The 121,944-nt window shown below is 39.7% G+C and overlaps 7 protein-coding genes and 1 non-coding gene across 11 annotated transcripts; 7 read left to right on the top strand and 1 right to left on the bottom strand.

Moving 5' to 3' along the window:
• The first annotated feature begins 3,819 nt into the window (after positions 1-3,819).
• On the top strand, positions 3,820-15,470 carry coro1b (coronin, actin binding protein, 1B). The gene is made up of 11 exons (XM_072687841.1): positions 3,820-4,213; positions 7,402-7,607; positions 7,729-7,851; positions 8,912-9,041; positions 9,638-9,819; positions 10,750-10,869; positions 11,012-11,116; positions 11,435-11,580; positions 11,873-11,930; positions 12,561-12,884; positions 13,169-15,470. The coding sequence occupies exons 2-11, from the start codon at positions 7,404-7,406 to the stop codon at positions 13,289-13,291; spliced, it is 1,515 nt and encodes a 504-aa protein (XP_072543942.1). The 5' UTR covers positions 3,820-4,213; positions 7,402-7,403; the 3' UTR covers positions 13,292-15,470.
• A 2,126-nt stretch (positions 15,471-17,596) lies between these two features.
• On the top strand, positions 17,597-20,508 carry LOC140561626 (uncharacterized). Of its 2 annotated transcripts, XM_072686853.1 has the most exons (3): positions 17,602-17,677; positions 18,438-18,505; positions 19,589-20,508. In XM_072686853.1, the coding sequence occupies exon 3, from the start codon at positions 19,594-19,596 to the stop codon at positions 20,218-20,220; it is 627 nt and encodes a 208-aa protein (XP_072542954.1). In that variant the 5' UTR covers positions 17,602-17,677; positions 18,438-18,505; positions 19,589-19,593; the 3' UTR covers positions 20,221-20,508. The 2 variants fall into 2 exon arrangements, with proteins under 2 accessions (XP_072542956.1, XP_072542954.1); XM_072686855.1 differs by lacking the exon at positions 18,438-18,505 and having other exon boundaries at positions 17,597-17,677.
• An 890-nt stretch (positions 20,509-21,398) lies between these two features.
• trnaa-cgc (transfer RNA alanine (anticodon CGC)) lies at positions 21,399-21,470 on the top strand. Its single transcript has one exon. It is a non-coding gene; the product is annotated as a tRNA-Ala (tRNA).
• A 266-nt stretch (positions 21,471-21,736) lies between these two features.
• Positions 21,737-39,544, top strand: dtx4a (deltex 4, E3 ubiquitin ligase a). Of its 3 annotated transcripts, none has more exons than XM_072687839.1 (9): positions 21,737-21,841; positions 22,713-22,930; positions 25,865-26,846; positions 37,003-37,064; positions 37,188-37,349; positions 37,505-37,566; positions 37,667-37,987; positions 38,776-38,865; positions 39,309-39,544. In XM_072687839.1, the coding sequence occupies exons 2-9, from the start codon at positions 22,720-22,722 to the stop codon at positions 39,534-39,536; spliced, it is 2,118 nt and encodes a 705-aa protein (XP_072543940.1). In that variant the 5' UTR covers positions 21,737-21,841; positions 22,713-22,719; the 3' UTR covers positions 39,537-39,544. The 3 variants fall into 3 exon arrangements, with proteins under 3 accessions (XP_072543940.1, XP_072543939.1, XP_072543938.1); XM_072687838.1 differs by having other exon boundaries at positions 21,737-22,060; XM_072687837.1 differs by lacking the exon at positions 21,737-21,841 and adding an exon at positions 22,176-22,584.
• A 3,677-nt stretch (positions 39,545-43,221) lies between these two features.
• msantd1 (Myb/SANT-like DNA-binding domain containing 1) lies at positions 43,222-48,328 on the top strand. The gene is made up of 3 exons (XM_072686852.1): positions 43,222-43,714; positions 44,499-44,783; positions 47,976-48,328. The coding sequence occupies exons 1-3, from the start codon at positions 43,455-43,457 to the stop codon at positions 48,223-48,225; spliced, it is 795 nt and encodes a 264-aa protein (XP_072542953.1). The 5' UTR covers positions 43,222-43,454; the 3' UTR covers positions 48,226-48,328.
• A 3,054-nt stretch (positions 48,329-51,382) lies between these two features.
• rgs12a (regulator of G protein signaling 12a) lies at positions 51,383-89,428 on the top strand. Its single transcript, XM_072687835.1, has 18 exons — positions 51,383-51,452; positions 52,010-53,942; positions 56,835-56,936; positions 77,454-77,472; positions 78,943-79,112; positions 79,201-79,293; positions 80,043-80,186; positions 80,323-80,505; positions 80,595-80,733; positions 80,910-80,992; positions 81,812-82,015; positions 82,694-82,767; positions 83,068-83,194; positions 83,979-84,075; positions 85,005-85,072; positions 85,229-85,340; positions 85,543-85,995; positions 88,804-89,428. Exons 2-18 carry the CDS (start codon positions 52,101-52,103, stop codon positions 89,082-89,084), a joined length of 4,191 nt encoding a protein of 1,396 aa, XP_072543936.1. The 5' UTR covers positions 51,383-51,452; positions 52,010-52,100; the 3' UTR covers positions 89,085-89,428.
• Positions 89,429-93,474: 4,046 nt separating this feature from the next.
• Positions 93,475-96,132, bottom strand: rpl34 (ribosomal protein L34). The gene is made up of 4 exons (XM_072686851.1): positions 96,026-96,132; positions 95,740-95,839; positions 94,605-94,708; positions 93,475-93,596 (listed from the first exon to the last, which is right to left on the bottom strand). The coding sequence occupies exons 1-4, from the start codon at positions 96,088-96,090 to the stop codon at positions 93,512-93,514; spliced, it is 354 nt and encodes a 117-aa protein (XP_072542952.1). The 5' UTR covers positions 96,091-96,132; the 3' UTR covers positions 93,475-93,511.
• A 1,023-nt stretch (positions 96,133-97,155) lies between these two features.
• On the top strand, positions 97,156-116,267 carry trmt44 (tRNA methyltransferase 44 homolog). Its single transcript, XM_072686850.1, has 11 exons — positions 97,156-97,658; positions 97,747-97,858; positions 99,684-99,903; positions 100,633-100,701; positions 101,311-101,418; positions 101,776-101,847; positions 105,336-105,442; positions 106,357-106,540; positions 108,273-108,642; positions 114,367-114,483; positions 115,799-116,267. The coding sequence occupies exons 1-11, from the start codon at positions 97,310-97,312 to the stop codon at positions 116,029-116,031; spliced, it is 1,941 nt and encodes a 646-aa protein (XP_072542951.1). The 5' UTR covers positions 97,156-97,309; the 3' UTR covers positions 116,032-116,267.
• The last annotated feature ends 5,677 nt before the right edge of the window (positions 116,268-121,944 follow it).

Genomic DNA, 121,944 nt, shown 5'->3' with positions numbered 1-121,944 from the left:
CTGTACCATGTGCCATGCACACACACACACACACATCCCGAGACTATGCTGTTCCATAACTGGGCACAGTTAGGTAACAACATGACAAACCAATGTATATAAAAAAAAACTAACTAACAACTCTTACTGACAAACTCATCTACTCTGGTTGGACCAAGTCTCTAGCTCAAAGAACTGAATAAGACGCCACTGCAGTCATTGCCAAATGCCTTACTATTAGTGCATACAGGACCTGTTTGAACACTAAAACGAGCACACCAACTTGTACAATGCTAGTGATGTTTCTAAAAGGTCCGTAATCTGGACATGGATGCCCTACCTCCTCATTTCTTATGTCTCCAATCAGGCCTTGGTGCCCTAAGATTACAAATGGGTTGTGAATACTGCAGGCGTACCCATGTGACACAATGTACTACTTCTGTAAAGAGTCACAGCAGATTGTGATGTCAGTAATCAATGTTAATGATCTGTTTTTTTCTTTGACGAATGTTTGGATAGTACATCATGCACCAGCTACATCCCCTTGGACTAAGCAATGGAACCAAGAAAAACAGTATGATTGGCTTTTCTGTTTACATGTTTTACAAGTGGAAGCTAACAGCTTTTTGTGGATAAGTGTTATAACAGATTGCAACGCCTTCCAGAAGAAACATGGAAAGCCTGTGATCATCTGTGAAATACTGCCCTATGTGGCAAAAAGACTGATGAAAGTGCAGTTCTGAGAAACACAGGGCACATTTTAATGCAAATGTCTTTGTAATACAGAGAAATCACTTAAACATTCAATTAAAACACACCTATTATACAGATATACAGATGAAATCTTAAGGAGCTGTGTGTTCTTTTTGCTAGTTGTAATTGAAGCCGTAGCAAAGGCTGATATGAAGTATTATTACCTCTATTAAGATTTCCATTGGGTGTAAATGTTTTGTGTGAACACCATGTTTGTTTACAGTATATTCATGGTATTTACTTTGACTATATGTATTATGGCCTTCTAAATACTGAATGGTTCCACTGTCAAGGCCTGTCTGTACCTTAGAAAAATCAGCTTAAGCTGATCAAACATGGAGCATCTTTTATATATCCATTGCATGTATCAGAACCATTATCTGAGGACAGGATTCATTTTTAAAGTGTATATTGTTTTAATACATTTTTTTTTTTTTTGAGAGTCAAGTGCCCTCTGTACTGCTGGATAGTGCTGGGATTTTGGGGATGTCATGGGTGATTATAAGTGCGAACTGGAAATGTAAAAAAATATTCTTAAGATCTGTATGTTTGTTCCGTTGTTGATAAATTATTATGAGTGGTTGATTAGTAGTTCATCCTACAGGAAATCTAGTCATCTATATGACACATACTTGGAAAGGTATCAAAATATTTTATACAGATTATCAAAAAGTAGCCTGTGCATCACTTAATGAAACAAATGAAATTTTAAACATACTGTTTTAAAAACGTTCAGCTCAAGTTGGTGTAAGCAAATGCTAAATGCATTAAAAAATATCTGCATTCAATCAACCAATTTCAAAATGATAAACCTGCAATATATTTTTATATATATCTTTAATGAGTGTATAAAAAAATTTTTTTTTGTTTTGTTTTGTTTTTTTACTGAAGTGGCACACCAATCGGCACACCAACCAGCACACCATGTAAAACCAGTACACCATCCGGCAAATATTAAAGCAGACAGTATACCAACCGGCACATCTGAAAGCAGCTCATATTTAAGAGGCTGGCATTCAATGTCTCCAGTTTGTCTTTGGAAGTCATAAATAATAATAAGAGCACCAAGCTCCAGCATGAATAATATGGCACAATCCTGGGTTCAGGTTGTGAAAGGTCTGAAGATTGTTTACATCAATTGTAGGTTCTTTACACTCATACACAATAAAGGTCTCGAAAAAGGTTCTTTGTCCAGTGCTGTAGAAGAATAACCCATCAGGAACATTTTGAGATGAAAATAGATTAGATTAAATCATCTTAATTTTCTGTGGGAATTTCTTTAAAATGCAAATAAAAAAAGAAATTGTTGAAATTGACGTAAAGAACAACTGCCAGATTTAAATTATATGAAAACGACAAAGTGGAGATTATGGAATTTTACACACAGGGCTGTATTGAGTATGTTTTTCAGGTTTAGGACACTGTGGCGTTATGAATTCACTTTAAAATGTATGGTAAGGTCCTTTTAAATAACAACTAACAGCAGTGTTAGTGGACTGTTAATATGAGTGCCAAACCAGGGTCCCTCGTACTTGAAGTGTCCAGGTTAGGAGGATCCAGATCTTTTAATCTGATTAATATACTGTATTTAGTCTACACATGATTCTTTTTCTACAGCAGTTGTGGTTTTAGTTTAAGCACGGCGCGCGTTTTTGTGCGTCTGATGCGCGTTTTTACATGTCTGGTGCGTTTTTACGTGCGTAAAACAAGGGAAAACCTGAAGTACACTCAATGATAAATGCTCTTTTTGTCCCTCTGTGCTGTAACGTGCTGATAAACACGTGGTGCATGCTTTACCACCAACAAGCAGCGCTACTAATGTCAATAAACTAATAATCTATTTGTGGAACATAATAATCGGTTATCTTAACATTTAATTTGCACTCGTTTTTGCACAAAATAAAATTCATTGACTTTTTGTACACAACAGTCGAACAGTCACACGTGTGTATTCTCAGTGTGTATTTCTAAACAAAGCAATTCGATTCTCGCTGTTTTTAGACACTGCACTGAGCTGTAAATTAAAGGCCAGATGGCCAGATATCTCACTTTTGAGGATCCAAATTGTAGTTAGGCTAGTGGAGGTGATGTAATGGTAAGGGGAATGTTTTCTGGGCACCCTGGGCTCCTTGATGCCAATCATCACTTCTCATCACTTGAATGCCACAGCCTATTTAAGTAGTTGTTGCTGACATGTGCGTCTCTTCCTGGCCACAATCTGATCTTCTAGCTTCTGGATAATTTAGTTGGCCAACATAATAATGCATGTCAGAAAGCAAAAGTTGTCTACAACTGGTTTCATGAATATGACGTTCTGATGAGACGATGTGTGATTGCTGTAAAACAAATTATATATATATATATATATATATATATATATATATAGTTGCTACAGGAACACAACCAAATAAGCATAAACCAAAGCATAAAACTACTAAAATATTATTAAACTACTATGTTGGGTTGTGCACCACCCTCCCATATTGGCTCAGTTAAACTTCAGTTTAGTTATTAAAATGACTCTGTTTGGAGCATCACATAATTGGGAAGCAAAGACAAACTTCTTTTTTGAAATATTTTACAACTGCACCTCAACATGCAGCATCAGCTAACAGCATTAGTTGATCCTATCTAATATCACTTCAACTGTGGCGATGAAAACCTGGGGATTCCTTCTGTACGCCGTTCTCCTGAAGGTAAGGGGCTTTTATTTTGAATTTTGCGCTGCAGCGCGCTTAAGTGATGCCTGGTGTTTTATCTCTTACCAGTGAGATACATAATCATCTCCCATTCCTGTCTGCTTTCTGCACGTCGATAAAGTGATATTTAGACACTAACTGTAAAGCTAATATCTGCTGTAAATCCAGAAATAAAGCGGATTTTATAACAGGAAGTGGCTAATTGCCCCCATCTTTTAAACTGAGAATACAGTGTTGTAGACAATACACAAAACCATGAATAATATTGTACTATATATTTTGTTTTTTATTTAATTCTAAATTGTGACTATGGTAAAATTGCGATTAAAAGCTAGGACTTTTAATGCGTAAAATTCCTCTTCCAGGTGGCCTTTGTGTATTATCTCCTATCGGCTGATGCTTCATAGGACACTTGCCTTAATTCTAGGCTATTTTTCCTCAGGATTCCGTCACTCAACGTCAAGCTCTTCTTTTTTTACCCTTTGAAGTCTTTATAGATTTATTCATCTGTTTTTGTTTAGCAATCATTTCGCTGTTTGATTTGTAGGAAAAGAAGCGAGTGAAAATCCAAAGTAGGCTAATTATTTTTCGTAACGTAACCTAATGGATTAGTCCCTGCGTGAGAACTGGACTCGTCCACCTGCCTCTGTAAACACTGACAGACTGGGCGTCGAAGACGGATTCGTTTACTGTTTGTACTGGAGTACTACTGCCTCTTGTCTTTGCTGATACTTAATCACACGACGTCCTTCTTGTTTTTGGAAACCCCAACTTAACCTGAGGTACAGTAACCTAACAGCCCCTCCTGTATGGCACCCCCTCCTCCTGTCGGACGCTAGTTTATCCGGTGTCTGTGCAGGAGGGCTGCGCCTTTGTTTGTTCTGTGAGGAGTGTTATTTGAGCAATGGTACTTTCGACTTTCACTTGCTTTTCTTGCACACATTTTGTCATTAGCTGCGTGCTGTCGATGTCCGGGTCGCTGTGTGGAGAGAATGCACTCATTAAAACTAGATAAAGAGAGAGAGAGGGGGGCGGGGGGGTGCGAGAGAGAGAGAGAGATCTGTCCATTCATTCATCCAGTGCTCATTCAGACATTGGTGCCACTGGAGCACAAACCCGTGAATATTAAATGGGGAACAGTTTGCATTTTTAATCAAATTCCTCCGCTCCGCTCGCCTGTGGGGTAATCTGCCCCTCCCCGTTCATGTGGACGATGAGAGAAGCTGCTCTGAGGGAACTGTAGCATTTATGCTTGTAGGAGTATCTAACAGTTAGGCTAAATTAGGGATAAGGACACAGGTAACGAGGTATTTACACACTAGGATGGTAAAATGTAAAAGCTGTAGTAGTGTGTGTGTGTGTGTGTGGTAAACTGGGGTTAGGTTGGCTGTCTTGTCATGGAAACAGTCACAGTCACATGCAATAAATGTATAGAATAGAGTAGAGGTATATTTTAATGTTTCCTAAGGGAAATTGCAGTGTTGCAATGGTGCTACATAGAATTGCACATAAGGAGACACATCTTGGGCATAAAAGGAAAACGGTAGAAGTGAGCATGCTGTTGTAATAAGATATATTGTCAAATAGAGCATTATAAATAAATGATGTATATGAAAAAGAAATTCTGTAGGGCTGTACAATATTGGAAAACCCCTGACCTTGTGATATTTTGTTGTTCTGTGATATATTTTGATATATATTGTGAATTTCTCAACTGATTTGCCCAGAAGTCTGTGATCCAACATGTCAAGATATTAATAATGAACTATGAACTGTGTATTGAGGATTGGGGATTGCGATGGCAGTGCTGAACAGCAGCAGATTAGGATATACAGCCCAGTGCTTGAAAGGATACTGTTAACATTGAGCTATACAGTGGAATTCAGCACAGTTTAGTCAGCAGGAGGTCAGTACTGACTCATTGTACAGCCTTATTGCAGTGGGTAAGAGCAATCTCTCATGACTCTCTTTAATATAGCACAACTGTTTCAGTCTGCAGCTAAATGTGCTTCTCTGATTTTCCAATGTAGAGTTTAGGGGATGTGAGGTATTGTCCAAGATGGCCAGCAGAAAATCCCATGTTCTGCCACAACCAGAACACAACCTTAACTCCTACAACAAAGCCACCCTTCTTAATCTTGCGTGTTTTTGTTGATACCAGCACACAACAGCGTAGAAGATAGCAATCTGTACAACAGGCTGGTAGAAAAGGAAGGGCTTTCATATTTCCTCAGATTTCACAAGTCATCTCCATTCTTCTTAATCCATTCTTCGACTTCCTATGCAGAGAGCACACTTATTCCACTGAACTGCACTGAGTCTTGTCAAATTTACATTGTCTTTCCACAAGATTCATCACATGTCTGTTCATTGCACCTACTTTATCAATTAATAATTTGCACTTGATATGTTTATTTTGTTGGTGGAAAGGCTGAGTAGTGCTCATTATAGTATAGAATCAAAAAGAACACAAAAGATAAAGCTATAGTTAATTCAGTTTGGTTATCTCTCCATTCTCTTAAGTTCACTTAGTGAGCTTACACTAGTAAACACCAACTGAAACTGGAATAAGAGTTCTTAAAACCTAGAACCGCCAGTGGTCCCAGACTGTGGTTCCTCACGCCTATAAGTTAGGAATAACTCAGAGCTTTGATCTGTTTTCCATGTGATTAATTAAAAAATAATGCCTAAGTTTAAGAGGTTAACTGATCCCTAACGCCCCTGGATATCTTCCAAGCTGACAATTTAGCATTTAGATTTGACCTCAGAAAAACAAACACTAATATGTAAAATACATGCAAATCACATTAAGTAGTGACTGTCTTTACGTTAGTTTGTTTCAAAGCCTGCTTAAGGAAGGTAATATTTGCAATTGTCTTTCAGTCCCATAGGCTCGCCAGTGCTTCATCAAGTTAAATCTGGTGAGCTGCTGCTGCTGGTGATTCTAAACAAATTAATTTGGCAACTCTAAAAATCTGGAACCAAAACATAGTACTTGTGTACTAATGTTCTTCTTATTTTTAACTGTTTCTTTCCATTTATTCTAATGTTTTGCTAGTTTTTACTGTAAAAATATGCTTATTGCCAACATTAGTGGGTTCTACATCATCTGCTGTTGTTCCTAAATGCTTTCACTTCATAATAATACCAATCACAGTTGAATCGTAAAATATCTAGGATGGAGGAAGCTTCTTTCAGCTGAGTAGCTAACTTGGCTAACTACCAGTGAATTTATTATAAAATAAAAAGGTGAACATGATTATGCCAGATAATTGTGTTCTTGATCCAGTGCAGTGCAGCACATTTACTTTTAGTATAAATATGCCAATTGAAAAGCCATTGTTAGGGCAGTGGGTGACCGTGTCAGCTCCTTTCAAATGAGGAAGTATTTTAGACGAGGAAGTAGATTAGCATGCTGGTTAACTTGCCTACATTAAACAGTAAAATCACAGAAAGTTGATTATACAGTCTCCTGACAACTGTGTATGCAGTTTTATTAGTTTATTTAGACATTGCTAAAATGAGTATTTCCTCACTTTCGCTTAGTCGGAGGTCAACACCGCCAGGACAGGTACAGTCTTGGTCACGGATGCAAATTTGTGTCACAAAGTTTTGCATGAAAATTACTTTGCTTCAGAAGTCGCTGAAGCGAAGTGGCTCATCTCGGCAAATCCCCTTGAAATGAATGTCTTTGATATTTGCAGAAGCCTAGTGTCACCACGGCCTAATGCTTTATTCACCTACTGCTGTAACACGATTAACCTGTAGTTATAACTGCCAAATGACAGTTAAATATCTGAGTGTGCCATAGTCTGTCTTAAACTGCATATTTAACCATAACAGGAGGAACCAATGAGAATAATCTCATTTGCATAATAATAGATCTCAGCTAGCTTTCACTGGATGTAAGCAGTGTTCTGCTTTTTGAGTAATTTCTTTACATTTCTTTGCTGTACTTCTGTTTCTACAGTCATGTCCTTTCGGAGGGGTGTGGTGAGGCAAAGTAAGTTCCGCCATGTATTCGCCCAGGCATGGAAGGCGGAGCATTGCCTTGATGATGTCAGAGTAACACGTGTGACATGGGAGGGACCACTCTGTGCCGTCAATCCGAAGTTCATTGCTGTTATTATTGAGGCTGGGGGGGGCGGAGCCTTTCTTGTATTACCACTCACCAAGGTAAGCAATTTTTGTCCAGTTTATTTAGTTATGTTTGATTTGTTTTCTAGCAGAAACAATACATGCGTTTAAATAATGAGTGCTAAGTTCAGCTAAATGTCATTGTGTTTGTTTCTTCTAGAGTGGTAGGGTGGACCAATCCACTCCATCTGTGTGTGGTCATGCTGCTCCTGTGCTGGACATTCAGTGGTGTCCACATGATGACAATATAATCGCTAGTGCCTCAGAAGACTGTACAGTGAAGGTCAGTATACAACTTCCACAAGAGAAAGAAAGAAAACTATAACTCTAAAACTATAAATCTAAAAATATGCAATTGATATCTAGGATGGAGGGAATTCCATTTGTCTATGTAACAATATAAAAAAATTAAATAGTAAAATTCATTCCCTTCAACTTAAAAAAATGAATAAACTCTAAGCTAAAAACGAATGAGGAATCTAATAATGCTAATAATACACCATGCTTATCAGGTGATCACTGTGACTGGTAAGGCTTAAACCCCATTTTAATTATGAGATAAGCCTATGGGGCACCACAGTTAAATCTGCAATGCATCACTGTGAGTGCTACAGTTTTTTAAACGCCTTTCTTCTTTTTTATTTATTTTATATTGTAGTAGAACAATATAAAATTAAAAAGAAAAGAAATATCAAAGATGGACATGGAATCTTTTGATTGTTAAGGTGTGTGCAACTTTTTTTATCTGATGGGATGAGAAAGCTACCAGTACATTATAAAGTTATATTTCTAAGCAAGAGTTAGGAAATCACACAGACCACACAGACCACACAGACCACCAAACCAGTCAGTCTTGTGGTCTTGTGCATGTGTATTTACGTAATAAAAAAATAAAAAAAAGGACAGTGTTATTTGGTGCAATGTTAGTAACCAAACTGGGCAATATTGTGTCACAGGGCATCAGGCAAAAAGAGATGCCTAACCCTGGTGTTAGAGTGCCACTAGTAATGTGACAATTAAGTGAGTCTGTGAGATCTTTTACCACCACTGAATCCTCATGTAGTGTAATTACCTTACTTTGTGATGAGAGGATTCTCTCTGTTTTTTTAAGGTTTCTTTCTTAGGGCTACTTAAGATGTTAAATGCTGAATGTGTGTTGCTTGACTAAACTGGACTTTACTCTCTTGACAAAATATGTTATTTATTCATCACAGATTCGCTGTAGAAGCTAGTTAATAATCACTTTGTCAAAAAGCTAAGTTTGATTTTTGGGTTCAGATACCATTCAAGCATGTGGAAAGCTGTCATTTTCATTTACTTATGTTATGTTGCGCTGATGGTAGATATGGCAGATTCCTGATGGCGGTCTCACTGCACCAATGACTGAGGCTGCAGTAACTCTAGAAGGCCACAGTAAAAGAGTGGGCATTGTAGCCTGGCACCCCACTGCTCTGAACATCCTGCTGACTGCAGGTAATCTCCTTGTTTGTTTGTGTGTGTGTGTGTGTGTGTGTGTGTGTGTGTGTGTGTGTGTGTGTGTGTGTGTGTGTTTACATGGTGCCTGCTCCAGACTCTAAAGTTGGATTATTTGGATTAAGACTCTCTGGCTCACCCCAATCTTGGATTGTTCATGCACTAAATCTAGTTTGCTAGCCTGAAACTGTACTTTATAAATCCATTTTTATAGACCATAGGTCATGGACAAGCTGCACAGGAATCCCATTAACCATTTTGTTTTTTATCCAATAAAAAAGGGACATTGCAATTGCAGTTTACTAGATGTTAATAATATGATGGACTGCATTTTCATATGTTGAAACAGAACACCATCTCTAATTCCATTCCTTAATTTAATCTGATAAAATGATGAGTGGTACTTGCTTAAAAAATCTGAGTTAGGGACAGGAGAGAAGGCACGCTGCTAGATCTAATTTGCATTAGCATGCAAATATTGAACATGTAAATTTTCACCCTAGAAATCATGGTTGGAGATTTCTTGCCCCAACAATGTTATCTAAGAGCTTGTTTCTAATCCTGTGTGTTGGATCATTGTGCTCGTGTGTTTGCAGGTTGTGATAACGTCTTGTGTGTGTGGGATGTTGGCACGGGGGAGCTGGTGTACCAGTTGAGTGATGCCCACCCAGACCTGATCTACAGTGTAAGCTGGAACAGAGAGGGTAGTATGATCTGCACCACCTGCAAGGACAAAGCTCTGCGTGTTATTGACCCTCGACGTGGAACAGTCCTTACGGTCTGCATTGACCTTTGATCATTGATGCTTGTCAGAATGCGTATAAAAGAATGTATAACTTTGTGAATATATGCATATATACACTATTGCTATCACACAAAAAACTTGTATCTCTAAAGTGGCAAATTTACAGAAAAAAACCCATTGAAGTCAGTGGAAGAATTTTATTCCAAGTCATTTTGGAGCATTTATATTGCTCTTTCTGTCACACAAATCTCCATTTAACCAATTATTTTTATATTTAATATAAATATCTCATGAGAAGTGTATATAATGGTGTACGTGTGTGTGTGTGTGTGTGTGTGTGTGTGTGTGTGTGTGTGTGTGTGTGAACGAGAGAAAGAGAGAAATGCAATGTCATCTCAATAGTATATAGTAGTGATAATGAAAAATGTTATTAAAAAACATTTTTAGAGATACAAGGTTTTTATATATAAACTCTGCTCAAATTCAGATGCATGCACTCTATGTGATATAATTACAGTTCTTATTAAATGGTTATAAGCTGCTCATCTCCCTTTTTTGAATGAAAAACGGAGGAAGCAGTATATACATTTGCACCCCTGTAGACTTGGACCTGTATTATGAGAAGAGTTTGAAAGAAAAACATGGAAATTGTTTAAATTAGCCATGTGTTCTCAGAAAGTTTGATCACTCATCAGTGTTATTATCTAGTGAAAATAAAAGTCTGTTTTCAAACTGAATCCTTTTTTAAAAATTCCTGCTGTTTTTAAACTGCTAAAAGCAGCTTTATTACTTCAGCTGTTTTAAGACTCTTCTTTACAGTTTCCCTACCATTGCTGTTCACATTAGTGATGTAGTCTGTGCACCTCCCTCCTTGTGATTTGATAATGCATATGTAGCTCTGTGATGTAATGTGTATGGCATGGCTACAACAATTACATTATTTTTTTTTACCCTTACACCTAGGTACGGGATAAAGCCCATGAAGGCACTAGGCCAATGAGGGCTGTCTTCCTGGCTGACGGGAAGATTCTGACTACTGGCTTCAGCCGCATGAGCGAGAGACAGCTAGCCCTCTGGGACACGGTATGAGAGAAATTGGAGGCAGTCTGGTTTGTATTGAGTGTATAATTCATGGTATGTTTTAGGATGTATCTATACCAGTAGAAACATTTATATCTAATCTTTTGATCTGTGCTTGTGTGTGTTTGTGTGGTTCAATTAATAGAGCGATCTCTCTGAGCCAATGGCTGTTCAGGAAATGGACACCAGCAATGGAGTTCTACTTCCTTTCTATGACCCAGACACGAACATGGTCTACTTGTGTGGAAAGGTAAAACTATCCAGACATACACTATCACTTTTAACCTGCGCCAGGCTGTAAGGTTTCACTTACTGACTAAACTGTAGTATACTGTTACATACGTGTGTACACACAGCACAACAATACCGTGTTGTTGGTGTTTTTTTCATCTGATGTGTGAATGGATAACCTAAGAAGACTGAACAGTGCATATTTATTAGCAGCCCTAAATCCATAACACCTCTATCTATTTTCATCAGGCACTCTGATGTAAAGAGTACAGAGTTGACCTAAACTTACAATGATTTTTACCTCAATTAGATTTTCAAATTCTGTCTTTTTTTACAGGGGGACTGCACCATTCGCTATTTTGAGGTGACTGACGAGTCACCCTACGTTCATTTCCTCAGTCTCTACAGCAGCAAGGAGCCTCAAAGAGGGGCTGGCTTTCTCAGCAAGAGAGGGGTGGATGTTAACAAGTGTGAGATAGCAAGGTAAACATATTCCTCAAATTATGCTGTCAAATCACACTTGTAAAAAAAATTCCATTTTTAAAATAGATATAAGATAAATAGATATAAAATAAAAGATGAAAATAATTGATTTGAAATAAAATGTAGTTAGATTGTTATATACAGTTATTATAAGAAAATTCTGTAAATGTAACAAACTTTCTGTAAATGGCTACTAATCAGTGAATTAAATAAAGAAATAGAAAAACAACAGAAGACATGTCAACCATAAAAGCAATGCAGTGATAGTATTATTTCCCTTCATTTCCATTAGATTCTATAAGCTTCATGAGAGGAAGGTTGAGCCGATCTCTATGACTGTCCCAAGAAAGGTAAGCTGAGTTTGCGATTCAGAGTTAACTCGAATTAGTTTAGTCAAACAATCCCCTAACTCACATTTTCATCTCTGCATCTCAGTTGGGTTAACAATATATTTATTATTAACATATAACAGTAAATATTATATTAACAGTAAAAAACATTAAAGGTAAGGGCCACAGATTAAAATTACATCAAATATATGCTACTCATGTTAATGAGGCTCGGGTTAACTAAATTAACTAAAAATGTTAGGTTTAGAGGTGAACTTTTGACTTAACTAAGTTGAAGTAAAGAAAAAGTTATTTTTTTATAGCACAGTGTATAACAAGCCTTTTTTTAAATAAAGAGTCTACCATATAAAATGTGTTAAATGTGCTTTAAACAGCAGAAACATTTGAATGCTGACATCAACAATTGTAGAAAATGTGTGGGCTATGGCTTTATTATATATATATATGTCTTTTTAAGAGAAGTGGCGAGACCTGAGCTTTTATTTGGCTATTTAGGATTGTTTATTGAAAATGGTTTTTAAAAAAGCGGCTAGGTCCCCCCAAAATTTGACAGGCAATTTAGTTACCATGTTACTTCAGAGAATGTACTGTATATGTACCAACATGTTTAATTTGTATTTTGTCCTCCAGTCAGACCTGTTCCAGGGAGATTTGTATCCTGACACAGCAGGATTAGAGCCCTCCCTTCTGGCTGAAGACTGGATAGCAGGGCAGGACGCTCCTCCACTCTTAGTCTCTCTGAGTGGCGGCTACACTGCTCCTCCTTCTAAATGCAGCACACTACGTGGTAGACCCAAACTGCTACCTCAGACCAGCTCAACTAATGCCTCAGCTACATCTACTGCTACTGCTGTTACCACAAACACTGTGACCAGAGAGACAGAGAGTGAAGCAACAGAGCAGCCGCAGGTCGGAAGGGAGACGGAAGGAGGGATGGAGAGAGGGAGGAAAGAGGTAATAACTCAACAGCCGTGTCTCAAAGATGATGGTATTTCAAACTTATGACTGTGTCGGATCTGTCAAAATCTAGTTCTAGTGATGTCATGCTCCAAAAACAGGTGGGGGAAAAACAAGCCCACCATAGTTGTGAGTTTAGTGATGCAGAGTTTGACTGAAAGACAAGCAAATCTGGATGTCTACTAACCAGTCTACTAAATGTTCTTGAAAACAGTGTTAAATTAATGGCATCTCTCAGTCTCTCATGCCTCTCTCTCTCTCTCTCTCTGCCTTCTTGCCAGGATGACCAGCTAGCTGACATTCTGACTGAAATCCGTGCCCTTCGAGCCCTGGTTTTAGCTCAGGGTCACAGGATTGACGTGCTGGAAAGACAGGTTGCCCGAATCGAGGATGGAGATGTGTGAGATGCGTGACTGCAGATGCACGTCCTGAAAGCCCATAGCCTTACCCTAATAGCTTTACATCGCAATGAAGGATCATGGGAAATGCACTCCAATGGCTAAGGCATAATGTTAAAAAAAAAAGAAAGAAAAAGATTGAGCATGGAGATTCTATGCCTTGTTTAGATGTGATGTGTGGGTGAATAATCATGGGCTGATGAAATGTTATATAAGAGAAGAGAACTGTTTGTGTTGATCAAAGAAAATGAAACCTCATGGCTCGTACTGTGCATTTCATAGAGCTTTTACATCAGGTACTGATTACTGCTGCTAAATATAAACACACAATCAAATTTAGCAAAGATTTTGCTTTAGTCAGTGTTTTGGTGGTATTAGCATTTGGGTGTATAGCTACCCAATGCAAATTGGCTGAAAGTTAAGAGCTTCTGAGGGGAAGAACACAATAAATCCTATATGCTGTACTCTTTATAGTAGCATGTCTGTGTACTGTTAGCTAGAACTGATGGTAAAGATGCATTTTCTGCATACAATGGCATAGGCGCCAACTTATGGCATGGGGGGGGTCAAAAGGACTTCAGCTAAACCTCATGCTGAAGTTTTTGTTTGCCTTACACGGCCAACAAGAGTGTTCTTAAAACATGCCACCAGAAGCAGAAGCTAGTTCCAAAACGTGTTCAAACAGGAATGTTTAAAAAAAGAGTGTAAAACCCCACTTAACCCAATTACCCAAAGTAATTACTGTTGATAAAACAACTAACAAAGCTTCTGTCCGCTAATATTACTCATGAATATTCGTACGCTCAGCGCTGTCATCAAACCTACCAGTCTTACCCTTGGTCCATAGATTGGCTGATAACAGCACATCTGAATTAATATCATCAGAAATTAAAGCAACAATTATTTTTGGTCCCATGATTCATTTACAAGGTACACTATATGTCCAAATATTTGTGGACACCCCTTCTAATGAATGCATGCACCCATTTCTATCACAGATGTGCAAATGCACACACACGGCATGTCCAGTCCCGTGAGAAGAGAAGTATTGGTGAAAAGCCCCCCCACCAAGCATAGAGCTGTGGAGCAGTGGAACTGTTCTCTGGAATGATGGATGGTGCTTGATCCAGTACTTTTGGGGATGAGGTCAGGTGGGGATCATCCAACATACTGACCTCACAAATGCTTTGTCGCTGAATACAATCAAATTCTCACAGCAATCCTTAAAAATCTAGAAAGTCTTCCCTGGCCAGTAGAAACAGTTACTTCAACAAAAGCAGGATAAAATCTTATAAAGGATTTTTTACAAATACACTTGATTTCGGTAGAAATCAGGTGTCCCATTACTTTTGTTCATATAGTGTACCTCAATAATTACTCGCCCAGCAAATCTCATTTCCTCCTGTGACTGCATTTCTAAGCTATCCCAATTTAACGTGACAAATCACGAATCTGGCATCTAGCCAGTGAAATGCACATAGGTTGAAAACAGCACGGTGTGCCAGGTTGCCGTAGTGACGATGCATATTAAAACCCCCAATGTTTAATGCAGTTTTAATGATGTGACAGTTTTCAGACTGTTGTAGCAGTTTCACAGTCATGGCTTTTCTCATTCTTGGTACTAGGATTGCACTTTTTTAGTTTTGGGAAGGTGGTGGGGGCGTGTGCGACCAAAGTTCGCTCCCCCCTTAGTTGGCGCTTACGTACATTGCTCATTACTGTTCATAATTCTTCTCTTCCACTACCAGCTAACTGAATGGAGTAAATCATAACGAGTGTAGCTCTTGTTGACGTGTTTTGTGGCTAATAGCCGTTATTTTATACCAATAGCAAGTTTGCGTAGTTTTGTGGGCTGTCTGTGTGAATGCTCCGAAGGAATTTAGGGTGTTTAGCATGAATGAATAGCGCTTCATTCTTGTTAGATTCTTGATGGATAGCAGTAGGGCTGTGATAGTTCTTTTCTGTTTTTTTTTTTTTTTTTTACTTTCATGTTCACATACTGTAATTTATGTGCACTACAATCAGGGATGTTGATTTACTCATCCTCATTTGTTAATTACTTTGTTTTTCACCTACCTTAATTTGCTGTATGTGCTGTAAAGTAACGTAAGTACATGTGTTTTCTTGGAACTCTGTACGTGATGACTAGGTTTTAAATAAAAGCCAGAAGTGTACTAACCATGGACACCATTGCGACCCTGTGTGGTTTGCTGCTTATTCTGCTGATTGCATCAAAACTGAAAACATTTCTAAAACATCACGTTTTTTATTTACTATGGGAATTTTGTTAAAATATTAATGGAATCCTTTTAGCAAGAACACTGGCAGTATTAGCTTCACTTATCTGAGTTCCTGTGTCCAATGGTATTATGTACAGCTGCATATCACTAACTGCAACTTTTGTACATTCAAGAAGCAAAACAGCCCCAGTTTAGGTAAATCTCATAAAACAACAAAAGGAGGATTCTTTACTCTATACTTTAACATGTCTTACCATAAGATGGAAATGGCAAAGTATTGCAGTTTTGTTCGGGTGATAATAATCAGCTTGGCCAGCTGAAGTAAAGATTAGCAGCTTGGCCAAGTTGGTCTACCAGCTTGACCAAGTAGCTCGACCAAAATGACCATCTTAACCAATCTGGGCTACCAGCTTAAACAGCTGACAAGCATAGTTTAAATGACAGACATTATTTAAATAACTAGAATTTTGCAATTCATAATCTTGTTTTATATATTTAAATATACATATTGTACAGCGTCAGATTGCTGTCACTGAACAACAGATCAATAAAAGTGAACAATATTATACTGCATAAAGACTAGTAGCAGCCATCTTTCATGACGATGTTAGGATGATGTCAGTTTTCCACTTTTAGTTATAAAATCTTTATTAGAGCAGGTTTATTAAACACATGACTGCAAACATATTCCAGACATCCATAGCATCCTTACTCCAGTGAATTAAAGGTCTATGTCAAAGTTAAGGATAATGGGGAATGTAGTTCAGCAAATCAAGTGACATATAAGAAAGCATGAACATTAAAACTTTTAGGTATTTAGTATGGGTTATTTATAATATGTTGTGTTAAATGGAAAACAAATCTGCATGTTAGGTTTTTCACTTTTTGATATGATCTCTTGCATGATCTATTACATGTTGACTGATTCTTCTGATTACACATGGCTTTATTGGCTGCATGTGTGGTAAAGTAACCACATTTTGTTTGTTATATCAAACAAAGGCCTGAAGAGTATTGCCCTGTCCTGTATCTTTATGATACCCGTGACTTACCGCTGACAGATCGTATCTCTATGACCCTGTGTAACAGTGGGCCTAACTGTCACAACATACAGTAGCTGTTTGCCCTGAACTGTTGAATTATTCAAGAAGAAAAGGGTGGTAGCGGACCATTTCCTGTTAAAGTCCATTACATCTAGAATTAAGTTCGTTTAGCTGACTAAAAATATCATGCTTTGCTATAAACGACCATGAAAATCACCTCACTTGACTGTGTCTCAAGGCGTTAGAACAAAGCCTGCATGCTGTCCAACAAGCAAGCAGTGTGTTTCACATTGAGCGCTCGCTTTGCCTGTGCAGACTGCAGGTTTAGTTTTGAACCTTCAAATGCTCACAACAGGATGTGGTATTTGAGGGGCTAGTACTTAGGCGTGCTATCGCTCAGTAAAGGGTTCCACCAAATCCTTCCTGTATGAAGACCCAAAGCTGTGCTGCATGAGCAGCTATTTGCATGTAGTTTCAGTTCCTCAACCTAAAACTGTACCACAACTTTTACACTAGACTGCAAGGAAGGAGTCTGTGTATGATCTTGGACTAAAATGACCTAGGCTTTTATTATTATTATAGTTTTTATTGTTATTATTATTATTATTATTATTATTATCATCATTAGTAGTTCTAGTATAGGCATATAACATCTTCTACGAGCTCTTGTCCCTTTACATTTACATCCTAATGCTCTTTTTATTAACTAAATATGACTATAATTTATATGTTGATCTAGGGTTATAGATGCGGATCTATTTATATATGTCTGTGTACTATTGACATAGATATAGAACAGATGATGTTACTTTTTTATGTACTCAAACTTGTTGTTTATTTAATTGTAAGTCTAAATGTCAGTTGTAAAATAATAATAATAATAATAATAATAATAATAATAAAAAAGACGCTTTCTAATTTTAGTCACAGATATGTCACCACACATATATGTCGTTCACAAACTAAGTGCGAGTGAGGTTGGCAGTGTGCCCTAATCTTCACATTACCTCCACCCACTTTTTTCTTCTTCTTTTTTTCCGCCTGCACAAAACGTCTGTACTGTCACACGTCGCTTCATATGGGTTTCACATAACGGCAATCACATAACGGTAAGTAATGCTAAACTTTACTCTATAACTTTTATTTGATTAGATTTTATTGATTTTTTTTAAAATATAAGTTATTTTCTTAACACATTGAAATACTTGAGCAAATATGTGGCAGAAACCCAAGTATAACACCTTCATGTGCCTCTGTAGCCTCTGAGGTTGGCCCTCAGATCTATATAACGACTTCTTCAATATACTTCTTATTGGTTATTTTTACCCTATCGCCTTCTTTCCGACCTTGGATAACAGTAACTATAGAAATGATTGTGAAACACATGTTATACGTGTCTTCATAGCTGTGCTTTTGTCACAGTGAGAGATGATTACTGTGAGCATGCAGATTTCACTTCCATGATTTGTGGAAATGGACAGAAATAGCTTCTGGTCATTGAATGGCAGCATCTTTCTCATGCTATTGTAGGCCTTTGCTCCTCTACAGAATCTGCTGTTAAACTTCTCACAAGTTCAGCAGCTACATTTGTCTACTGAGAAAAAAAAACTGTTAAAAAGTGTAACATGTGAATAACTCTCAACTGGCCACCGAGGGTAAATTCCCGAAGTTCAGTTTGCAGCAGTATCAGTAAACAGAAGTACAAGTAAAATGCAAAAACAGGGTAGCTGATAAAGTAGAAGAGAGTGATGGTGTCAGAAGGAAAAAAAGTGCAGTAGCAGCACTGCACAGGCGTTTCCTGTGTAAGGGTGGTGATGTGGGGCCTTTAGCGTGCCACTAGTTTCTCTGTCTCTCTCATTCTTTCCACAGAATCTCAGAATCTATGCCAAACAAGTGCCAGGATTTCCTCAGGTGAAATAGTTCACCTTCACTCTCAGGTATACATATTTAAGAAATAATCCAGCCTAACACATTGCAGAGATTGCTTCTCCATTGCATACATGATGTTGAATGTCAAAAGGCATGGGAGGTCACTGTATAGGTGTAGAGGGTATAGGTGTAGAGGGGAATTCTGTTAGCACTGTTTAGTCATTAAGATTTACCACATTAAACAGCCTATGGTCTGCTGGTGGGCCTAAAATGTTATTACAAACTCTGTTAACCAAAGAATAGCTCCACCAGTTTGTACAGAGGTCCATGTAGTTACTGAATAATACACCTTAGTGTGCAATAAGCCTTGCTGTGTTAAGGGTTAAACAAAGGCATTCAGTACTGGGTTTCCTAAAAGCACTGTGGCACAAAGGTCGTTGTTAAATGTGAAAGCAGGCAAGATGATCCAAATACTGATTGTTATTTAACTGGATACAGAGTGGTTTGATTTGAAATTGTGCATTACAGGGAAATTCACAGATTCAGATGTCTTTGCAGAGATGGTGATAGGAACTTTATTAGGCATTTTATTTACTGTTCCAGTGAATCTACATGAAATTTTAGAGCTAATTCAGGTTCGTTTACAGCAATTGCTCTGTTTATTAATGAGCACTATCCCTGTCAAATAATAAATAAATGAAATAAAGTTCGAAAATGATGTTTTAGTTCAAACGTTACCTCAAACTACCGCAAAACAGTTTAAGGCAGCAAAATAAGATTTTGGTCTGGTTCCTTTCACCACCACTGTAAACAAATTCTGGTTGTTTTTCCAGAACAGAGCATTTCACATAAACGACCCTGGGACTTTTTCCCAAAGAGATCAGTTCATCAGCATGATGATTTGGGCGTTTCTTCGTGCTAAGATGCTTTTGGGAAACCCAACATATTTTGTTCACATCTTAACCATTCAACGGTGCAGTCCAGTTCTTCATTTTAGAGGGATATTGCAATCTTGTCAAGTACCCAAAGTACCATATCCAAATACTATCCGATTACTGTGATGACTTCTTTGGGCACAAATTGAGTGTTAGGAGTGCAATGGCATTTTTATCACCCCCTGCTCACATTCACTATCTGTTTCTCTCCCTCAGTGACAATGGATGAGGGTAAATTCGACAATACTCCATTAGTTTTGGGTGTCTTTTTCTTCTGGGTCATCCTAGTCCTGGTTCTTCTCTATCTCTACAAGAGGCTAAACCGTGACACCAATAATCAATACACTGTCCAACGCTTCATCTACGATCAGGGAGGCGTGCGAGATCGTGTGATACAAGGGGTTGAACTCGTGACCAGTTTAGTTGATCGCATACGGCCCCAGAACCCTGACGAAGAGGAGGTCATAGGTGGAGATGAAGGTGAGAACAGAGAAGAAGACGAAGATGACGAAGGCGGGGAGGCTGGCTGTCACAATGAGGCCAACAGAGATGATGAGGATGAAGAGGAAGTTGAGGATGAAGAGGAAGTTAAGGATGACTCGTCAGACGACTACTCCAGTATTGACCTCAAAGAGAGAGTGATGCGGAATAATGGCACAGGGGAGAAGAACACAGAAGGAGAACAGAAGGAGGAGTCCAAGGACGAAGGAAAAGTTGGAGAACCTAAACAAGAGGAAGAGGTGAAGGATGAAGAGAGAGTCAGCCTGCTTGTAAACATTAAGCCGCTTTCTGGCAGTGCCACTTGGTCCGAGGAGAAGACGGAGGAGAACAACGTGACAGTTTTGTGAAAGAAAGAAATGTGATGTGGCTGAAATGTGAGGCAGAAGAAGTGAACACTTTAGAACTGAAGTTGGGAACGGGTTGCTGGTGAACGGTGTTATGTTTGAAAACTGAAGTGTGCTTAGCATGGTTCTGCTACTCTGAACTGCAATTAAATGTTTAATTGGTAACAATAGGGGTTTGTAATGCTTTTGTAAATGCTGACTTAGACCAGAGTTAAATGTAAAAGGCTATTTTTTTTTGGTTTCAACAAAGAACTGTATATTTGATTTAAAATAAATGAGCATAGAACAACAGACTGCTTTTATTTATTGGTCCATGGAGACTTCCTTAAGGCTGACGAAGCTGTACTGGGTGATTTGTGGCCAGTACTTCTGTTTAGGAGATTTTTAAGGAATATACGTGCTTGTATAATGAACATTATAACGCTTAAATAAAGCCCATAAGATAATGATGTTCCTCTTTTTCAGAGTATTTCCACTGTATGAGCTGTCTGCAGATAACTACAAAAAAATTTGGCTTTTGATGTATTTTAAGATATATGAATGTGATGCTAAAAATGCAGTCATACAGTGATATATTTAGAAAATATCTTAATCCAGAATTCTGTCACTAAGGCTCTGCACTACTGTGAAATCTAGCTACCATTTCTAAGCAGAGGAGGTGTCTCGTTAACCAAATCTTTTTCCATTGGTACTGGTTAGCCATGGCTGGATGTGGGTTAGCAGATAAAAGAAGCAACTAAAGTAAGCACACTAACACGTGCATTATATAATTTGACACACTGAAGTAAGTCACATCACAGTCAGCACTACTAGTTTCCTGATACGATTTGCTTTGGAGATATGATTCCTTTTTAAAGGCCAATGCGTTTCAACAGCTCAATGCTGGGGGGCCTAATACCCCTCCAGCCCACGCCTGGCATTCAACATTGTGCCGATTCTCTTGGCTATACTGCTCTACAGGGACCAGACAAGCAATGTGTGTGCATTTGCACATGTGTGTCAGCAATGAATGAAACTTAAAGTAGCTGAATGCATTCATTAGAAGGGGTGTCCACAAACATGTGACCATGTAGTGTATCACCATCAATACAGCTATATTTGAGACTATAAACGTTAGACATTGCTGGCGCTATGCTGAGTAGCTAGCTATATGTACGGCAGTAGGCTGTGACGCGTCCAGAGGGGATGTAGCTCAGTGGTAGAGCGCATGCTTCGCATGTATGAGGTCCCGGGTTCAATCCCCGGCATCTCCACAACGTTTTCGTGAAATTAGCAGTATTTATTACTGGCATGATACCGATAAAAAAAAAAGCTGCTACGACTGCTTTGCGCACTAAAATGATGGTGTAAAATATAAAAATGGGTGTCGGTTTGCTGTATCGTGTCTTAAAAACTCCAAGCAGAAACAGCAGCACGTTCGCACAGAGCTACTCTTCAGGCAGGGGGCGGAGACTGTGGAAACAGGGAGGCGTGATTGGCCCCTTTGTTGTGGTTGGGCGTGGAAACGCACGAAAGAAGAAATGCACGAAAACAAGCAGGAGTCCATCACTATCGTGCTAAAATGCTAGATATGAAGTAGACTTGAGAAACTGCAGTGCAAGTGCAAATGACAGTTTAGCAGTTGGTAAGACATGTGCTGCTTCTTGGGACTTACTGTGCGCCTCGTTGACGTGCTAGCCTTGTTTGAGGATTGGATGGAAACACCTCAGTAACTTGATTTCGCTGGAAAACTATCCAGACATCGCTGATGCACAGCCGCTCTGGGCGAACGGTTCACTAAAGATGTATCTGGCAAAGGATTTACAATCGCCTTGGGTTATTTAAGTGCAAAGGAAGGCTAAAGGTAGTTTTTTAAGTGTGTGTTTGTGTCGATATTCTCTGGCTGTCTCTTTGTGTTGAGCTGAAACTGTCATCATTAGAAACGGTGAAAGGCGAGAGCTAGCGCTAGGCTAGCTAGCTGCAGATTTCACGCAGCGATGTTAGCCAGCTTGCATGCAAACGACAGACCTGTACCAACTGTCAGCTTCTTTTTTTCCTGAAATATAGCGTTTAAGCTTGTTATAAACTGCCATCGCAGTTGGAATAGCTGGCATTTTGTTTGCAGAACGGCCCATTTTGTGCCCGATGCTTTGTTAGCTAGCTTGTGAGCTAGCGGTTGTAGTTAAATATGCCCACCATACTTCACTGATTAAAGGTCTCCCAAAAAGCTCCCTAAACCCCCAACGGCTGATTTGTGCTCTTTTTGTCTTTATAACATCAACTAACGTGGCTTGAATACATCTGCGATTAGGAGGATTCTCCTTCAGGTGGAGAGCTGCAGGGCTCTGGGTTGGAAACGGGAGACTCCGTTGTAAATATGGGCAAAAGGTCTGTGGTGGATTGTTTGATCTGCTGCAGAATTAACAATGCTCAGTGTTGTTGTTGTTTATTTTATTATTTTTGCACAGATTACATTGCAAAACACAACCCTTGTGCTGGTTCCTTCTTTCTCGCAGGTGTGCGATGTTGCTAGCGTCGGCCGTGGTCGTATGGGAATGGCTGAACGAGCACGGGCGCTGGCGGCCCTACAGCCCGGCCGTGTCTCACCATATCGAGGCGGTGATCCGCAGCGACCCCCGGGGCGCCGGCAGCGTGGTGCTGGGCCAGGTCGACTCCAGACTATCTCCATACATCATCGATCTGCAATCCATGCACCAGTTCCGACAAGACACCGGTAAGATGGATGTCACTTTTAAAGTCATGGTGTAGTTCAGGCTCGTTTAAGGACTGGTTGCACATTAACGCCCATGCGTGGAGCTGATGTGCAACCACATGCATGGCGTTAAAAGCACACAGCATGCTGATCAGTGTTAATTCCTGAAGTTGATTTACATTTGTGCCCCTAGTTATTCCGTAAAGATGGAGGGAAACCCTGAATTATTGGGGAGGGGGGCAAAGACCTTATTGTCAGCTGTTATAACATAGATTACCTTTAAGGGTGTAACGATTCATAAAATTCATTGGTTGTGCAGTACGATATAGTGATTCCTCGAGCAAGAATAAAGAGTGCCTGGTTAATACCTTTATAAAAGAACTGTGATAATTCTACATAAAATATGTTCTATATTTCTAATAAACTTTCTTTAAAACATAAAGTCTATTTACTTAATACCCCATCTAAATTCACTGTACAATTCATATATGATTATCTCTGTAGTATTCTGTATTATTGCTACTTTTTTCATCAAGGTACATTTAATGTTAAGATTTTCAGTTTATATGAGAATTTAACAAAGTACAATATTAGAGACTTTATAAAAGCACAGTGATGATTCATTCAGGCTGATGTCTAAGCAGCAATAAAGCAGTGTTTTCATAATGCAAGAATAAAATAAATACTATCAGCCTGAGAGAGCGAAAAGCTGATATTGCAGTTTAATAGCCACGGTACAAAATAGATTTGACACAAAAGCTATTTGTGAGCAAATACCCTAGTACTAAAGTAACGTGCGACCCACACCCTAATACAGCAAACCTGAACCAATGAGCTAACCACATCTAAGGCCCGAGCATCCATCTAACTTGCTAACTGTGAGGGGGGCCTTATGCTGCCTTATGCACCTTCCTTGGAAGTTTGTGACTTCAGAGCCTGTAAATGCATGTCTTCTATTCTTCGGTTTTTGGTTTACAAATTCTTATTTTTCCTTTTGCTTCCGTTTTTTTGTCAAATGAGAATTTAGTGTTCATGTGTTACTGTTAAAGAGCTAAAGTACAGTAAGTTTTACCTCTACAACATTGAGCAGCTTAATCAGTTAGAGCCTGTTGTAATGGATTGCTCATTGACAAAGTGTATGAAATGGAGAGCCTTGTCCCGAAACATGCAACAGGCTGTCTTACAGTTCTACTTTAAATGTGTGTAGTCTTGACTCCTGGCTAAGGTGGATGTGACCTGTATGATTTCAGCACATTTTTGTGGAATACGTATCTAATTTAGGTGCTGAATATGAAAACTGCAAAGTATGACCTTATTATGTGATCACATAACATTACTGTCCTTTGTGCCTTTCATGGATGCATGTAAGTTTTGTAATGTAGCATGGGGTAGGAAGATCACCCTGGTTAGTTACAGCAGTCTGAAAGTTTAATATATTATTTGCTATTGCTAATTCTCCATCCAGTCTTAATAGCAGACTTAATTGTAAACCTAATGAAAGCACAGTAAGGTCGCCTAATCATTAAATGACTGAGCAAATTAACCCTCATCAGTGCAATAAGTGCACTGCCCTGGGCGAGATAGGCGGAATTGGTCTGAGACATTAACATGGAGTGAAGTGCAACCAAAACAAAGGGAAGGATTGTTGGCTGCTAAGAGTTTTGGGAGACTCCATCACCCTCCAACCATTGACAAAGGCCATTGTGGAAGGCTGAGTGGCCCACATGGGAAGATGGAGAGACTTGTAGAAGAGGGCAGACGAAGGGTGACGACCCAGTATAAAAAAAAAAAATAAAAAAAAACCACGAGGGAGGAGGAGAGATACGAATAGCTGTGGAGTGAGGTCATGAGGAGACCTAGGGGTTGAATGAATACCCTTTTTGTTGCGTTTCATGCGCTGTCAAATTTTCTTATGGACTAATCATACATTGATGCTCATGTGGAGGTTATGTTTCGTCTTCTCTTTCACTGCAGAAATTGTGAAAGATGTGGAATTCCATGAATGTGCTTCTTATATCTGAGGCACATTCACATACACTAGAGGTCTAAAATCTTTATATTTTCAGTCTCTGTTTCCCTAACCTGAATTAAGCCTCTGTAACTTGATTAAGAATTAAGTCTCTGTTAAAAGAATGTGAATCACAGAAACAAACCTACACTGTGGGAGACATTCTTCTAATATGTATGCTTTTTTTTACTAATAGGAAGCAACTAGGAATTTGCATAAGACACTTAAATAAGCAAACAGAAAACATGAACATTAAATGTAAAGCACGACTTCATGACTAAAGGGAAGGTTTAGGTTGTGGAAATGACCTTAGGGAAATATAGTGATACCTTGAGCAAGCGACTTGGTGTGCCCTTGTTTTATTCATCATAATATATAGTTCCAGTACAGTACAGTAATATACATAATTCCAGTTGTCAATGTGATGATGATGATTATTATTAATATTATTTTTATTTTTTAATTTAATAAAATTATTATTTTGAGGAAGTGGCTGATCGTTCTGAGGGAGAATGTCTTCTGTACCCAAACAAAGCAGAGCAGCAGTTCACAGTGATTATTTCACCAAAAACAGATACAGTATTTTATTTTAAGGGGATCAGTGGACACGACTGAGATGTAAACAGAGAGCAGTGTCTTGCGTGTGGTGGTTTCATTTTTGCATATTTGGATTTCTTTTAACAGCATTTGAATGATCAGATTTAATTGAATGTTTGTCTGACACTGATAGAACGCAATCATTTCTGTGGACTCTCGTAAGTGATATGAGAGACTACAAATTACATTGAAGCGGCTGTTAAAGGAATCCATGCATATTGTGTCATTAGGTAGACTGTTGGACACAAATGATTGGCAGTGTTTTTAGAATGGCCTCTATTTTAAATAGATGTGGGGGTCTTGTACACTGATCTATGTTACAGACTGTGACTGTTCTTACTCTTATACAGGTACTTTGCGGCCAGTTCGCCGGAGTTTCTACGACCCACGCTCTGCTCCTGGACAGGGCTGGGTGTGGGAGTGGGAAAATGACTCTGGCTCATGGACAGCATACGATACGGAGGTGGGCATCGCCATTCAGGCAGCTCGTGACCGGCAGCAGCCCTGGCTGGACCTGACTCCACTAGGCTTCTGCTACCTTATCGACTTGCAGGGCATGACCCAAATCAACCGGCAGACTCAGCGGCGCCGCCGTGTCCAGAGGCGCTCGGACTTGGCCTACCCGCTCGTCTCGGGCCCCTTACCGAAACCGCACGCCTGGGCATCCAATGGGAGTGGAGGACACTTGGGAGTGGGCGTGTCAGGGATAACTGGAGGAAACGGAAGTGCTTATCCCAGCGGTGCTCTTCCTGCTAGCGCTATTACTTCCCTAGGTCAGCCATGTTCCTGTCAGCAATGCATGCTGGTTCTGGGCGTCAAGACTCCGAGCATGGCGGCACAGACTCTGGGCCGGAAACCTCCATCCCTGCCTAAGCCCCCTAGTCCTAAAGTCGCCCCACGAAGCCACTCATACTCTCTCACACTCCCCCACCCGCCATCCCTATCCCGGGCACTCTCACCTCACAGGAACTCCACCTCAGGCGCCAGCAGTGGGGGTGCTTTCGGACACTCGCTCTCCCTTCTGAGCTCGGCCACGGCCGCCCTGTCCCTCTCCTCCTCACGACCACCTCCCCCCACGGTCCCCCCACCCCCACCTCCCTCCACCATTCCACATACTGCCTCGGCGCCAAACGCTGCTCAGCCCACACCATCCAATGCCCTCATCTCAACCTCAACCACCTGTGCCCCCACCCCCTCTGCCCGGGTCCTTGGGCCTGTGGCGTCGGCAGCCTGTGCCGCTCCACTGCCTCCACGCTCCAGCCTTGCTGGCCTCAGTCGCCCCGCCCTCCAGAGGATCGCCATGGCACAGTCGCGGGCACTCATCGCCTCCGGGTGAGTTTCCATAGCAACAATTGTCGCTACTCACTCGCACCCAGTAATGTGGCAACCCCATTACTGAACTGTTGGACTAGGCCAGGGCTAGATATAAATGTTTTTAAGCTTGTATTGAGTTAATATAACAAGCATTGCCTTAATCAGTGTGACCATAACGTTGACATATTTAGTGCAGTGACCTCAGGAATTTTATCATGGTAGCATTAAGTAGCTGGTTTGGTTTAGAATTGTTTGTGGTTCTAGTGCTTTGACTAGCTGCTTTTTCTTCAGACATTTTTGCCAATGCCCGTGTAGGGAAAATATAGTTCCGTCACATCTTTACTCTTAAATTGTGCATGTTTAGACACCCAACTACTGTGGAAACTGTCTCAGCTTTCCTGGCAGGAGTGGCTCACACCTTTTATCTGGTTTTAAGCCATCATTAACAACGCCTTCCACACTGAGAGAAGCAATTCTAGATAAACAAATGATGGCACCTTCACAACATGTGATATGATGATATTCACAAAATGATAGCCCGAGCAAGTCGAACACAAAAAATGTCAGGTCAGAGTGTGTACCACTGCACACACGTCACACATGAAATGATTTCACTACAGTGTTTTAAAGGAGCTGGGAGCTCGGTAATTATGGAGGTCAGTCAGACTTGATTATAAGAACTATAATAAAACTATAAAAAGGGCAGTTAAACAATAAAAACAGCTACTTAAAATAAATCAGTGCTAGTGTTAATTAGCAGCACATCTCATTTATAGAAATCCACCGATAGTCAATATTGAGGTACAATATAAAAATACTGGATCAAGAGTGACTCCCCAATAGTTTTAGGTGCCTAAAAAAAATGATGGATGTTATGTTACGTGTTATGTTACATGTTAAAATATTGGGACGCTCCCATGAAAACCTTTGATTGTGTGTGTATATATGCACACAATCGTTCCTCTTTGCACACCTTCCATGAAAATGAAACTTTTTATTTTTAACTTGTTAAAGAGCTACCTGTAGGTCTCGTGATGACATTTGCAGTCTGCTCATAGACTGAACTTCCTAGGGCTGCCTGATTGTTACACTTGAAAATTATTTTCCAGACAGTGGGACGACTGAATTCTAAGTGTTTTGATATCTTTTTAACCCCCTTCCCAGACTCATAGATGTATTTGCGATCTTCTTTCTAAAGGCCTCAAAGAGAATGGTGATACCACTCTCTTCAACAATCAAGAGCAAACAAAACTAAATATCTGAGGTTTAAATATGATCTGCTTCTCCAAAAACCCTATATAATCAAAATTACTGGGTTTTAGACAATTTGCCTAAGCAACTACAACATTTGTACTCTGAATGTCGCCTTTGAGGTTTTTCTTTTTCACTGTAAAGAGTGTCAGGCAAGAGAGAGGTTATTTTTTGGCATCGTTAGAAGCCCATTGATCTCCTGAGTCCCTAATAGTGCTGAGTGTTCAGTACGGAGAGCTGGATGTAAAGGAAATTAGAGGAAGTGTTCTAGACTAGAGCTGGGAGTCTTCCATCAATGTCAACAGGTCACTCCTTTATTAGAATGCCCCCATCCCTCGCTTCGTTTTGGTTCTCCTTTTCCTCAGTTCCCAGGCTCTGCTCATTCTTGGGGGCCCCTTCGGCCTCATTGTGCAAGTGTGTGTGTGTTTGTGAGGGTATATATGTGTGTATGCAGCGAGCGTATCCACAGCAACCTTTGTTGGCAGGCAGTAGCCTAGTTTGTATTTGCAGCACAATGCTGTTAAGGGGGTGGTGGTTGGTTGGAGAGACGAAGGGGAGGAGGGGGGGAGATTCGGTCTGTCTTGAAGGTGGTGATGGTGCTGGAGGAGCTGGGTTCATTGGGCAAGTGTGTGTGTGAGTGTGAGGGAGCCAGACGTAGACGCTGTCCTTTAGAGACAAAAGCCTGTCTCAGACACTGGAACGCTGCAGCTTCAGGCTGGATCTGTAAAGAGGGGCCGTGTGAATAGAGGTTTAGGAAAGAATTCTAGACAGCTTGGACAAGCCAACAGGCAAGCACACTCACTCACTCTGGCATACTGATCAGTTGGATGAGTCTGATGTTGACTGAAAGTTCAGTTCATTATGTGTCTCTCTCACTCACACAGAGACAAATGACGCTCTGCTTAAATAGCCTATTTCAAAAATAACCATTAAACCCCAACTCTTGACAAGAAGTCGCAGTGAAGTGGACATGATGTACACACACACAACAAGCATGTTGTTGCTGTCATGTAAAAAAATCTCCAAAATAGCAGGTGTGCAGGAGACAGGAAAACCGTCTTAATTCTCAGTGGAAGTCAATGGAAAAATCTTTTATATCAAATAATTTCGGAGCATTTCTATTGCTCCATTTATAACAATTATAATACAGTGTAAACAACAACTGCCAGATCCACATTGTGTCAGGAATGGAGATTTTTGTGTGAAAATTGTATTGTAGAAAACAGACTGAGGTTATCTTAGGCCCCACAAATGTAGCCATTTTATTTACTATCCAGATTTACCAGTCAACCTAATGATGCCCTCCGAGTTTTATACAGAAGTGCCATGAAAAGAGCGTTCTCCTGCCTGAATTTTTGTATTTGGGCACATTTCAACACTGAATATCATAACATCTTAAACCAAACAATTAATAAAAAGGTTAAAGGAACCCTGAATAAACAACCAAGCGCAGCAACAGCGTTCAGAGTCTTTAGTAACAGATTTTTAACACTCATCCCCCTGTGGGGAAAAAGTGATTTCCCCTTGCCATTCAATAGCTGGTTACACCCCTCTTAGCATCCATACTTTCAACCAAATGCTGTGACATTTGTGGGCCTTTGAGCATGAACTGCGTATTTCCTGCCACAACATGTCAGTAGGGGTTAGATCCGAACTTTGTCTGAGCCAAAAGTTAAAACGGATTTGCTTGTGTGCTTTAAATCATTGTCTTTTAGGATGGCCAAACTGCATTTCACATGACATTGTCTTGAAATTTCTCTTGGATGTAATGAGCAGTCCAGGTACAGTAATGGGTCATGCTTTACAAATGGTATGAGGTTCTTTCTTTAAAAAAAAAATGTCCAAGATTTCCCAGAGCCGGGCAGGCTTTTAAATTTTTTTTTTTATTGATTTATATTTTTTGTTTAAGATTTATTCTGTAGGTGTATACCTTTTCTGTTCTTCAGTGCTACCAGTGTTTGCGTCCTGAAGAGAAGTCTCTGTGTATGTATTCAAACTCCTAAAGACTATTAAGTGTTGACTTTTACAGTGTGTGCCCACCTCCTCAAGACTGCTTTTGACCTTTACTAGATGGTGTGAAGTTTTTTCCCCCCCCATCAAGAAAAGAAATTTGCATTCATCTACTGTGTCTTTCGTGGTCTTCCAGGATTTTGGGGTTACTGAACAGCTCCCAAATGCGAATGCAGCATGTATAATCAAATTCAGACCTTTTATCTTCTTAATCTGCCATGAAGTAATGAGGAAACGGGACACACCAAGCAGCAAAACTACTTACCATTCAGTTGTCTAATTACTTTTTGAGCTGTGAACATGGAGGGACTTGCAATTCCTAAAAGGTGTAATGTTTTTTACTGGTAAGTTTAGTCTCACAGACAGTGTAATTTTGTCAACAAATGGCTTCCTGAAGATTACAATCAGCTGTTAATGGCCCAGGGCATAGGCGTCTTCCTCAATTGTATGTCAGCCATGAATGTTAAAAAGGAAGTAAATTTGCTGTTTACTGCCTGTCCAAGGGTTCGAACCAAGGGCCTTTCGTTCCCAAGCCTGCTTCTGTTACATTTAGGCCATATCAACTCCCAAAAAATCAGAAGTTGCTGAATGTCGCAATAACCGTGTTTAGTGCTGCCCACTTAGACTTGATGCTGTAACTTGTTTTGTACACCAGCACCTAGGATTAGCCACAGAATGCACAATGAGTGTAAGTTTCCTGCCTGACTGTGTGTAGGCTGCTGTGATCTTCATTTACACATGTGTTCATCTACCTGTGAGGCTTCTCTATTTAATAAAACATCATAGTCAGTGGATGACTATAAAAGATTAGCCATAAAGGTGTTCATTAGGCCTGCAAAAAGCGACTATTTTGAATCTATCAATTATTGAAACAAACAATGGATTATACAGATAATGAATCAATAAATTACCTTTAACTCTTGGTAAATAATGTTAATGTTAAATAACTGCTGTCTTAAATAGCTCTTCAACAATGAAGACAATAAAGATGAATAACTTATTCTGAAATTCACTGTGTTTGGGTTGGACTTCTGTCAATATAAAGGATAAAACAAACTTCATCTTTTTCCTGTCGACATTTAAAACTAAGGATGTGCAGCTAAAGCAGTTCTGCCAAAAAGTGAAAAGGGAGACCAAATGGGACTTAAAAAAAGAAAAAACGCTAATGCTTAATTTTAATTTGTAATTTTATCATCTCTTTGTTCAGTTTTATTTTGACATGGTCTGTTTGTGTGCTCCAATTTTTTTTCTCCGTCATTCCTGCGTCACAGTTTCTGCATCAAGATTGATGGAATTATTACTGTAAACAGTGGCAGTGGTTAAATATTGGCAATTAATCCATGGTCCATGTGTGTCCCAAACCGTTTCTAGTTAACATGAAAAACACGCCACCAACTAATCAACTATTAAATTACTATTAAATTACGACTAATTTGGTTGTCGATTTTAGCAGAATACTTGCCTTTTGTTCATGCAACATGTTTTTAGTTTTGAAGCTTGTGAAATGTTTCTCAAATCTATCTCTCTGTCCCTCTCACTGAGAAATTTATTGCAGCAAGAGCATAAATAAGGTCAGGATGTTGGATAATGACCACCCCACATCACCCCCAACTCCTTCCACTAGTACTGGATTGAGCACCATAATTCCAGAGAACACCTTTCCACTGCGCCACAGGTCTATGCTGGGAGACTTTATACCACTCTAGCCCATGATGGGCATTAGGCGTGGTGCCAATAGGTTCATGTTTAACTGCTCCAGAGAAACCTATCTTATTGGATAGAACATCTGTACAGGAGCAATGGGTGCAACTAAAGTAGCTGAATGCATTCATTGGAAGGCCTTAGGTTCAGTTTTTGCTGTGTAGCAGTTTGCAGAATGAAAATTCTACAGCTGTTTCATCTCTTCTATATATTGGGTTATTTTGTGATATAAATTTTTGGTCATGCCGCCCAACATTACTTGTACCCGAGACTGTTTCCTCATTTTGTTCTGTTTTTCTTTTAGAGTGTGAAATCCCAGTCTCAGCAGGTCACAACCACTTGTCTTGCTTTTTTGAACCACTAGAGAGAGCAAAGAGCTTTTTGATACAGGATTTACTCAGTGCAGCTAAGGGAAACACCTCTACTGAGTGTGCGTAGGTGTGTGCATGTGTGTGCGAGAGCTTGATTCTTACACTGTTTGGCAGGTGAGAGCACAGACCCCAGATGACTGGACAACATTTATGTCTGATCAGCAGTCTCTCTCCCTCTCTCTCTCTGTCCTTCGTAAATATGTTATGATTTCTTATTTGTAGGAAACAAACAAACAGCCGTGAAGCAGCGGGACGCTCATATTTAATAAAGCAGAATCTGGAGGAAAGGCTGTCAAAGGCAGCCAGAACACTGAAAACAAAAAGCTCTCGCGCTGCAAATATTTAAACTGCTTTGTTCTCTTTGGCAGACTGGGAGTAATGTCTTCATTAATGTGTTCATGGCACCCTTGCACAGTGATTTAGCGCTAATAATGAAGGATCAGATGTGGACGGGACTTGAAGTAGCCGATGCCCAATCTGGATCAGATCAGGACATCCTTAATGTATTGCCATTGAAAGATGTCCACTTGGAAAATATCTGGGTTGGCCCGGGTTTCCCACATCCGTACATTTTTATTTCATAGTTATGCCGCTTACGGTCGCTGATATTCTGTATTTAACAAAAAAAATAATAGTAGGCGTCTAAACTTGCAATAGTGTAAAAGTGGGCCATGCGTCTGCACCAGTGTACTACTAGAAAATTTGGGGGTGTTCTCAAACTTTTGGCTGGTGGTGTAATCCTGACAGTCCAAAGTAAATGGTTCTGATTGTGATCTGCTGTTCTGCGTAGTTGTTAACAAGATGACCAGTGTGTTCAGCAGAAAGTAAAAAGGATTTTGTAGGGATTGAGGCGGAGGGTCTCCTGAGTGAGTAAGAGTGACATGGGACTGTCGTCAGCGAGAGTGAACTTCAGCTAGCCTGCCCTCCTGCTCCTCACACCTGCTCTTTTCTTTCCCCATCTGAGTGTCGGTCAGGTGCTGCAGCTGCTCAGGTATCATTAGGTGACTTGGTGATTACTCCTGTGGGCCATATGGGTTTCATGGTAATGCCGCTTAGATTAGCTGGCAGCAAACGTGACCAGAGGTTTAGCCCCCCCATCTCCACTTCTCTTCCTCTGTCTGTGTGTCTGTGTGTCTGTGTGTCTCTTTCCCCCCCTTTCCTCCTCCTCCTTCTGTCTCTGTGTGTTTTTTTTAAATAGAGATAAATACCTTCATCACATCTTACACGTTCACTACGAATTAACCTACATTACGTACGTTCATCATGAACAATCACTCATGCTCGCTCTCATTCTCTCTCTCTCTCTCTCTCTCTCTCTCTCTCTCTCTCTCTCTCTCACTCACACTCACACTCACACACACACACACACACACACACTGTCTAACAGACTGATCTGGAACAGTGTGGTATGTTCCGGTACGGTCCACAGAGACCTGGCCTGCTCTAGTCAGATAAACAAATGCTTTCATTGCATCGTAAATATGGTACTTCAGAAAGTGCCCTCGTTTCCTGTGGGGGCTGTGTCTGAAAACTTAATACTGTTTAAGTCATTTTTGGAGCAAGTGTGTGCCTGTAAAAACACTAAACTACATTTTAATAAATACAGAGATCCCCCCCATTAGTTCTTTACATTGGCAATTTTCATGATGAATGGACCAGTAGAAATGCTGCAAAATTACATGGAAGAAGATCTTTTTACCTTGACTTCCATTGAATTATCATTTACAAATGTTTTTTTTTTTCCTCCATTCACCTGTATAGTTGCCATGTTGGAGATTTTTGTGTAACAGAAACGATCTAAATAAAGCAACACAGCCTTGTTGTTGATCAGTACTATTTTTGATGTGTAGGGCAGAAGAACTGGGTTTGGTTGTTGACGTCTTTGAACTCCGTTGACTGTATGGACTCGTTCAGTTCCATCATCCGCTCTCCTGATTTGCTGTAATAAAGGATTAATTAGATAAAATAGGTGTTCGATGGGGATTTTAAATAGACTGAAGAGGCTTCAAGAGAGGCTTGGTTAAGCCAAGACACTCACACGCACCAATTACTTTGCTTAATTATTATTATAGTTTTTTTTAATTAACACTTAAATGCCTACTATGTTTTATTACAGTGATGTAACATGCATGCATAAATAAATCGATTTAAAGCTAATCTTTCATACGATGAAAGAGATGAGGAGCCACATTGCATCTAAATGAAATCTGACATTACAAATCGCAAAATTAACCTAATTCTTACCCGAATATTATACGTTTTCCCATTATACTCAAGAGCAGTGCGTCAACATGCTGGCGGTTTCTGCATAGTATTTCTACCAATCATTACGTCACTTTTTCCCCAAGTAATGATTTTACAGTACTGTATAAAATAAATTAACATTAATTATCATGGGTACGCCAACCTCCTTCTCTTTTTCTTTTCCCCAGGGGGTCTCATTTACCCTCTGTTAGTAAGCAAAGCTAAGCATCCAGATACATCTTGTTTGTTTGTGTATTGCTTATAGTTCAGTTCAGTACTGTCTATTAAGATTACTGTTCGTGCTGTACTGTGTGTTTATTTTTATTTCCTTTGAAAGAAATTTGTATTTAGTTGGAGCTGTTCTGCAGAATAAAAACATTTTTAACGCATAAACACCAAAACACAAGTATCGAAAATGTAATATTGATCTCAGTTGATTTGAGAAAATCATATAAAAAATATAATGTGAGTCTTTATAGATTTGTTCAGTATTGAGCAGTTGGTTACTGTATCATGCATTAGCAGTCACAGATTTGCGACCACATTTATTCAGAGCCTTTCACCTGCTATGGAACAAGAAGTGTGTGTGTGTGTGTGTGTGTGTGTGTGTGTGTGTGTGCATGCCTTATGTGCTGCTGTGATGGCACCTTATGGCGGAGTGCTGGAGTGTGACGTTGCAAAGTAATCCCGAGCTGTATGGCGTGCCTCACCTTTGCCAGCCGTTTGTCAACAGATGGAAACAGGTGGATTAGCTCTATAAGAGGCAGTGCAGGATGAGAGGGGAGACACTCATTCATCCTCAGAGAGAGAGAGAGAGGGAGAGAGAAACTGAGGACCCCTCAGAGAAGCTGGGCTTTTCTGTAACTCAGTACTAGCTTAATTTGGCTATTTAGAAAAATAACAAGAGGGTTTTGAGAACTTGACTTTTTCGTCTGTGTGCAGCCCGGACTGTTTTCGTTTGATTGACTAATAGACAACATGACCGTTATCAAGGTTAACCCGTGAGTATTTTTCAGGACTGTTCTGGTTTTCTATTGTTCAGTGATGTTGATAGTTCTGATAGTTCTGATAGTTCTGGATTAACTTTACTCAGGCCACAACATGGCTGGAAAGATTGTTCAGTTTGTTGCCCTCAGCATATTTTTATGTGTTTTAGACTGTAATGATTTAGAGTTGGCCAGTGTGTGATGGAGTGACCAACACTTCCTCAGTCAATCATTTCTATTCTTCATTTAAATAAGTCTGAAGGATTTTGTGCTGATATAGAGAGACTGATAACAGAGTAACATAATCAGGCTGTAAAAATGATTGGAGACAGTTTCCCAGGCCCAGATTAAGGCTAAGCTTAACAACAGTTCCCAATGGGGAGTCTTAACTGACACTGCAATTTAGTTTAAGACTAGCCTTTAGTGCAGGGGTTCACTACCCTGGTCCTGGAGGACCCCCTGGCCTGTACACCTGATCCAACTAATTAGCTCATTAACAATCCTGAGGTGAAGCTTGTGTGGGAAAGCACTAAAATGTGCAAAGGGGTCTTCCGGAGCCTGGGTTCGAAACTACTGCCTTAGTGTTTAGTGATGGTTGGTTGGTTCATTGGTTGATTGGGTGCTATGGAGCATATTAAGCATAGATCTTGTATAATAATTTGTTGACCAATTGATATGGTAGAGTGATCTTGTGATACTATGCTTGGCATAAGTATTAAAATCACAATTCTCGTAATAATGTATTAAAGCCAAATGTCCTCGTCTGCCTTTTTTTGATTTCTGCTCTATTTATAACCCCTTTATGTGCTAGAAACAAACTTGTGCCTCACTCTTAACAACGTACAAACTGTATTAGTTTCATGGTACTTACTGAGTAATATGCCTTGACTAGTAACAATACAAGTGTTAACTAGGGCTGTAGTGTGTACTAACAACACTGGCTCGTTCTAAAATTAGAACAATTATTTTTGTCAGCAGCCAACCGTTCTGGCAGAAGGTGTGACCTGGTTTATATAGTCTTATCATGACTCTGCATTTCCTCAGGTCAAAGAGGGGGGTGGAGAAGGAAAACAGGTGTGAGGCAGACAGGTCGGCCCCGATATCTGATTGGACTTAGATTGCCATCCTTATACAGAGAAATGCCAGATTATGTGGAATGTAGCCACATAAACCTCTGACAACCACATTATAACTCTTTAAGAAGCCATTTAGTGCATCAATAGGCCTAAACTGAATCAATTTAGTTTGATTAATTATTTTTGATTCATAATTCATTTTAGAATTTACACTGATTAAGGAAATGTGTCTGAAGTAACCAAATTGACTTTTTAAATGTTTTCTCTTTATTTAAAATAAATAATATCTAAATAACTAAATCTCAGACCAAAATAAGCTCACACTTCATTGATTCATTTATTACAGTTTAATATAATTCATTTAAATTTTTAATATAATTTTTTTATTTAAAAAAAATTATTTTAATGAATCACCACTTTCTGATCAATTTATCATGATGCACTGATGCATTTTCACACTCGATTATGATGTTAGGTATTTCTTCTTTGTAGAACACAACTGTGTGATTTAACAGTGCTTTCTCGTGTCTTTCAGGGTCCCCACAGTCCCAGTTAAAAACCTTAATGGGTCCAGCCCTGTTCACCCAGCCCTGGCTGGTGAGTAAAATAAATATATAAATAAATAAAAATAAATAAATGAATTTAAACAAACAGTAACAGTAATTATGGCACAATAGAAGTACAGAAGTGACTTCTGTATTTTTTTTTCCCCACCGGTAGGAATAACCGGCATCCTGATGAGTGCTGCTGGACTTCCTGTCTGTCTGACTCGTCCACCCAAACTGGTGCTTCACCCTCCACCTGTCAGCAAGAGTGACATCAAGCCGGTGCCAGGTCTGGGCCACTGCTGCCGCAAGACCACCAAGAAACAGGCCCGCAAAGGTCTGGAGATTACACTGTTAGCAATATTACACAATCTTAATTAACTCTTTTACTTAATTGATGGCTTCATATGAGAATGGTTTACATGGGTATGCAATAACATGTGTTTGCTGAGCATTTGCTGACTTTTCCACATTTACTTTTTCCATCAACAGGCAGAACTCCTGAGGAAGTTGTGAGACGGTACTTGCAGAAGGTTCGCAACCCCCCCGAGGAGGTAAGTCGTCAACTCTCAAAGTCTCTGTTTTTCAGTTGTTGGTTTGTTTATTTTTCTCTGGTGTGAGCAGTACTTACTTCTTTCTCTTCTGCCTCTGCAGGATTGCACGATCTGTATGGAGGCTCTGGCAGGACCCTCTGGCTATAAAGGCCCTGGCGTAGGTGGTATTTCTCGGGCAGAGTCTGTGGGCCGTCTGTCTCAGTGTGGACACCAGTACCACCTGCAGTGCCTAGTGGCGATGTACAACAACGGAAACAAAGACGGTAGCCTGCAGTGCCCCACCTGCAAGACCATCTATGGTGTAAAAACTGGTAACCAGCCACCAGGCAAGATGGAGTACCACGTCATCCCCCACTCACTGCCCGGACACCCCGACTGCAAAACCATCCGCATTATCTACAACATACCACCTGGCATTCAGGTAGGATTTGTCAGATGCTGACAAAAGCATTGGCCTGTGCACAACGTCCACAATAGTATTATTTAGGATGGATACCTACAGCACCATATCCTGTGTGCTGTAAATAGAGGGCTGGATTCTAACAAAGAAAGGGTTCTTAGATTAACTTTTTTTCTTAACTTTATACTTAGGAAAAAACGTCTTATTTCTCTGTTCTATTATTTTCTTAACCTAACAATATCCTCACGCTTGACTGTAAAAGTGTAGAAGATTAGCCTCTAAAATTGTCAAATTATTTCAGTTTAAATAGCTGCATTACTAGAAATAGATTGAAAGTGGGGATTGTTCTTTTAGTTAGTAGAACTAATGTTTTATTAGTTTCTACATAAGGAAAAGAATGGCTTTCCAATGTTTGAACGCTATACTCCGGACTAAAAATCTTAACAAAATCTTTTCAAGACAATATTTGAACTTTTTATTTTCGCACATAAGAGCTGCACATAAGAACATTGTTAAGACTGGGTTTATTTTATTTTTTGAAAGATATGAATTTGGCCCCAAAGCAGTAATGTCATCATGTCATTTTGGAAGAATATATTTTAAAAACAAATTGAACATAATAACATAAGCATAGTTCACATGGTTATTATTCTACAATTCAATATTCAGCTGTATTGTTATATGTACAATTTTGTAAAGTCCAGACTCAGCTTTCTGAATATCAGGTTAATTGGTTTCTTTTGTGATCGACGTAATTCTCTAATTGTCAGTGATCAAAACAGAGCCTGAATTTCTTTTTCTGCCAACAGGGACCTGAACACCCAAACCCTGGTAAACCTTTCACAGCCCGTGGTTTCCCCCGGCATTGTTACCTCCCAGACAGCGAGAAAGGCCGCCTGGTAAGTTTGCCCTCGTTTCCACCTACAGCTGCACACTAAAATACACTGTGTGTGTATATGACCACTGAACCCCTTTTAGAATAAATGCTAGTAAAATTCAATACCAAGATGGGAAAAGGATTAAATTGGAATTGTGTTACTGTTTTGGAAGTGTGTGTATTGATACCTGTAACATTAGCCATAAAACCTGTATAGCACGTAATATTGTAATAATTTCCCAATAATGTAATAAAGAAGTAAACCATAAGTCTACACTTCAAAAACATTTTGGAACCTTTGTTGTCCATACTAAACAGTATGGGCAACTTGCCAGGATCATGTGTTCGCCTAGAACTAAAATGTGTTTTCCTGTCAATGGAGAATGTCCTTTCTGAATGCTGTGTAGTCCAGGACTAAGCTGGTACAACTGACCCAGTACCTTTTAACCTCCCTTTCCTGCTTAGGTGTTGAAGCTGTTGCTGGTTGCTTGGGACCGCAGGCTGATTTTCTCTGTGGGGACCTCTAGCACGACTGGTGAGGCAGACACGGTCATCTGGAACGAAGTCCATCACAAGACTGAGTTTGGCTCCAACCTGACCGGCCATGGGTACCCTGACTCCGGGCACCTGGACAACGTCCTAGAAGAGCTGCGGGCGCAGGGCATCACTGAGGAAGACTGTCTGAGAGACTGAGAGAGCAAGGGGTGGGACAGGGGGAGGGAGGGAGGGAGGTAGAGGGAGCGGTGCCAAGTCCAGAGTCCAGATCAACTCAACTGGAATTTGGACGCTGTTGTGTTAAAGAAACTGGAAGGACTTGTAAAAGTCACTTTTTTCCACTCTTTTCCGTGGTATCGTCCCTTCGGCTGCGGAAGAGAGCTAAAGCTAAAGCTTTTAACGTAGATTTTAACACGGTTTCTGTTAGATGGACCAACTTGAAACCTTGAAAGGATGTTGGTACAAATTTACTATTGCTGGTGTCTGTTCAACAATTTCCTGTATCGTAGTTCTGTGAAGGGTACTGCAAACTTGAGGTACTTCTGTGCATGTAGGTATATCATTCAGTGCAAAGTGGAAAAAAAGTCCTTTTGTACAATTGAGGCCCCCTACATTTTGCTGTGAAGCTCCAGCGGCAGTTTCAGACTGAAAATGAATGTTTACTGCCCTCTAGTGGCACTTGATGATACATTCCATCCATATCCATGTCCATGGTACTGCAGTTGATGTTCTCATGAAGTTGTCTTTTTATCAGGTTTACTTTTATGTACTCTACATTAATCACTTACTTTTTATACATATTGTATCCTCCCTTGTTTCACGTTCTAGAGTGAATAAGTTAGAAGCCAATGTTTTGGCATGATTTCAGAGATTGAAGCTAATCCAAGTCGGGGACTGGTAATCCTGCCTTCAGGCATTAAACTCAAACCACTTAAAGTATTAATCAGTATTAATCAGTAAAAACATGTGGCGCCAAGGGGAGAAGGCACGGCTGTGGGACAGCTAACGCTTCTGAACCGGGGGGGTCGAGGACCAATGCACAGAACGGCCACGTTCCTCCCAACCCCTTCCTTCTTTAAGCCACATGGAAAGCGTGAGTGAATCGAATCGAGTTTTATTGTGATTAGACTTGCAACCGGAGATTACATGTGTAACACGTGGACCAGTGCGAAACTGAATCATGTTTCCAGTATTATAAGCTCTATCACAGGCCATAGGATGTTACTGACATTCATTTCAAACTGTTGTGAAGGTCTGAGGTGTGATGTAATGGCATGCAGCCCAAGACTCTATAAGGATCGCCATCATCGTAGCTAGCAGTCTAGCAAGCCAGATGATGTTTACCTGTTACGGAACCATCCAGTCCTACTTCTTGAATAGTCCTGTCCAGTGGTCAAACTTTCTCCGGTTGCTATTCTAGTCGGTCCTTGGTAGGTCCATGATGGACATGTTTACAAAAAAAAAGAAAAAAAAAGAAAAGAAAAAAGTATTGCTGTAAAGCCATTTGTGCATGTGTGTACATGCAAATGTAAGCTTACATTTCTAGTTGAAGTATATTGTGTGCTGTATGTGTTTTATGTACACATTGTTTTTTTAATCAAAATCATGGTTTTGAAGTGTGATGGCAAGTAAATGAGGTGAGCACTCATTACACTTTTTTTTGTTTGTTTTTGTTTTTTTTTATACATTTTTTAATTTTCAGTACTGTCTTATAAGCTGTTAGTTTCTTCTTCTTTTGTACTGTGAAGTTTTCTCTCTCACTTATTGCACTTGTAATTTTTTTCATGATAGTTGCTATGGTTATAACGGTAAAAAAAAAAAAAAAAAAAAAAAAAAAAAGACTTCTGCCAAGAGGAAGCTGCAAAGAAAACCAGTGTTCGGAGCTAGAACTGTTGTTGCTGTGTAATATAAGTCTGTACAAAATAACATGCATATTAAATAGCTGCTGGAATACTGAATGAATATTAAAGAAAAGGGGAAAAAAGGAGATGTGTGGATTTTGTTCATTTGTTTTCATCACCTTAGCATTGTTTTTATCAAAAGGTATTCACATTCATTACTCTGGTAGAAGTGTAGATACTAGGGTTTAAAAAGACTTCTATAGATGTTGAAGTATCAACTTTAGCTTTTTACTCAAGTAAAAGTGTTAAAGCAGTGGTTTCAAAACTACTTAAAGTATTAACGTAAAAGTAATGTAAGGAAAACAAAGGCCAAAAGCTTAGGCCGCTCCACAGGGGCCTATAGTGCACTAGCCCACCTCCCTAAAAGAACACTTTTCTAAAGAAATTAACACCTTTCCAACTGTTAAGTGTGGGCGTAGATCAATAATGCTTTGGGCTTGTGTAACAGCCAGTGGCATAAGGGAATATTTCACTGTAGAGGGATGAATGGAGTCAATTAAATACCAGCAAATTCTGGATGTAACTGTCTGTAAAAATAATCAAACAAAAAAATCTAAATGGCCCTAATAGCCCTCTGACCTAAACATCAACATTAAATATGTGAATAAAAGGGCAGTGCATGCAAATATGGTGTAAGACAAAAGATGTGATACTTCCTAAAGGGGGTGTTACTAAGTACTTATCATGCGGAGTACCTTTTCATTTCATAAATACTTGGTTTTACTAGTAAAAATTTAATTATTTATAAGAGAGAATGATATTCCATACTGAGTGCATCAGTGTTAACATATGACTAGTCAAACTTTAAGCATATGTCATGTGCTTAATGATATGATTGGTCAGAATGACTTTAAAGATATGATATTATTAATAGTCACAATGTTTAAATGTTTAATATTTAACTCTGTAACAGTATTTGAGAAGATTTGAGTTTTCACTAGTAAACGTGAGCTACAGCTTGTATCACTGGTGGCATTTTAAGATAAAAAGATAAACTATATAAACTATACAAGCTTAATATAAAAATGAAATAAGGACATATTCTTTACAGATCAACAAAAAATGATTAACCAAATCTTTTGCTTCACTTGAGCGCCAGCATGTTGGCAGCCTGCCAGTGCTCGAGTGGCTGGCCAGCATGGGACCCCAGATTATGAGGGGATATTTCGCCCACTGCTCACAGTGCATAATAATGTGGCCACAGTAAATATCAGACACTCGGTCTATGTGTGGGCAGAGCGGAGACCCCCTGTGCCTTTAATATTTTCAGACACACATACACAAATGCTGCTAAGACCCTCAGTAAACGTGGTCGTAATCGGAAGCACTGGATGTGGGGTGCTATTCCTCCAAATGCATGAGGGGAGAGAAGCAGAAAGAGGGGGAGGGGTGGAAGTACTCAGACAATGCCCACAGTGTCCACATGGTCAGGAACCCAGCTGGCCAAGCCTTTAAAAGCTCAATCTGAAAGGCGCAGCTTGGGCAGTCGTGCTGTTTTTGCATGCACTTTTGCTAACATTGCTGTGCACGGCTTCTTTCTGCTTTAGACACTGTGTGCTTTTAAATGCGAGCGTGGCTGCTCTCTCAGATTGCAGTGCACTGACAGTGAATTCACGACTGCGTCTCCTAAGTGTCAGGCGAGGAACTCTGCGACGTACCCTTCATTAAAAGCTTTTAAACACATTAAGGTTTGGCTTGCATGGCTTGGAGCAAGGCACGTTGCCAAGGCAACAGTTCACTCCACTACCCGCAGGGCCCCCCTCCTCCGACCAGCCTCACTCCCCTCAGGAGTCACATTTCACATGCAGATTTCCTGGCTGCCCGACCCACATCATTAGCTTTCTGCTAAAAGCTTTTTGTTACAGATCCCAGAGAGAGGCGGTAGGGAACAGAGTGGGGTGGGAGTGAGGGGGGGAGCTGGAGGGGGAGGGGCTTGGCAGGCCGTTGCCTGGGCAACTTGACATCACCGTGACGAACTTCCCTCTTTAAAAGCTTTTAAAGCTGATTGCTCCAGCCCTCCAGGCCCCATTTTGATGCCTCTTAACTGTGTTAGAGGGGGAAGGGCAGATTGTGTGGCCTGCATCACACACAAGCACAAGCTTGAAGAGGCTCAGAGAGAACGAGGGAAGAAAAGAGGCTTTCTAAAAGCTTTACTGCACTGAAAGCAAAACAGCAGCAAATCTGCTCGTACAACAAAGCTTGACAGGTTTACAAAATGTCTGCTGAGGACTGTTTCAGTTACATAGTGCCAAGCTCCAACGAAAAGCACAGGCGGGCTCGTAACTGGACGGACTCGGAAATGAAAGGGCTTCTGTACATTTGGGAGGAGTACGTCACCGAGCTCAAGAAGGCCAAGCGCAATGCTAAGATCTACGAAACCATGGCGAAGCGACTTTACGAACTCACCGGCGAGCACCGTCACAGAGAGGAGATTAAGATGAAGATCACCAACATGACATTCCAGTACAGGCAAGTGTAAGGGTACATGTTTAAGATCTTTTTAAGCACTCGGACATGTTTTTAAATCGGCACACGTAGTTAAAATCCATTTGACCGTTTGACACTTACTTCACACTGCTTATTTTAACACAGTGGCTTTTAAAGTATGCCACCTCCCAGTGGATGATGCTGGTACCATTAGGGGGCCTGCTGTTTTTTATTTGTTGTTTTTTTTGGTTTTGTTTAAGTTATTTTCAGTTATTTTACTGTAGTTTATATATTATAATTTCAGCTCAATCAATGTACAACCTTTCTCTTTCTTTTTTGATTATATGAAATCTATCCAGCGTGAATACAAGAATGAAACCAACATTTTCAAATTCCACTTAATTGTATAACTACTTAATTTAGTGAATGCCAACAAATATCTAAAATTATCTTTTTTAAATTCATTTGTCAGAGATGATTTCCATACAATCAAAAAAAAAAAATGTGTATATATATATATATATATATATATATATATATATATATGTGTGTGTGTGTATATATATATATATATATATATATATATATATACATTTTTTTTATTTTTTTTTTGATTGTATGGAAATCATCTCTGACAAATGAATTTAAAAAAGATAATTTTAGATATTTGTTGGCATTCACTAAATTAAGTAGTTATACAATTATATATATATATGGGTGATTTATCTATTAAAGTTATGCAGTCTTTTGTCAACATGCAGTGCCTTTTAAATGCTTTACATGCTATAAAACATAGTATATTTCATAAGTACATATATGCCTCACTCCACAGGAAGCTAAAGTACACAGCCAGTGGTAGCACCAGCATACCTGACTGGCCGTACTTTAAGTCTATTGAGAGGATTTTGTCCAAGGTACCAGAGCAGACCCACATGAGTCCACTAGACCCACAAACTACTGGAGCATCCACCTCCCAACCTGAGTCTTCATTGCCTCAGGCCGCAACTCCAATGTTAGGCTTTCTACCCGAGTACACTGGCTCCTCTGAGGAGAGGGAGGTCAAAGAGGAAGAGGAGGAAGATGGGACAGAAATCTCTGTGAGCTCATTTGAGTCCAGGTAAGGCAGAACTTACATGGTGTCAGTATGCCACTGACAGAGCCATGATCCAGAAGGATGGTGAACTGACTGGCTATTCTTGTGCATTCTGATGATGAAAGCCAATATGGAAAAGGCTGACAATATAGACACAGGCCTAGAGCTCGTCATTCTGAAGTTCTCCAAGAAACACAATGTTGACATGCCTGAGTGTGATTGTTGAGTCTGAAGAGTGTTCTGCTTTCTTCTTTGTTTAAATTTATGGCATGTATCACTCTTATCCAGTAAATCATTTTGCAGAGGCAGCCAAATGTAGTATTATGAGTTCTGCCCAAGGCCTCTTGAGACCTCAGTGCACTTTCAGTAAAACAAAGCACCTTCACATGCTTAAAAGCCTGCATACCTTTTTACCATTTTTTACCATTTGTTTTGGCTATGAATTTGAATTGACCAGTCACAAGCTTTGTTCATCTGTTGTTCTGCGGTTGTTTGTTTCTCTGTAGTTAGAATTAGAAATTAGGAACCGTTAAGCCATATTGTTCACCACAGCCTGGCAAATGTAGTCTGATACAGTGTGGTTTTCCTGCCTGAGTAGGAAAACAAACCCAGGCTGCCAGAGGGTGTCCAGCAGTGTAGTGTTATCCATTACGCCATACCAACCACACTCACCCTGTTCTAAACTGTTTGTCCTCATTCAGACAGTTTTAGAATGTCTGTCCTCATTTAGACAGTTCTGGAATGTTCACCCTAATTGACATGGTTCTAGAATGGTCAGTCAATTTCACAGTGTTCTAAACTGCTTTTTCTTCTTCTGACAGTTTCAAAATGTTCTAGACTGTTTGTCCTCATTCAAACAGTTTAAGAATGTTTACCCTTATTCACACTGTTCTAGACTGTTTGTCTTCATGCAGACAGTTCTAGAATGTTTACCCTTATTCACATTGTTCTAGACTGTATGTCTTCATGCAGGCAGTTCTAGAATGTTTACCCTTATTCACACTGTTCTAGACTGTTTGTCTTGATGCAGACAGTTCTAGAATGTTTACCCTTATTCACATTGTTCTAGACTGTATGTCTTCATGCAGGCAGTTCTAGAATGTTTACCCTTATTCACACTGTTCTAGACTGTTTGTCTTCATGCAGACAGTTCTAGAATGTTTACCCTGATTCACACTGTTCTAGACTGTATGTCTTCATGCAGGCAGTTCTAGAATGTTTACCCTTATTCACACTGTTCTAGACTGTTCGTCTTCATGCAGACAGTTCTAGAATGTTTACCCTTCTTTACACTGTTCTAGACTGTTTGTCTTAATGCAGACTGTTCTAGACTGTTTGTCTTCATGCAGACAGTTCTAGAATGTTTACCTTTATTCACACTGTTTTAGACTGTTTGTCTTCATGCAGACAGTTCTAGAATGTTTACCCTTATTCACATTGTTCTAGACTGTATGTCTTCATGCAGGCAGTTCTAGAATGTTTACCCTTATTCACACTGTTCTAGACTGTTCGTCTTCATGCAGACAGTTCTAGAATGTTTACCCTTATTCACACTGTTCTAGACTGTTTGTCTTCATGCAGACAGTTCTAGAATGTTTACCCTTATTCACACTGTTCTAGACTGTTTGTCTTCATGCAGGCAGTTCTAGAATGTTTACCCTTATTCACACTGTTCTAGATTGTTTGTCTTCAGGCAGACAGTTCTAGAATGTTTACCCTTATTCACACTGTTCTAGACTGTTTGTCTTCATGCAGACTGTTCTAGACTGTTTGTCTTCATGCAGACAGTTCTAGAATGTTTACCCTTATTCACACTGTTCTAGACTGTTTGTCTTAATGCAGATTGTTCTAGACTGTTTGTCCTCATTCAAACAGTGTTAGAATGTTTACCCTTATTCACACTGTTCTAGACTGTTTGTATTCATGCAGACAGTTTTAGAATGTTTACCCTTATTCACACTGTTCTAGACTGTATGTCTTCATGCAGACAGTTCTAGAATGTTTACCCTTATTCACACTGTTCTAGACTGTATGTCTTCATGCAGACAGTTCTAGAATGTTTACCCTTATTTACACAGTTCTAGAATGTTTACCCTTATTCACACTGTTCTAGACTGTTTGTCTTAATGCAGATTGTTCTAGACTGTTTGTCCTCATTCAAACAGTGTTAGAATGTTTACCCTTATTCACACTGTTCTAGACTGTTTGTCTTCATGCAGACAGTTCTAGAATGTTTAGCCTTATTCACACTGTTCTAGACTGTATGTCTTCATGCAGACAGTTCTAGAATGTATACCCTTATTCACATTGTTCTAGACTGTATGTCTTCATGCAGGCAGTTCTAGAATGTTTACCCTTATTCACACTGTTCTAGACTGTTTGTCTTCATGCAGACAGTTCTAAAATGTTTTCCCTTATTCACACTGTTCTAGACTGTATGTCTTCATGCAGGCAGTTCTAGAATGTTTACCCTTATTCACACTGTTCTAGACTGTTCGTCTTCATGCAGACTGTTCCAGACTGTTTGTCTTCATGCAGACAGTTCTAGAATGTTTACCCTTATTCACACTGTTCTAGACTGTTTGTCTTAATGCAGATTGTTCTAGACTGTTTGTCCTCATTCAAACAGTGTTAGAATGTTTACCCTTATTCACACTGTTCTAGACTGTTTGTCTTCATGCAGACAGTTCTAGACTGTTTACCCTTATTCACACTGTTTTAGACTGTATGTCTTCATGCAGGCAGTTCTAGAATGTTTACCCTTATTCACACTGTTCTAGACTGTTCGTCTTCATTCAGACAGTTCTAGAATGTTTACCCTTATTCACACTGTTCTAGACTGTTCGTCTTCATTCAGACAGTTCTAGAATGTTCACCCACACTGTTCTAGATGTTCTAGGCCACTAATATAGAATTTTGGATCCGATTCCCACTCTTAATTTTTTCATTTAATTTCATCAGTTTTAAGTCAAATGTTAACATTAAAATGTTTGCGTAACACTGGCCAAGCACTGGCTTGTGAAGAATGCTGCTGTTTCCCTACAGATCCAAGGGGTTTCAAATGTATACTTTTTTAAATGTTTAAAAATAATTCAATATATAATACAATTATTAAATTATATTATTAAACTCTGTTCTGTTACAGAATTTAGATAATACCAACATATCTGATAATTTCAGAGTGTACATTTAGGCCTGTGTTTTGTATGTGTTCAGATCACAAGCGGTAAAGAGGCGGCGCATGTCCCCGTTGCCCCTGCGTCGTAAGAAGGTGCGTGTGATGGAGGCCATGCTGAGCGAACAGAGGAAGATGAGGCATGCGGTGGAGGAGACGTGCCGAGAGGTGCGCAGAGTCATGCAGCAGCAAAACTTCCTGCAGGTGCAGAGTCTGCAGCTCCAGGACAGAATGATGAACCTGCTGGAGAAAATGATCCCAACCACAGTGACTAAACCTTCCCAGTCATAGACCCATCAAACACACCACCTATGAGTGTTGACTGTGTACACACAGCTACAGTAGCCAGATATTGTTATAGCAAAAGTTACCTCCCATCTGTGATCTTATTTGATTAAACCATGGTATTGTTTTTATAAAACATGAGGACAGTGGTCATTTGTGAGTGTGTAGTCCTTCAGATTTCTGTATTGTGATTGTCACTTATAACTTCACACATTTATGTCCAACAACTTTTTTTTGGTCTAAATTTATGGTTTTTGGGATACATTTAGTTTACATTTTAATTTTATGAGTATATCATATTTTAATACTTTTATTCCGACACCAATCTGACCAAAAGACAAGATTTAATATGAGAAATTATATGATAAAAACCTTTAAGCTCTACTGATTATCAATTCAAAACTATTCTAATTTGTCTTCAGGCAAGCCCAAAAACACATGGACAACAAAGGTAACATTTTAATGGGTTAAAGGAACATTTTGTCCTTAATATGCTATTTGTCATGTTGCCGTGCCATGTAATACCACAAGACCAAGCATTAACTACACAAATATATCATGCAACAATTGGGAATCCCCCACAGCAATAAAGTAATCCAGGCTGCTAGTCCAGCCACTGATGTAGGTAATAAATAAAGATGTGATTATTAAGCGCAGCTGTAAAATTAGCTATCTGCCCTTCTTCTGCATTTGCCAGCTATAGTGGGAAAGTCTTTTAACTGTAAAGAGAGCTCCATGGCACCCCTGTAGAAGGTGGGTAAGCATGTCTACATCAGAGGGAACTATATATTTTTTCTTTTACCTGGAGTGACCCTTTAAGAGCAAAGTCAAGACTATTAAATAGGCCTGGGTCATTCCTTCTTTTAGTTTTTTTATTTTTTACTCTCACAATTTGTGGATAGCCAATTGCTCCACCAATTCATTAGCACTCTCTTCAATCACATGTAATGCTCCTAACACTGGGAGGGTGCAATCAGCCACTGCCTTTTTTCAAACTACCACCAAAGCAACTTCATCAGGCAACCAACACACTCTGAAGAAAACACAGGGTACCCAACTCTGACACACTGGCTAGCAGCATCACACTAAAGTGTTGTGGGGAGTGAGAGAGCATAGTGGCAGCCCCTTAGTCCGCTGGACCACTCTGAGCCCCTACTGGACAGTCCTGTACTGAATGTCTGGAAACCTGCCAAAATGTATGAGCTTGAAAGTAAGTTTATTTATACGATGTCCATCCTCAGAGTATAGGTCCTAAATGGACAACTTGGACAACACAATGTCTCTGTATAGTATTAAATACACTGTATCCCCATACAATATATAGTTTTAATAACTACACATACTTGTGATTTTAGACATACTTTCACAGGACATGCTTTGATTCAAGTAGTCAGATGACATCAGTTTCTTACTTGGCTTTCAACCAGGAGGCGGATTATGCCTTCAAGGATGCGAAATGCGAGAAGACAGTTAACTAATGATGTTAATAGAATGTGTAATTGCACTGGTAGCAGGCTTAAGAGACGTAATTGCTGCCTAGGTAAAGGCTGACTGACACCAGAACAATAGCCTGGGATTGGATTTCCCTATCCAGTCCTCAAACACCCCCTTACAGTCCAGGTATTTCTAATGACCTGGTTCAGATGTGTTAGAAGCTGTTTGGGTGCAAGAATGTGACATTTCAGTGCCAGGTTGAGATCTGTCAGTTAAGTTTTATAAATATATATATTCTTTTAATATTGCAACCAATCCATTTCCTGAATGACATAAACCTGCCTAAGCATGCACATTCAGTGATCTATCTTTTATGACAGATGTCGTTGGTGCCCTTTGACCAAGGCATGTCCATAGTCCAACTGGGACTAAGGGTGTGATGCCTGTAGTCTACAAACGAGTGACAGATTCCTTTTTTTATATAGTGCTTTCCTGAAAAACTAAAATCTAAATATTTACACAGAAACTTCAGCAAGAGTAATCAGATTACACAGGAAACAGACCTTAAACCACAAGACAGTGTCTACACACTCTATGGCTTTGGGGAAATCCAGTTTGGCGTTGCTAGTGCAAACCCCCAAGGGGTTACTTGGGGGAAGAGGCTCCCCAGGGTACACCCCCCCCCCAATGGTTTTTGGTGTCAGTTGACTACTGGGGACTTAATGGGGAGCGAATCGTAGATATACTATTTACTATTGCTTATCTTCTGAAGTGAAAATATAAAGTTACTTCTAAGGTTAGATTTTCATTTTCTGTTCCACCAAAATGCACTAATTACATTTTGGAGGCTACTGCTTGGGTAAGAGATTGCTGTAATAATAATATTCATAATTATTATTATTATGAATTAATTCAGAATTCACAATAATAACTAGAATAATAACAACAACATTAATAATAATACCTATAACAATAAGGTATGTTGTTATATACATAATGTATACATAATGTATTTGTAAATATGTATATAAGTTATTAGTCTAATACTGTTATTACTCCAACGGACTGTACAGAAGGTGTGCCTGCCTCCGGTAGGCTCCAGTCCCCTGACCCCTGAAGAAGTAGATACGATTTATGGATTATTGATGTAATAATAATAATATTATTATTAATAATAATAATAACAATAACAATAACAATAATAATGTTATTACTATTTATACTAATTCATATGATCATAACAACTGTTTAATTGCTAAACAGAACCCGTTCAAGTGGAATCATTTACAAATTTACTGTGTTCTTCGTATACAGATACGGGTTTTCACAACAAATCCAAACAGACAGTTAATAAAAAAAATAACAGTTGTTTTAAATCAACAGATTTCACGTGCAGATAACAGACCTTATCCTGACTGCACATTACAATATAAATGTGTTGAGATTTGTTGAAATGTGTGAAAATAAAGTCGAGGACAGCGTGAACCGGGGCAGACAGTAGCCACAGATTTGCAAGCGTCTTCTCAGCCCGCCCATCTGAAGCGTCAGCGCCCTGCTTTCCCCCAAGCGCAGCACGTGGTTCGCCGTACACCAATAAACGTCAAGTATTCGTTTAAACGCTGTGTGTGATTGACGGGCCCTTTGACCAATGAGAGCGCTTCTGCGAGTTTGTAAACGTTACGGTGCCATAGTGACTGAATGACGCTTTGTGTTCTGTACAATAGTGAATGGCAGCGGTTGTCCTGAGGGGACGCGTTTGAAAAGCAAAAACTTTGGCAGTACGAAGGAAATCTAGCCAGGTAAGAAACCTTCTCTTGATTCCCAACTATTGAGATGATTTTAAAACCATGTAGTATTCCCATATTTTTGAATAATTGCTTAAACTGGAGTTTGGTGACTTCAGGAATCGACTTGGTCTAGTTACAGTAGCGCTAACGTTTAAAACCGCACGAGGGTGGAAAGTCACCGTGGCTGGTCACTTGGTGGTGATATAAAGCCTGGCGAAAATTGTTGATAAGACTTTGGAAATGTTATAATGAGAATGCACGTTTTAATAAAAATCAACAGTTTTGCTTTGATTTATTTTAATGTAGGATTGATTTTAATAAAGTAAATGGTGTCTAAAACGTCAAAACAAAGGCTCGCGTGCAGCAGTTTTCCTTTACAGCTAAATCTGGAATCCCTTTATTTTTTATTTCTGTAACTATTAACAGTCTGCAATTTATAAAGAGAAATCTGTTGCACCAGTTATGTTGTTTGTTGAAAAAAAAGTGCTTATTAAAAGCGTTACTTTATGGTGTATTTCTATTGTTATTTTGCTGCTCTACAAGCTTTTTTCTCTCTTGTGTTGTTTTAGTTAGGATGTCTGGTGTTCACTGCGCTTGCCTGTGACCTGCACCATCATTCCAAAATCGTCCAGTCAGCTGTAATTTGGAGATATCACAGAAATGAGGGTTGTGGAGCCACCTGGAGCTTTGAGGAGATCTCTGGATCTTCCTCCAAGCCCGATAGTCCGCAGGGTGGAGATGGAGCGTGGGAGGGCTGGATATGGATTCACCATGGCTGGCCAGGCACCCTGTGTCCTGAGAGGAATTATGAAGGGAAGCCCGGCTTACAGTGTGGGATTGAGACCCGGAGACTACATTTTGAGTGTAAATGGTACAGACGTGTCTAAGGCCTCGCATGAAACTGTGGTGGAGCTCATTGGCTCGTCGTCACGTTCACTTTGTTTGCTTGTCACATCAGGTGACGAGCCAACTGTAGATTCTTGCTCGAGTGATGAGGAGCTTGCGTTTCAGAGAAATCAGAAAGCAACATGGCTAAATCCTGGAAAAATGGATTTCAGTGCCTTTAAATACCACATGAAAGATACGCGCGAACCATTGATGCAGTCAGTGGGGAGTTTTGATACTGTTTTTGAGATTTCAGACCAGGCTTCCATTACTGCACATTCCAAAAAGCAGTCTAAACAGAGGCCCATGTCTGAACCAGATATGTCTTACTGGGGTCATCAAAGCCACTCTAAATGCCACCCTCACGTCATTAGTGTGGAGGAACCGACTCGTGTTGTGAGTAAGGATTCTGTTTATTCTGACTTTCAGAGTCAGAATAATATTTTGCCTGACTCCAGCTCTCTGAATGTGGGAATGGTGGTAGGTTACATAAGCTCCATGGAACTAGATTTAGTGACTTCACGCTCTGAAGAAAGCACCTTGCAAGCCATTCGTGACTGCATCAGTCGAATCGGAATCGAGCAAAAAACCCACTCGCTGGTGATGATGAGGATCAAATGCAATTGTGTACAGCTTTGTGATGACAGGGATGTGGTTTTGGCCACATACCCTGCAGAGAACCTGGCTTTGTGTGTAATATGCGCTGAAGACAATAGGTTCTTCTGTCTACTCTCAATGGATAGAACCAATACTGACATAAACAGAGCAGAAGAAAGCACTTGCCTGAAGACATTGTGCCACGTATTCTTCATAGATCCAGAACTGTACGATCACAAAGAGCACCAAAATATCTCTGAGCACTTTGGCTTCCCGTGCACTCCTGATCCTGACACCCAGGGTTGTTTGGAATTTCCTCAGACTCCATATTCAATTTTACACTTTGTGTCCGTGCTCTACACTGACATCGGAGACTATGTTGAGAAACTGAGGCTGAAATTGGACAGCGAGGAAGCTGATGAGCAACAGCCAAACACCCGAAACAGTGGTAGTGGTGACAGCGGGATTGGCAACGTGTCTCCAGAAGATCAGGAAAGTTTTGCTGACCAGTGGAGTCTCACATCTCCAAATACTTCACGCCACCTTTGGGATAAACCTCCTCCGTACGTCTCCCGAGACAAGAATGGAACATCTCTAAAGGCAGAGCGCAGATGCCTCCTTTCAGAGCCATTTCCAGGCCCTGCTGAACCTGTGACTCCACAAACAGGTACTTCTACTAAGCCAGAGGGGTCAGGCTATGCACCCTTGCAAACTCTGCCCCCGGTCAAACAAACAGATTTGCCTGAAAATACATCCAAACGTAGGGGCAGTCAACGCTGGCCCTCTGTTGGCATCCGATCACGCTGGCAGAAACCTCGGCCTAATAGCATTGAAAGCTTGGCAGACGCTGATTCCAATGGACTCAAAGATAAAAACGGCACTTTGCCACCTGCCATGGAAAAAATCTCTACACTGAGATATAGAACACCAAGTGACCTCGCAGATCCACAAGGACCTCAGCTTAGCCTGACTCGGAAATTCTTCAACAGTGGATCCAAAAATAAGGATGGAGATAACAAGGTAATGTTTGTGGCATTTAATCATCTAAACTTTCAATGTTAGAGATGGCATATTGGTGTTGGGCCAACATTGGGCAAAAACTGCTCATAAATTGGAATTCTGTAACAAATCTAATCTGAAATAGCACCCACTCACACAGAGGTCAACCTAGATGTGTAGCCTATTACTGTCTGTGGGGTAATAATGTGGGGTGTATTGAGCATGATCATTTACTTGACAATCATCTTAAGTGAAATGCTTAAATAAAAATAGCTAATTTGAACGTTTTCCTCCAAATAAGATGAAACCCAGGATCCTGTTAAACAATACATTGGATCAGATTAAACAATAACACAGATGGCACTGTGCCAGTTCTATTTAATATACACATAGCAACCCCTAAACCTTTGAGTTAGTTGTAATGCATATAGCACCACAGAGATGCAGATAATAAGATCTCTCTTCGTAAGTCAGAGGTGACACATGGAAAGAGGCCTATAGACAAGATTTCACTCTAAGCTAGGGGTGCACAATGGAAAGAAGGCCTATAGGCCACACCACTGCACACTTTAGTCTTTACTCCATTTAACACACCTGATTTAGCTCATCAGCTAATTACAAAATCCTTTATGAGTCTTAGCGGAGGGAGAACACTAATCTCTGTAGGGCAGTGACCCTCTAGGACCTGAGGATAACAGTTAGTCATACCATGTAACCATGAATCTCTGAGGCTATGAAAGTCTCCTTTATGTTTATCAGTAATTATGTGAATAATAATAATAATAATAAAACTCTTTATTTGAATGTAGCTATGTCTTTGTCATCAGATTGGAAGTCACTGGGAGTAGCAGGCTTGGTTGCATGCTAAATCGTGGGCTTTGCCACACTGATCGCTAAAACAGATGGTGCGGCATGGTTGAGGCACAGCAGATGGAGCTGTTGTGTTGATTAGTGGAGCCCAATGTGATTACACCAGATAGATCAGTGTGAAAGCAGCTAAGCTCTGTTTAGATTCAGGGGAGTCACCTAGCAACCATTGGCTAGCCGCTAATCACAGTCTGCTCTGGGAGCAGAATAATGGAATAGCCCTATGTTTAGTCAAACTGACCTACAACACTCTTCAGTCTTAATCTGTCATGGTTTGTCCATTAGTTTGATTATGTACTGTGAAATTCAATTGTCCACATCATACAAAACCCAGCATTTACCATGTTCAGGCACTTAAATTTGATTTTACTTTCAGCTTCCAGACAGTGATGGAATAGGCTCGGAAGTGCAATTTTATATGTACTTTAGGGAATTCTGTCTGCAGGGTTTTGCTAATTTTGTTTCGCTAGTTTTTGTAATGCGACACGTCCTCAAGAGGGCATATTTTTGTCTTAAGGGATGATGCTAAGATTAACTCGGTTAACTCTGGGGCTTCCATCTGTTCTAAGAGAGCAGCGTTTTTAGAAGGAAAGGAAATTACAGGGTTTCATGGTATGTGTGATATCATGGCTATTACTGCCAGTCATTCCATGCAAACAAATGTTCAGTGCATAAATGTTTTCAGTTTCCCTTGTTTGGGAGTGTGTGGTGTAGAAGTACAGGTAAATTGGTCTGCAAACTAGAGTTATATGTGAATTCATCCTGTCCATGGAAACCACCAATCTGAACCTTTAATTAAGACAAAGATGTAGAATGTAAATATTGTAGCTTTAATCCCTCACCCTCAGGCCAATCCGTCTAAATTTACCAGCAAACACATCATGTTTTCAATGAATTCTTTTTTTCTGATGTCAAAAATGCTACATATTTACACAAATCTTCATATTAACCCCTTAAAAAGCCATTGGGCCAAAGGTGTTAATACAAACTTCCATTGCTAAAAAAAAAAAACCATCAGCCTTTCTGCATTAAGGGGTTAAGCCTACAACTTTTTAGCCTGGCCTATTCACTGTAATGTCTTAGACTTTTATAGTCAGCATTGATCCTAAAAGAAGAGATCAGAGATCTTAGCTGTTTTTTGCCAATGGAAAAAATCTTACCCATTTCTCCCATATTTAACACTCCAGCCTATGAATTATGAATTCAAATACAAAATCCAAATAACCTGAATAATTGTAGGCCACTACTGCCAAAGCCATCTACACACCAAATTGAAAAAAAAAGTATATTTTGGTGAGCTTGATGAATACTCATTATATCAATTCAAAATGCATCAGTGTTTGCTTGCGTGTAGCAACTTTCATCTTTCTACTCCTCAGTGAGGAAAAAATACAACGTGTCAGTCAGAATGAACAAAACGTAGCCCTAAATTATATAACCTGCTCAACACAAATGTTACTTTGCCACAAAATGAGTGTGAACTGGGAGGCTGACCTGTCTTTGAGCACATAGTAATCTGCTCACCCTGTTTGTCTTAATTATGTATGTCCTGCTATGATTGCAGCAAGTGTTTTAGAGATATTTCTTTACTTTCTTAGCTATAGTTGGAGCACAGTATGGTTTGCTTTGCAGCCAATAAAACAACCATGATCATATGTATTAGCAGAACTTCTGCACATCCTGGAAAGTGTGAACTAGTTTCCCAGGCTTGAAAATTTATCAAATGTCCTGGTGCTGGTCCTGGACAAAAAAGTCCAGGTACAGTGTAAAGTTGAGGTGTTATGCTGATGGGGGTCACATATTTAAGCATATTCTCACAATAGTACAGCTGCTAATTACATGAACATCTGTTTGAACCGGTTGAAATGTGCTAACCACAACAAATTCAGTTTTTAAACAAGTCTTTTACGGACTTAATTCCTTAATAAATTCCTTGTTAAAAAGATGAAAAGTGAATAACAAGTAAGTAAAATCTGATACTAGCTGTTAATGGCTAAATAATACCAACATTGTGTGTAAAGCATATTGTGGATTTTTCACTCCTAGGGTTCCAGGTTTTGGGGTCTCACTAGAGGACGCTCTTCTGTTCGGCGAACAGCAGCTCAGGCCAAGCGACTCAGTCTGGCTCGTTCTCTGGATGACCTTGAGGTACGCTCAGCAGAAACATCAAAACCAAACAGGCTCATTTAGGCAGACAGGCAGAAGGATACTTTTATTTTATAGTGTGCTTTTTGTTCATTTATTCATTTATTTACTATTATTCCAATTTCAATGAAACCATTCTGAATTTAGTATAATGGAAGACATCTGCAACAGAATGTTTTGCTATAGTTATAGCAATATGATGATAGTTTTAATAAAGCTTACTTTTTAGACATGTGCTCTGATTGAAACAATATCTTGGGAATAGTTGGGAATAGTTGGGAATTTCCTTCCTAATCTAACATCCTATAAATACCATCTCTGCCTTGCTCATGTTTTTACCATTAAGCAACCCTTCACCACCTCATCTCCACCCTTTTAACCCTGTCATCTCTTATTCCTGGCTAGACGTATCAGAGGGGGGATTGGCTTCCTACCACAAACCAGAAGCCATCTGAGCTTTAGCCAAAAGTCCTCTAAATTCTCCCCCCTTCTTAAAGTCTTAAAGCCCATACCATCCTAAGCTGATGGCATGGTCCAAACTAGCCAGAGGAAAGTTAAACATAACTTGGACAGTGATGGTTAGTTTTCTTGTGAATGCCTTTTTACACATTCAAAAACTTTAATGTAAGAACATTAGCTGAAAATGGAAGGTATGCTGTTTTTGTCCTGTGGTTGACTTGGCCCTGAGTCCTACATTTCAAGATTCACTTAGAAATGCAGGTTGTGACATTCTGTTCTATAGCAAACACTGTTGATACACTGATGTTTCCACCTGTTAGGGGGCTAAAATCTGCTCCTGCTCACTTGACATCTATAGACGTTAGTGGCCTCTGTTGATTTGAGCATTGAAATACTTGTTGAACCAGTGTCTCTACTTCAGTGTCCCAAATGTCTTAATCAGCTACGCTTTCCTTAATGCACTTCTTATCCTCGCCTTAGGAGACTAGTCTGTACTGGGATGTGAAAACATGAGCATGTTTTGACTGTGGTCTGCCGTTACTGGTGAAGGGTCATAGTCACTGAGCTTGAGGAGGAGCAGCTATTCCTCTCAGTGTTCTGCAAAGTGACACACTTTGTTGATCTCTTACTCTGTATTCACTTTCCGCAAAGTAAAATGGACGTTGTTAGTAACTAGATGTTTGTGACCAAACATGGGTGTAGCTTTCCTCAGAAGAAGTAATAGTATAACCACTGAAAACAATCAGGGAAATACAAATCTATTTACACTTTACTGTGGGACATCAACTGTATTGTACCTACTACCAAACTCCAAAAATATAGAAAAAAGACCAAAAGCTGTTATAACAATATAGTTACAATTTATTCACCACTTTAAATGGATAAGATGTGTTACATGAACACGTGTATTGCCAAAATTACTAAACTAGAAGAAAGCAGTTGACACATTTATAACATGGACCATTTTTTTAACATGACCAAATATGTTTCTAAGCCACATTTAGCACAGGAACCAATTGGTCAGTGGCTTGGGAATGACCATGTCTCACTAAGTCGCTGGTTTCCTACCTTGTTCTCTACCAGCAAGCAACATTTTTGTACTCTGTGCTTCTGTAAATCAAACCCTTTGTGTCCAGGAGCTATATTAAGTTTGGTATACAAGTTCTATGCAAAAGTAGAGCTCTGCTTTCTAAAAGCTGGGAGTGTTTTCAGCTTTAAAGCTAGGTTCGCTATTTATTGGTTTCTAGGTCATCCTTTTATGAAAGATTTCTGAACAGGTTTTGTAAAGCAGACAGATTCTTGAGGTTTGAAGTAGGAAAGCTTTTGTCAATTCTCCAAGTGTGAAATCTGAGAGGAGTAGGAGTTTTCCTGGAATTGGAGACGGCTGTTTTATGGACCTAATGCCCTTCTGGTGGTCAGGCAAGCTGGAAAGTGTGGTTATGAGAACATCAGTCATGCTGGTGTTCACCAGTAGAAACTCTGCTGCGGAAGGAGAGAGAGAAAGACTAAAGCAGACTCGCTTGAACTGGGATGGAAAATGTCTTATGTAAGCATTAGATCTGCTGGATTGCCAGATAAGGTCAAAATTGATGGCCGTCTAGTTCATTTCACCAATTTACACTGCAATTTTGTGCTAAACTAAAGTGACCAAGACGGTGACTCAAATGAGTTTAGTAATCATGAGTTGCCAAACCTAAGTAAAGCATCTTGATTTCAGACTGAGTTGTTTTACTTAAAACACTTTAAAACTTATAGAAATCTACCTTTTTCTGTTTATTTCCATTGTATGTATACTTACAATATTGTGCAAAAAAACAAATTAAATTGGCATTTAACTGTGATTTTTAAAAGTTATTTTTGTTAAGAACAACACACTGCAGGATAAATAAAATGAATACAATTTGTAGTAGTTTACATTGTTTATGTGTTGGAAGTTGATCTGAGTAACTTTGACAAGAGCCAGATTGTGCAGGCTAGATGGCCAGGTCAGAGCATCTCCAAAACTGCAGGTCTTGTTGGAGTGTTCCTGGTCTGCAGTGGTCAGTACCTACCAAAAGTTGTCCAAGGAAGGACAACTGGTGAACTGGTGACAGGATCATTAAAAGCCCGGGTGCAATGAAGACTGCCCACCGCTCTGGGCCTGTGTGCTCACTGTCCACTGTGTGTGTTTGTGCTCACTGGTGTGTATGTGTGTGTGTGCACTGCGTGGATGGGTTAGACAGAGGTCAAATTCCATCTGTGTCCAACACAAATGGTAATTGTGGTTGTCTTTGTCTGATGAGCCAAAACATTGTGACCAGATGTAGCAAATACGTTTTATACGATTATACATGACACCTGTCAAGACATGCCATTTTAGACGGTAACCGAACAGTTAGTTCTTGTAGTTGACGTGTTAAATACTGGAGAAATGAAACTTTGACAAGGGTCAAATGATAACGGCTAGATGACAGGATCAGAACATCTTCAAATCGGCAAGGCTTTTAGCGTGCTTCCATTCATAATGTTTTGGCTCATCAGTGGATAGTGTTTGTAGAAGCCAAAGCACACATACTGGCAAGATACAAAGCAAAATTTTGCACAGTACTGAAGAAGATTATTTCTATGCCTGAATTATAATTTTTTTGTGTAAAAACACACCTCAAAGAAAAATAACAGGTTCTTCAGTAGAGAATAATACTCAGCAGTCCAGCAGCTTTCATCTGCCTATAAATATCAATCGCTCCAAAATCTAAGCACCATAATGGTAGCAGTCTGGAGACTTTGTGAATCTGCTGTTTTTGGCTTTTCCCTTGCTGTTTTTAAAACATTATTAAAATATAGCCATTAGACCAAACTCAAATGCAGACAAAATGAGCCCAGCATCCACAATTACAGAGAATCTCCACACACACACAAATGAATTTCCATATAAACTTCTAAAGAAGTTTACACACAAGCAAAAACAGCGCCCGATAACGCCTTCACATTGGAACATTTGGCGCTGTTGATGCAGACATGAGATGTTGCTTTTTTGATATAACTTGACTTTTTCTCACGCTTTCACTAGTCCGGTTGATAAGTCAGCATATCTCTACAGCACAGAATGGCTGACACGGATCCCTTTCTATAGGTCCATTATCACAAGGGCCTTTTGGGTTAAAGGAAAAGTGATAGAGCCTCAGTCTGCACTGTGTGTGATTTTCGTGAATGTTCAGGGTCAGGGTTAGGCTTTAGACCACTGTTTTAATAGGTTAGAATAACTCGGTTATATACAGAAATGACACATTCACAGTTTTGCATAAACACATTCTTTCTCTACCACTCTAACCACATTTTATTAATTTGCCTGATTTCAATTTATGTCTGGTGGGCTGTCACTATCAGTTTTGTTAGTAATCAATTATATAATCTATTGATTATTTTGACAATCGATTAAGGAATCAGAGTGAAAGGAAAAACAAATATTATCGGATGTAACTGAACACTAATGAAACAGTGCAGAGCTTTTCAAACATTCATTTTTCCCTCCAATATTTTGCAGCCCTACCCTGCCATGCTGTCAGCAGATCACTGTTAATTCACTAAAAATTGGATTGAAAAAAATTTATATTTATATTTTTATAATAAATAATTTTAATCAAGGAAACTAGCTTAATCACAAAATTATTGCAACCCAGAAGAGTAAAAGTTATCTAAGTTATTTCTCCATGTTCCTCCTTTAAAAACGTGTGACATACATTCTTTGTGACTGACCTGAGGGAGTGAGGTTTCCTTACAGTGGGAGGAGAAACTGAGAGAGGGAGAGAGAGAGAAAGAAAGGAGGGAGCTTGGAAAAAGGGAGGGAACATTAGACAGTGAGACGAGAAAGGGGGACGAGTTGGAAGACTTTTTAAATCACTTCAACTTCACCCCGTGAACTCTCAGAGCATGTAGGCGAATGGACATGTTTATTTATGCCGGGTGTTTGAGGGAGCGCTGAGGAAACACACTCACACACACAGAGCCACCTTTAACTCTCCACTCTCCAAAAGTAAGGGCTGTTTTTTTTCTCTGCTGTCTTGATGAGTTTTGTCTTTTCTTTTAGATAAAATGATCTGCATTTCATTCTGCTTAATGTCTTTTAATGGAAAGATTCACCACTGTATTTGATTAGAACTTGTGTGGTCTTGCTTTGGAATAGTAGTGTGTAATGCTGATATTTAGCACCAATGGTAGATATATATCAGTGATAAGATATGAATCAATTTTATTTTTGTGCTATAATAAATGTTGTACATTAGAGTAGCAGTGCAAACTGAAGAATACATACCAATAGCAGCACTGTCTAGAGAATGTAAAAGAAAAAGCATCAATTGTAGAGGCCTAGAGGTCGACAGTATTGTGTTTTTTTTTTTTTTTACTTTAGGTGTACTCTTGTAAACCTGAGTTGACCTACTTAACTGGCACCCCTCTGGAGGTGCAGCCAAAGGATCTATGACAAAACTACCTCACCTCTATGAAAGTAATTTACTGTATTTTATGTCAACTCTTTGTCAAATTCACAACCATCACAGTTTGCAAAATAGACTGGCCGCATTATTATTTCCTTTTTCCTTCACAGTCATCATGATTCACATATGTGATTAGACACCAGTGTGCTCTCCCATCATTATCTGAGGGAAGCACTTAGAACCACTGTACTGTGGTGGTGGGCCACACTGATTTTGAGCTTGACTGTCGGTTGAGCAGTTTCTAAACCTAGAGCCAAGCCAAGTCAGTGATGAGGAGTAGCGTTTGCCCTTGGGATGATTGGCCTTCCTGGTGTACTTCGCTTGGCTGTGAGCTGGTAACCCTAAACCACAAAAGCTGTGTGAGCAGCCCTTAATCTAGCCGTCAGAGAAAATACCTTGATGAAGGCCAGCTGTTATTTTGATTATCGTGAAAAGAAGGTTAGGTTAGTTCCAGACTGGCTTTTCTTAGTGGAACTCTCAGTGGATAAGATAGGACTGAGAATACTTAGTGCTTGTAAGTGGTTGAATGGTTGGTTGGTTGTCCTTTATTGCAAGAGAATGCCCAATTACACCATCTTTACCAGGACCCAAAGATGCTGACAGCTTTTACTGTCCAGTCTAGTGTTCTGCAAGTTATGTGAGTATAGTGTTCCCGAGTTATATTTGTGCAATATTCTATTCATATTACTTAAATGCCCAATGCTGGGTGATTCTAGCATAATGCTGTAAGCAACTACAAAATTGTGGCCATGCAAAAGAAGACCACACAAAATAAGACTTAATGCAACACAATAATATTTGAAATCCTAATAAAACATGTTCTTATCTTACAAGTGCACATGTAACCAATACAGATGCATTAATAAGGTGTAACAATATCCGTTGATGTCCATGCAGAATTACAGCAATTGATATAGGCAGCATATACACCACTATGAGAAACAGTGTGCATGCAGAAATCAATTAAGACAATACACAGGATTCAGGTAACCATGGACAATGTGATAAGTGGATATTCTTCATGTTTGCTCCAGATTCCAGTATTGTACTTGATTCTCTTTACCTCTTACACTCTGGTGCAACCCAGCACTGTACATACCACAGTTCATAAAACAGTATGCTGACTCTCAACAATAGCTATAAATGTGTTGCAGCACCTAAAAGGTCTTTGCGTTTGTTCAAGGGATGGGAATCACATCAGCGTCAGTGGATAACTACTTAAAAATACATATAAAATACACTAAAATATCTTTATTCACAGTACCACATTTGTCCTACATAGGTTAATGTTATATTTCTCATGATGCTAATCAATATATAGGAATAGTTCTGATTTTTAAATTTTATAAATGTTAATGTGTTTGTGTTTGTAAATCTATACATTAAATATTTCTGCATCTCTCTAGAATTCCCACATTTGTGCATCACTAGTTAATTTAGCACATTCTTTCAAATTTTTGCTGAAGAGGAAGTTTTTCAAACAGGAATGGTCATTTCCTCTTTGTATGCCAGTGTGTTGTGCCGCTATCGCTATGTAAGTATTTGCGTGTTTTTGCTCTTTGAACTTCGCTGACACAAGATGAATGGGAAGCTGTTAGTGACCTTTTCCCAAGAGAGCTACTTACTGCCTTCCTACTGCAGTCCGGGTAGCCACAAAAAGCTAGCAGTTTTTGTATTAACCCTGCTTAGAAAAGCCACTTCTGTTAATGGACACATGGCCCTCACTTGCTGACCCGGTGTCAGTTTGAAATGGTTGAAGTAATACCGGAGGATTAAATCAGTCCTGAAGAATGTAGCAAGCAAAATAGACGAGGATCTTTACATTTTCCTGAGAAGTTCTGCAGTTCTCCACTGTAAAAGCCCCGGCTAGACTTGTTATTTTTACACATACTGTTCATCACGAAACCAGTCGGTTCTGCGCTCGTGCTTGGTCAAAGGGAGCTATTTTGGTCGAGAAAGACTTCTGTCATGTGTAATTTGAGCATCAGGTTGCAGTTTGAAAGCCCACTGGTTCGGTACAAAGGCAGAGGAGAAAGCGTTTGAAAGTGTGGTTGGGTGGGGTCGTGGGGAAGCTCAGATGATGACTGATGCACTGCCTCCAGGCTAAATGAGGCCTGCCTGCCCTCGTCCTTCATGCCACTCATCCTGGAGGATTAGAGGGTTGTTTACTGTGCACAGCCTCATCAATGCAAATTATTTACTATTAAAATGTTGAGCGGATGTAGAGCCCATGCTTTATCCACCATTAAGTATGAGGTTTATGTTTCAAATCATGCTTTATTTTTGGTGACTAGTTGCTAACTTCTTAAGGTATATTACATAAGACTTTTTTCTTAAGGACCCTAATAAGAAGTTAGGTATCAAAAAGCAGAAAAGTGGACAAAGCAGAAAATAACTTTGGCACTGAGTTTTGTAGAGAATGCTTTTCTACCTGCCACTCCCCTATTAGCATTGCATGGTTTATCAATGAATAGAGAGAAAAGCCTAGTTTTAGCTGTGGAGAAATAATCGTGTTCAGTACCTATTATATCCACAGCCAATACAGTAGGTGAACAGCTGAACAAAAATAACAGTCTGTCTTTAGCTCTTTCTCTCTCGCTTTTCTGCTTCATATTTGTGCCCTTAATCATTTCTGCTCCATTGTTTCACATGTTTTGAGTGGTTAAACATGTAATAGTGGAAATATTTAGAACGTCGACGTTCCTCTATTGTATAACCAACTGTGTGCTGCATGAGCATTTATATACATGCAAGCAGCTTTATAAAGGCCTCACAACAAAAGGGGTGAATTTTTTAACACACTTCCTTCTGGAAGTATTTTGGGATGGCAGAGTTACTAGGATCCAGGTCCAAGGAACGGCTTCAGAGTTTTGAGCATGAATAAAAGGCAGGAATGATCAGCAATGACAACTGTGCTCTGAATGATCAGCCTGGTGTCTCCATCCTTCAGTTTCAGACTTGATTCCTTTTAAAAACCAAATTTTTTAAATGTGACTCATCATCTGGTCATGGCCGGCTTGATCCCCTGTCCCAGAAATCAAAGAAGTCCCAGAAAGCATACCTGTCCTTTCTTTTTCTGGGTGATTCGGCTCTCCCTCTCCCTCCATCACTCAGCTATGCTAGTCAGCGCTGGTGTCTGTAAGCTGATGTTGGCAGTTAGTGTTCTTCTCCAATTGTGTTCAGAAGATGTGGTTGGCTGGTTGGCTTCATGTAATTTAGAGGGAATTTAGACAAGTTAATGACACATGTTTGCCATCAGGTGACAACCCAGCACAGACTTAAATTGGGTTGGGGCCTTTAGGTGAAGAACCCTGGTCTAGTGTTTTGAAAGGTAGTGTTATGGCTTAAGAAAACATAATATTGTGATACTTCAATATATTGATATTTTCTTACTCCCCTAGAGAGCATTGCTGAACAGGTGTTGTGTTAGGTTAGTTGTAAAAATGTGGGTTTAGATGTCTGTAAAGTTATATCTGGTAATAGTGTTTAGAAATCTGATATTAGAGCTTTAGATTGCTGTCTTAAACACCTCTGTTATTGGATTTCCATTTCAAAGGATAACATTCTAAAGTTAATACAGCAACTGTGCTGCATTGTAAGGGGAGTCTTGGGTTAAGCCATTGTGAAATTTTAATTTTCAAATCATACAAACAGCCCTGGCCTAAGTAAAGTTTTCCTTTTGGGAATTTTTAGAGGTGATGAATGACCATGTCTGCTTCAGGTACAAGAGATTGTTACTATAACCCTTTCTGACAGAGCATGTTAGTTTAAGCTAGTAGCGGCAGCTTCTTTACAGAAAGACGCATTACTTGACCTGACACTAATCATAGTGTATTAATCACTTGCAGCATTTTTGCAGCAAAATATTTGGGAGCAATGACAGCATTCTAAAAGAGACTACACTGGCTACTCTGTGTGTGTACTTAATATCAGAAAAAATATCAGGTATTGGGACACCTGCTCATTCATTATTCTTCTGAAATCAAGATAAAGAGTTTGTCCTGCTTTTGTTGGAGGAACTGTCTTTACTGTCCAGGGGAAGGCTTTCTATAAGATTTTGAAGCATTTTTATGAGGATTTGATTGTACATGCTAAATCTATGGAACACAAAATGATCATTTTTAAATTCCACTTAATTATCTATACTCATTTTTGAGCCATAATATTTTATTTTAGACTTAAGAGAAGAAGAGCACCTATGCACTCTGAAGAGGTGTTAATAAAGATCTTAGTTGTACCTCGGGAGGTTTTGTCCTGATTCTGTTTACTCAAATTGTTGTTTATTACATTCTTACATTTACATTTTCTACCTGTTTTTTTTTCAAGCACAACTTTTAAATGTGGAACTCTGATTGGTAGCATGCACTGTACATGGAAGAAGCCCTGAATCATGAAACCCAACCTTGTCATGTGCATGTAGGTTTGATTTGATTTGTTAAAAGGAAATGACTGACTTGCAGTTACAACTCACCACCCCCTTCTGGAACAATGGGGGGGGAGGGTGCAATACTAAGTAAGTGCTATACCTAAGACCCATAACTGTTATTGCTATACTGTCTGATCTCATTACTAGACATAACACTCTCTTTTACCTGTGAATAACACAACACCTTTGGTGTTGTTTTAATGAAATAGAAAGTCTCAATCAAATTAATCAGGTTTATAAGATATTTTTAGCTGTTACAGTAGTGGCACTCAGAAAGCTAAAAAGGCACTCTAGAATTCTTTGACATAGTTAAATAGTGAGAGTTCACTATATGAAAGTGACATACCATGAACCTCAAAAACTGTTGTGTCCGCTTTCAAATGAAAATCCAGCATAACCAAAACAGAACTGGAAAATGGGCCAAAAACCAAAACCCCATAAAAGTTTCATAAAAGTCTTAACTACTTATATTTACACTTCCAAATTTTAAATAAACCCAGCCTAATCATGAAAGCACTGCTAGCCATAGACTGGTGAAACAGTATATTCCAACAGAGAATATGGTGTTGATACTGGAGAGCAGCTCATTATCGCCAAACTCTACTTACAGTAATATGGGTTGCTAAGCAAACCCGGCCTTGTGACCACAGCTTTTTTCCTTCTTTGCAGAAGAACAATTACTGTTTTTGTTACAGTGTTAAAACTATGCTATAAACCCGTCAAAGGCACATACTATTTATACTTCAAAGAACATTAATTAAAATACTCAATAAATGCTGTTTGGCATGAACTATAACTCAGTGTTATATCCTCTGATACCATAATCCAGTGATATTTATACATTATTGTGGTTTTGAAGTACGACTGATGATAACTATGCTTCATAAAAGGTGACTTGTTGCTGCATTTTCCAGCTGTGAGAGAGTTGTGTGACTGAGCTTGCTGTTCTGCCACTTTCCTCCTCTTTTACTCCTTTGTCTTATCAGTCTATCCCCTCCCTCTCTAGCGGGCTCAAAGGAAGTCTCCTCCGAGGTCTCTAATGTTATTTTCAGGCAGTTTGTTGTCCGCTTGAGATAAGAGGAAGAGATTTGCTTTACTCCCTTGAAAATGACTCTACAATGATTGTTTGCTTCATGGGCTGCTTTTTGAGCTCACTGAAACAGTCTTCTTTGATTTCTGAACAGACACAAGACCCAAATAAAGACATACATACCATAATTCATAATAACATTGTATGCACACACACACAAAAATATATTGATACAAATATACAGAGATAAATATTGAGTCAGCTGATGTTGAGTGCATTTAGTGCTTCACAAATGAGGTCAGTGTTTTCTCTCAGCTGGAGAATTCTCTCAGAGAATAAGAGGAAACCAGTACTGTAAATCCACAGCCCACTTTGCACTCAGGGCCATTTGAAAAAAACTACAGGGACACACACACACAAACAGCAACAGCATTCTTACACTCATGCTTGTATAAACACCCATACACATAAAAATGCTCATCAGTTGATCCATCAATGCCTATCAGCAGAAGATTACAGGTTCAATCCCCTGTGATGCCCCAACCCCAGAGTGTATGGAGTCATAATTGTTAGCCTAAATAAACTGATCAGTAATAAGCTCTTATGTTTCTGTGACATCACACTTTTGTTATATCTGAAACCTTTAGAGTGATTTGATGTGAAATGATCAAATTTATAAAAACGCACAGTCAGAATGGTTAAGTATGATGATAATATGAGATTATATAATAACAGAAGGTTATTACTATATATATATATATATATATTGAAGACGTTTAGTTTTTGGTGGTGGATAAAGCCAAAGTCTCTGAGTGTATCAGTGATGATACATTATGTGTTGTAATGACTACACGGAATAGACCAGGAAACAATAAGCTTACAGGGCTGCCACAGTATGACAGGGTTAACTTGCCTGACTTGCTTTGTTATACTGAGAAGTGGATATGGTGGTATAGCAGTAGGAGAAAACATATTCACCATCATGAAATCTCCACATGCATTTGGGCATTAGTTTGATTTTTCTCTAAAGCAAGGAAAACACAGTGATATAATATCTGTCATCCAGTAGTTCTGCGTTATTCCTGAGAAAAGCCCACCCAAAGTGTACAGCACTAACACAAATAAACTAAATTTATCTCATTATACATCATACACGCTTACACACATCTCCAAATAAGCCCAACAGGCAACTAAGATGGATTAGGCTGTCTTGGCAGAAAGGAGTTTATCGTTTTTCTGCCTGGATGTGATATGATCTAAAGCCCTTGAGGTGTGTGTGACAGTGCAGCTATGACTACAGTACAGTAGAATCTGCTCTGCGGCGTCTATTGGTGTCGTATGTTGGGGGCCGAGTGAACTTGTTTAGACATGGCCCTGTGTGTGTGTGCTCCCTGCCCCATCCTGGGTGGAGAATATCCAGGTATGAGCACACACATACACATACACAAGCTTGAGAAATGCACAGTATATATACGCGCTTCGTGCTGACTAAGGCCATTGACTCGAAGATGAGTCTCAAAAAGAGGTTCTCCTTCCGAAAGGCACGGCAGAAAGTGGTAAGTATCAGCTTCAGAATCTTTCCATTGGGGTTTTTGCTCGGATTTCACTCATTTATCCTCCGCTGGCTTGACTTTGTTGGATCAGCTGCTTTACTCATTAGTTGCTTCACTAGCAGCTGTGCTGGGTAGCCTTGCCTGGCCCCAGCAGGGTTTCAAACAGCCTGTCAGGAAAAGAAGCATTTAACACTTCTCTTTTGCCTCCACTGTTAGGTTTTCAGAGGTTGAGGCAGGTCACCTTCATCTTCCATTGGTATAGATCCATCTATGCTATCCGTCTTTGTGTGTGTGTATCGCGGAAACTCTGGCTAAAACATGCTAAGACATGCCAGGAACTTTTGTTTGGATCTGGTGCTTGTCTCCTGTAGAGCTGTTTTAACTTCAGCCAGTGGATATACTGTTCTACCTCTTGGCATGGGCCTTTTTAGACTCTTGTTGACACCAACTGTCAGAATGGTTGCTATTTGTTCATAATACAGAACTGTCTAAATGGTTAACGTGTGCGTGAAAATTACTGAGACATTTTCATTGGAAAGCAGTACAGCATGTTAAATCCAGCAGAGGCTCACTTGAAACCAGTTAAGTTTTTTTTTACCGTTGACAGATTGCAGCAGACTCAACAGCATGATTTGCTGTGATTAAAACTACACTCAAAGGGCTCCTGAGTGGCACAGCAGTCTAAGTGTCGGCCCTATCATCAGGAAATTGCTGGTATGAGCCGCAGTAATGCCATAGCCATCTGTGGTTGGAAGGCACTCTCTGGGTAGGTGGGATTGACATCCCTCTCCCCCATTACTCAGCCTGATAAAATAAAAAACAGTGTGGGCATCTGTTAGCTGATGTAGCAGATCCAGCAGTTATTCTCATATGACTAAAATCACTGAAATTACTAAAAATGGGTGAACAACAGGGAAAAAAAACATGCAGAAAAGAGAGATTACTCTGTTGTTGGTTTCAAGTATGTTGTTTTAATGGAATACAAAGAGCCAAGTGACAAGTGTGTTGGATTAGTGCAGCATTTCCCATTGGCTCCAGGCATCCTCTATTTGCACATTGTTTTACTTGTATTACACAACCTCTTTGTGTTGTCTTTCCTCATGAACTACTATTCCCTTTGTGACTTTCTTATACTCTTTGGTTAACTAAAGTGTGTTGCCATTACGAGCAGGTTACTGTATTCCTACTGCTGTGTGGTAGTTAAATTCTATAACTAAAATATACCAATTTAATGTACACCTGTAACATGTGGCTTTTTGTACTTTCATTAGTTGAGCAAAATGAACAAACTGGTGCATTCCTACTCAACAGAAGTTCAGCATAACAGAAGAGTAATATATAAAAATGATCAGTCCAATAAATCTGAATTTATTCAAAACACTTTTGTGTATCTAACAGTGCTGTGAAAACCACGTGTCATAAGAGTTTAAGTAAATTTAACATTTGATTTTTTCAGTGTGTATTCAGCTCTCATAAAATAACACCACTGATAGTTTTTTTGAGGTTGATGTTTCTAGAAAATGAGAGATTACTACCTGTTCTTTTGATGCAAAAAAAATCCACACATCTAGCCTTGCCAGAGGTGTGAGGCAGTTTGTTTGCAAACTGCCACTGAAGGTGTGAGTAGCCAGGAAGAGGAAGAAAGTCTGGCAGGTGTGTGTGTGTGTGGGCATCCACAGGAGGAATGTGGTTGCAGAGGTTCTACATGGTGGACATGGAAAGCAGTAATATGTCAGCGGAACCAACATATCTGAGAGTTGCTCCCAGTGGAAACACAGCATTTACACGTACTGTAGATGGAATTGGGAAAATAAAATTGTGCTCAGTGAAGAAAAGATACTTTTATGTGGATTTTATAAAACAATAGAGACATCAAACATTTGGCTTTATGAGACTGGAGGAATAATGTTTTTGTAACAGCATTTCTGTGGCAGTCTATTTTAAATTGTCCTTTGTGTCTCTTCGTAAGCGTAGAGATAATGATAGTTGTCTGAAAATCCAAATAAGTACCATTTGTCTTTGTCTTTAGACCCCAGTAAACCTACATTTGTCATTGCTTTATTGCATTATCTTATTGTTCCTTTTGTGGACACACATTAAAATGGTAATGAAGTCATATATATAATCAAGCCATTGGATTATTTTTTTCCGTTCCAGCTCTAGAACATCCAACAAAGTTTTGGAAAACCCTAATGTTCTAGAGCTGCCTTAGTGAAGGGGTACAGAGAATGGACTTCTCGTACATTGAGTTCCTCCCAATGGCATAACAGTGGTGCCCCACCGGCCATTGATGCCAGAGCTAACCTCTGTAATGAACACCTTCCGTCACCTAATACAGTCCATGCCACAATGTCCCGCTAGTGTTATTTGTCATTATTTTATTCTTTTTCAGTCATTAAGTCATTTTGAAGCTGCAAGATTTAGAACTTAAATTAACATGTAAATTATAAAAATATAATTTACTACAAGGTTTATAAATATTTGAACTGATTCTTTACTCAAAACCGAAGGTTTCAGAAAGGATATGTAACTACATTGCAAAAATGTATACTTTTGATCCATCTGAACATCTGAATTTATTAGCTTTACTTGACAGTAATTACTTAATTACATTACATTTTCTTTTTTATGGTTAAGATAGATGTTCATAAGTTAGATGTTATTTTGAACTAGGTACATGTTACGTATAAAGAAATTAAATCAATAGAATTTTATACACTTAAAAGATTCAGACAAATTGATGTTTTTCAGTACCTGGTGTGGTTGCCCTCCATCAAAACAAAACTCCCAAATTGCAACTGCTGGAATGTATTAGCAACAGGAATAAAACCCATTTGAGCATGCATGTATAGCAATGCTCCTCTCATACTTTACTCTGTTTTGGTTACTGATAGTAGTTTCCACAAGGAAACACTGTTTTGAGCAAAGTTTTACACTTTTTTCATACTATAAAGTAAACAGCTTTAATGCTTTATCTTATCCCTGTCTCTTTTTTTTCTTATTCAAACGTTTCTCTGAATAATATCTTTTTTTATCGGAATAAAACCGTTTTATACCCTAGAAATATTATACTCTTTTATTTTATGTCATGGGATATTTTCTCACTCGCCACGACTTGCCATTGTGTCTGAGAACTGTCAGTTGTACCATCTGAGGCAGATCTCTTAAACTGAGTACAGGCCTACATTCAGTATGGCGACCACATTCTGCTCCTGCTGAAATCCCCTAGCGCTGCATAATAACATACTTCCTAATGGGACCTAAGGATATATTTAAATCACAGAAGTCTGAAACACGTGTCACCAGTGGCAGCACTGTCTGTGGTTTTGAGAAGACTTGTAACCACAGTATTCCACTTGAGGATTCCAGGGTCGTGGCAGCAGTTTATTAACTGCTTCTTCTTCAACGAGTGACTAGCATGTCAGAGGTTCTTGTTTTTCCTCCTACTCCCTCTCTCTCTCTCTCTCTCTCTCTCTCTCTATGTTATCCCTCTGTTTCCTATTACCAGTCTCGTGTCTCACTCCATCCCTCCTTCTGAACCGCAGAAGGGGCCACTTTAGAGCTGGGAGGGGGTTCAGTGTGGAGCTGGAGTGGCCTGCATAGCACCATGAGGGCTGTTTGAATAAGAGAATGAGTAAAGTTTGTCATATGCTGCCTTACAAGGAGGTTCCTCAGTGTTTGAGAAAGGAGCAGTTGCTTGCGCTGCTGATGGTTAAACTAGATGCACCATCCATACCTTCACATGAATCTCGTTAGTGGAGTTTAGCTTGGTCGAGTTAACCCCACATCACCTCCTCAATCTCCAGACTTCTTCCAATGAAGACGACACGTCAAGCCTTAGTTTGTTGTCTTTTAACTTTGTACAGACATGTTCTGAGCAAAGCAAGGGAATTGGCTGGTTTGTACAGTTCTGTGTCCTAGAGCTTATTTGTGCTTTGAAGTGGCCTCATGAAGAAGGCTTGTGGTTTTTGGAGCCGGTCCCTCTCCCTCCTCTTTAGGATTCGCTTAAGAGCATTCTTGGACTAGGCTACTTTGAAAAACCGACATTGTACAAGAGGCTTTAGCTGTGTTTGTCTTTTTGTCTGCACTGTGCTACATTGCATGTTCAGCAATTCATGCATGTTAGAGGGGATCTATGACAACATTAAAATTATATCAGCATTGCTTCAAACTGATCTTTAAATATGTATGTATTGAACAACAGAAGAACAGAACATTTAGCACAAACGGTCTACTGTGCTAACATGCATTTTATTCATTCTTTTTTGTTTACATATCTGCATTAGCATATATATATATATATATATATATATATATATATATATATATATATATATATATATATATATACGTATGCTACATTGGAAATACACACAACTCTCATTTCATCTATAGCATTTTCTGTTTATGCCATAATATTAAGTGGAATTAGCCATGGCAGAAAATATATAATTGGCTTTTGTTCATTTAACGTGTATGCCTTTAGGTGTAGTAATAGGTCTAAATAGCTGGTGCCAAATATGAGAATCGGGTCTGGACATGATCTTTCTGTGTCAGATGCGTTCTTACCACAGGAAATGTTTTAGGCAAGGGGCAGCAACTGTGTAGGGCATGCAGAAGGCACGGCAAAACGCAAAAAAGCATGCTCTGAAAATAGCACTGGATCTTGGTTTTGTGCCAGTCACATGAGAAATATCATCTACATTAGGTGGACTTTCTACTAGGGAGCTAACAGTAGTATTATTCAATACAACTGATTCAGACATTTGTGTTCACATATACAGCTCCTTTAGTGTCCAGATAGTTGTAGATGCAACGATCAATCTCACGTTGATAACAGCCACCAGAAACAGTAAAAACTCATTTACTACCTTGTTCATGTATTTATTTAAGATTAAAATCTATATCCATAATAGCCAATTGTACAGCAGTACAACATAATTTTGCCTCCACAGGTAACCTATCCATGGCAGTGAACACATACATTAGTGACTATGCACAGTGGACATACACATGACCGATGCAGTCTATGGTGTAGCGTGCACAAGTGGCCTATGCTTTTGTGAGCATTTATACTTGTGTTTTGATCTTGTCTTCTCCCTTGTCTCCACCCTAACTCTTCCTTGCCATTACTTATCCCACCCGTGCCTCCATTGTAGCCCTGCCCTCTCGTTATCCTCTCAGGTGTTCCTTGATGTCTTTTGTGTTCTTATACTTCTGTGTTTTTGTTCTCTTGTTGTTGTGGATTCCTTGTTTGATGCTTTGTGTTTAGTTTATGTCCTTAGGTTTTTTTTTCTTTCTATCATGGATATGGCCACTCTTCTCAGCTCTGTGAATTCTGTGTTGGACACTAGTAAAAGTTTAAGTAAGGGAACTTGCACTTGCATCCTACCTCAACCCCTGATTGTGGAGGTGGACGTTAGGCTTTGGTCTAGGTTTCATGGCTACAGCATATATTTAACACAGAACCATAAATTTCCTCAACTCAGGAGCATCTCAACTATGATTGTTGAGGAGAAAGGATTGTTCCTTCACCTCTCCACACCCCCACTTCCTGCTGGTCTAGGGGATCGAACCAGTGACCTTACGCTTCTCTAACATTTAGGCCCTTTTTATTACATTCAAATTATGATGAGACGTTAGTATGCCTACATGTAAGCATAACTGAACTTTTCAACATGCAATATCCCATGAACATATATATATATGTGTTCTAAACATTTATGTGATTGTTCTAATAACATGCGGCTACACTGGTTGAATGCGCTCTAGGGGAGGGGGTGGGGCACTATGTGCCGGATATCACACCTCTGTAAAAAGCCACCTATGTTATGGTGCAAGTTTTAGGACGTCCTCCAACCACAGTATCAGATTTCAGACAGACTAAACAGCTTCTAGTGTTAGGAAAAACACCATCAGATGATGTTAGAAACTCCCTTCTTTCCATCTAAACTAATTACAGCTGTGCGGCCAAGAAAGCAACAATAGGCTACAACCACATACTTTTACGTACTTTTTTTTAGCTTGTTTCGACTTCAAATCACAAGCTATCATGGTACTTGTTCCTGTGACTAACAGCATTAGAGACTGTTTCAAAAGGAATGGAAAAAAATAAAAGGTAAAACCAAGAAAAAAAAGGTTTAACTGTTTGCTGTGGTCATTTTTAACATGGTTAACTGAATAACAGTATTCTGTTACTGTTGAAGGCCTTAATCTGATAAACTTTACAGGTCTATGTTGCATGTAAAGGGTCATTATAATTCAATGCACTGACATTGTATTGGGGCCTCATATTTTAAGATTAGGAATATTTTTTTAAATTCCTGTTCTGGTTATTATGTATTATACAGCTCTGTTATTTAAGCTGTGTTTTTACTGTAAGCCATTACCAGTATATGTTCTTTGAGATTAGAGAGACTTAGAATGCATGTACCTTCTAATTGTTGTATAAAATGCAGTTATTGTTGTTGTTATTACTCCAAAAGTGTTATTTACACCAGAGGAAAAGAATGCCCTTAATTATACCAGGTATGCATTTTGACACTTTTAAAGACTGTGATCCCAGCCAGTTCTCCTGTAAACCCCTTGATTAGCATATGAATACCCCCCATTAGCCTAAGCACACTTGATGTGCTCAGTGATCTCAGGTTTGAAAAGGGAGACATGCTGGGGTAGGAATGTACCCTTTCAGACTGCTGATGAGCTGATATTGAGGCACTAACACACAATGGCAAACAGTTCAGCGCTGTCTGAGGACTGGGGCTTTCATTTTGAGGCAGTTGGAGTGTGTGTATGTAGGTACATGTGCACATGTCCAGTGGAGCGTATACACAATGCTCCACAGCGGTGTAGTCCGAACCACACTGCAAATCTGAACACATGCAGCCCTGTAGGTGATAACATCAAACTCAGTCTATCTGCAGTTCCAACAAAAAACACTTCTAAACTCTTGCATCAGCTTGTCTTTGGACCTCGTTGCTCTTTCGTTTCATTGTTTCTGTTCTCCACTCCTGTCCTCTCAGCACCCCACGCTTTTAAGCAGTGCCTCCTTTTCACTTCCTCCCACTGAATAAATAGTGTATGTATGCTGTCTTTCCTATTTGTGGTACCACCCATAAACACACACAAGAACACACACACACTCACGCTCATGTTTTTATACAATGTCAGGACTCAGGGTCATTTATAAACATACTTTTATCATTTAGAGTTTCTTTATATAGTGTAACAAAATGAAAAAAAAACTCCAATTGCGACTTTACAGGAGAAGGGAGAAAAACTTCCCAGTCAGTGTATAAAAGATTTTATCAAAAGCCATTTATAAAGATTTTATCCCAAGCCAATTAGGAGCATTTCTATTGGTCCATTCATCATGAAATATTGACACAGAAACAACTGCTAGATTCCAATTATTAGTTGTAAATTTAAGTTGTAAATAATAATAGTATAAGTGTAATAATAGCATACAGTTTACTGCTGTTTGAACAAACCAATACTGAATTCAAATGTTTTCAGTAAAATGAAATATAACTAAACATATATTTCTTAAAAATATAAATAACAGAAATTATTTATGTTACTTGACAGTAAAATAGTCTACTAGTCGATTTCCCAACAATTTTTAACATAAACTTTACATTTTAAGCTTACAGTGTACTCACATGTAATAAGAAATGTGTAAACTGACCCCAACTTGAATGTCAGTAACTGAAAATGAACGTTTTTACTTTTTAGTTTTAAAAATAAAATGAAACGTAGCTTTTGTAAAACTCTACATTTATTTTACATTTCATTGGTCCTGGCATTGGAAGGTAACTCTGTTGATCCTGTTTTTTTCTAGGACTTTAATGTCCTGAAAATGTATGAAAACAAACATGTGCACACACACAACCCCACACACACATGATCCTACCTCTAATTCTCATGATCTAGATTTGAATGAAGGACCGTATCTGGGCCCTATTTAGGTCAGTGACCACATGCTTATACTTGAATTATTTCTACATGCACATTTTCTCTCTCTCTCTCTCTCTCTCTCTCTCTCTCTCTCTCTCTCTCTCTCTCTCTCTCTTTATCTCTCTCAATAGCAAAAATCACAGTTGCACACCCACGGAAACAGTTGCGCTACTGGAACGTGAGCAAATTTATTGCTTTTGAAGTGCTTGGGCAGAACCCTTTGTTTAAGTTGCAGACAGTCTTGGGCAAGTGCGTGTGTTTGAATAGGCCTGTCTCAGGTCATTTGGTGTGTATGTGTGTGTATGCGTGTGTGGGTGGTACCCAGAGCAGAGGTGTGAACAGCTGTGTGTGAAGCCATCGGGGCCTATCCACAGCTACACCAACAGGCCCGTCTGTGAATCCCTTTGTAAAGACCCTCCCCTCTCAACAAACACAGCTCCCGCACACACACACATTCAGTCAATCAGGATGAGAAAGGTTGTGGAGATGTCGGGAGGAACTCCCTCCAGTCCGGCCGTTTCTCATCTGTCCTCTCTTTCTTCTTTTCACCCAGAGCTTTCCTCTCCGCTATCCTTGAGTCGGGATGACTGTTTCTCATTCATGTCTTTCTTTGTTCTTTTTCAGTCTGCTGCGTCGGACGCTGGTGAGTATTTGCTTTTTGGTAATTAACACACAATTGTAAAAAGACAGTAAGGATCTTTGTGGTCTACATCTGTAGTCATTAGTATTTAGTAGATAAATGAAGTTCCAAAAACTGGTTAGACAGACTGGGACATTGTGATTTAATGCCTATAGTGGGGTTTTGATATTACTTTTGTACAACGATACTGATTATAGCACTGTGACTTTTTACGTAAAGTAACCAGGGCTAAAATTTTAAGCTAGGTTATCAGAATGTAAGACACATATTCTTTGTTGATTTAAGGTAAAAAAAAAAAAAGAAAAGCTGCATAAGGCTAAACCAGTAGCAGATTTACTCTCTGTAAAGCTGGTTACTATTTATAATACTGTGTAAGGCTCCTTAGTTGTCATTTAAAAGAAAAGAAAGTAGAACAAAAACATCTAAACAAAACAAGTCATTCTTTTATCATGAAGTAGCAGCTCTCAGCAAGTCTGGCTTCGTTAACTTTATTAATAATAATGTACATTTCACCTGACCACTCAGCACTACACAGTCTGTATTATCCCATGTCGGTAGTGTAGGTTTGTCTTAACAATGTTTTGTGTTTACAGTTGTTGTTGTTGTGTTTGGCATATGTCATTGTCCAATGCACATCTTATAATGCATGTAAACTTAATGTGAACTCATGGTTCTGCTTAATTCACTCCTGACATCAATTAAAACTGTTGGTAACTTTTGGTGGCTTTTGGTATCAAATTAATGAAGCTGTAATGTCTCTCTAGGAGGGGAGCCAGCATTTGTAGTTGTTTATTTAAGTGGTCTAAGGCTGAGGCCTTTTGGAGCTCAGCCATTTGAGCAGTTGTGAATGGGCCATAATATTCAAGAGTGAAAGGTTGAGCATCTGATTAGCGTTTGTTAGAGGTCATGGCAATAGTATTTGGAGGGTAGGCCTGGTTCTGCCTGGGCTTGTTTACAGACCAGTGTTTTCTAGTAGGAAAACAAGTGATATAAGTGACACACATCCTAACCATGTGTGACTAAGACATGTGATACTATGGAGAGAGATGTGTCTGTAAACCTATGGATTATGTACCATATAATTTAGCCCTTGGAATATGCCTTAGGAGAAATAGCAATACGGTAATCATGTTAATGTATCACATTGAAGTTATACAAATGAAATGCACATTCTTACAGTAGGACGAGAAAATCTTTAAGTTACAAAGAAGAAGATGCTTAAATTATATTTTAGTGTAGCTGTTTTGACAGTTGCCTTGAAGTATTTACTGGTAACAAGTTAAACAATTAATTTTAAACTAATGTAAATATAACGGGAAATGAAAAGCTAATTAAATGCTAAAATGCTAAAGTGAAAAGCTTTAATTTTACCACTACTATGGGTGGAACAAAATAATATTTTTTTTACTTATTTCAGATTGTTTTGTGTCTGAACTGTTTTTATTTTGCTAATTTCTTCTTCACTGTGTGTAGAGCGAGGTGGTATGGAGCGGCATGACTGTGGAAGTGTCAGCAGTTTGGAGAGTAACGGCAGCCTGCCCAGCGTCCCCAACCATCACCGGCTTTCAGACCGCCGCGTTGCCTCATGGGCCGTCTGCTTTGAGCGCCTGCTCCAGGACCCCGTGGGTGTGCGCTACTTCTCCGTAAGTGGCACGTTTTATGAATTCTGGCTAGTCTACTGCAGATGCTGTAGAACACAATTCTAAGATGTTTTCTTCTTATTTACTGCAGGAGTTTCTGAAAAAGGAGTTCAGTGAGGAGAATATTCTATTCTGGCAGTCATGTGAAATCTTCAGCCAAGTTCCTGAAAATGACAAGAAGCAGGTCAGTTGCATGTCAACAGTTATTGGCATGCCAGCCCCTTTCAACTTGCTGCCGCTCATTATCACAAACCTTTGAAGCAAAACTGGATTTTCCATGTTATCAAAAAAACAGTGTTTCTAGTGCGGTAGTTAAACTTGTGAGGGCAGGCCTAGGAAACGAATCCAGCAGGATCATGTACACCACAGTGCCGCCTCGGGAGATTACTGTAATACACACTATATATGCTCTGGTTAATTTTCAGTGTTTGTTAACAGTAGCAGCTGTGGTGAATATGCATTTGGCCTATTCACCAAAGATCAAAGCATTTTTCATTTTATCTTTCATTTTGAAGATGCCAATTCTTTTCACAAAGGTCTGAGGCTGACCGGTCATTATAATATGCTTTTACTCCCAATTATTACAATGGCCAATTATTTAATGGAAAATGAGATGGCTGTGTAGCTGTTAAGGTAAAGGAGTGAGGAATTCAAGTTTGAAACTGCCGGCAATTCTGTGGAGTTTAGGAGGTTCAAGGAAGCATTCAGCTTTTCATTCAACGTTTAGCGGTGTAGCTCATAGTTATAAGGTGAAGCTACTGCAACAGAGATGGGAGTAAGAACACCGAAGGTTTAAGGCTAATGTATATTTCAAAGATCTCTGTAAAACAAGATTACATGAATCTATTTGAATTTGGCAGTGCAGATGCAGGAGAAATCTTTATGGTACTCTATGTGCTTTTCTCATCTCCACTGATTGGTTGTCATCAACAGCTATCCCAGAAGGCCAAGGAGATCTACAACAGCTTTCTGTCCAGTAAGGCCACTACTCCAGTCAACATTGACAGCCAGGCCCAGCTTGCAGATGATGTCCTCACTGCTCCTCGGCCAGACATGTTCAAACAGCCACAGCTACAGGTCGGCTTGCATGCACACACAAATAAAAAAGTACCTGTAGACAGCCTCTTTGATATTTTGTCACTAAATGAAGAGTTCCATAAAATAAAATCTATTCATATTATTACTGTTTTATTAAACCGTATATTCCCCGCAGATATTTAATCTGATGAAGTTCGACAGCTACGCCCGCTTCCTGAAGTCTTCTCTGTATCAGGAGTGTATGCTGGCTGAGGTGGAGGGGCGACCTCTTCCCGACCCCTATCAGGTGCCCTGCAGCCCTGCCCCGTCCAAGCACAGCTTCAACTCTGACCGCTCCACTTTCTCCACACCAAAGAAGGTAATGGAAAAGTTGCTATGAAAAGGCTGTCAGTGTAGATTATTTAATTTAATATTTGATTCCCTTAACTTACCTTCTCTGTGTTACAGGACACTCGCAGGGTTAGAACAGGCAGGTCAAGTGATGACCTGAGAGAGGACGACAGAAAAAATGGAATTTTCTCCTGGTACAGAAACCGGAGCTTTGGTAAAGGACCAAAGAAGAGAGAAATCACAGATTTTAGTTACAGTAAGTTAGAAAAAGCATTTCTGTAGTGTCCTATATGTTTTTTGGGTCAGTGCTTAGTTTTAGTGGTCAAAAACTAACAAATGTTGGCTCTGTTTGTGTACACTGTGTTTAAGATATCAAAAGAGTTGTGCTGATTTGCACATGGATTTAATGTGTCTGTTTTTGTCCTTCTGCAGGCAGCAATGGACGAAGAGAGTCTCAAGGGTCTCTGTCCTCCAGTGCCAGTCAGGAGCTCAACACGTCAACAGGGAGGAATGAGGTAAATACTGAATAGTGATCAACAGCCACTGTAGAAGATAAGAACTGCTGCTATTGGGCTTCACTCATGCACTGCCAATATCATTCCATTCCAGTTTGTATTAATGTGCACATAATAATATATTGTACTATCATCTAATTATATCATTATTTAAATCCTGGGCTACTGAGTGTGGCAGGCACAGCAGCATTGCTAGTGCTTTTACACATTTCACTAAAATGTCCAGTGCTCTTATGGTCAGAAACTAGTTATCCATTAATGAAGAGCCATGAAATGTATGTCAGAGTCAGTTTATCAGTTCAATACAATGAATATGGTATTGTAACTGACAAAAAACAGTGGTCAATATGAGACTTCCATGCAAAATTTACACAAAACCATAGGGAGCAATATAACTCCACCCGAAACTTTCTGTTGAACATACTAAAGAAAAATCATAAGAAGAACGCCAGAATCAGTTGGACTATGGTACCTGTCCTAAAACTTCTACGAATCAGAACTGAGTCTGCATACATAAAGTAGTATGTGGTCTAATATAGCCACTAATAGAGCACACTAGTGGCTATATTAGACAGTGGGGCAGTGGTGGCTCAGCGGTTAGAGCGCCGGGATATCGACAACAGGGTTTTGGGTTCGATTCACATGTGTGAGTGTGTGTTCACTACCAGATGGGTTAAATGTGGAGGACACATTTTGCTGTACAGTGTACACTGTACAAATATGTGCACCTTTACCTTTTTACAACCCCTGAATCCTTAAAACCCTTCAGTACATTTCAGTTAAGGAGCTGTTTTATCCCTATGTTTGTGTTTACGTCAGTGTGATCAGAGGACCCCTGGCTCTACATGGGAGAGGGACAGGGAGAGGTTGAGCCGATCCTGCACAGTAACACTTCCTGATGACTCCAGCTGCTGCGTGCCTCTGAGGCAGGGGGCTTCCATCAGACAAGTGCTGCTGGAGCTGTGCCAGAAACAACACATCAACCTGGCCGCAGTCGACCTTTTCCTTGTTGGAGGAGAGAAGGTACCAGTGCACCTCAGTTCACTGTCTGTCAATCCTTGTTTTCCAGCAGCTGCTGTGAGTTTGGGGTAAAGCATAGTGGATAGCACTGCTTCTCTCCACGTGGCAGACTGGGGTTTCTTTCCCTTTCTGGGCAGGAATGCTGTGCCGAACCAATAAGAGCCATAAATGTAACTTGAATTGTAAAATTTGTGGTCCCATTCTTCTCCCACAACCCACGGGTAATTTCTAGCGAACAATGCAGGCCACTACATCAGCTGGACACATAAAGTACACTGAGAGTCTCCTGATATTATGCAATGGACATTACGTCAATGGTGGCTGCTTAGCCATTAAAAAACAATCTTATCAGGCTCCCTGGAGAAACACTATTAAAACAGCAGCTTTATCCAGTTAAAAACCAAGACCCAAATGAGCTTACTGCTACTAATCATTCAGCAAAAAGTGTAGTAACTGGAAAAATTCCATTGAAAATAAAACATTACTCTTATTCAAACACTAAATGACAAATTCAGCTGTTGATTCATGCATTGCCCTGCTATTTAGTAAACTAATTCACCCCTATATAGTGTAATACTAATGAGTGAGTAGGGATTCCTTTTAGTTATACAGAAAATCATTTCTCAAAGAATTGAAAAAGAGGTTTTGCATGACAGCCATGCTTTTTGTTTTTCATTGAAGCCACTGGTGTTGGACCAAGACAGCATGACTCTCAGCTGCAGAGAACTTCGTCTGGAGAAGCGCACTTTATTCAGGTAAATTCAGGAATTAGAATCCATTTAGATACCTTGTCCACTGAAGCAACAAGGACAGAGTGAGGTTTTAAAACGGTAACACTATCACATGTTATTATATGAGAATGGAGCTCAGTTATTATAGGTGGCCCTGAGGCTGTAATTCTGGCTCCAGTAAGAGTCATTCACCCATTTACTTTCCAGAAACATTTATTCCTGCTGGTTTATCTAAATTTCGTAATGCATAGGAAAGAGTATCAAACGAATACAAGACTGTGTACTTTGTGCTATAAATATTTCTCGTCTGCTTTCTATTTTCAGACTGGATCTGGTGCCAATTAACAGATCAGTGGGCTTGAAAGCCAAGCCCACCAAACCCGTCGCCGAGGTCCTGCGCCCTGTGGTTGCCAAGTACGGCCTCCGCCTTAGCGACCTGGTGGCCAGAATAGTAAGTCATTTTGCCATGGCAACGTGCATTTGAGGCAGTATTCACCACATCTGTGGCCAAAGCAGGGTGGGGCTGTATGGTTACAGGCTGTATGTGAAAGTGCTGGTCTAGAATCAGCTTTTCCCACATAAAAAGGATCAGAAGTGGTTTTCGGACAAAGGGCAGAACTGCTGTGCGATCTGTACCACTGCTTAAACGAATGCTGATGTCATAGGGTGTGGTGAATGGTGTGGGACCGTACAGTACACGCATCACTCTTCTGTTACATGTGAAACAGCTTTCCAAGGCCAGCCTGCTAAGCTTGCCTTAAAAACGGATGTAACAACACTGGCAGACCTGGAATTTAGACTGTAATAGTTACAAATATAGCACACTCCCTGATCCACAAAACAGATGGTTTATCTTTGTCAAATATTCTTAATGGAACTTTTCCCCCTCTAAAACAGAGCACTCTGTATCACAGCTCAAACCTTAGCAGTACTTTAAAGCATTTTTGTCCTATTGTGTTGCCTATTTAAAAGTGCCAGTTGGTTCCATGTGTAACATCATCACAGAAGTACTGAAAGACATCAGTTGTATCATTGTGCCATATTTTATGTATGCATATCCAAGTAACATATTTAAAAGATGTAAATTCAAGTTTTGTTTGTGGGCCGACGACGTGACAAAGTGGTAAATTTAATTCTGTGAAAGGTTATATCAAGACAGTATTAGCTGTGTAGCTAAAAACAGCATTACCTTACTGATGACTGATGATTAAAGCTAACATTCCTATGTTGTTCAGAGTGGAGAAACAGAGGCGCTTGATCTGGGACTGCCCATATCAAACCTTGATGGCCTGCGAGTGGTCCTAGAGAGGGCTGATCCAAGCTCTTCCAAAGGTATGTATGGAAACACACGTGCACACACACATGTGTATATACATTATATATATTGTTGCTGCCAGAACAAAATCTTGTATCTTTATTTTTCTCTTTAATTATTTGGGTTTTTTTTAGTTCTGTTTTTTTTCCTTTTGTAAAAGTGAACATATAGAGAGATATGAGGTTTTGTTCAGAAAGTGACGACATTTACAGGTATATACACACTTCTAGAATATGTAGTCATACATGTATCCAATGTACATAATGTCTTTCTCACTCCCAAGCAAACACCTTGCATCTCCATTTTTGCCATTTTTCATTTGATGACATCATCTCATTGTTTTTTTTACATTCTGTGATGAATGGACCCATAGAAATGTTTCAAAATGACCTTCTTCTGTAAAGTTGACCTTTTGGAGATGACAAGGTGTGTTTTGTATGATAGTGACACAATATTCATAACTACACTTTATAACTACACTACTGTTTAAAAGTTTTGAGTCTTTTTCGAGACCATTTACATATATATAAATTCCTAAAAATACTAGTAAATAGCAATAATATGTCTAGTGTTTTATATATAAATGTATTTATAATTGTTATAATGTTATATAAAATCTGACCTTTCTAAACCTAAACTCAACCTACATCAATAACAGAATGTAGCAATATTTCTACCCGTTCACTGCTAAAACATGTTTTAACAGTGTTTTTCTCTGGACATTATACAATTTACAAAACCAAATCCACATTCATACATTATGACACTCTGACCAAGCATGTCAAAGACACACTCCTACACATTTGTAGCCTTGTGCTGTACTTGCAAGCTTCCTGGAATTGAGCTCTCATCCTTGTTCTCATACTGATAAAGAGGCATATAACCACACTCAGGGTCATCAGAAAAGGCTGTTCTATAAACCTGTGCTTTGTTTCACTCTACACAGACAAGTCTAAGACGATGCCCTCCAAAACACAGGTGCCAACGCTGACCAATAAGAGTCAGTCAACTCCGGTAAGACTGAGTGTTGTGTGATATTGAATGCTTATTACTGCTGGTAGCTAGAGTTGTGTGCTGCTAATGCTGCTAACCCTCTCATACGTTGCCCAATGCCATATTTTTTTATCCGTATTAAAGGGTAACCTGACTTATATCTTGTTGCATCATCAGGGGGATCAAAAACCAGGTAAAGCTGTGAGAGGTGAGGGAGGAGATAAGCACCCCATCACAGAAACATCACAGAAGAGAAAAGGCAATAAGATTCATCTGGATGAAGCTGAAGGTGAGGCTTGGGTCAGATGCTGTCTTTTCATCCCTCAGTTAGTGTTCTACAGTGAGAGAACTTGAACTTGGACATTCATCCTCTGAGGCTGTCCGACCAAATCAATCTGTTTAACCCCTCAAACTAAGCAGATACTGATAAATATCTGTAAATAAATAAATCTTCCATCCTGACTCATTCTTGCTCTTTCTGTGTCTCTCAGAGTTCTTTGAGCTGCTGAGTCGTGCTCAGAGCAGCCGTGCTGATGATCAGAGAGGCTTGCTGAGGAAAGAGGATCTGGTGCTACCTGATTTCCTGCGCCTAGAACCCGAATCCAGCAGCCTGCCAGCCTGCTCCACCCCCACCTCCCAAAAACCTGGCCATGCTACTAACAAACCCCAACCCATCGCCCCCAACGGACACCCTCACAGACCCGGAGCTGAGCCAGCTCCCTTCACCCCTCCCCTCTCCCCCATCCTCCGACCGGCACACCACTCCCAGGTGCAGGACGGGGAAGGACTGGGTGACCTGACGCTGGTGGGGGAGGGAGATATCACCAGCCCCAACTCTACCCTACTGCCCCTGGCACCATTCCCCCTATCCCCACATGAAGGCAGCTTGCCCGAGGCCAACTTCACCCCACCGCCGCCCTGCGCCCACAGCCACCCCAGCTCAGGTATTTCTTCTACATGACTAGCTGTGTGCCCTCTAGTGTGTGTGCTGGGTGTTTATGTATGGTGGCTGGCATTTGTGCATGAGGCATAGTGCCATAAATGGACACCTTAAGTTTCATTACATTAACACGGTCAGGTCGTATTGACATGCACTTTATGTTGTTTTACTTGGTTTTTTACTACTTTAGTACTTTTTCTAATACATGTAAATAACAGAAATGTTATAAAAGATGTTTTTACTAATGTTACCCAAAAAATAACATGTTTAAGAACTCTTGAAAATTGCAATTATCACTAGTAAAACAACACAAAAAAACTTGCAAATTTTAAGGGTTAACACAAGATTGTTGCCAAGTGTTTTTTGCATATGGAGATCTCTGCACCTTTCACACAGGTGTTTCCATGCTACTGTAGAATGTGTAGTGAAAAGTGTTTTCAATGTTAATCATGGAGAATTCTTTTTTCTTGTTGAATCATTTTGTAGTGAGTGACTAATTAGTAACTGTGTCACCTTCCATTCTTCCTCCCCAAACTGCAATTCAACAAAGCTGTAAGAACCACCTGAGAGGCTTCAATTACACATTACAGATCATATTAGCTCTTAAAACATGATGAAGAAACAAGTTTTAAATCATTTGGTGTTGGTAGCATTGGCAAAAAGTTACACAGTCCATATTAGGAGACTAGGCTGATAAAACAGGCCATTTCCACTGTGCTGCTCTTGAGACTATTCAGACTACAGCATTTTAGTCTTCCCATTCACGTTAAAGTCATAAGAATAAGGCACAATACAGAGCAGCACTGAGCTCATTTGCCTGTATACACAAAACAGCCTGCTTTTAGTTGAAAAGTGTAAATGTGAAAAAATAACTGTATCTTAGAACATAAACAATCACAAATGACATAATTCAACTGAGAAGAGGGAAAAAATGTAAAAAAAAAATAAATGTTTTTTTAATTTTCAAAAATCCCAGATAATTCTTCCATTTTTAGCTGGTACATGCCTCTAAAATTGCATTGTTGAATTGCAAGCCATCCTGCCTCTTCTGTAGATCATTGTTGATTTTGTATGTGCCTAATAAACACTACAGGTGAAATTACACTAGACATCCCTGTGATCTTGTATAGTGTCCTTCTTTATGATTTATTTCCTCCTTATCATCCACCTTTATTCTTCTAGTCCTTCCCATCTCTGTCTTTGTGCTGTGATTAATTTGTGTTGTAATTCATTTGTTGCATGTTGTGAAAGATCCTGAGAAAGACACATCACAATTTCTAAACATCAGGGGCCTGATTCACAAAAGCATTACTGAGAAAAATGAATGAAGAAGCTCGTTAGAATGCTCTTAAATGCAATTCTCAAACATAACATTCACCAATATTCTTTTAAAGACTTAATTATTTTCTTATGTTGCCTGTCTGTAATGTAGCCTTTTATGCAGCATCTTGCAGCTGATCATAAACAACCCAAAACACTGAGTTAATTTTCTATTATTCATTTTGTTCAAAGATTTTAAGATTTTTATTTTTTTAATTATTTTTTTAAATTATTTTTAAAGAATTAGTATTCATATTAACTTTTTTTCTTAAGTATGAAGTTAATCTTAGCAGATTTTCTTTCTTAAGACACTTATGTGAATCTGGCCCCAGATTTGAAAGTATTTCATGAATCATATCATTTAAGCCTACCTGATTCTGATGCATGCACAGAAATTGGAATCAATAGATAAATATTTATTTCTGATTTTTATTTCTTAAGTTTTTTTTTTTGTTTTTTGTTTTTTTACAAAACTGGTATGTTTTTGAAAAAAAAAAGAAACCTCATAGACTTAAAAAACAGCATAGAACTGCATTCGGTTTCATGTTTAAAATGGTCTCGTGTATCCTGTAGGGTACAACTGGAAGGTATTTAACCCACACAAGAAATCATGTTTACCAGGAGAGGCGCTCTGTTGCAGTGGAGGGATGGGGAACCACGGGCCATGTCCAGCACAATCTGCTGATTTCCCTGCTCTAACACACCAACTAAACCTGGCAGTTAACCAGTAACATGAAACAGGTGTGCCTGAGCAGGGAAAGCACAAAGCTGGGGGGCTGGAGTTTCCCACCTCAGTTGTAGAAGAATGGTGCTGCCACCTTGTGGTTACATATCGCATACACTCACCATGTGACTGAGGGGACTGAGGGAATTGACCTGTTGTCAGTGTGGCTGATTTCAGTGACTTTAATGCAGGTGACCAGTTCTAATGATGTTTTGAATCACTAATGAATAATTCAAACACATTTTATAGGTAAACATTGCATTCTTACTGAATTCTGAATGGTTGACACTCTAATGCAGAGCAACGCAGATTTGTTACACATGTAGGTGAATGTAGCATTAGGAGTATTGCCCTCTTCTCTGGCCGGGGATACAAACCCTAATCTGCCATGGGAAGGGAAGTGTTCTTACTAACTACTCTACACTGACTGCTCATCAGTTTTTAGACTGAATTCTATTCCAAAGTATTTTTCCCAGCTAATCCAGCTGTGTTAGACCAGCATACATACAAAAACGTATAAACATTGAATGCTGGGCTATTTGACTTAAAGGCCAATCCAGCTCTCTTACTGCACTTCATCTGCCGCTTGCCACTGCATCCTTCAGTCTACCAGTTCCCCCCAGTCCCACCCCCACCCCAACGTTTCACCAGCAACACCCTGACAAGGCATTAGCTACAATTCAAACTAACAACTCACTTGATCTTGTTATCTTTCCTGCTTTTGCTTTCCATTCTCTCTGCACACGCTCAAACATTTCTCCCTCTCAGGTACAAAGGATGGTGATGACACCTGTCCTCCAGCCAGCCACCACCAGGGGGCAGCATTTCCTCTTTCACCAGCCCAGGAAGGCTCGTTACAGGCTCCAGACAAAAGGATAGTTGTGGATGGGGTCAGCCTGGAGGACAGCTTCGAGGGCTACGCAGCCGAGCTTCGTCAGTGCCAGAGCAAAATGAGGAACAGCACTTACTCCTCCATCGACCCCACACGACCCCTCAGCAGCCTGTCCGACAAAAATAACACCATACAGTACAAAGCCACATTTGTATAAAAAAAATCTCTCTAAAGCACAAACCAAGAACATTTCCAGTGCTGGAAACAGAAACTGTACAGATGAATTTTGTGATTATGTTTCATAAATTATTAAATGATTGTTTGTTTGTTTTTTTAGATCTGTAAAAAATAATCATAGGTTTAAAGATCACGTGTACCAGCTACCATTACTGCCAGCAGAACAAGCCACCGCTGCTGATGCCACTTCTGATGTGTATTAATTGTACATTGAGATAATGAATGTTGTGAAAATGAAAAATTAAAAGTGATCAGTTTAAGCATGTTGTGGCTGGTGGGGGATTTAATCCACAGTCTTGATTAAATGCTTTAGTACTTACAGGACCTCTGATTGGCTGTTTGTTTTTGTTATAATAAGATTTATATATGTGCCACCCACTCACACACATCCACCAATGATTATCTTTCTATACTAATAATTGATACCCCCTGTTTGTTGATTGGCTGGGTTTAATAACAAGATTGGCAGCTAAACCAGATGCGATAAAACAGCAGTCTTGAACAGCATGAATTAAACGTATCATTCAGTAGCTGCACCGAGGAAGCACAAGGGGGCGCTGCAGCTAAACTTAGCTTTCACTGACCACCTCTACAAATTCAGATGTACTTTGTATAGAATTTATGGGCGTGAGTAAGCAAGAGCAGACAACTGGCCTTTATCATTTTTGTGATAAGATTTTTAATTTTTTTATTTGTAATTTTTTTGGGGAACGTAAATAAGCGTCCGGTCAGAATTTCTAAATTATACAAAATATCGTGTTTATTTAAGGCCAGCTGTCTGGCCACCAAGACTAGTCTATGTGCATCTTTATTTTATTCATGTATCGATAATTATTATTATTATTTTTTTAAGAATAATAAAACAGGTAAAACTTCATTTTAAAAATATTTTACGTGTAAGAAAGATAAGTTGAAAAGAAATGAGATTTTTGGCCATCTACACTTTTTATTACTCTTGGTAAATAAGTTCATGTATATTTATGTTAACACCGTTACAAAGTTTTTAAAGTATTTAGCAACTCACTCCCGCCCTCCCACAAACACACACTGCCACAGTTCAGGACCACCTGAAGCTCCCCGGCCACAACTTCCCAACCACGGTCGCCTGTGTGTCCCCAGGTCCGCCTTTTTCAATAAACTAAAATATGGGCACTCTGTTTAGTGTGGAGCTGAACCCTGAACTCTCTCCAGCTTTACACACACCGCCTAAAAACACCCCTCGACCCAAAGGTGGCAGCTGAGAGTCGCGGCCAGACGCTGCTGGGGCTGTTCGGAGTCATGGACCTATCTTAGATGTTTGGAGTCGGTGATAAATAAACGTTTAAAGGTGCAACGAAATAGAGTCCCAACATGGTCACGTGACCCACTTACGGTAACGGTGTTGATTATTATTATTAGTAGTAGCATAACCTTTTTTCTTCGAGGATGAAAGAAAGGCATAAAAGGAGGGCTTTTTTAAGAGCTCGGGCAGAGGAAGAGCTAGTGGAGGATGGTGGTCCAGCTGCGCAGCGCTAACTGGTAACTGGTTAACGCCTTGTTTAGGAGGGGTGTCTCAGTGGAGTGATCTAATATAATCTGGCTAACGCTGAAGTGGCACGAATCCATTTGATCCATTTTCAGATGAAGAGACCAGTCTCGCCGTCTACTGAAGACATGCCTGTTCTCAAACAGGAGGAAGGAGCAGAGTTTTCAGAATATCGGTTCGTGAGTCGGTTCACGAGTCGGTTCATAAATGGTATTCTCAGCGCTGATCTGAACACGTGAGGAACACAGCCTGTTGATCTTCGTCCATCACGCATGAACGTATTTGATGAATTTTTTTTGGTATTTATTTTTCAAAATACTGTGTGTGTGTGTGTGTGTTGTGTTCGGCTGTTGGTTGTCATTGCGTGAATGCCGAGTATGATTGGTACTGAATTGGATGTCCTGATGTGATGTTCTTGTTTTGGTGTATTTGACATGACAGCTGTTTGCTTATAGAGCCGGTTTTACAATTGAATGGCTTTGATCATGTTGACTTTCTGCTCTGTCAAGTATTTCCTATTTTCTTCAGGTAAATCTTGAAGCTGTGTCGCCACTGCAGGACTTTCAGCCATTCAGACTGACTCTCAAAGCACTGTCGTCTGAAGCACTGGCCCCATACCAGAACCTTCCTCTCCACCTATCCATACCTGCACTCCTACTGCTCATGCACTCTATCAGATAAGTGAGTCAAGTGACAACAGTGTAAAAACCATGTAAATGCAGACCAGCAGCTTCAGGTAATCCAGAAGTTAGGTCTGGTAGTTGGTTCACTATGTACATGCTGGGTGACTGGTATCAGAAAACCAAGCTCTGCATTCTGAATGTCTACAGTGGCTGATGTTCACCAGGAGATGTCTGATTGAATCACCACAAGTGTCTTTACTTAAAGAAAAAAAAAAATAGCAATACTATCCTTGTTGCTGTCAAATATACCTCATAAGGCAATTTCAACGAAAAATATTTGGACTAAAAAGTTGTAGTATTTTTTGCCTCTTTCCAGTCGTGTGTATATAATAATAATAATAATAATAATAATCATATTTTTAATTGAAGAAAGACCTCTCATTTGTTGATAACTGTCTGACATTCTGACCTTTTCACATCCAAACCATGGCGGCTCGGATGAGGGCGGTGTGTCAGCCTGGTTTGGTAGTTGTAGGGTTAGTGTGTGGAAACTGCTCCAGCATGCAAACAAATGTAAACTTTACAAATCTACAGCAGAGGGACAATACAGCACTAGGTCGAACAAACTAACCTCACTATCGGTCAAATAAATGTGGAACTGGAAGCTTAACTTGATGCGTTTGGGTGTGGTGGTGTGGGTTTTGACTGAACTCTGAGGTCTATACTGCAGTTTGTAGCAGTAAACCAGAGCTGGAAGGTACTTCACTTGAGTATGTCTGTCACTTCAAATTTCTTCATACATCTACTCTACATGTTCAAAACACTTTTTTTTTTAATCCTGCAGTTTCTGATCAGATAATCATGAGATTAGAGTGGATTTGTATGGAAAACCAAACCAAGCTGACCTCCTCTTCTGTAATCTAATGGAAATGTAAGTCATTTCCAGGATGTTCTTACATTTAAGGCATTTAGCAGACACTCTTATCTAGAGCAACTTAAAGTGCTTTGCTATTTACTTAAGAAAAACCTCAGCTAGTTTGAATAGACTAAAATTCAAAGACACCTCTAAGTTTAGACACTACTAAATACAAGTCAGTAAGGTGACCACTCTGCTATTCTCTGAAGAGGTGGGTCTTAAGTCGGTGTTTGAAGACAGTGAGGGGCTCTGCTGTTTGGACACCCAGGGGAAGCTTGTTACAGCACTTTAGTGCAGGACAGAAAAGAGCCTGGACGCTTGTCTTCCACGGATTTTGAGGGATGGCGGGTCGAGCCAAGACATACTTGAAGCTCAAAGGGCTCTAGGTGCGGATCGGCTTTTGACCATTGCCATCAAGTATGGAGGGGCTGATCCGTTCTGGGCTTTGTAGGCCAGAATCAGGGTTCTGAATCTGATGTGGGCAGCAGCTACAGGAAGCCAGTGAAGAAAGCGCAGCAGTGGAGCGACATGACAATTTAGGAAAATTGAAGACGATTCTTAAAACTATTTAAATGTGATGAACCGCACCTGCCTCTGACAGACTTCTGTTATAGCAGTTAAAAACCCAGCAAAACCTGTTCGTATGCCACCCTCTTTATGTAGCCCAGATAACTGTCCACCTGTCCGGTCAGATCCGCAGTTAGTGTCAGGTGAGTATCGGAGGCTGCGCTGTTCGGTTCGAGGAGGAGCGGATTCAGATTTATTTACTTCAGTGGAACAGTCTATCATTTAGTTTGTACTGTACAAAAAGCAGAAGGTTGATTTAGCAGATGTTGCCAAGAAAAAAAGTTTTTGCATTTCAAATAAAGCTTCACTTTTTTTCTCACTACCCACATTTTGGAGCTTGTACTTGTATTTAAACAAACTGGAGCATTTGTACTTTTACTAAAGTATATGTACTTCCACCATGTGTACTTCTGTGGTACACCCCCTACAGTTTACATGCAGTTAAGTGTATTGAATGACCTCTTGGATAAATGCTTACAGATGGAGAACAGGTAACTTACCAAGTATTTGGTGAAATAACCTTCCATGGCATCTCTAAATGCCATAGCTTGTATTGTTTAGTGAGTAACGGAGTTGTTGTGAGCTTCTCATTGCATGCCTGAACTAAAGCAAATGCAGGTAGTCAATACAGCAGTCAAATAAGCCTCTCTGACCTTGGACCCTTTAATAAGATTAACAGTACACTGCATGCGTTACTGATTTCATGACTTCATATTCCAGAGAGCATCCGAAGACATGGTTGTTCCAGAAACTTTTATTTTGAAGTACAAACACATTTACTTAGATTTCTGACTCTGTGCCTGTGCTTTGAGTACTTTGACAACGATCTTCTGCTCCTCAATAAGGAAAGCACGCTTGATCCTAGAGGGTGAGAGAAAAAAAAAAAAAAAGTAATCAGTTACATTGCCCCCCTCAACATTTCATTTCACATCCACCCCTACAGCTTTGTTTCAGTAACCTCCATCAGCCTTCATGCAATGCAGCATTTCTGTGCAGAAAGTTCTTACCCATATTCAAGTGTTACAAACCTACATGAGCACAACTACAGTACTGATCAAACAAACTGTCCTCCATTAACCACACCAAAATCACTAACAATTGACCATGCTGATGTTATTACTTGCTGAGAACAAGCTGGTCAAGCACTGTACTACAGTAAATATTCAGTTCCATATCAGCAATTCAGTGTATTTCTTGATGTATTTAAAGCACCTTTATGTTCCTTTCTTAATTAGCCCAGCTGAGGTTCTCATCATTCACGTGTGAGTAGACCCAAGTGTCTTAATAGTACTTGTAGGAGTAACCAGAAAGCAATATCTCCCTTTCTCGATTCTACAGTCTCTTAAAGGCATTAACATATTAACCATAAACATTAAAAACAGGACCTTTCTACAGGTGCTAGAATAATTAGTCTGACAAATGGCTTTCCCTCCAAATCTGTGCAAAATCTAACAAATGGAACTCCTTGTAAACAAGACTACATATTCCAGAAAAACTGTGGCATAAAATACAAGCCTCCTTGCCCACAGAGCAGTATGTCAGTGAAGTGGGCAGATAAACACAGATGTACACTCATCAAACTCCAGAAGAGCAGAATGTTTGTGACATCTACATGTTATTCATTTTGCAAACAAATGTTGCATTCTTGTGCAACGCTAATACAGCCCAACTTGGATGCTGGCTTTGAGCCACAGTTCTTACTTCCTATTGGAAAACCTTCACCTACATCTTCAGCTTCAGCTTCCCTTGGGAATTCTGCTTTGTAACCCCCCAACCCCCCCGGGGCAAACAGTCTTTGCATACAAGCTCCATAACACCAATTCACCCAAATCAGTTCAGTCACCTCTAATCTGTATTCAAAACCCTTACCTGTCACGCACACACTTGGCGCACATGGAACCACCATAGGCTCTGCTCACATGCTTCTTAGTCTTTGAGAGCCTCATCAGGACCTGGGGCCTCACAGCGCACATCTAAAATGGAAAGAAACATTAGGAAATAGCGCATGAACAGGCAAAAGTGGAAGTCCGTCTAGTCTACCACCACTTTGTTCTTCAAATATTTATCAACAAGAGAAAGCAAAGCACAGCTTCAATTTTAGATTTAAATATTTTAAAAAGACCACAGGTCTCAGATCGGAAACGACAGCTTTTTAAATAAACTTCAAGCAACAAAAACACTGCTTTATCAAAAGTATGAGGCACGTCCATTACTGTGCCACTGCAACTCAAACCCCAAAAAGTATCCAATAGGTTATACAACTAGTTAAATTAACAGATGTTTTATAACAGCTCAAATTGCTTTATGGGCACATCAGTGCTTCCTTAGCGAGTTACTGACAAACCCCTGAAAGGCATATTTTGTAAAGCTCGCTACCAAAGCACCTTATATGCAAGGTACATCAGAAATCTCAATTTGTAGGAATAAAAATAATTGCCCCCGCTGGACCTCACCAAGCAAGTACTTTTACATCTTTCGGTTTCCAAAACTTTGTACAGCTTGCCAATTAAAAACATCTACCATAGCTAAAAATGAGCTTTTAGGACATTCAAATGTCATTCTTTTGGTTTATCCAAATACCAGCCAATCTTTCCAAGTTTGTTTACATACTGGACATTTTCTGAGGTTCCACCAATCTCTAGCATACTCGTACAAATCTCATCACCAAACACAGAAATACTAGGTGTCAACATTTCCCATTAGCTTAGGCCATCGTCTCCTAATCCTCCATCCCAACACACTTGACTCTGATCATCAGCTAACTATAAGGTCCATCATGGACTAGACCAAGGGCCCATATTCATGAAGTTGTTCAGAGTACGTTATTGATCTGATTGGCTTCATTGGTGTCAGTAAGATCAACATAAGGGAGGACATCTAACTTATCAAATCTGACAGTGAGATGGACTAACCATGTATTTTGCAATAGCCAACCTGCTACTACTTTACTGCAAATGATGTAATTTATGCAACAAATATCAGCTTCTGCAGAAGTGGTACTTACTCCGCGCAGTCTACCAGGGCAGATTCCACATGCTGACTTGGGAACCTTGCCAGACTTCTTAGTGTAAAGATACACAACACGGTTACCTGGAGTTCGGGACCTAAAAGTAGGGAAGGAGGAGAAAGCAGTGTCCTGTTAACAACTTCTAACAACTCTACCAATGCTGCTAACTAGAGAACAACGTTATAAACGTGTGAACATGACAGCTGAGAGCTTTCCCACTACAAACAACGATGGGATATAACCGGCACTGCGGCCACAAGCAACGTTGAGGGGCAATACTTACAGCCTGGTCTTGTTGGACGTGGTGTTGTAGGATAACCTACGGCGGTATGTCAGGCGCTGGATCATCTTGACCTGAGAAACCACATGTAAAGATTTACTACTAGAGTACTCGAGTCGGTAAAGCCCTGACTGTGGACGGCTTGAGTGCAAAGACTCATTTTCATTGACAAAACATCAGCCTTACATTCAAATTAGCATCAATTTAAATAACATCAATTTATTTGTGATTATGGCATCTTTATTTCCAGCTTTATTCGAAATCAGAGCATTGATATATTCATTATGGCTAGGCCGGCTTTGGCTAACTAGCTCACATTCCCGCTAGCGCTCAAGTATAATTATATACAGAGACGCTCGGGAGGATATTTGACCCAATATCACTCGGGTTCAGCTCGTTAGACTCTAGATAACTCATCCAGATGAAAACTGCTTGTGAAATACTTGCCAAATCAGAAGATTGTAAACGATAACATTTCGTTTCTTTCAAGACAGAGCGCTCAAACAGCCATACCTGATTTCACCGAGACGGAAGAGGAAGGGCCGAGTCTCGGGTGAAAGTTGAAAACTCTTCGACAGCGGAAGTGCTGCATTTTGTTGTTAATAATAAAAGTTTCTGTAAAATTAAAATGTCGAGCTAAAACTGTGCAAAGTGAGTGTTAAAATAAGCCTTACAGAGTGTTAAATCAGTTGTAACATTTTCATACAAGCGCCTCTATTCTATACAGCATTGTTTCTCCAGAGCCTTTAAGAACTGTGGTCAAAGGAAACTCACACGCATATAAACATCGAATTAGAAAAGTCATTCGTTGGAAAAAATCTCATAGCAAATTCTGTTGAATGCATTCTGAAAATAAATAAAACAAGACATTAAAATTCTTAAAAATAAAAAAGTTAGCACGTGCTCATATGCAGTAAAATAAATTAAAAAACACGAATTTGTTGCAACGTAACTTAAAAACGAATTAATCTTTTAAAATGACAATAAATACGTCTATACTATCGGGGATATATGTATTATATAGAATGTAAATAGGGCTACATATATTTGTTTATTGATTTTTAAAAAAAAAAATGTTATGTTCTTTTTGTCAGTTTGTTGATTGCTATAAAACATCCTGAGGGTTGTTCGACCAAGAGACTTTTATTTTGAAACGCAGGAGGTCGCAGCTACTGTAGCTGTTTAGCAGACTGTTAAAAGTACTGGAGTAGCAGAAGCTGAGTGTTGGGTGTTATGAGGATTCTTTAAGGCTATGTTGTCTTTATAGGTGTCTTGTTTATCGAAGTAATGTCTAAAATCTTTGAGCTAAAGCTTGAAGTCAAATGCAGTCCAGAAGGTTTTTGGTCAGCCTCTGATGTGTGGATACAGAAACCTCATGTTGTGAATAAGCGGCTGTGTGGAGTGAAAGAGGGGGAGTATGTGGCTGTTAGCACTGAGGGGCTTGGACGCTCTCTGGCTCTTTTAACCCGGACACCTAGCCAGGAATTAGCCGATGTTTTCCCCTTTCTCCACGTCCACACTGCGGAGAGTGGCCACGAGGCTGAGGAGAAGTGGTGTGTAGGAGTCAGGACCATTATTCCTAAAGTAAGACCAGACAGCAGTGGAGCAAACCTGTGCAAAGAGATTGTTGTCAAAGGTAAAGTCCAAAGCACTGAATCTGCACTGATTTTTTTCTCTCTCTCTTTACTGATCTCACTGAAAATGACTGATCCTTCTTCACCCAGATTTGATTAGTCAAGCAGTGACATTTCTACCTATTGAAGAAAACAGCGAAGGTCCTGTTCTCAGGAAAAGTAATATTTATCAGATCCAGCTCGAGGAAAAGGCAGATGACTGGTGAGTTCCTGTCATGCCTAATCCTGAGGGTTAGACACTGAATATGTCCTAAATCTATCATTTAAATTGCACAACAGGAACAAATACATATTGGGTCACATCTTCAGCCCCATACATAACCATTTCTATTTACAACAAACATAACAAATGCATTACATTTTTTTTCCTGCTGTAAACTTCTCAGTTTTTTTTGTTTTTAGCTTTGGTAGGTTTTTACATTGTATTACAATGTCTTGATGAATGGACCAATAAAAACACTTCAAATTTACCTACCTCATTTCTTATTACATTGAATTCCACTGAAGTTGTTTTTTCCTTTACTGTAAAATGACTATTATAGAGATATACACTATATGGATTACTGTATTGAGACACATTCTCATTCATAGAGTCTTCTAAAATCAAGAGTATTATTTTGTTGGAGTAACTGTCCAACAAAACTGAGTAGCATTGCTGCAATGATATGATTGCATTCAGCTTCAAAGAGCATTAGTAAGGTCAAGGTGTTGGATGCCCACCACCCCACCTCATCCCCAACTCCCCAACATATTCCAAAAATGCCTTGCTTTGCAGTAACTGCATCAAGCAGGTAACCTACTCCTGCATTCTGCTGTGATGCTTTTTGCAGTAGCTGTTTGTTTTGGGGCTTTTCTCCCTCCAGTCTCTTTTTCAGGGAGTAAAATGCATTATGGTCTGTTGGCCAGTTTAATGCCTTTCACTTTTCCAGATTTACGTTTTCTGCTACAATCAGGAGTTGCATCATCAATTAATAAAAAAAAAATAGTCATGGAGGGCCTGAAATTACAAGGTATGGCACTGCCTTGCTTGACCGAGGAGGCTCTATGTTGGTATCATCAGTCCATAAAACGTTGTGGCTGATCTCTGTCTTTCTTTGCCAGTTTCAACCTGACCGTCTTACTGAGGGTTCTTACTTCTGATTAGTGGTTTGCATCTTGTGTAATGGCCTCAATATTTCTGATCCAAAAGTCTTCTATGAATGGTGGACAAGATACCTTCACCTATTCTCTGTGGAGGTTGTTGTTGAGGTCACTGACTGTTGGGATTTTTTTTCTTACAGCTCTTAAAATGTTTTTCAGTTGCTGCTGCTTTCTTTGGTCAGCCTGTTTAGTGTCTCTTGTGACACCAGTGGTTTCTGTCTTTTTTCAGGGCATCCCAGTCAGTTGCGCTGGCTCTGTGCAATGACTCTGATTGATTTTTACTTTACTTTTCTTTCCTTATCCTTATAACAGCAGTCTTCAACAGGGTTAACCTAAGGCACAGAACAATAATAAACATTACCCTGTAGAGAAGTACTGCCAATAGAATAGAACTCTCTAAAGGATAAACATGTACCTATTGGCACCATGTCTAATGGCCGACCTGGGCTATAGAAGTATAAGCCCCCCCCAGCACTGAGCTGTGAAGCAGTCCATTACATTTGCTATCAGTTGGGGATGAGGTAGCATGGTGAGCATCCAACATACTGACCTGAATGCTCTTGTTGCTGAATGCAAACAAATCTTCACAGCAATGCTCCAAAATCTAGTAGAAAGCCTTCCCTGGGCAGAAGAGACAGTTACTCCAACAAAAGCAGGATATTTTTCAGATCCATTTTAATACTTTGGCTTTGTTAAAACTCAAATTGCCACATTACCTGAGTTCTAATGTAATACTGGGTGTGTTTGTTGTCTAAGCTGATGTAGCTTAAAAAGTTCCCAAAATAGGTAACATAGACTTGTAGTGTATTATTTTATCGTGTATATTAATGTCTGTGCCATTACTGTTAGACTGTTCTGTGATTTCTCTGTGGTGTTGTGTTGTGTAGTGTGCTGTCTCTGCATGCCCTACGCCCTGATCAGTGGTACAGCGATGGTGTGGCCTACCCCAAACTGTCCTGGCTGACAGCAGAGCTTCTCCCTAAACTCGCACGCTGGGCTGTAGATAGCAAAAGCAGTGAGTTCAAGAGCACTCTGTCGCTCATTCCTGTTGAGAAATACAGCATTCTCTATCAGGAGCTGAAAAACAAATACAAAGACATTGTAAAGGTGAGGAAATGTTTTGTGTTTTATATTTGCTATGATGTGGAAAGCTTATTAGTTGAATTATTCTGAATTTCTGCTGTAAGGGTGATGTAATATATTGATATGCATTTGGTGAATGAATAGTGTATTGTGGCTTAATTATTTTGACCAGAATAATGCATTTTTGGATTTCACAGCGCTTCTGTGTGGAGCTGTGATTGATCAAGATGCTTACATCACACAGTGGGCTTGTTTGCATATTTGATCAGTACTACATAGGCCAGTATTGTAGTATCGATCATCACGAAAATGACAGAATCTAATGAACAATCCATATAATGCACTCTGCATCTCAGATGCTAAAACAGGCTGATATAGGGGTGGGTTGATTACTTCCAGAGTGATGTCGGTCAGCACAGGCATCTGTTAGCTGTTGTATCAGGGCCTGGGTAGCCAGCATGCTGGCTGCCTAGCGATGCCGGCTGCTTAGCAATGCTGCATCAGCAGCAGTATCGGTGGCCTGCCTTACATGTGTCAGGGGATACGTGCTAGTCATTTACTTTCTAGTGTTGGGGGCATTGCTAGTGATAGGGGGAGTACAGATGAATTGGGTAATTGGCCTTTCATATTGGGTAGAAAATGTGGTAATATTTATTCATTAAAAAAGCAAGGACTAGGGGCATTTTACAGCCCCTCTTATGTATTATTTATCTGTTTACTTAAAAATATATGGTTAATAAAATCTTGTTCTAGGTCTGGCCTGAAGTTACTGATCCAGAGAAATTTGTCTTTGAAGATGTGGCCATTGCTACGTATCTCCTGGTGAGTTTAACTTCATTCATGCAAATTCAGTCTCCATTTATATCTGTTTCATATATGAAAGTTTGTGTCATTTATGGAATATGTTATTTGTATATGTAAAGAAATACTCCACCATGTTCCAATCTTGTCTCTATCCGATGGGTATTAGTATTATTTATCTAAATTTTTGTAACTGAGTATCTTGCTATCCCTTTCTGCTGTTACACTGAGAATTTCCCCACTGCGGGACTAATAAAGGACTATCTTATCTTATCTTATCTTATCTTGTCCGGCCAGTGTCAGCAAAGAATGTTGGATCAGATTTTGGAGGAAAAAATCGAATGGATCAGTCCAAACCTATCCTGTAACAAATCTAGACTGAAATAGCCACACTCACACCTAGTGATGTCATGCTGTTAGCTGTGTGTTTCTTGCACTTTTTTAAATAGAAGCAAATGGACAGATGCTTCAGTAATTTTGAGTGAAACATTTAAGCACCTTGTCTGTGGTAATCAACCATATGCTGCAGATGGAGACAGATAGACATTAGGATGAAAATTGCAGGACGTCTTTCAAACTTTTATAATGAAATCAACTGATACCAAGGAAATTTACCTGCCATGTGCGCAGGTTTTGTGGGCCGAAGAACGTGCTGAAAAAGGAGTAATGTCCAAGCAGTCTTTTGTGGACCTGGGCTGTGGGAACGGTCTGCTAGTCCACATATTAAACAGTGAAGGGGTAAGTGTGTTTTATCGGCTGTGGTATTAAATGATTACACCCTCAGTCCAGTTTGAGAATGGCCTTTGTCCTTGAGTTCTTCTAATCTGCTAATATCTATCCACCATTAAAATCAATGACATACTGGAGGCCAGGTGAAGTAGATAATGAAGCGGCATGGTCTGACTCCCCCCAACCCTTTTAATCATACGACAGATTAAAAATTTAACCCAGTCCTCTTCACAGCCGCATACAGTCTCACTCAGACGGTGAAGGGGAATTATGAACTGTAACCGTGATATTCACCGTGTCCTGGGCTGATTAAAATGTCTGAGTTTGTTGTCTCAGGTAATCACAGACTCTTTTTTTTTTTTACAGCACCCTGGAAAGGGTATAGATGTACGCAAGCGAAAAATCTGGGACATGTATGGACCCAATACACAGCTAGAGGTGAGAGACTTTAACCAGCATACATGTTTATTTTTAAGCCTTTCAGCAACAGGTAACACCACTACCTGCCAGTGAGCTATCACACCATGTGACAGACCACGGTTCCTGGTCTGGTTGGCAGTGCTGCGCTACACCAATAACAGTCCTTTGGAAAGACTCCTAACACTACACTGGCCCACCTCTGATATGAGTAATCGCATAATCTAAATGCCATACCAATGCCATGTAAATGTAAGTACTTACTTGGCTTGTACACAAATATGTAATGCTCTATTTAGATTTAGAATACATCATTTTGTGACACTCTGTGTGGACGGATATTCGAATACGTGTGGACAGCCCCCCCCCGCCCTTTTCATTCAGCACGATGCTAGTCAGTAAGCAAACTAGCAGTTAGCTCTGGCAAGCATGTTCAGCTGCCCAGTGCCATTGTGGTGGTAGCAGTATGAAAAGAAGTGGTTTGCTTGGCTATGTCTTCCTAACACTGGTTGCGTTGTGTGATGAGGAGTCCTAGCTAGTGAGTGGGACTTGGACATGACTAATTGGAAAAGTAAACAAATCAAATAATTATAATGAATAAAATAAAAAGTTTAAAAGTTGTTTTTGTACAGAATTGCATTGACCCAGTTTGTATGTGTGAAAATGCAAAAACAAGTTTATTATTATTTTTTTTGGAAATTATGACAGATTATACAAAATGGGCCTTGTTGTGATTCCAAAAGAAAGGGTAAATTTGCAGCCACATGCTAATTAAATGAAACTTAGGAGTAGAATATGCTGCCATAGCAACAAGGATGTGCACACTATTGCTGGGGTATATTTCAGTGACAAAGACTAGATAAGCTGCCAGTAGATGCAGTGTCTGACTTCACGTGTTTTACGAGAAGGCACGTGTTCGCCTTCATCCACATAGGACTGCTAACGCCATCGTGCTGTTGGTAAAGTCCTTGAAGGATGAAAACTGGCTATGACTAACCCTTTAAAAAAAAACATCGAAAATATCTGCAAGGCTGAGAACGAAAAAAAAGGATTTGCTGCTATGGGCCGTGCTTTTATTGTTAGACCTTTTGAACAGGGGCATACAGATAAAAGTGTGCTCATTTTCATAATCCTTCTTCTACAGGTTATTCAGCCATGTAATAATCAGTACATTTCATCTCAAACTGTCTTATACAAAAGATGCACTGTTGGCTTGCTCTATGTGAGCAATTAATTGTTTTTTTAGAAGTAGTTGCACTAAATATATTTGATATTTTTAATTGATTTTGTTGTTTATTTATTTATTTATTTATTTTACTGTGTAAATAAAAACACACACTTTTCCTTTTCAAGGACACCATGCTATTTACATCAGAGAGCTTAGCCCACAGAGGTACCAATATGTGTCTGTGTCCATGTCTGGTGAATATTCCAGAACACCAGAACAGAACATCTCTTGGTTTAGACCATTGGTTCCCAACCCTGGTCCTGAAGAACCTTTTGCCTTTTGCACATTTTAGTGTTTTCACTGCTTGTAACCCACCTGATCTAACTCAGTAGCTAATTACCAAGCCCTTCATGAGTTGATGTGGGTGTGTTACAGCAAGAAAGCAAACTAAGATCTGGACCCTGTGGTCTAGACGAAGGGTCAGTTTACTCTGGACTGAGGGCTTTAGTGGATGGAGACCATCTTTATTCTAGATAATAATAAGTAGTAGTGTAATGCAATCAGTAGTACCCACAATGGTACTCTGTGGTGAAGCAAAGCGGAATTCTGCTGTAGTGAGTCTTCATCTCAATATAATATTCTTTAGCTTTTGCTGCATTTTATGTGTACTGTTACATGTAACAATAATGTGTTTTAACCAATACTATTAACATTATTACTATAACGTTATAAACATTATAAATAACAATATGAATATGACTTAATCTTTAGTAATATTGATTTTAAGAACATTTAACCTGTGTTGGAGCTTGTTTGGGTTTGCTCCAAATTGGACCTAAGCAAAAACTCAATATATGAAATAATAATTTCTATGTCAAATTGCAGTTTCCGTCAGTCCTGCTGTGGCTATTAGTGTGCTGCCTTAATCTCAGACAATTCTTTTTTTTTTTTGTGTACTCTCCTCACTACGAGGCAAGAACATCCCCAGAGCTGTATTATTTATAGTGTTGTGCTGTGAAAGGAAGCATAGGGGTTATTCAGTGCTGTGTCTGTTGGGAATTGCTGTGCTTTTAGGATGAGCGGTCATGTACTGTTGCAGTCCCTATTGTGATGAAACATCAGTAAAACACATGGTGTCCATCTGCACAGATGCATCTTGGGACGTCATGGGTGGTGGCAGGACATCATCTAGCTGTGCTTTTGCACTTTTGGTTCTGAGAGGCTTTGTTCAATGAATAATGTGATAATTAGCAAAGAGACTTAACAACACAAACAAAATGTTGTGTTAGGGATGTAGTGGGGTCCAAAAGTCAGAGACCTTCTATTTTGTTTTCTTTTTTTATTGAATGCAACTTTATTTTTATTATTATTATTATTATTATTATTATTATTATTTATTAAATGAAAAGTAGGATCTTTTGAATTTCAGTGTGCAGGTTCAACAGTGACTAGAGATTGATAGATTGATTTAAACAAATAAATCAATATTTACCTAAATATACAGTTCTTGACCATTCTTATTTATTATAAATCTAAATCTAAAAACACTGTGTGGCAAAAATGTGTGATTATATCAGGAAGATGAATCATAATCTCCTGCCATGGCAATATTGGGCTTTAAATGATTTGAATACAGTTTGGTGTTACAAAAAGACAGTGACAGGGACAAACACACATGGATAAAGCAGGCAAACATCAAGTGTTTGGATAAATTGACCAGTTCTGCCAATAATTGAGTGGCTACGAAAGGCATCTGGTGAGGATGCTTCATTTAACTAAATGGGTTATGGGTACTGTATGTATAATGTTGTATGTATAATGTACTGTATGTATAGTGTCTGAATACAGAGGTAAAAGAAAAGGCATCTACAACAGTTGCAGGCTGTCTGAAGGTGGTTAGAAACTGTAAGTTTACTTTGATTTAGAGAAACCAGAGAGCTTTAGAGTTTTGAAGAATCGTGTAGTAAATTTCAGCTTACTGGTGCACTGCAACTAAAAGCAGATTTTCCCAGTTCAGTAAAAACTTTAGGAATATTGCCATATATCCAATGCAATCAAATGCAATGACATTCATGTCCAAGATGACTGTATATACAATTCTGACCAACTGTATAGTTAATACATATCTTACAACACAGACTAATTATGAGTACAGCATAAAATGTTAATGCACCGATGTTACCAAAAATGTGTTCAATCCTCCTACCCCATAAATTATTTGGGCTGCCCAACAGATCAGCTTGTTCCTTTTCCATTTTCAGACAGAGACGAGTGACTCTCAATGTCATTACACCTTTGGCCGCTGATAATGAAATGCACCGCGTGCTCTTGTCTATTTCAGGAAAAGGCAATCACGCCCAGCGCAAGTTTCCTCTTCCCTGAGACGGACTGGCTGATTGGAAATCACTCGGATGAGCTCACACCATGGATCCCTGTTATAGCAGCCAGGCGAGTCATCAGCGCTAGCAATTTAGTACTACCACTGAAGGACCACCTGATCTCCACTAAGTGACTGTGAAGAGGTTTGAGAACTTGGTGTTGCTCTCTGCTGGTCCTCGATTATCGGAGGTCCGCGGCTGTGGATGTCAGGCTTGCTGAGCCGAAGTTAGTTTAAAGAAAACCATCGCCATGGAAGTCTCATAAATATGGCTGTACCCCGAGGAAGCGTCTCAAAAATGTCCTCAGCGTAGCTGTTAAAGCCATTATCAATTAATCCACTGCGGCCTGCGGGAAAAAAATGAGGAATGTCTGAGAGATTATGCATGAATTATGAAGCAGAATGTAGAGTGTTGTGTGAAGCCTACTAGCTGATAATGGGTAGTTTCAAGAAGGATTTGCTTGATGGAGGAGATATTGGATACTTTCTAATATTATCACTGTGTAAGTTGTAGTATATTGTTTATTCACTCTGTCAAGTTTGGGATAGAGTAGACACTAGGTGGGGATATTTAGCTTGCCGCCTAAATCATGTTTTGGCTCATGCCATTGTTTAAAACTTGGCAGCGTGGGGAACCAGACTTTCTCCAAACTGTTTGAATATGTCTCTTTCCTCTGGCTCCATATGTTATACTGACAACAATAATATATTGTAGTACTTGCCATTTTCAAAAAAAAAAAAAAACCTACATTGCATGGCGATTTTACTCTTAAATAAAGTGCAAGTGGAATATTGGAAGCAAGAAAGCATGCCTCACTAGTTCCAGCTAACAGAAAAGGAAAAGGCTCAGAAATGGAAAATATTTTTTCCAGTATTTAATCAGACAGCTGCAAGTCCTCAGACCTAGAAGTTGGATCAAAGTTTTCCTAAATATTACAATGTTATAAAAATTCTAAGAGTTGTTCCAAACTGCCTGATTCCACAGATCGTCCTACTCCTGCCGCTACTTTGTGCTCCCCTGCTGTTTCTTTGACTTTTTTGGGAAATACCAGCGGCGGCAGTGTAAGAAGTCTCAGTACAGGGAGTACATAGACTTCATCTCTGATGTCAGTGCAGTATGTGGCTTCCAAACAGATGAAGACTGCTTAAGGATCCCCTCCACCAAACGGGTAAGCTAAACCATGCTCTGACTTTGATTTTGTGGTCTTTAAGGTTGTGATTTTAATGATCCCATCATCCTTTATAGTTTGGCGTTGATTATGTCAGTGACGAGCAAGATGACATTTGATTGCCAAATTATGTATCATTAGAGGGGATCTTGTACACTCTAGAGTTTGGCATAGCTGTGAGATAGAAGCATGCATGAACACAATTTCTTCCAAAATCAAAGGTTTAAAAAAAAGAATATATCCTGGTTTGGTTGGAGTAACTGTCTCTACTGTCCAAAGAAGACTTTCTAATACATTGTGAAGCAAGAGCGTTAGTGAGTATAGGATATTGGATGATCACCACCCCCTTTATCCACAACTCCCTAACTCATGGTATTGGATGTATTGGAGTACCATCGTTCCAGAGAACACAGTTCCACTACTTAACAGCTTAATGCTGGGTGGCTTTATACCTCTCCAGCCCATATCTGGCCTGGTGCCAGTAGATTCAATTCAATTCAATTTTATTTATATAGCTCTTTTTACAACAAATGTTGTCACAAAGCAGCTTTACAGAGATCTGGGTCCAAGCCTCTTTTGAGCAAGCTAGTGGCAACAGTGGTAAGGAAAAAAAAACCTAGGTTCGAGAGGAAGAAACTGGGAGGAACCAAGACTCAAAAGGGGAACCCAACCTCCTCAGGTCGACATCGGATCATAATTAAAATCAAAACAGGAATTAAGAAAAAAAATGGTAAATGTGGCGTCAAGCCATACAAGATGAAAATGTGAGTGAGAGTGCTAAAGTCTATGCAGGTAAACTGTCAGAAGCATAATCATGCAGTGAGATGAGGATGAAAGGATGGTTCATATTCATCTGCTCCACAGAGCCCTCTGTGTCTGCAATTTGTGTAGCTGAATGCATTCTCTAGAAAGGGTGTCCACAAACATTCACACAGGCATTCACACAAACTGTTGTCTGCTATTCATTATTGATTATTATATCTATATTATTATATGCATTTGCCAAAATATCATAAAATAATGAGCAACATTTCTGGATGTGGCATTGTTGAGATTCAGATTTCTGATTAATCTTTAGCCAGTTCTACAAATAGCCCACTGTGACATGCCCCCTGTTAAGAGAAATAATTTGAAATACACACTGGCATGATATGCAAAACACTGTCATGGTAAGAAGAACAATAACCTGTGAATCTATTCTAATCTAAACTTTACTCTGAGAGGTAACATCATGTTACACAACTTTTTTTTTCTATTGAATGAACTAAAAGAGGTCATAAACTCAAATGGTTTTTCAAAGTATTATTAGTAACCCCACCCCCAGTACTACAATTATTGTATTATTCAAGACTGTAATTTTGTGCTGTTAATTTGAATTAAGAAAAAAGTGCCACCTGAGAACATTCATGTAATCACGATTCGCAGTTGGCAACCGACAGTCATGTTAGTCATTAAAACACTATTTAACTGACTATTCTAGTATAATATTAAAGTCTAAAATATAAACACTATATATAGAATGTAAGTGTAATATATATCAGCCAATAATTATTGCTTATCTACAATAATTGCAATAATTGACAAAAAATTTAGTTGTGTACCATCCAATCAGGCTGTCAGACCAACGTAGACTCTCCAGATAGTGCTTTAGTTGTATCAGCAGTGGGAAATGAAGAAAAGCAGTGCTTCAATGAAGTCCATCTCCATACATTTGTGTCATGTTTTTTTGCAGGTATGCCTAATTGGGAAGAGTAGGAGTTATGAGGAGCCTGAAGAAGAGCAGGCAGATGTGAGAAGAGCAGACTATATCAGGGGAAGGCAGGTCTCGTACACGAGCTCAACTGATGTCCCTCAGAAAGACCACAGCAGACATAATCGCCATGGAGATGGACAAGAGATCTCTGCTCCAGGAAGTGACTGGGGAAACGGCTTCCAGCCCAGGGAAAAGATAGAGACTGTGAGAAACTGTGCAGCTCTTCCTAGAGATTTGATAGATGCTGTGGTCCTGAAGGTGGCCAGGGCCTTACTAGGGCTCACTGCAGAGGCGGGAGAGGAGGAGAACAAGTCCTTGCTGAAGGATACAAATAAATGGAATACTGGAGGTGAGAAGAGCATGACTTTCTGTTTCTGAGAGGTGTGAGTCATAAGCTGTGGTGTGATGGTTTTAAGGTGATGTTTCCAGAAGCCAGCAAAGGGGTATTAAATGTAGTTGCAGGACTGAAGTAGATTTCTCAATACTTGTTTTAATATGTTTATTTGTGGCAGTGAGCGAAAATGTCAGTATCGCTAAAAATCCATTATTTCTTGAGTTTTATGCCGTATTTAACATTTTAAAGTTCTGAAACGTGGTATTAATTCAGTTGGTTTACAGTCTACAGCATCTTTTTACCATTTATATTATAAGTTATAAGGAGTCTTAAGGGCATTCAGAGATTTTCTGATTTAAAATAGCGGAACAGTCTAAGCTAGCTCTGTAGTCACCGTAGTCCCCCTGCGAGGTGTAAGCTGTTTTTCCTTTGTCTGCTGGAAAAACTGTGCTGAGTTCTGGTCTTTCTTACAAGAAGTAGAGAGACCGGGGGAGACGATGGCATGAGTGAACAACAAAAATGAAGAATATCGGTCATTAAACAACAAAAATGACCAGTCACCAAATTTCGTACTCTATGGTGCGAGGATTACAAGTTTGAATTCCAAACCATGATGCTTTGCAATCAGAGGGCACAATGGATAGCTGGTGCTTTCTCCTCTCATCACTCTTAAGTGATGTTGGCCGGGAAGGGCATCTTTTAGCTCGTGCAGTGAAGCAGAGGGTGTTTGGTGCCTGGCGATACCACATCGGCCGCATTTGGAAAAGAGGTGGTGGCTGGCTTCACATGTATTGGAGGAAACACGTAAGGTCTTTATCCTCCTAGTGTCAGAAGCATTGCCAGTGTTAGGTGGGAGTTAGACAGGTTGGGTTAATTGGCAGTACCAGACTGGGAGAAAAAGGGGGAAAATGTGTGTGTGTGTGTGTATATATATATATATATATATATATATATATATATATATATATATATATATATATATATATTTTTTTTTTTTTTTATATTAAAATCATATCAAATCATATCAAAGCTTTGAGGCGGACAAATGAAAATTCCTTCAAGTAGATGAGTGATGTGATTTTTAGAAAACCTGAATGCTGTCGACCCTACTTTGTTTGGTGGGATATTTAAAAAAAAAAAAAAAAAAAAAAAAAACTTAAGTCATTGACATTGCTTTCTGCATAGAGGACATACACACACTGCCCTCACACCCTGCCTGCACACACTCCCTCACACACAGCCCACACAAAGAGGTTCAACTCGTTTAACTCGAGGTGGGCCTCGTTAATCAGCCTTGTTTACAGACCAATTTCAAAAGAGTTTGCTGTTTATCAGTGTTTTCATTGCACAGATCTGTTCTTGCTAAATTCCGCAAATGTTTGAGACCAGGCATAGGTGTGCTGTTTATGTCGCTGAGCAAGCGTGTGTCTGTGTGGATCTCTGTTTGTCAATGTGTGAGAGAGATCAAAATAGAGATGTCCTCTGTGGAGTTCCTGGATGTAGTTGTGTGTATGAATTATGCACTCATCATGTTTTATGCATAGGGTATATTTATGTAGAGGTATTTCAAGGAGTTGTTCTAAATGGCCTGCGTTCAGGCAGGCTGGGACAGGTGAACTTGGGACAGTGCAGAACTGAGTAATCCCCCAAAAAAAAACCAAATACAGCCTGCTAGATTCTATAAGTAAGAGATTTTTTTTTCGGCTTGTATACAAGATGAAGTGATTCAAATTCAAACCGTCTTGTGCACAGAAAGTCTTGTAAGTCCTTAAGCTGTTCTGTGTAGAACAAAAAAATGTTCATTCTGTGTTTTCGTGTGAATGGCATTGATTGAAAACCCTAAATTCCAACTCTATCATGCTATCAAATGATATTTCTGTTCTTTTAGCAATAACACCTGTATAGACTATATCGTCTTCTGCAAAGTTTGGGCACCCATGGCAAAATTACATCATTTTGTTTTTTAACTGAGAAGTAAACACCGCCTCTGTAGCCTCTTGCCTCTGATTAGCAAGTCAGTCATGAGGCATTTCACTGCTTGTAATTAGGAACTGTCAGCTGAGTGAAATTTTCAAGCTTTATACGTTCTATGACTCTACTAGCACTCCTCAAACATGGACTCCTTTAAGAACCTAAAACTAAAGATCTGAAAGTTATCGATGCCCTCAAGGAAGGCAAAAGAATATGAAGATACAGAATGACAGTTCAGAGGAACTGTGGCATTCAAGATAATATCTGGAAGTTTAAGGCTACATTTATACAGCAGGTAAAGTGACCAAAATCTGATGTTTTGTTGTCTTGTTAATGTGGCCTGTATCCAGCATTCGTTTCAACAGTCCATGCTTCTAAACACGCATGTGCACAGCTGGGCTTATCATCGAGAAAACGGTCGGGCTCACTGGCCGTGGGTCGTTGGTCGTTTTATTTTCCTTTAATGCTGCAGCCACGTCCTCCTGTGGCCGCGTTCGGACCTTTCCTTAGACATTTCTTCATTTTGTTTGCACTAACAATCTTCATAGAAGAGTCGGACAGAACACCTAGAGACACCAGATAAGTTTTGGAAACACGTGCTGGGGACTGATTAATTGGAACTGTAAGGAATAAGGAACTGTGTTACACAAAAACACCAAAGAACTATAAAGCATAGGGGGTGGATCGATCATGCTTTGGATGGCTTCTACAGCAGGATAGTGATCCAAAACATATAAATCGTTTAGTGAGAGATACACAAACTGAAGCTTTTGTAACGGTACTCGCAGTCCCTTAACCCTTAAAAGCATAGCATGGGAACATTGTGAATACAGTTTAGACAACATGTGCAGCAAGACAGTCCAGAGATATATAAGAACTATAGACCTTCTGGAAAAACTACTGGAACTGAAAGATTTTCATCTACAAAAAGAGCCTGCAAGTTATGCTTAATGCCAAAGGAAAGTTAGTAGGTCCTGACTCTGTGTGAGGTGCCCATACATTTAAACAGTTGATATGTTTAGGTTATTTTAGACAGAGTACATGTTGTGGTGTTTTAAGTTTTGATTAGCCACAGAGGCTGGCTAACGCCTTTCCTGTGGCAGACTAGGGTTTGATCCCCTGGCCAGGCAGGTGCACCACACTACATACATGCAGAACACTACATTTATAAGAGCTTATGCATTGTATACTGCCCAGCACCATAGATTATTGATCAAAGTGTATAAATGGCAAAATACAACTGACGTTTGTGATCTGATTTGGATTAGATTTGAAAAGTCAGCACTGAATATACAAATGATCAAAGCTGGAGACATGCAGGTTATACCACTGGTAGTACCATAGTCAGTGTAACCGGATGGTAGGAGGCCATGGTAGAAGGTGCAAAACATTAGGCAGGCATGCAAATACAAACACAAACAGTGAGACTCCTTTCAGCTTTTTGCTCTTCTCAGCCATAAATCCCAATTTGTAGCTTGTGCTCTAAAGGGCAGCTCTAAATGGGCTATTGATATTGTATTAGCAGTGCAGATAAGCTGGTGTCTGGCGTCATGGATTCTAGGCCATTGTCTCCCCACTTAAATTATGCAGTGTATACACCAATCCAACAGACTTAGTGCCTTTCCCTTTTCTTCCAGTTAGCTTTAACGTTCTGGGAATATACCGTGTGCTAAAATGTTACTATGAGCACTTAGCGTAACATCCACATCATTTTCATCATCATCAGTTTTCTTTATATAGAGCCTTTCTCATGTGCAAGGATGCTTTGCAACCATTTAAGGCACTAAACAGGAAGCTCTTCAAGACTAGATGGTCAATAGCAGATGCATTTAAAAACAATGAGGCAATAGCATGAGGAGTATTGACAATAAGAAAACAAAGACAATGCCGATTTCTGCCACTGCATTTTAACTCAGCCAGACAATAACAGGGTCTGGACAATGGAAAGGTGAAGGTCAGGTACCTCACTTCAATTTGTTTTGTTTATCTTACTAAATGCACTGTGTCAGTGGATGAGCAATGAAATGAAATGCTAAACAGAAGAAAGTGGAGGCAATATAGTCCAACTGTAAACAAATGTACAGCCTCCTTCTTACAGATTATATGTTTAAGGTCACCTTAAAACACTAGGATATCATGATTACACACAAAATTTGTGCTTATGTTTTGGGCTATTTGAATTTTGTTAGGTTGTTATTTTGTCTGTGCCGCTGGTATAGTCATTTATAGTCAGGGCATTTTGTTAATTCTGTTTTAATTAGTCAATCAATTAGTAATTAATACATTATATTACATTCATAAATGTTGAAGCTGTTTAAAATCATGTTTTCCTGTGTTGTGGGGTGGTGTTCATGGTTAACTGTTTTGACCAGTCACTTTTATAACAATATCATGCTACATGAATAACCACCATTGGAAGGAAATGTAAACCAGAGCCAGGAGAGGCAAAAGGGGAGGTTTGGTGTTTTTGTTTGTTTTTTGGTTTCCCTTCTTCCAAATGTCAAAGAGTAGGATGTGGACCTAGTAGCTCTGCTGACCTCCCAGGCTTAGTTTAAGAGGACTTGTTTGTGTTGCTTCAGAGTGAGAGAGCATGGGCAGTGAAGAGTTCCAGTACTTCTTTCTGATATTTAGTGAGTCACAGTGGGAGAACTTGCGGTTTAGGCCATTGACAATTGGGCTGGCCAACCGCTGTTAGGAAGTATGGGCTTTCTGCAGCACAACAGGTCCCTCAGCCCATGAGTCAACTCCTGGTTACTATGGCAACAAGTCATCAGCCCAAAGATTTGAAACCCACGTTGTTTCTCATGCTTACCAGAGCCATTAGGAAATCTGCGCCACTGTTACTAAGTTTAGGTATTGGCGCTGATTGCTTGTCAGAAAGAAGGGCTGGATTTGAGAGGTTTCTTTAAGTGTGGTCTTTTTCAAAATGTAAACACTTGACTGTCAAGTGGTAAATTTAATTCTCATTCTCAGTCCAGTTTATTTCTTTTACTTCTTTTCCTTTGGAAAATATTCACACAATAACATGCATTAGCCAGTCTCCATGCCTAAACTTAAACTGAAAAAAAAAAAGAAAAGCGTGCACGTCTCCGTCTCTAAGTAATTTCTCCAACTTCTCATTTCAGTGCATGACGAGGGCTTGTTGGCAATCAGCATGCATTACCTCGGGTGCTAGAAATGGCTGCACTCATTTCAGTTTGTTCCCCCTCAGCCGTGGCATTAAGGGGTCTCTGGGGCGGTTGGGGGTTTGGGTAGCGAAGGTTGGCAGCTGCAAAAATGGCCACTGGGAAATCTGGCAGGTTAATGCATTCCGGTAAACGCAACAGCCTCAGAGTGAATTTGAGTAAAGTCCCTTTAGCAGGCCTTGACTGACACAGGGGCCGCTGGTGCTAGGTGGAGCTCATTTTCCTCTGGAGGCTCTGCGGAATGTGTTGGTGATGCGTGCTAGACAGAGTTTGTAATTGGAGGTGAAGCGTGTTGGTCTGTGGCTGTACTGACATGATGGAAATAGCAGAAGAATCCTACTCTTTAAAAAAAAAAAAAAAAAAGGAGCGTGTGTGTGTGTGTGTGTGTGTGTGTGTGTGTGTGTGTGTGTGTGTGTGTGTGTGTGTGTGTGTGTGTGTGTACGTACGGGTACAGTGTTGGAAGTGCATTTGTTTTCTCTGTGTTTGTCTCTTTTCTGCTCTATGCTTCATTATGTCATCTTTTTGGACCCCTTTACTAATTCCCTTTTGTACTGTGCCTTTTCTGTTTCTCTCTCCTCCTCAGGCTCTCTCTCTATCCGTGAGGTAGCCGAGCTCCTGGATCATTCCACCTTGCAGACTCTGAAGAAAGAGTGTGGAGGTCTGCAGACTCTGCTGAAAAACAGCCACCAGGTGTTCAGAGGTATGTGGCGGCATTCCCAAATGTCCTTTGTTATCCAGCCATGATTGATGCTTGACAGCGGCTCCCTTTGTTCTGGCTTTAAAAGTGCATAAAGTCATGGTGTGCTGGCAGAGATGAAGATGGCTCCCAGTCTTTATTATAGAAGACAATAATATGGTGTGGGGTTTTTTTTGTTTTGTTTTTTTTTGTTGTTTTTTTTGTCATAGGGTCATTAGCCACAATCAAACAAAGATGCATAATTCTAATCAGATAATTACCACAAAGAGATTCTACCAATACAAGAAAAAAAACAATGTAAGCAAACATCTGCTCTAAAATATGACATATGAGGGGCCTAATATAAATCTGCATTACTGTGAAGTGTAGGCATGTCTGGAAGACCATAAAAAGGAATTCAGCTGCTCGGCTGTAGCATAATGAAAATGCCAGATAAATGTAATTTATTGAGAAATTGCATGCCCAACAAAAGGTTAGACTTACAGATGATTATTCTTTTTTTGAGACATACTTGAGCCCCTTAAATATGTAGTTTTCAGTTGAACTGTTCCTGGTTTGTTGGTACTTATACTCCAGGTTGAGATTATAACTAGGGGTGCACTGATTGTGTACATTTTAAAATTATTATTTATCTATATATTTTATTCATTTATAACCCACTGATATGAAACACATATACATAGGTCTAAACCATGCAGGGGCATAAACTCGCAGCATGTGTGTACTTGGCTGACTTGCACCATATGTCCAAAAGCCAAGTAGACACCCCCTCATCCAATCTAAGGTGTTAACAGTGCCCTCTACAGCCTGTCCTCTTTGGCAAAAGCTTCCCACTAGATGTTGGAACATTTGTGGCAAAGATTCAGTTGCATTCAGTTGAATTCAGGCACAACCGCATCAGTGAGATCAGGTCCTGGTGTTGGATGATTTAGTTCTGGATCAGAAACGCCATTCCAGCTCATCCAAAAGTATTAGATGGTGCACCATCTCTCCAGAGAACATGGGTCCACCACACGCTGCTCCAGAGCGTCTCCTTTTAGTGGCAATGCTTTTTCCATGGAGATTATGCAAGCTGTCTGAACAAGCTGTGTCAGCAGCGGGTGCACTTTAGAGTAGCTGAATTCACTAATTGCAAGGGGCGTCTGAATACTTTGGCATAGAGTGCATATCATTTACATAATACAACTGCTGTACAGATCGGTCAAAAGTGTTGGTTAATTGAGTTAATGATTTATTTATTTATTATTATTTTATATCATTTATAATTTATTAAGTTATAACGCAGAGCGCTGTATATTTTGCTTCCTTCTCTTCACAGTGGAGGGTGGAAGAGTGTACATTCGGGACTGGCGCACCAGTGGCACAGGTCAGGGTACTCGTGTGAACTTGAAGAACAAATCCCAAATCTCAGGAGCTCTGAAAACTAGACTGTGTTGGTTCCACACCCACCACCCCCATGGATGCCCACTGTCCACTGAAGACTGCCTCTTTGCTCACGGAGTGGATGACTTGCGACCCTCCACACGTCCTCTGAAAAAGTTCAAGAATTGACTGCATTTGGTTGTTTTGTTTGCTTGTTTTTATCTTGTGCAATTTGGAATTTGTTTTTAAATGAATTCTGACTATTTTTGATTTGTAGCTCTGTGTAAATAATCACTGCCATTTTTGTCTTGGCCTTTTATTTATCTGCTCATATTTGTAAAACAAATTGATTTTCTTCCAGCAAATCTATTCCTGGTTTATGATGGCAGAACAATAAACACCCGGACCCACGAAAGAGCAAATAATTAAGTGCATCCCTTGCTTTTTTGAAAGAAGTTTGCCCGACTGGAACATGAAAAGGGCTCTTTGTGTGTGTGTATGTGTGTGTGGGGGGGGGTGTTTGGGAACATCGGTAAATGTTAAAGGCATAAATAATTTGGAGTGCAGTGTGGGGGGCATGCCTGTTTGTAGTTTATTGTCCCTCTGCTCAAATGTCATAGGACAGGATGTTTGTGTTGACTCTGTGGGGTCAACTGGGGTCAGTGCTTTGTGGGCTCATTGTAGGTGACGAGGAACACATCTGCTTCATTTACTTCATTTAAAAAAAAGAGGCTGCCTCTGATCTGCTGACAGTAGCACTACAGGGCCACTGGGAAACATGAAGAGAATTGCTTTCTTACACTAATGTATATGCATTGTTTACATTAATTATTTTTAGCTGCATGCTGGCAATAGCTCTTAAATGTAATTAGAGTTCACAAATTTTAATGATGGAGTTCATTTACCGTTGCTGATTAGCAGCTTAGTATTGTTGCTTTCTGACTATGAAACCTTCTCCAGGGTTGTTCTTGCATTATGACCTACTTCTATACTTGTAGTGTGCCGTCTATGAAATCTATGTTAATTAGTATGAAATTGTCAGGATGGGTTGATGTTTTCTTGTTTCTCTAACTCACATGCTTTGCTTCCTCATACTCTCCCTGGCTCTTGGTACTCTCACATTCTCTCTTCTCCACCATATATTCTCTCTCTCACTCTTTTTGTGGGTTCCAGTATTTGTAAAATTAATTAATTTTTTGTAAAAAAAAAAAAAACAAAAAAAACAAAAAACTAAAATACACTGAACATACACTATATATACACACACAGTGTGTGCAGAATTATTAGGCAAGTTGTATTTGAGAGGATTTTTTTTTATTATTGAACAACAACCATGTTCTCAATCAACCCAAAAGACTCATAAATATCAAAGCTCAATATTTTTGGAAGTTGGAGTGTTTTTTTTTTTTTTTTTTTAGATCTGGCTATCTTAGGAGGATATCTGTTTGTGCAGGTACCTATTACTGTGCAGAATTATTAGGAAACTTAATAAAAAACAAATATATACCCATCTCACTTGTTTATTTTCACCAGGTAAACCAGAATTTAGAACACAGAATTTAGAAATAAACATTTCTGACATTCAAAAACAAAACCAAATCAGTGACCAATAAAGCTACCTTTCTTTACAATGACACTCAAAAGCCTTCCATCCATAGATTCTGTCAGTTGCTTGATCTGTTTACGGTCAACATTGCGTGCAGCAGACACCACAGCCTCCCAGACACTGTTCAGAGAGGTGTACTGTTTTCCCTCCCTGTAGATCTTACATTTCATGAGGGACCACATGTTCTCTATGGGGCTCAGATCAGGTGAACAAGGGGGCCATGTCATCATTTTTTCTTCTTTCAGACCCTTACTGGCCAGCCACGCTGTGGAGTATTTGGATGCATGTGATGGAGCATTGCCCTGCATGAAAATCATGTTTTTCTTGAACGATACCGACTTCTTTCTGTACCACTGCTTGAAGAAGGTGTCTTTCAGAAACTGGCAGTAGGTCCTCAACCCGAAAAGGTCCCACAAGTTCATATTTGATGATACCAGCCCATACCAGTACCCCACCTCCACCTTGCTGGCGTCTGTGTGTAGCTCTCTCCCCTTTACTGATCCAGCCTCGGGCCCATCCATCTGGCCCATCAAGTCACTCGCATTTCATCAGTCCATAAAACCTTAGAAAAATCAGTCTTAAGATATTTCTTGGCCCAGTCTTGATGTTTTATCTTATGTTTCTTGTTCAAAGGTGGTCGTTTTTCAGCCTTCCTTACCTTGGCCATGTCCCTGAGTATCGCACACCTTGTGCTTTTTGATACGCCAGTAACGTTGCAGCTCTGAAAAATGGCAAAACTGGTGGCAAATGGCATCTTGGCAGTTTCACACTTGATTTTCCTCCATTCATGGGCAGTTATTTTGCGTTTTTTTTTCAACACATTTCTTGCAACCCTGTTGGCTATTTGCCATGAAACGCTTGATTGTTCGGTGATCACGCTTCAAAAGTTGGCAATTTCAAGACAACATAACATCTCACAATGTTTGACTTTTCAGAGTCTGTCAAACCTCTCTTCTGACCCATTTTGCCAAAGGAAAGGAAGTTGCCTAATAATTAAGCACACCTTATATAGGGTGTTGATGTCATTAGACCACACCCCTTCTCATTACAGAGATGCACATCACCTGATTTACTTGATTGGTAGTTGGCTTTCAAGCCTATAGAGCTTGGAGTAGGACAACATGTATAAAAAGGATGATGTGATCAAAATACTCATTTGCCTAATAATTCTGCACACAGTGTATATATATATATATATATATATATATATATATACACTGTATATACACTGTATATATATATACATATATATATATATATATATATATATATATATACACACACTACAATGCTTGTGCATGCTCCTGATGAGGTGGCGGATGGTCTCCTGAGGGATCTCCTCCCAGACCTGGACTAAAGCATCCGCCAACTCCTGGACAGTCTGTGGTGCAACGTGTCGTTGGTGGATGGAGAGAGACATGATGTCCCAGATGTGCTCAATCGGATTCAGGTCTGGGGAACGGGCGGGCCAGTCCATAGCTTCAATGCCTTCATCTTGCAGGAACTGCTGACACACTCCAGCCACATGAGGTCTAGCATTGTCCTGCATTAGGAGAAACCCAGGGCCAACCGCACCAGCATATGGTCTCACAAGGGGTCTGAGGATCTCATCTTGGTACCTAATGGCAGTCAGGCTACCTCTGGCGAGCACATGGAGGGCTGTGCGGCCCTCCAAAGAAATGCCACCCCACACCGTTATTGACCCACTGTCAAACCGGTCATGCTGAAGTATGTTGCAGGCAGCATATCACTCTCCACGGCGTCTCCAGACTCTGTCACGTCTGTCACATGTGCTCAGTGTGAACCTGCTTTCATCTGTAAAGAGCACAGGACGCCAGTGGCCAATCCTGGTGTTCTCTGGCAAATGCCAAGCGTTGGTACCTGCACGGTGTTGGGCTGTGAGCACAACCCCCATCTGTGGATGTCGGGCCCTTATACCATCATCATGGAGTCAGTTTGTAACCGTTTGTGCAGACACATGCACATTTGTGGCCTGCTGGAGGTCATTTTGCAGGGCTCTTGCAGTGCTCCTCCTGTTCCTCCTTGCACAAAGGCGGAGGTAGCGGTCCTGCTGCTGCTGGGTTGTTGTCCTCCTACGGCCTCCTCCACGTCTCCTGGTGTACTGGCCTGTCTCCTGTTAGCGCCTCCAGCCTCTGGACACTACGCTGACAGACACAGCAAACCTTCTTGCCACAGCTTGCATTGATGTGCCATCCTGGATGAGCTGCACTACCTGAGCCACTTGTGTGGGTTGTAGAGTCCGTCTCATGCTACCATGAGTGTCAAAGCACCACCAACATTTAAAAGTAATCAAAACATCAGCCAGAAAGCATAGGTACTGAGAAGTGGTCTGTGGTCCCCACCTGCAGAACCACTCCTTTATTGAGTGTGTCTTGCTAATTGCCAATAATTTCCCTCTGTTGTCTATTCCATTTGCACAACAGCATGTGAAATTGATTGTCAATCAGTGTTGCTTCCTAAGTGGACAGTTTGATTTCACAGAAGTTTGATTTACTTGGAGTTATATTGTGTTGTTTGAGTGTTCCCTTTATTTTTTTTGAGCAGTGTATATGTATTTTTTTCCCCCTTTTTTTCACATTTTTCATCTGGACTGACGTGATGCCAGAAACTGTCTCTTTTCGAGCTGCCACTGAGTGTTGCTAGGTAGTCAGCGCACTCTGCGCGTGGCTTCCTAGCTCTAATACAGTAACGAACAGGTGCCTGTGCTGACCAACATCACACTGGGAGTGCAAGGCCAATGGGACTCCAGCTGCTGATGGCAAGCAGCATGACCCAGGATTCAAACCAGTGATCCTCAGACCAAGCGAAAGTTCTAGGCTCGTTCTAGGCTGTGTTGATGGATAAGTGAAAAGAGCAGCCTACTGTTTGAAAGTGCTCTGGTTTGTGTAGAAGCAGCTTGACTTAACTTGAATGAATACATGCAGCTCTATGGCAGAAGGTGGTTTCTAACAGCATTATACATGCCTTTGATGCTGAACGAGCATTTAATATGGGTACAGTGTAACAGCTGTAACTACGCTGCAGCCGTGTGTGACCATGCAGTGTCTTAATGAAGTGAACATACTGGGTCACGTTTTAATAAAATACTTAGATTTCCATGTGAAGCTCATTTGACTAATTGAGCTGTCCAGGTCTTCCTCACGGAGTCATACAGAGTGATGTATGTGCTCTCAGTGTGTGCACAAGGTAGTAATTGGTTTTATCACACAATCCTTTAACTCTTATGTTCCTTTATCCTAACATTACTACTGTGTGGCCAATACTTTTACAATTGGTTTCCCATATAAGGTAAAAAAGGTAAAAATGTCTGTCACTGTACTATGTACAGTGATATGTGTCCTCTGCTTTTGACCCATCTATGGTAGTGAACACACACACACACACACACACACACACATACACAGATAGTCAATTCCAGTGCTCGGGGAGCAGATAGGGTGAAGGGCCTTGCTCAAGGGCCTAGTAGTGGCGCCTTGCCGAGCCCGGGTATCAAACCGACAACTTTATAACTTTTAATAGGGCCAACACTGGATTGGTTGTCACACTTTTCACTCTTTTCTTACAGTATAAGATGTGTTTAAAGATTAAGATATCCAGCACATAGTGATAAATATATAATAATCTTTGTCATTATTGTGCTGAAAAATTATGTTTTGATGGTGTTGTGCTTTTGTGGCAATCACTCCGAAGTGGGTCTGGTTGTCGCAGTGACTTGTAAACCCAGCCCACTAGTGAAAGCCCTTATAATCCCTAAAGCTGTGATGTGGTAAAACACAGCTGCCACTTTTGGAGAATATGGTGTTTTTGATACTCTTGGTTCATTTTCTGGGACAAGCAACACATCACCATCAGACTCTGCTTGTTGCTATGCGAACTAGGCCTCATGACCACGGCTTTTCTAGTGCCAGTGTCCTCGATAGTGTAACAAATTTGCTAAAAGCAATAATACTAAAGCCAGGGAAGCAAGCGGGTGTCCATGCTTAGCTAAAAGCTAAGACTAACTGACCAGCTTTCACCATCCTGTCTGCTTTAAAAAAACATGTTTTTTAAAAAAACATACATAAGAAGAGGGGTTTCTAAGAGTTATCAAAAGGTGATTTGGTATCTGTACTAGGCGCTAAGCCAACCACAGCCGAACGACTTTTACCATCTCTCCAATGGCCACCCCCAAAAACAGAAGAGGCACTCAAAAGAGGAAATACAGGGGAACTAAGCAGGCATCTGTGCTAGACTAAAAGCTAACACTAACTGAGTGGCCAAGAAGAGAAAGGGGTACTCAAAAGAGGAAGCCCTAGAGAAGTGAGAAGGTATCCATGCTAGGCTAAAAGCTAACAGTAGCCAAAAAAACTCAGTCTCTTCAGCTAGCTAACTGCTCATTGCACAGAGAGGACAATGAGAGAACAGCAACACTACCATTAAAACTGTGAATAATTACAATACTCTTGTTACCGTGTTCAAAACAATTATATGCTAGA

The sequence above is a fragment of the Salminus brasiliensis genome, chromosome 9 (assembly GCF_030463535.1).
Source record: "Salminus brasiliensis chromosome 9, fSalBra1.hap2, whole genome shotgun sequence".
In the NCBI taxonomy this organism is placed as follows: domain Eukaryota; kingdom Metazoa; phylum Chordata; class Actinopteri; order Characiformes; family Bryconidae; genus Salminus; species Salminus brasiliensis.
This window is presented reverse-complemented; position numbering and strand designations above follow the sequence as displayed.

Excerpts from the sequence above, each read along its gene's own strand:
- coro1b (XM_072687841.1), top strand. The coding sequence starts at position 7,404 with ATGTCCTTTCGGAGGGGTGTGGTGAGGCAAAGTAAGTTCCGCCATGTA. Across the intron at positions 9,820-10,749 it reads GACGTGGAACAGTCCTTACG|GTACGGGATAAAGCCCATGA; the intron begins GTCTGCATTGAC and ends CCTTACACCTAG. Across the intron at positions 11,931-12,560 it reads CTATGACTGTCCCAAGAAAG|TCAGACCTGTTCCAGGGAGA; the intron begins GTAAGCTGAGTT and ends TTTGTCCTCCAG.
- LOC140561626 (XM_072686855.1), top strand. The coding sequence starts at position 19,594 with ATGGATGAGGGTAAATTCGACAATACTCCATTAGTTTTGGGTGTCTTT.
- dtx4a (XM_072687837.1), top strand. Across the intron at positions 37,988-38,775 it reads ACATACCACCTGGCATTCAG|GGACCTGAACACCCAAACCC; the intron begins GTAGGATTTGTC and ends TTCTGCCAACAG. Across the intron at positions 38,866-39,308 it reads ACAGCGAGAAAGGCCGCCTG|GTGTTGAAGCTGTTGCTGGT; the intron begins GTAAGTTTGCCC and ends TTTCCTGCTTAG.
- msantd1 (XM_072686852.1), top strand. The coding sequence starts at position 43,455 with ATGTCTGCTGAGGACTGTTTCAGTTACATAGTGCCAAGCTCCAACGAA. Across the intron at positions 43,715-44,498 it reads ACATTCCAGTACAGGCAAGT|GAAGCTAAAGTACACAGCCA; the intron begins GTAAGGGTACAT and ends CTCACTCCACAG. Across the intron at positions 44,784-47,975 it reads GTGAGCTCATTTGAGTCCAG|ATCACAAGCGGTAAAGAGGC; the intron begins GTAAGGCAGAAC and ends GTATGTGTTCAG.
- rgs12a (XM_072687835.1), top strand. The coding sequence starts at position 52,101 with ATGAGGGTTGTGGAGCCACCTGGAGCTTTGAGGAGATCTCTGGATCTT. Across the intron at positions 80,506-80,594 it reads CTTTCTCCACACCAAAGAAG|GACACTCGCAGGGTTAGAAC; the intron begins GTAATGGAAAAG and ends TCTGTGTTACAG. Across the intron at positions 82,016-82,693 it reads TCCTTGTTGGAGGAGAGAAG|CCACTGGTGTTGGACCAAGA; the intron begins GTACCAGTGCAC and ends TTTTCATTGAAG.
- rpl34 (XM_072686851.1), bottom strand. The coding sequence starts at position 96,090 with ATGATCCAGCGCCTGACATACCGCCGTAGGTTATCCTACAACACCACG. Across the intron at positions 95,840-96,025 it reads ACGTCCAACAAGACCAGGCT|GTCCCGAACTCCAGGTAACC; the intron begins GTAAGTATTGCC and ends CCCTACTTTTAG. Across the intron at positions 93,597-94,604 it reads GCCAAGTGTGTGCGTGACAG|GATCAAGCGTGCTTTCCTTA; the intron begins GTAAGGGTTTTG and ends CTCACCCTCTAG.
- trmt44 (XM_072686850.1), top strand. The coding sequence starts at position 97,310 with ATGTCTAAAATCTTTGAGCTAAAGCTTGAAGTCAAATGCAGTCCAGAA. Across the intron at positions 97,659-97,746 it reads CAAAGAGATTGTTGTCAAAG|ATTTGATTAGTCAAGCAGTG; the intron begins GTAAAGTCCAAA and ends TTCTTCACCCAG. Across the intron at positions 108,643-114,366 it reads AAATAAATGGAATACTGGAG|GCTCTCTCTCTATCCGTGAG; the intron begins GTGAGAAGAGCA and ends TCTCCTCCTCAG.